This window comes from Dipteris shenzhenensis, chromosome 5, assembly GCF_047967505.1.
Source record: "Dipteris shenzhenensis isolate YYH24624 ecotype China chromosome 5, Dip_SZ_1.0, whole genome shotgun sequence".
In the NCBI taxonomy this organism is placed as follows: Eukaryota; Viridiplantae; Streptophyta; class Polypodiopsida; order Gleicheniales; family Dipteridaceae; genus Dipteris; species Dipteris shenzhenensis.
The window spans coordinates 59,696,457-59,840,635 of record NC_141600.1 but is presented as its reverse complement, the minus strand read 5'-3'; the positions used below and the strand labels follow the sequence as shown (position 1 = coordinate 59,840,635).

The 144,179-nt window shown below is 40.5% G+C and overlaps 3 protein-coding genes across 7 annotated transcripts in view; 2 read left to right on the top strand and 1 right to left on the bottom strand.

Annotated features, from left to right (window-relative positions):
- The window catches only part of LOC147902256 (pentatricopeptide repeat-containing protein At2g33680-like), a 5,127-nt gene extending 696 nt beyond the window's left edge, over window positions 1-4,431 (bottom strand). Inside the window, exons 1-4 of one of the 4 annotated variants that reach the window (XM_087374871.1) lie at window positions 4,333-4,386; window positions 4,141-4,249; window positions 3,685-4,006; window positions 1-3,548 (exon numbers count right to left, since the gene is read on the bottom strand). The exon at window positions 1-3,548 is cut by the window's left edge and continues 696 nt beyond it. In XM_087374871.1, the coding sequence (XP_087230997.1) occupies window positions 531-3,479 (2,949 nt within the window). In that variant the 5' untranslated portion in view covers window positions 3,480-3,548; window positions 3,685-4,006; window positions 4,141-4,249; window positions 4,333-4,386 and the 3' untranslated portion in view covers window positions 1-530. Of the gene's footprint in view, window positions 3,549-3,684; window positions 4,007-4,135 lie in introns of all 4 variants that reach the window. The other 3 variants (XM_087374869.1, XM_087374868.1, XM_087374870.1) reach the window with 3 other exon arrangements.
- Window positions 4,432-53,582: 49,151 nt separating this feature from the next.
- On the top strand, window positions 53,583-57,123 carry LOC147902255 (sm-like protein LSM3A). 2 transcript variants are annotated; one of them, XM_087375077.1, is made up of 3 exons: window positions 53,583-53,841; window positions 53,932-54,027; window positions 56,628-57,123. In XM_087375077.1, exons 1-3 carry the CDS (start codon window positions 53,725-53,727, stop codon window positions 56,763-56,765), a joined length of 351 nt encoding a protein of 116 aa, XP_087231203.1. In that variant the 5' UTR covers window positions 53,583-53,724; the 3' UTR covers window positions 56,766-57,123. The 2 variants fall into 2 exon arrangements, with proteins under 2 accessions (XP_087231203.1, XP_087231204.1); XM_087375078.1 differs by having other exon boundaries at window positions 53,588-53,841; window positions 56,623-57,121.
- Window positions 57,124-93,287: 36,164 nt separating this feature from the next.
- Window positions 93,288-131,650, top strand: LOC147902254 (uncharacterized). The gene is made up of 11 exons (XM_087374465.1): window positions 93,288-93,570; window positions 93,672-93,766; window positions 95,868-95,925; window positions 117,568-117,762; window positions 128,708-128,784; window positions 129,021-129,103; window positions 130,526-130,577; window positions 130,666-130,734; window positions 130,907-130,993; window positions 131,311-131,375; window positions 131,542-131,650. The coding sequence occupies exons 1-11, from the start codon at window positions 93,411-93,413 to the stop codon at window positions 131,648-131,650; spliced, it is 1,050 nt and encodes a 349-aa protein (XP_087230591.1). The 5' UTR covers window positions 93,288-93,410.
- The last annotated feature ends 12,529 nt before the right edge of the window (window positions 131,651-144,179 follow it).

The window sequence follows — 144,179 nt, the reverse complement described above, 5'->3', positions numbered from 1 at the left end:
AAAGGCACCATCTGATGCAGCCTCTTGAGCTCCGGGTACTTGGCCTTTTTCTCTCTGATCTCTGCCCCCATGGCAGCCATAGTGCTGCCCATGTGGCCTTCTCTCAGGCCCCAGGTCACCTGCCCCATGCTCTCCTCATATGGGGGCTTACAGATGGGGAGGTGACCTTTATAATAAGGTGACCCATAAAATCCCAACACATCCCAGCTCCCACTCGGTACGTTGATCATTTAGGTCAGATGTTAACATCTCCAATCATCTGCATCTCTCCAATCTCCAATCTACATTCTCTCCATGAATAAATCTGTATACACAAGCATGCATTCCCGACAGCCTTCATATTTTATGATCAGGCATACACCGAGGACATTGTCCAACAATCAGAACCATCTTTAAAATTATATATGTAATAGACATCTTAAACCATGATCTCCTCTGTTTCTTCCCTCACTACGATCTTATTGCATTGCGACAGTAATCGTCCCTGTGACCTATTGAGACCAGTAATGCTATGTCCAATTTCTCTGCTACTAAAAAACTGCAGCATTGTTCTCATAAGAACGGGGTCTTAAGGTCAGATCTAGGTGTGGCACATGGCCTTCCCCCTTCATGCGTGAACTCAATATTTCTAGCATTGCTGAAAGTTCCTTCCCTTGGTTCTTACCCACCAGAAACTCATGTACCTTCCTGTTCAATTCTATGACCGCACTTGCAGGCTTTTTATTTGCCCCTGCATGTTTCCTCACCTCCTCTATTGTGTATGCATCATCAAACCTGCCAGCCCCTGAATACATGTTTGCCATGAGAACATATGATGCAGCAACTTCTGGAATCATCTGAACAAGCTGCTGAAAGCACCTCAGTCCTAGTTCTATGTGCCCATAAGTTTTGCAGGCAGTGAGCAAAGCTGTCCACATTACTTCAGATTGATGACATTGCATGGCTTCAAGGTATTTCGATGCCTCATGCAGACGTCCAGATCGTGCAAGGAGATCAACCATACAAGTAACATGATCGATTGTTGGTGCAATGCCATAAGCTTCTCTCATAAGCTTGAAATACTCCTCGCCCTTGAAGACCAGGTTGGTATGGCTGCATGCAAGAAGAAGGCACGTGAATGTGATATCGTTTGGCTTCACACCCTCTTCTTGCATGTCCTCGAAACATTGTACAGACATGTCACCCTTGTGGTTCATGCCGTAACCTTTAATCATTGCATTCCACGACACAACATTTCGAACCAGTAGCTTATCAAAGACTTCGCGTGCCTCTGAAAGCAAGCCACATTTGGCATACATGTCCACCAAAGTATTGCCAACAAAAAGATGCCTTTCAAACCCCCCTAGAGCAATCTCAGTGTGCACTTCTCGGCCTGTGCCAAGGGCCCCTATGCTGCCACAAGCTTTCAGAATAGAAGCAAATGTGTCGGCATCTGGATACATGCCCTCCATGTGCATCTGTTCAAAACATTTTAGTGCTTCCTGATCAGGTCCATGATCAGCATACCCTGCAAGTAGTGTGTTCCACGACACAATATCTCTAACTGGCAGCTTGTCAAAGACTTCATGTGCCTCTAAAAGTGAGCCACATTTTGCATACATGTCAACCAAGGCGCTACCAATAAGAAGATCACTTTCAAATTTCATCCGTGTAATTTCCATGTGTATTGCTCGGCCTTCTTCTGTGGCTCCTATGTTGCCACACGATTTCAAGAGACAAAGCAGCGTGACTGTGTCTGGTAAGACACCGTCCACATACATCTGTTCAAAACATTTCAGTGCTTCCTGACAAGGTCCGTGTTCAGCATATCCAGCAATCAATGCACCCCATGACACAACATCTCGAACTGGCAACTGGTCAAAGACCACCACTGCCTCTGAAAGTGAACCACATTTAGCATACATGTCAACCAAAGTATTGCAAACAAAAATCTCTCTTTCAAATCCCTTTTGTATAATTTCAGCATGGATTTCTCGGCCCTTGCCTATGGCTTCAATGCTGCCACAAGCTTTCAAGATGCAGACAAGTGTGACAGCATTTGGACAGATTCCCTCTATTAGCATTTGTTCAAAACATCCCAGTGCTTCCAGACCAGATCCACGTTCAGCATATCCTGCAATTAGTGCAGTCCATGACACAACATTCCGAATTGGTAGCTTACCTAGAATTTTTTGTGCCTCTGAGAGTGAGCAACATTTGGCATACATGTCAATCAGAGTGTTGCAAACAGAGAGATCTGAATCAAGTCCCTTCTGTGTTACCTGTTTGTGTATATCTCGTCCCTTGTCTATGGCTCCTATGCTACCACAAGCTTTCAAGATGCAAACAAAGGTGGTAGCATCCACAGACATGCCCTCTAGTTGCATCTGCTCAAAGCATTTCAGTGCTTCTGCACCTGGTCCATGTTCAGCATAACCTGCCATTAGTGCGGTCCATGATGTGACATCTCGAATTGGAAGCTTATCAAAGACATCACGGGCCTCTGAAAGTGAACCACATTTGGCATACATGTCAAGTAAAGTGCTACCAACACGAATATCTTTTTCCAATCCTTTCCTTAAGATCTCTTTGTGTATTTCTCTGCCTTGTTCTATGGCTCCTATGTTGCTACAAGCTTTCAAGATGCAAAGAAACATAACAGCATCCGGAGATATACCCTCCATTTGCATCAGTTTAAAACATTTCAGGGCTTCCTGACCAGGTCCATATTCTGCATATCCTGCAATTAATGCAGCCCATGACACAACATCTCGCACCGGCAGGTTGTCAAAGATTTCCCTTGCCTCTGTAAGGGAGCCACATTTGGCATACATGTCAACTAGAGTGCTGCCAAGGAACATGTCCTTTTCGAATCCCTTCTGTGAGATCTCAACATGAATCTGACGGCCTCTTTCCACATCTTTGAGCCTAGCACAAGCCTTTAGTAGGGCCATATGAGTATGCCTGCTAGGATGCACCCCATCCCCTTGCATTTTCTGGTACAATGTAAAAGCATGCTGTGTTTGTCCACGTTGGATAAACCCACCCATTAGGGACGTCCATGAATGTTCATTTTGATGAATCAACCTGTTGAAAACCTGCTCTGCATTGGACACACCTCCACATTCCACAAAGATTGGCACAATGTGGTTCCCAACAGCTTTATGAGCCTCCAGCCCATTGTTAAAAATAAGTGTATGCAGTCGCTTGGCATATACTAGGGTTTTCTTTTTCCTGCACTTCTGCAAGACGCAGATGAAGTCCTCAACAGAAGGCAGCTCTGCCATCCGGTCCAAAATATTGAGGGTCTCCTCTACGTGCAGCATCTCCCAACTACTGCCCTGTAGTAGAGACCTAACGCTTCCCTTACCAACGCGGCCAACAGCCAAGCCAGGGTCTTCAGAGTTTGAGCAGGCCTGTTCCTGGACGGCATGCCGGCGTAATGCTTCGACCCAAGTTCTCTGGCTCCGCCCCTTCCAAGCTTCGTTTTTCTCAAGCATTCCTTCAACCTGGATTGTCCCAGCCGTTTATCCACAGCGACTCCTTACTACTACTTACTTGCATGAAATCTGGAGCAATTGGGTCCGTCAGAGCTTATTACACAACCCATCAGACTAACGAATCGAATTCTAAGTTAAAACCATGATCTCCCAGCTTTAGCTATGCAAAACAACTTGCCCGGCAGGCATAAGGATTCTTAGCTACCTGTCAGTACCGAGGTGCTGCAGACTGAAACTCCATGTACAAAAAGGCTAGGTCGTCGGTGACAGCAAAGTAGAAAACCTGAAGTAGAAGTTCTTGAGGTACTTTGGAAACTTCGTGAGGGACTTCGAAAAGGGTCCAAAGAACCGTGCACCACTCGACTCTTTCGCCGCAGAACACCGTTTGGGAGATCAGAAACCTCGGTGCATCCCCACTTTGCAATTGAATTCAGGTCCGCAACCGGGAGCCGTGGTCGGGAACATGAAAATGTGATAGCGAGATGGCATTCTGAGGGCCTCATCGTGGGAGCCTTGCTGCACGAATGCTGCACAGATGGATATGCGGTAATGAACATATATGTATTCGAAATTCGAATAGGTAGGAAACGTTTGGTTTCGATTCCGAATGTTATCCAAATTTGCACAAGTTCAGATTGAGATCCGCTATTTGGTACCTTACCTTCTGCCGACCCTTGCTTGCTTGTGTAGTCCGTTTGCATCCGTCAAGCATCAGATTGCCTTGTGTTAGACATCTGATTGCCTTCCTTGCCATAACTTTGCCAGAAGTGCTGCATGTGCTGAGGGTGAGAGATCCTCAATATCATATGCATCCTTTCTACTCGCATCTCACCTCATCCCACCCGCAACTCACCTTTCTCATTGCTCTCCTCGCTCCGACCAAGGGCACCACAGAAGTCGACACCCGTCAAAGGGGAAATGAACCGTGGAAGGAGCAACTGGACAAAGTACAACTTGGGAAAGCAATCTGATCAATGATGACTCACCCAAGCAATTGTAGAAAGCGTAGGTCTTGGGCACGTGTGCCCTTGTATTGGACCGACCATGGGTGTGTGAGTGGGTGTGTTAAAATATATAACTAAAACCAAGAGTGCAAAGTGAAAGAGTGTGTGTGGCCCGTGACTCTTAGTATATTGTGAAAATGGCAAGCAAGGTGGAGGTCTTTTTATTTTGTGTTAGTCGCGGTTGTAATTGATAGGCTATGTCTAACGTGGACATCGTTAGTCCAATAGGCTTTAGTTGTTCCCATACGACTAATTTTTGTAGGTGCATTTGTCTAGATATGAAAATGTAGTTGGTGGTCATGTTCGCTTTTACAAGTTTGGAACTCACTCACAAAGTAGAAATACCGGATAAGGCCAAAGATTCTATTATCATCTTTTAGAAGTTTCCCGAGTGCTTTAACACGCGCCAGTCATAATAACGGAGTGGGTCATCACGGACTAGTTTGTGTGTTGGAAAATCTTTGATGTTTTCTTGACTGTTTATTGTTCATAGCTTTTTCAATGCATTGAGCAATGGTGACCAATTTCTTTCACCACTTGTGAATGTTGCAAAGAGAGTTGGAGGACCTAGTTGGCATATCATTACGAACAAATCTTTTCACTGGCACTACAAATATTGTGGAGATGTTCCAATGCATTGAAGCTCTCAATACCTGATATATGATTTCAAGACTATGTCTATGTTAGGCTTATCCTTGACATCCTAGCTGTTATGAACCTATTATTTATCTTTCCTTTTCGTACACAAATCCATGTTGGGCACATGTTGAGCTAGCACTGAAGTGGATCAAGATCTTAACTTCTTTGAGAAAAAGGTTTTGGATGTGCATTGCAAAATGATGATCCCTGTTTTTAACTTCCCATTTGTGCAATCTTTTGATAGCTATGACGCTCAAGTATGCATGCATGCCTTGGTTTTCCAAAGAAGAGTGTTGGGTACGTTAATTCCTCACAATAGGTATTTTATGAATGCCCATTGGTTTTTGGTTTTCACTTGGAGCAATCAGATGATGCTTGTATTTGTGTTAAAAATCTTATTTGCATCAATATATCCTTATACCAATGTGTTTGTAAATGATTCCATTTCTCAGTGTCTTGTGCGTCATCAACATCACCTTCTACTTTAGTATTTTGTGGCGATTGCTCATTACATTGTTACACTCTAATTTTGAGCTAAAAGTGTGGTAGCCATAGGCACAAGATAGAGACTTGTTCTTGTATATACAACGAGATGTTTCAATGCTATCATGAGTAAGTTTGGAACATCATTTTCCACTCATTGTTGATGGTCCTTTTTCCTCACTTGAGATTGATTATGATCCCTGTGCCCAACTCAGTGTAGGTGTATGCTCAACTAAATAGGAGAATGCTCTCTTGCAGTCCTACAGCTGCTTCGCTATGCTTTCTACTCTGCTCGCAGCGCAAAAATAGATGCCAACCATAAAATGATAACAAATGGGGTTTGTCTTATGTGGGAAAAACTTACGTGGATGGGTGAATAACACTTAAATGAAATATGAGTAATGCGCAAAATGTAGAAGAGACACCTCAATGTACCAAACACAAGTCTTGCTTTAATTGAAATGTCTGTTTGTCTATATTACAAACAATGGCTCGAGGCTACGCAACTAGTACGCAAGGCTTTTTCTCATTCTTATGCCCCTTGGCTAAGACATAAGACTCTATGAGCACAATAGCTCTGACTCAATCCTCCAAGCATCTACACAACAAGATTAGTACAACATGGGAAAAATCATGTTACAACCCACACTCTATTCCAATTTCCTATATACTAAAACATGTTAGATATGCTCAATGCCCCACCCTCCTGGTAACCACCAGTGGTCCAAGGTGCTCAAGTTGTAAGGCCGAGAATGTATCTTCACCAAGGCACTCGGGAAGGATCAGCTTTAGGGTCATCTTCAGAGACTCGACATTGGGCCGAGAAGGTAGTTCACCTACGGGTGGACATTGAGGGGGGGTGTTAGATATGCTCAATGCCCCACCCTCTTGGTAACCACCAGTGGTCCAAGATGCTCAAGTTGTAAGGCCGAGAATGTATCTTCACCAAGGCACTCGGGAAGGATCAGCTTCAGGGTCATCTTCAGAGACTCGGCATTGGGCCGAGAAGGTAGTTCACCTATAAGTGGACATTGAGGGGGGGTGTTAGATATGCTCAATGCCCCACCCTCCTAGTAACCACTAGTGGTCCAAGGTGCTCAAGTTGTAAGGCGGAGAAGGTATCTTCACCAAGGCACTTGGGAAGGATCAGCTTCAGGGTCATCTTCAGAGACTCGGCATTGGGCCGAGAAGGTAGTTCACCTACGGGTGGACATTGAGGGGGGGTGTTAAATATGCTCAATGCCCCACCCTCCTAGTAACCCATATGAGGAGAAGCCATGTGTGAGCTTGGGACACTGGATGGATCCTGACTTGCATATCAAATGAGGTTTATCAATGAGACTGTTGATGGTAGAAAGGTGATTGTGTGGGAGCCCCTTATTCTTGCTGGGGCCTGGGAGCCAACTGGGGGTTTGGTGGCGGGAGCCCCCGAGGCGACAGTATAGGAAATATTCCTTGAATATTCCATGGACGACTAGTCGGTTCCACCGACTAGGTTGACTGGTCGGCTCCACCGACTAGGTCAACTGGTCGATTCCACCGACTATGTTGATTCGACTACCGCCCTCATAGATATAAAGAGGCAACCTCCCAAGTCCATTGTATCATATCAGTTCAGATCAGATTAGATCTTCCAGCTAGTAGCTCTTCACCTAGTATCCATCTAGATCACCATCTAAGCTCCACTGTGGGAGCGCATGGGTGGACGGAGCCATCATCTGTACTACATTAGTATTGAAGGAAAAGTTTGTTCCTCTCCAGTTTGCTGTGTGCTCACTATTCTTTGTTCAGTTTCTGTTCCGCTGCGCTGTGTAACTTAACATGGTATCAGAGCCCAGGCAGCGGCTCTAAGGATCGAAGAATAAAAGAGAGGCGAGGACTTCAATAGCATACAGAGTGATGGCAATAGGAAGCGACTCAACAGGAAGCGACTCGAGTTCAGCAACTGCTGCTGCACCAACAATCCAGGCCTTAAGGATTCGCCCACCAGCCTTCACTAAAGGCAAGATAGATGGTACGAACTACACTCTATGGAAGCTTAAAATTACTGCTATTCTAGATTCATATGAGCTTCTGGAGACAGTACTGGGGACTGACCTAGAACCACAAGGAACCCCCCACCTAGCAAATCTGGGGAGTATGATACCTCCCAATGCCGACCTTGTACGAGCTTGGAAATGCAAGAACACAAATGCTCTATGTGCCCTAGTTGCAAGTACTACTGATAGTGTTTTGACCTTGATTCATCATACATCTAAGGCAACTGTGGTCTGGAACATATTGAAGAGATAGTATGAGACGCGGAATCAGACAAGGATCCAGAACCTGGAGAATCAACTCGCAAGTTTAATGAAGGAGAGACAGCGGAGGTGTTCATAACCCAAATCAAAAATCTACGTGACCAGATGGCTAGTGCTGGGATATAAAAGACTAGTGAAGAGCTAGCTCGGCGGAGTCTCAGGATATGTCCCCCAAGGTCTGATGGATTGGTAACAGCACTTAACACTCAGGTGAGACCCCAACCATTGTCATTTGAGGAGTTCTATGCTTTACTTATGGAGGAGGAATTGAGGCTTAAAGTGAGAGTTCTCTCAATTGAAGCAAGAACGGAAGAGGGAGAGAGAGAAACAGAGAGCCACACAAGTTTTGGTGGGTGCAGAACACCCTAATCAACTTTTCCATTCATTTATATATGTGTTTGAGTATTGTACATAACCGAGGTAAAGGCACAGTGACCTTTAACCCCCACAACCTCCCACTTAAAGGACAATGTGCCTTTAAGGGAGAACAACCAGTGAGCATACTATCCAATGCCCATCAATACACGACAATACTCAAACCGCTAACTAGGTAGACTCTTCGTTAGCATATCTGTAGGGTTATCATCTGTATGAACCTTGACAAGCTCTATGCGCTTGTCCTCAAGTACCTCCCTGATGAAATGGTACTTGACCTCAATGTGTTTGGTCTTTGCATGAAAGACCGGATTTCGTGCTAGCTGAATATAGCACTCATGGAATCACTATGCAATGTCGGTACACCTGTATGAATCTTCAAATCTCCCACTAGCCGATCAAGCCATATAGCCTCCTTGCAACCCTCTATAGTTGCAACATACTTAGCCTCTGTGGTAGACAAAGCAATGCACTTCTGTGCACGAGACATCCACGACACTGCACCACCTGCAAAGGTGAACACATAACCAGAAGTGGATCTCCTACTATCAACATGCCCTGCATAGTCTGAATCTGTGTACCCAAGTACACGCATGTCTCCTCTACCAAAGCAGATGCCCATCTCCTTGGTACCCTTCATGTACCTCATGATGCACTTAACTGCCTCCCAATGCCTCTTTCCTGGATTAGCCATATACCGGCTAACAACTCCCACTGCAAATGCAATGTCTGGTCTAGTAGCTATCATAGCATACATAAGACTCCCAACTACTGATGCATAAGGAACCTTGGCCATCATGGCCATTTCCTCATCTGATTTGGGACTATCTGTATGACTCAGTTTCACATATGGAGGCAATGGAGTACTCACTGCCTTCCCCCCCTCCATATTGAAACGCTGCAATACTTTTGTAACATACTCTTTTTGTGAAAGCCAAAGGAGTTTCCTACTCCGATCACGCGTGATGCGCATACCAAGAATATGACCTGCAAGTCCCAAATCCTTCATATCAAAGGCCTCATGCAACTTGGCCTTTAATGCATCTAGCTCATAAGTATTCTTGCTAGCCAATAGCATATCATCCTCATATAGTGCCAAGATTATCATGCTATTATCCTTAGCCCTTTTAGTGTAGAGGCAGTGATCAATTTCACTCCTTCTAAAACCCTGGGACCGAATGAAAGCATCAAAATTCTGATACCATTCTCTAGGTGCTTGCTTAAGACCATAGAGACTCTTCTTCAGCTTGCAAACTAAATGCTCTTTGCCCTTTTCTTCAAAGCCTTGCGGCTGCACCATGTAAATTTCCTCATGCAAATCCCCATGCAAGAAAGCTGTCTTGACATCCATCTACATAAGCTCCATATCCTCTGCTGCCACTAGTCCAAGCATGCATCTAAGTGTGGTCATCTTCACAACAGGAGAGAATATCTCATCAAAGTCCACACCCTTCTCTTGCTTGAACCTTTAGCGACCAAATGGGCCTTGTACCTAGGCACATCATCACCTGTGACCTTCATTTTGTAGACCCATTTACATGGCAATGCTTTCTTTCCATGTGGTAAAGAAACCAAGTCCCAAGTCTTATTCTTCATAAGTGAACTCATCTCTGATTGCATAGTATACTCCCACTTGTGTTGATCCTCGCACATCATAGCCTCTCTGTACCAAGAAGGCTCCCCATCAGTAAGCATCACATAGACTACCCCTAGAACAAACCTATCAGGCGGTCTAGACACTCTAGATGACCTTCTCAAGGGTATTTTAGCTTGTTGTCCCACCTGCATATCAGCCACATTTGGCTCATCATTTCCACCAATAGGTGATCCATCATCTACCCTTGATTGTATACTGATGGGAGTACTTGGTGGTACCATTTCTTGCACATTTGGTGCATGGACAGCTTGCTGTCTATCAACATATGCAGGTGGATTCACATCCTGGAAAGTGATTCTCCTCATTTCCACATCCCTCATGGGTGCCTTATGCATCTTCTTCTCATTGAGGACTACATCATGGCTGCATATGATCTTCTTTGCTTCTGGATCCCAGAGACGATAGCCCATCTCTCCACTTTCACCATAACCCAGAAAGATGCATTTTCTAGACTTAGGATCTAACTTCTTTCGAAGCTCTTTTGGCACATGTGCATATGCCTCACACCCAAATATACGCAAATGAGAGTACTTAGAGGGCTTTTTGCCACTCCATGCCTCTTCAGGAATGCCACCATCCAAACTCTTACTAGGTGATCTATTGATCACATGCACTGCAGTCTTCATTGCCTCAGCCCAAAAACCACCAGAAAGACAGACATTGGAAAGCATGCATTGCAACCTTTTTTGAATGGTATGGTTCATCTTTTCTGCAATTGGATTTTGCTCTAGAGTACGAGGGGATGTGAGCTCCCTCTTAATCCCACGTGTATCATAGAAATGCTGAAAGTCATGAGAGAGATACTCTCCACCATTGTCAGTCCGTAGGCATTTAAGCGTTCTACCTGACTGATTCTCAACCAAGGCCAGCCATTTCTGAAATACCTGGAACACATCACTCTTCCGAGCTATAGCATAAGCCCACACTTTCCTAGTTGCATCATCAATGAATGTCACATAGTATTCAGCCCCGCCTAATGACCGTGTAGGCATGGGACCACATACGTCTGAATGCACCAAATCAAGCTTTTCAAACTCTTTCTTTCCCCTTCTTTTATGGGCTGATTCAGTCTGCTTCCCATAGAGACAGTGCTCACAAAATTCAAAATTAGAGAAACTCAAATGCGGTACATAACCCAAACGGCATAAGAGTTTCATTCCATTCTGGCTCATGTGCCCCAACTTGCAATACCACAAAGAAGTGCTTGGCTACTCGGTTATTGCAACAACATGATCAAATACCCTTGATACATGTAAGGGATACAAAGTCCCACACTTGGCACCCCTGGCCAAAAGCATAGAGCCCTTCTGAATTTTCCAACTCTGAAAGCCAAAAGTGGTGTGAAAACCAGCATCATCTAGCTGACCCACTGAAATAAGACTCTTGGTCAACTTAGGCACATGTCTCACATGTTTCAAAATAAATGCAGACCCATTTGCAAAAGAAAACTTTATGTCACCTACTCCCACTACGTCACATGCATAGTCATTTCCAAGATGCACACAACCTGTCTTTCCACTGTCATAAGTGGAGAACCATTCCCTATGGGGAGTAACATGGAATGAAGCACCAGAATCCAAAATCCAATCCTGGGAATATGCATCATCTGAAGTGGTAAGCAACTCTGCAGATAAACTAGACATGAAGAGAACATCATTGTCACTATCATGTGTGACTGCATTGATCTCCTCGATCTTCACTTTTCCTTTGTCCTCCCTTGGACTCTCTTCCTTTTGATTTGCACCCCAATTTGCATTCTTTTTCTTATCCTTTTGCTCTCTTTTCAGCTTGTAGCAATCTTTTTTCATATGGCCCTTCTTGCCATAGTGGTAACACTCAATGTTCCGTGCCTTGGATTTGCTACGAGACTTCCCTCTTTCTTGGGACTTCCCCCTGAACTGTGATCTGCCCCTTTGCACATTTAAGGCTGCATCCTGCTTGTTGCCGTCCATAGACTTCCGTCTAATCTCCTCGGCCAATAAGCTACCCACAACATCATCAAATTTCAGTACTCCACCAAGTGCAGAGTTACTGACAGCTGTACGAAAGGTATCCCATGAGGATGGCAATGAACATAAGAGAAATATTGCCTTAGTCTCCGCATCAAAATTCATCTTTTGAGCTTGAAGCTAGCTGAAAATAATATTGAATTCATTCAAGTGAGAATCAATGGAGACCACTTCCTTCATCTGCAGCTCAAACAACCTCTTCATGAGGTAAACTTTATTAGAGGCAGTTTCCTTTTCATAAGTGGCACATAGTTTCTTCCACAAATCTTCCATGGTCTGCTCATTTACTACTGTGAAATAAACTGACTCTGCAAGATGAAGTCTAATAGTAGATTTTGCTAATGCATCCAACTCATTCCAATCATCTTCAAACATATTTGCAAGCTTAGCTTCAATCCCTGCCAAGGGTTTAATCTGCTTCTTTTGAATAAGCACATCCCTTGTTTGTTCTTTCCACAAAGAAAAGTTTGTCCCATCAAACTTTTAAATGCTAAAAACCTCCTTTTCAGACATGGAAGAGGATGCCATGATGCAAATGAAGCAAAAATCCCAAATGCTAGTGCCTACAAGAGAGAATCACACCAAATACCAGGTGCACCCAAATGTGTATGCCACAATAGAGTGAAATATCACCAAAACTCATGTCTCAAAGCATCTGACTCATGTGCATATACTATGCATCCATATGAGCAAATCTGGCCCAAAAGAAAATGCCAATAAGTGCCAAATGACTCAAGCATAAACATCGTCCACTGGCATATGCATTAATAATATCTCATCCAAGAGACCATAGCACTATCAGTGCATCACCTGCAATGTGTCAAAGCTGTCCCTCAGCATAAAATAGCATCCATGTGCAAAGCATCCATAAAAATAGCATCCCACAAGGCAATTTGGGCCTATCAATGCATCCAATAAGGACCGCAATGCATCCAAATGGCCTATAAATCATCCACTACAACCCAATGCACACCACGAATGAGCACACACTGCTCAAACTGCAACTAGAGTGATCTGCATAAGGTATGCTCAAGAAATCATAGTCCCAAGGTAATGACCGCTACTGAAAATAGAACCTGAGATGCCTCAAAACATGGGCACCATTGCATAATCGGACTCAACAAGAATCTACAAATATCTCTCTTCTGTCGGAACTCCAAAATCTCAACCGATCAGTAAGAAATGGGAGTCAACACTTATCCACTGCCATGTGGCATAAATCTAAGGTTTCAAAACCTTAGAATGAAAAATGCATAATAGAGAGACGAAATCGAATACACAGAGATCTATAACTCTGAAAATCCTCCACCGAATCATGTAAGAACTGACAGGTAGGGGTTTTTGGGCGTCTGGAATGCAATGGGACAGATGGTTTTGGAAACCGTGGTCTCAATCACTGGGTCCAACACACGGACTGAAAAAAGTTTTTGGAAACAGAGTTGTTTGTAAACTCCACCGGAGTGCAAATGATGAGCAACATAGAAGTTTTAGGACCTCTTGAGTCCACCGGAATTAACAGATCTGCAAATGGTTGCTCCAAACTTGAGTTCCAACACCCGGGAAGAAAAATGCAGAAACTGACACAGTGAGTCAAAAATCCAATGAAATGATCCCAGATTCAAGAATGAAGGTGTTTCCAAGCTCTTGAAGTGAAGTGGACACTAAAAGCAAGCAACAGGTGACTCTACAAGTCAATACGGAGTCTCTGTCATCGAACGGAACAAGGAAAAGCTCAAAAAACGACTTTTTCTTTGAAAACACTTAACAGGCTCTCAAAACCACTTCGCAAAACCAAAGTGACTTTTCCAAAGGTTCCTCCAAGGTCTCTACATACTCGGATGCAAGTAAAGTCACCCACAAAGATTCCCACAGAGCTTCTCCTTCCTCCCACAGAGCTGCTGAGCTTCAAGCATTCACGCACGCTTAGCTAGATCACCCGGGCTCTGATACCAGTTGAGAGTGCTCTCAATGGAAGCAAGAACGGAAGAGGGAGAGAGAGAAACAGAGAGCCACACAAGTTTTGGTGGGTGCAGAACACCCTAATCTTCTTTTTCATTCATTTATATATGTGTTTGAGTATTGTACATAATCGGGGTAAAGGCACAGTGACCTTTACCTCAAGATGGAGGCGGCAATGGGGATGCTGCTTTCTCTATCACTGCGAAAGGCAAAGGTGGTATCTCCACCAAAGGTGAGTCCTCTACTAGTGGTGACAAAAAGAAGAAGGGCGGCAAGAAGAAGTTTCAGGGAGAATGCTTCTACTGCAAAAAGAAGGGCCATATGATTGCAGATTGCCGGGTCAAGAAAGCAGATGAAAAGAATGGTATCCTGAAGAAGACAGATAAGGGGAAAGAGACAGCTATCATAGCGGAAGTAGAGTTGGATCTATTTCTGGCCATTGAGGAAGAGTGTTCCTCAGTTTACAAAGCTTCAACCACTGATTCATGGGTGTTGGATAGTGGTGCCTCCTATCACATGACCTACAAGAAGCATCTATATTGTTCCATGCAGCCTCTATAGGAACCCATCACTGTGACGGTTGGTAATAACGCAAAATGCCATGTTGATGGTATAGGTATGGTTTCATTTGTTTCTATGAATGGAGATGTTAAGAAACTATCTAATGTGTTGTATGTTCCACAAATCAAGAGAAATTTGCTATCAATTGCTTCCATAACTAACCTTGACCATGAGGTGAGGTTCAACAAGACAAGAGTAAAAATTCTGGATAGTGCAGGCAATCTTGTTGGTATAGGAGTAAGGAGGAACAACCTGTATGAGCTAAGTGCTCTTACAGCCACCACTGGAGTGGGCACAAGCAAACTTTGGCATGAAAGATTCGGCCACATCGGATTTGCGGTGCTGAAGGAGATGCAGAAGCAAGGTATGGTTGCTCACATACCTGTAGTCACAGAAATCAAAGAACCATGTGAAGCTTGCATGATGGGCAAGCAACAAAGAAAGGCATTCCCACAAGAAAGCAAGAATAAAGCAAACACTCCTCTAGAGTTGGTGCATGTTGACTTGTGCAGTAAGATGCCTACACAGGATCTTGCTATTTTTTATTGATTGTTGATGACTATAGTAGGAAGATGTGGGTGTCCTTTCTTCGTGAAAAGGCTCAAACTTTTGGTAAATTTAAAGAATGTCTACAGCTTGTTGAAAATGAAACAGGGAGAAAAGTGAAGAAAATCAGATTGGATGGTGGTGGTGAGTTTGTTTCTACACAGTTTGGAGATTTTTGCAAGAGCAAAGGGATCAAGCGACAAACGACAACACCACATATGCCTCAACAAAATTCAGTTGTTGAACGTCGAATGCAGATCACGGTGGAGATGGGGAGGTATATGTTGAAAGGTGCTGGACTACCAAACCACTTTTGGGCTGAGGCTGTCAATACTGTGGTTTACATCCTTAATCGCAGCTATACAAAGGTACTCAAAGGTAAAACACCACATGAGGCTTACAGCAGTAAGAAGCCATCTGTCTCCCACTTCAAAACGTTTGGGTGTGAATGCTATGCGCATGTACTAGACAAAGAGAGAAACAAGCTACAACCAAAAAGCAGCAAATGTTTCTTCTTAGGCTATTGTGATGAGCAGAAATCCTATAACTTGTATGACCAAGAGGAAAAGAAGATCATAGCGAGCCACGATGTGGTGTTCAGGGAGTAGCCACATGCAGTGGAGGTAGAGAAGAGCTCTTCCACTTTATCATCAAGCGAAGAGGTAATTCACTATGGACCTGTCCCAAGAGCTATAAAGGAGGAGGAAATATCAGATGATGAAGGTATAAGTCACCAACCTTTTGTTACACCACCAGAAAAGCCATTGTCACAATGGGTAAGGCAGCTCTATGACCATGATAACCAGATGCCTATGTCTGTTGAGCAACATGCAAATGGACCAAGGCAGTCTCAGAGAATCGAGGAGCAAAGGAGGGCTTCTACTCACATAGTCAATATGGCCTTGAAAGCACTTGCAGACCAAGATTGGAAAAATGCTATGCAAGTAGAATATGACAGCATCATGAAGAATGAAACTTGGGAGCTAGTAGATCGACCACCTAACAGAAAGGTTATTGGCACCAAGTGGGTTTGGAAGGTAAAGTACAAGGCTGATGGGACTTTGGAAAAGTACAAAGCCAGATTGGTTGCACAAGGATTTTGGCAGGTTGAAGGGTTTGATTTTCAGGAATCTTTCACTCCGATTGCCAGAATGACCATTATTCGCATAGTACTATTGGTGGCTACTCATAAAAAGTGGCCAGTTTATCAAATGGATGTTAAATCAGCATTCTTGAATGGTGACCTCAAGGAGGAGGTGTACGTGGCTCAACCACCTAGGTTTGAGGCCCCCCATTCTAAGAACAAGGTATGTAAGCTAAAGAAGGCTCTGTACGGGCTAAAAAAGGCTCTAAGAGCATGGTACCAAGACAAATTCTTTTATAAATTAAACTTCAAAAGATGCTAACTTGTATGTGCCTCAGATGCTAACTTGTATGTGTACAGGAAAGGTGGAAAATTTTCTATTATTGTTCTATATGTGGATGATCTCCTTATCACAGGTGACTATGAAGACATGATCCAGCATACTAGAAAGGCGTTGAGCACGGAGTTTGATATGACAGGCTTAGGCTTGATGCACTATTGTTTGGGGATTGAAGTCTGGCAAGAGCCAGGCAAGATCTTCATCTCTCAGCAAAAATATGCAAGGGAGATCTTGAAGGCTTTTAGTATGTCCGAGTGCAAGGAGATAGCTACACCTATGGAGCTAAATGCGAGTTTGTCTATGGAGAATGCCTCACCACTAGCAGACATCGAGAGGTACAGGAAGTTGGTCGGCAGTCTCATCTATCTGTACAACACTAGACCGGACATCAGTTTTGCTGTTGGCGTTTTGAGCAGGTTCTCCAATAAGCCCTGGGAGAATCATTGCAATGCAGGGATGCGGGTGCTCAGGTATGTGAAGGAGACTCTTGATTATGGCATCACCTATGGTACGGGCACTTCCTTGGCTAGTCATTGTGACTCAGATTGGGCTGGAGATGTTAATTCTAGGAAATCAGTTTCTAGATATTGTTTCTCTTTAGGTTCAGGTATCTTCTCTTGGATCAGTAAGAAACAACCAACAGTGGCATTGTCTTCTACCGAGGCTGATGTTCTGCTACATGTGAAGCAGTGTGGCTGAGGAGGATCTTATGGCACATGGGAGTGCAAGAGGATAAGGCAACTCTACTGAGGTGCGACAATCAAAGTTGCATGGCCATTGCTAAAAATCCAGTGTTTCAGGTGCGCACAAAATATATAGAGATTCAGTATCACTATGTGCATGATTTGATCAAGGATGGGATAGTGGAATTGATCTACTGTCCAACAAAGCAAAATGGAGTAGATATCTTCACCAAGGCACTTGGAAAGGATCAGCTTCAGGGTCATCTTCAGAGACTCGGCATTGGGTCGACAAGGTAGTTCACCTACGGGTGGACATTGAGGGGGGGTGTTAGATATGCTCAATGACACTGACTAGGTTGATTGGTCGACTCCACCGACTAGGTCGATTGGTTGACTCCACCGACTAGGTCGATCCAACTATCACCCTCATAGCTATAAAGAGGCGACCTCCCCAGTCCATTGTATCAGATCAGTTCAGATCAAATCAGATCTTCAAGCTAGTAGCTCTTCACCTAGTATCTATCTAGATCGCCATCTAAGCTCCACTGTGGGAGTGCACAAGTGGACGGAGCTGTCATCTGTACTACATCAGTATTGAAGGAAAAGTTTGTTCCTCCCGGGTTTGCTATGTACTCTCTATTCTTTGTTCAGTTTCTATTCTGCTGCATCGTGTAATTTAACAAAACATTCTACTTGGACTGAGGCTATTGAGCTAACCACCTTCCTAACTCATTTTTGCCAATCAACTATACCACTCTTGATGATTGCCTTGTGATTGCTCTTGACTCTTTGCCTCTTTGTGAAGCTGGGAGGTGCACCACTTGTAGATTGGTGGTGGCCAAATCCTAACACCACTCACCTACATGGTCTTCACCCAAGCTGGCTCAACTTGATGAGTCATGGTGACCCGACATGAGTCACTTGTTAACTAGGGTTAACATTTGCCTCAAATTTGCTTGTGTTGTGTCCTCATAGCTCTTCTTGTACTTATTCTAGCCTCTATTTGAATGACCGAGGCTCATTGGTGGAATGCCACCCATATTGGCCAGAGTTGTGCGTCTGACGCTTGCGAGCGGACGTTGTTACTGCTACACTGCTAGTGGAGGTTGTCTTTGCAAAGATGGTGCAGTATACTAGAACATAGCCTTTAGTGTATTGATGATCATGGCTTGTCCCTATGGCTTGGGCTCTCAAAGAGGAAGAGGTTGTGCTAATCCAAGGTGTGAATGCCACTATCAACAGCAACAAGTGGTGGCTCTGGTGCCTATGGCGAGAGTCCTAGGATTTTCCACTCTTCCTTCCACTGTCAGGTTTTGGACTCAAACCGCCAAGGGTAGATGCCATGAATTTCCATTGGCTCATTCTAAGGGTATCTCTACTAGGCATCAATTCAATCCCTCACAAATTGGCCAGGTTCTCGATAAGCCCAATTCTTTTCTCAAAATAAGAAAAGTGTCCATTAACCATATTATGGGGGCCATCATCCATTCCTCGTAAGGAGAGCTGACACCCATGATCACAATATGCTCATACATAGTAGAATCCTTAGTTAGTATAGTGCCAAGCAACTATTCCACTAGGCATAGTAACTGTGCAAAATATGAAGGGAGTTGTTCCATTGTCAGAGGCGACATATTTACCAGATAGTGAGATATCTCACCGCGCTTGACCACAAAAGCCTCTATTTGTCTAGTTGCCTTCTCCAAAATATGAAGGGAGTTGTTCCATCATCAAAGGCGACATATTTACTAGATAGTGTGCTATCTCACCGCACTCGACTACAAAAGCCTCTATTTGTTTAGTTGTCTAGTTGCCTTCTCCAAAAATGCCACATTGAACGTGAAGGTGGCTTTCTCATATGCTGATACGTCATTGGCCAGGTTGATATCTTTATCTAGGAATGCCTATTCAAACTAGACATGCTTTTGTAGAGCATCCAAACCATTCCTGATCATGTGGTGACATGTACGAAGTAAAAATTCAGAATATGGCAATTGGAATTCCTAAGCTTCAGTTTCTTGGAAAAGTTTGCAAAGCATGCTACTTTGGCAAACAAAAGCAAACCAACTTTGGCAAAAGCACCTCTTGAGCAAGAGCTATTCTTGATTTGATACATACATATCTATGGGGTTATGCCCAGACCCACAGCATTAATGATTCACTTTACTACTTGACTTTCATTGACAACTATAGCAGACATTGTTGGGTCTGCTTTTTGAAAGAAAAATGTGAAGTCTTTTCCAGATTTCAAGAATTCAAAGCCATGGTAGAAAACCAAACAGGCCAAAAGATCAAAGTCATGAGATCAGGTAGAGGAGGTGAATACATGTCTTCAGCACACTATAGCCAACCATGTTGCATTTACATGACTTCAAATCCAATTTTCTACGATGGTCATCTTGTGTCCAGTGAATGCTTCATAAGGTGTCATACCCTGAATCAGTTCGGTCAAAAGCTGATTAAGCAAGTACTTTGCAATGGCTATTACTTCTACCCAATACTAATTCTGAAGATGCTTCTCACTGAGCATTGCTCTAGCACTGTCTGCTAAAGTACCATTCTTCCTTTTAGCTCTTGCATTCTGCTGAGGAGTATCTGCACATGTGAATTGTCTTCGAATGTCATGACTTCTACAAAAGTTCATGAAGAAAGCAAAGCATACAAGCTATATGATCCCATCAACCGAAAGGTCATTATCTCCAGAGATGTAATCATTGATGAGGAATTAGAATGGAAAACCTCAAATACACAGGAGATAGACACATCGATTTTACATTCAGACTAGGAGCAATAAGAGAAAGGCGAAGAGAGAAAAGAAGAGAAAAGAGAAGAGAAAGAAGAGAGAAAAGAAGAGAAGAAGACAAGAGAAGAGAAGAAGAGAAGAACTTATAAGAGAAGAGAAGAAGATAAGAAGAGTAGAGAAGAAAAGAGAAGAAAGAAAGAAGAGAAGAAAAAAAGGGAGGAAGAGAATAAGAGGAAAAAAATTATACATTCCCTTATTTCCACCATGCCCTCTTTCCCTATCCCGCCCTCATGCTTTATCCCAATTCCCTCATGCAATCCCTTATTTCCGTCATGTATGCCCTCTTTCCACAAGCATAAAAAAGCATGCTCCACCCCTATACATATGCATATGCATATGCATAAAGCTTTAAAGAGTTATGCATATGCATATGTATAAAAGAGTTATGCATATGAAACATATGCATCAAATCTTTATTCATATGAATTGAGCATATGGTTATTGCTTTAAATTTTTAAAGCTTCATGCATGAAGATTCATTGCATAACCATCAACTAGAAGGAAAGAACAATGCATACAACCTACCATCTCATTTGTGAATGCTTAAGGCATTAAAAATTCAACTGAAACATGCATGTGAGGTAAAGGAGAAGAAAAGGATCGAGAAAGAGAAGAGAAAGAGAAGGAGAAGAAGAAGGAATGAGTATGGAAGATTTAAGAAATGAGAAGGGGGATGAGAGTGAGAAAGACAAGGAAAAGGAAAAGGGAATGAGAAGGAGAAGGAAAAGGAGAAGGAAAAGGGAAAAAAGGAGAAGGGAAAATGGAATGGGAAGGAGAAGGTGATCAAACTGTCGCAGCACATCTATACACATGGCTACTAGCACATCTATAGGCATGGGTACACAGTTTGAAAAATAGCTTGATGCACTGTTAGATGAGCTCCAATACCAAATCTTGAAAAAAATCTGACAGCGACAGACCGACCAACCTCCACATAAAACAAAAGTGCCCAAAAACATTCCTTCTTGCATGTGAAAGAGGACGAATCTAAAGAAAACATCTTTTCACAAGTACAAGAAGCATCATAGATTGAGAGAGAAGAGCAACTGACAAGAGCCTTACCTTGGATAGAAGTATGAAAAGCTGCTTCTCCTTCTTCCCAATAACTTCTTCTCCTTCTTCTCTTGTGGCCTCCTTCTTCACCCTCTTCTCTTGTATGCTTGGAGAAGAATGTGTATGCTTGGAGATGAGGTGTAGATGCTTGGAGATGAGCTAATCTTGGAGATTAAAAAACAAGCAAAGAGGAAAGCAAGCATGGCAAAGTGAGGAAAAGGTTTTTTTCATGTAGGTTTAAAACCAAGTAGCGCATCTAAAAACACATCTATTAGTGCATCTGTACTATGTAATAGACGTGCCTATAGACACGTTACATAGAATTTGGGTAAAAATTTCAAGGGCTAGCTTGACTAACATTTTGGACTAACATTTTGAGTTGTTATTATTTATAGGATGTCTTCATCTTCAACAAGCACCTCCAGTGAGGATGAATTCCTCCGTCTCTACAATCGAGAAATGTGGTTGGAGCAAAAAGTCAAATGTATGTGTGATCTATGTGGAGGGAACGTATCATGCACGTAGAATTACACTAAGTCACATCTCAAAGTACGGAGAATGGGATGCGACCGTATCCATGGTAATTGTTAAAGCATTAAGGTTGATTGAGATACCTATGGGTGTTCAAGTGTTTGATATATTCTCCTTTTCTAATTTGATACAGGATGCAGTGCCACACCCGCATATGTTGCCCTATGCTCATTCATGAGGAGGCACAACATCAGTGATATGAGGTGGGATCTTCAGGGGAGACCGTTATGGATGCATATAGTGATGGTGATAGTAGCCCTCCACCATTACCTCATGAGGCCGTGGAGGAGGAGGTGTTTGATGATATGGTGTGAGATTTATTTGCCCATGAGTCCTCAGGTAGGGATGATAGCATAGAGCAGGACCATTTTTTTACTACAACATCAACACCAGTATTTGAGGGGTGCACATTCTCTGTTCTACGTGCCTCCCTTGAGTTACTAAACTTGCAGAGCATTTATGGATGGAGCAATGCAAGTTTGAATGCATTACACAAGTAAGCTTTATGTTTTGCAAACATGGTGAATTATGCTAATGGATCAATTGGAATACTTCCAAGGGCTATTGTCTAACATGCTTCCAAGGGAGAATAAATTGCCGACCTCAAGAGATATGGCGAGGCACTATGTGTCATGTGACATCTCTTGGAGGGTTGGATTATAAGTGTATCCATGCATGCATCAAAATGATTGCATTCTATTTCATGGAGCACATAAGGAGACTCAAGAGTGTCCTACTTATGGCAAGCCAAGATATAGAGAAGATCTCAAAACTTTGGATGTGCCTCGTAAGGTTTAGTGACATTTTCCCATAATCCCTTGCATCCGACATATGTTCAAGTGCAAATCCATTGCAAAGATCATGTCATGGCATTCCTCCCATTGATTAACCGATGCCAAGTGGAGAACTCCCGTAGACACTCATGCATGGAAGCATATTGAAGACACATGGCCAAGCCCGCATATGTTGCCCTATGCTCGTTCATGAGGAGGCACAGCATCAGTGATATGAGGTGGGAACTTGAGAAATGGATTGGGTATGGACAGTGCGAACCCATTTGGTCTCAAAAGCACCTCCTATAGTGTATTTGGTGAATTATAATCCTTCACCCTCTATGGCGATTAAGAAAGGACATGTTATGTTATCCCTTCTAATTCCAAGGAAACATAAAGTCAAACTACCTACTAGCATTTCTCATTGTGCATATTACCTACTAGCATTCCTCATTGTGCATCGAAGGACGTGAAGGATTGTATTTACAAGATGGCTGAGCTTGTGAGGTACTTCACACTATACAAAATGTGAAGCGTATCAATGCTTGATGCAAGGCTTTCATATTTCTAATATGGTGCACTTTTTTCTTTCTAGGTATGTGAGCTCAAAGGAAATAGTTCTCACCATGCTTGAGGCATTTGGTGGATGAGATTGCTATATGCGGCACTATACATGCACCGAGCACTTCATGAAGACCTTGAAGGGTTTTGTGAGGCAAAATGCAAGGCCCAAAGGTAGCATGGTCGAGGGTTGGTTGGTACAAGAGTCACTTGTATATATTTTTGAGTTTCTTGTCTATGTGGATAGCTCTCTCCCACGACTATGGAGAGATGAAGAAGACTTATGGATGACCTCTATTGTGCCTTAAGGGAAAGGATGGAGAAAAGTAATGGAAAGGGAGTTGCTTAATAATCTAAATCTCTATTGCATGCTTAATAGTGATGTGATGAAAAGATGGGTGACAAGATATGAGGATGCAAAGGCAAGAAGACAAGGAAAGAGGGCCCTCTTTTGTACACACCATGGATCTTGTGTGCCATACCCTGAGCATCTAAGAGCACTTCTAAAGGATATTCATGTTGATTGGCTACTTGACAAAATGGAGAGAGCAGAGAGAGACGAGGGGATCCATATCACAATGGAAGAATGGGAGTATGCTAGAGGATGCATGCAAAAGGTCAGTATATTGTACTATGTTCAATGTTATATGGTGTGAGGGCAACCATTTTCAGACACAACAAATTGATGATAAGAGAAACACACAAGATTGCGGTGTCATTGCTAGCTTTGAGGGAGTCAATGGAGCCATGGATGATTATTGTGGCATAATCCAAGATATTATTAAGCTTGACTTTCAGCGCTTCTTTGCGTATGTTTTGGATGTCAAGTGGTTTAAGGATGTGGTGGAAAGAGGCCCTAATGCAACAATCAAATGCCATGCAAGTGGCTTTGTAATGATTGGCTCCACAAATTTTTAGCAAAGCAAGAAGGGCACACTAGTACTACCACAACAATGCGAGCAAGTACTTTACACATATTTAAAAATTCTCACTTATCTATATTTGATACCTTTAATGCAAGGAAATTAACATGTTTGTATTTGTGTTTGAATAGGTTGTCTATCAACAAATGGTGGATAATAATAGGTAGTGGCACGTCACACCTATTATGCCACGCTCCAAAGTGATGTATAATATATTTACTAATATGGAGCATATGGAGTATTATCATGGCCATGGAGGTGATGATGATCGTGATACAAGAGAGGAGGATGATCATGAGATAGGAGATACAAATATTCAAGCCATTACCCATGAGGATGAGCTTGCCATTGGTGATATTGATTTCGATGAGCACAGTAGCACAAGTAGTAGTGGGTTGAATGTATTTGTAGATCTCCACATTGGTTTGGATATTGAAGTAGATAGTTTGGCAAGGGTTGATCTCATTATTAAGGATGAGATCAAACCATAGCCCATCATTGTATCAATCAAATTTCCTACTTATTTGCAAAACTATTTTACATATTATCTCATTCTCCTCACCTCACTTAATTTTTGTATATGTGTGTTTGGCAAAAATCATATATATTATGGTGTGTGACACGTGCATAGCATTGATATTTTTATTAAATTATGTGCTTTGGTAATCATGGGCAATGTTTGGCAAGCCATGATGCACATTTATTAGTCTATAGTAAAATTTCAAACTCTACTGCGCATTTATAAATGTGTCTAAATGCGCATCTATTATACAGTATAGATGCACTATTAAATGCATGCATAATTGTGCTGATAGTAGACACCTGAATAATCATGCTAATAGATGTGTCTGTATTTTCATTAACTATATCAGCACTTATAGACGCGCCTACTATTTTGCTGTTGAGCACATCTATGGATGCATTGTGTTGTTGTGATCTTTATGTACCAAGGAAAATGTATTTCCTTATGCAATCAAGGAAAATGCAATTCACGATATGGCCCTTGAGGGGTCCCCTCTAGGGGCAAGGGCCATATCGACAGGGAGCCAAGGGGTTGCACTTTGGTTGCAATGTAGAGTCAGATAGGGGAGGCGTTGGGTCCTAAGAGAGCCCCAAATGTAATATGTTTGATGAATAAAGTTAACACTATTTTGAGTCAATTATAGGTTCCAAAATTCACAAATTTGTTTGGAAATTGCAGAATTACATGTTCGACATGGCAGGGCGGAGGGGTGAGTGGGTTGGGAGGGAGGGTGGTGAAGATTAAGTATTATCGAACTAGCGACAAAAGACTGGGGGGGAGGAGGTGCACTCCAAAAACCCTAATTTAAAAGAAAAACCCTAAAGTGCTTTTAAAAAGACTATATAAAGCACTTCAAAACCCTAAAATCCCTCATTTCTATGGCACGAGTTAAACAAACTGCTAAACCCACTGGATGCCATTTAGATGCTACCCGTTGTCCTCCTCACAATGCCATGGCCTCCGAACACATCTGCAAGCCCCAGTGGCCAAGAGGGCAATGATCGGCAGGGATCTAAAGGTGGATCTCATCATCAGGATTCCAAGCAACACAAGTCCCCACCATCCGACTCTCATGGGGGATCCCAGGGATCTCATCACCATGAGGAATCCCACCATGATGAAGGATCCAAGCACGATCAAGGGTCCTCTCAGTCCTTCCACACAACTAATAGTAGAGAGGTCTCCCAAGAGGGGCAAAATAGTCCATTCAATCCTGATCAACTGCCCCTCCCTCCTCCGTGGGGTCCTGGTGTGGAGCATCTAGACCAACAAGGGGAGCAAGAAAGGTAAAGAGAGGAGATGGAGAGATTACATAGGCCACAACAAGAGGAAGTATTTGGTGGGCTCACAGATACAATGAACCTTGGCCCCAATCCTCCAACCAAGCAGACCGCATGGAAGAGCACCATCAACCCTCTATGCCTCGATATTATCAGATATGAGGAGCCTCTAGTACGAGCTGAGCAAGAGCCTCAGCCTACTGTCTCACAATCTCATGAAAAGGAAAAGAGACCAAGGACAAAGCAGGCCCCTAGGCGCGACAAGCCACCTCAAAGGACCCACCAGACATAGAGGAGTCTGAAGAGGTGGTTGCAAGGGAGGAGAGGCGAAAGAAGTTCAAAGCGAACAAGCGGCCATGGAGCCATGTCCAAAGGCCATTGCAGGGTCCCCCAAAGATTAAGAGGCACAAAAAATTAGGCGTGAAGGCACTTTAGGAGATCCACAAATTCCAAACCACTGTGGACAATCTCATTCCCCATGCACCCTTCTAGCGTATTATACGTGAAATAGCACAGCATTACAAGAGTGGTGCGTTTCACTTCAGGCACTATGGGAGTAATTCAGGAGGCAATAGAGCAGATGACAGTAGGTCTTTTTGAAGACGCGAACTTATGTGCTATCCATGCCAAAAGAGTAACAGTGATGGACAAGGACCTTGCACTCGCCAAGCGCATCTGCTCTGATCCCTCCCTTAGGCCCTAGATGTTGTTTAGGTTCATTTGGTGTGTAACTTGAATCATTTTGTAAATCTCGGCCCTTTGAGGCCAATGAATAAAAGATATTTTTATTTTCTATTACTGTCCCCATGTTATTATACATGTTACATGATGCTTTCCATCAGTTTATGCAAGTTCAATGTGAATTTGAGTGGTTAAATGATGTTTTTTCACCGTGGTGCAAAACCAAGTCAAACAAGCCCATACGCGCCATATCAGGTTTTAGCATTTTTGGGCTCCCCGCACGATGCCAAACACATTTGCCTTCTGTCGCACGGTGAGATTCTTACTGGATTGCTCAAAAATGACCATTATAGCGCAAATATTTATCTGATCGCATGCTTTTAGACAGAATAGTGAATGAAAATATTAATGCCAGCAACAATTAAAGTTACAAAATACAATGAAAGTATAAAATAAATTTTGTAAAAGAACACAAAATGGGATACTATATAAAAAGTATATCTATATTCATATAAAATAAAATTTCTATACAATAAGGCTTCAGAGCCTTTCTCTCTTCTCTAAAACACTAAGAACATCGGGCTTTGAATTCCCAAATACACTCCTAGCTCTAAACCTTGTCGATAGAGAGTCAACGCTATTGTCGTTGCTAGCCAGGGACATGGCTGCTACCGTCAATTCCATACCTTGAAAATTGGTTCCAAAGGCATTGAGGGTAGCCATGCAGTTCACCAAAATGACCTTGTCAGCATTGCGATTGATGTTAGCATGACTAATCACTCTTGACAAGGCCTTGCACTTCAGGAGGCCATAAGTGCCATGTGGAGAAAACTTTTTGTGGATAACCACAAAGCACCCTTTGCTTAGCCAAGGTAATGTGCCAGTGAGTGATCTCGGTCGCGAAGCTACTATGAATAAGGCATTGTCGAGATGAGAATAGGCCGACCTCAAATGCCTCCTACAATAGTCCAACATTACATTAGAATTCCATTAAAGCAAAATTATACCAAGAGAGAAGAAATTCAAAGCTCATAGTTTCTTACACTATGGAGTCATCATGCTCAATCCTTTCCTCTTTATCAATGAAGATGGATCCAGAGGCCTCCTGTTGTCTAGAGTGAGATGTGGAGGCTTCTTCTGGAACATCAGGTAGGTCGGAGTAGATTGATGTCTCTACATCTTTGATTTGGGCTAGTGTTAAAGCAAGAACCTCTTCTATTGAATCATCTGCTCCCAAAAACCTAGGTTCTTCCATAGTCATGTTCACCTCGTATCCACACAGGACACCAAGAGCTTCATCCTCCTGGAGACCAAACATAACCTCTATGTCATGGAGAAAGAGGTATTGTTCTCCATCAACAAGAAGGGGAGCAAGAAACCATATCATTGTTGCAGGGTCAACAGAGGTGGTGCCCGAGGTGGATGGAATTTGAGAAGTAGAATGGGGTTCAAGAAGTCGCTGGAGCACTTCCAGGGCCAATGCAACTTGCCACTCCTCAGCTTCTTCATCTATGGGCTCTTCATTGTAGATGTTGGGCTCATCTATAGAAATAAGAGGATCAAAAAGGGCAAGGGCAAGGTCAAGGCCTCCTCTTCCATTTGTCCCTCCTAGAGAAGGAAAATAAAGGTCATTTCCTAGGATAGGAACCTATTTTCTGTGTTTCTGATGACTCCACATGCCAGGAGGTCATCAGTGTCCACCTCCCTAAACCCTAGGGGTGTGAGCTAGGCTCGAAAGCGATCTAAACGCTTCATGAACCTGGGTTCTTGATTGAACAAGTACTTCAAATAATCAATTGGGACCCACCTTTTTGTAGACTCATCAAGTTGATATGCAAAATTGCGATGTAGTCTTGCATGTACTTGATGAGGTCTTCAAAATCGTCTCGAGCTCCCAAGTAGGTGCCTAGGACATCTATGTTCTTATCAAAGACTGGAAATAACTCCTCCTCTCTATCAATTAATGGAGTACTGGAGATGAAATCATGGAAGGCACACCTAGCAGAATCCATGGTAGTTTGGTAGCTAGGAGAACTATGGCTATGATAGTGAAACTTTGAAACTAAAGTAACTTTATAACCTATATATACCCAAATGTTCTAAATATAAAAAATAAAAACAATTATAAAATTTTTGGGAAAAACTTGACATTGACATGAAACAAAACCATTCAAAACATCAAAATTAATTGCACCACTATTAATTGGAAAATGTCAAAATCCACAATTGTTCCACCCCACATTGTTTACAATCTTCAATATTGCAGGAGGAATAAAAGTGGCACTATGCATGAGCTTCTCTGCACGCTTTCCTACCTTTTCACCATTTAAGGTAAAGTGAAAGGACTCAGACATGCCATCCTCCATGACCAATAGGTGTTCCCGCATGTCCCTAAGAGTCCACTGTGACATGACAACCACATTCTTGACATCTCCTAAATGAGAACCAATACATAAACTTACCCCTGTATTATCATCGTCATTAGAGTGAAGGGGGAGCCCTTTGCCTCCTGTTTTCTTCTAGCACCTATATTGGAAAGAAAAATATAACATTTGGTGGGAGATGTGGTACTTGACAACCACATTGTCCTTACATACATGGCATTGAAATAGATCACCCTTTTGTTCACCTGACCTGCTTTCCCAATTCACGCCAAGTAATTCCTCAAGGGCATTCTCATGTAGGCACTTGCATGACCATATGGTTTTTGTTCTATGGATCTGGATATTCTGAAAACAAGAAGCAAAAATGTGCAGAGGCATAAACCAAAACAACCTTACCCATTTAGAGCCAAATGTAAACTTCATGGCCATGCCCACATCCTTTGCAATCTTTTCCTTGTATGATTGCATTGTTCTTGTGTCCACCATGCTGCAATCCATGTCTTCAAGTTGTGGTGTTGCAATGCATTGAAGATGGCCATAGCCTAATGCCGTCCTTAGAGTAATGTACTTGACATTATACCAATAGATATTTCTATGTTTCAAAGCAGAGGACTTCTCTCCAGCATGCATTTGCCTTCCTAAATCCTCATGAATGGCAGTAAACTTACCTAAAAAGCACTCACTGGTTCCCACTCCTCAAAGTCTGAAGGAAATGCATCTACTATGCACAAGTGCTATTTTAAAATACAATTTTAAACTGACTCATTACACTCGTTCTATTTCAAAATACAATTTCAAGCTGACTCATTACACTTCAAAATCTTACACAAAATGCAGACTTACAATGCGATGGTATTGTCGATTGATTACTTGACGGAGGAAGGCACATGTCCTTCCCCATGTAGATGTGTTACACCTTTGCAAGCAATCCTTTCTTCCCAAGCTTGAACTTCATGATGCTGCCCTTCCATTCATGCAAAAGATCACCTCTTTTGCTCTTGGGAAGCTTATGTGGACCCTTGGCAAGATCCTCTCATGACTATCCAATCATTCAAGCTGTAGGTGCAAGGCACCCATTCACCTAGTGCATTTTTGCTCCTGTGGGACACAGAGTACATGTATGGTCACCTCACCATGCTTGTACAGAGGTCACAATAGCAATAGTGGACTAGAAAGTGCAGCTTAGAGGGAGAGAACAACTCCAATAGAGGGAGAGAGAGGGAGAAGGTATAGAGGGTGCAACTGAAGGTTGAGAGAAGCTCCAAGAGGTGCTATAGCTAGGAATGGAGGGAGAAAGAGTAGAGGGGGATGAGCAGCTGCTCCAAGAGGTGTTGTAGCTAGGAATGGAGGGAGAAAGAGCATAGGGGGATGAGCAGCCACTACAAGAGGTACTGTAGCTAGGAATGGAGGAAGAAAGAGCAATGGGGGATGAGCAACTGCTGTTGTAGGAGGTGTTGTAGCTAGGAATGGAGAGAGAATGAGCAGCTACTACAGGAGGTGTTGGAGAGGGAGAAACACAGTGGACCTGAGCAGGAGGGGGTAGAGAAGATGCTAAATGAGTTCCCACATTTGAAAAATGGAGGGAGAATGGAGTTGGATCAGAGAAGAGGAGGGGGCAAGCCTGTACAAGCTGAGAGGGGGGGGAAATTTGCCTAGAAGGGCCCACCGCCTCTTGAATGACTTGTAGGTTTGTTTGGGGGAAGTGCATATGGGAGAAGGGTCAAGCATGGGTTGAGGGGGGGGGATGGTTTGAGTGGTCCCAGGTGTAAGAGGAGTAGCCAATAGGGGCTATTTGTAGGTCTGCCCACCCTCCACCTCAACATGGCATTGCCCCACAAAAAGGAGCACTCTCATTGGTACACCTCAAATACCTCACTAATCCCTTGAAATTAGGAAACACTAATTGGGGGCCCTTTGGAGACCCCAATTCTCCCCTAATGGTAATCTTAGATGACACCACATCTAATCACTCATTACCATGCAAGGCAGTATTGTCACCTTGAATTAATCAAAATTCGAGACAACCACCGTGGTGGCTCTCACCTTAAGTTTCTTACAGTCAAGCTATAAACTTAAGCCTCCGCTATTCCATTCCCTTCATTGTTTTGTCTTCTATCCCTCTTAACTGCCGTTTGTATCTCCCTTGCACTCTTCTTGCAACTTCTTTTGCATGAATAAAAGTCCCAAGAGATGTTTGCTTTGATCCACACACATGGCACCCTCATCACAAAAAGAGTAAATTGCATTAGCCACTCACAAAAGAAACAAGCACTCTTAGCACATGGCACAAAAGAAAGAGGCACTATATTGGCATTGTCAAACTGGGACCTGATTCATGTGTGAAATGCCAGGGTGAAGACAATCAATAATGTGGAAAAAAGGCCTACAATACCATCAAAAAAGCGACACCATGCCAAATGGCCCAAAACTCAACCTCAAAAGCCCTCCTCAAATCACCAACCTGAAGAAGGACAAGGTCCAAAATCACCAACCTAGAGGTCAGCACCAAAATGATCATGGCTAGTGGTTCTGGACAATGATACTGAGGAGCAAATAAATGCAATATGCCAAGAAGATATGCCATAGAACCTAAGGACCCTAAGTCAGGAATGTTGAGATATCGAGCTCCACTCACGATATGCCAGGGTGACTGTTGTGCATTTATGTCACCGACTTGTTAGCTACAGATGCGGTTGGTACACCGCCCATGAATAATAGCTAGATGACAGCTATCCTTATCTACACTAGTTCGTGGCTCAGTTAGTATGCCACCTTAGTTAGTTGAGTTTGGTTTGAGACCCACATATAGGGTTCTTCTATTTTCTTTGTACTAGAGTTCTTTTGGCTTACACAACTAAGAAGAGAAAAACTGTTTTCAGCCTCCACCTTTGTGTGTATTCCCCCATTGTGCATGTGAGAAAGCCTCAAGTGAGACTCCTTCCCTCTCTCCCACTATCTTCACATGGTATCAGAGCCTTGTTCGTGGTAAGGACCAAGTTCGCAGTGTCCTGGTAAAAGGACCAGTGTTGCTTTCCTTTTTCGAGTTTGGGAGCAAATCTCTGCAGGTAGCATAGCCGGAAGTGCAAGAGTGCACTGTCTCAGATTGAGACGCCCTTCGTGGTGTGGTGAGAGGGCATTATATGCTGCGGGATTGGGCAAAGCCCTTCGTGACTTTATTTTTTTTATTCGAGGTCATTTCGGGGCCCGTTTTGGAGGCGGAAGTTCTCCACAGGCACTCTGAAAAAGGCCCTATTTTTGCTATGCGACCACTGTTCTGTAGGTCAGTGAAAAGTTGCCGCAGAAATTGCATCGTATGCCTGTGCACAGAGACATTGGGAGTTGCAGATTCATGCTTGTTGCCTGTTGATGCAAAATCATCACTAGGAAGTGACTGTGTGGTGAAATACCACTTTCGTCAGTTTTGCAGATCTGCCCGTGTGAGGCAAAAGCTGTGTTTTTTGCAGTGACATAATATTTTACAATGTTCTGTAATGGCATCTGATTCTCTTTCACAGATTGTCACTGAAAATCTTGACAAGAACAACTTCCAGGCATGGAAGTTTAGAATGACGAATTTCTTGATGGGAAAAGGCTATTGGGAGTTCATTACAGGAAATGAAGAAGAACCTGTTCTTCCTAATGTTCCCAATCAACAGGAAATGCAGGCATTCAAAGGATGGCATGAGAGAGCTAGGAAAGTTATGTACTGGCTGTCTATCAGTATTTCAAACTCCATGATTGTGCATATTCAGGATGCAAGTACGCCAAAGGAGGCATGGGATACTTTGGCAAAAATGTACAGCACAAATACGCAAGCCAGGAAAATGCAGCTCAAGCAGGAGCTGCACAATGTGTGCAGAGAGAAAATATGAGCAGCAATGACTACCACATGAAGGTGAAGAAAATTGCGAATGCACTTGCTTCCATTGGGTCGCCAGTGGATGATGACGATTTAGTTTCTGTGACCCTGAATGGTCTAGGAAAGGATTATGCACAGTTCCAGACATCCATTGCCGTCTGTGAAAAATTTCATGATTTTGAGGAGTTGATTGCTCTTCTAATTTCTGAAGAGCAGAGAAATGGTGGTGCATCTTCTTCAGGAGGAACCTAAAAAGAAACTGTCTTCTACTCAAATGCTGGAAGGGGTAGAGGCAGAGGTAGAGGAGGCCGATCTGGAGGCCGTGGTAGAAATCAGAATATGCAGCAAACTCAAGAAAACCAGTCCTATGCAGGAGGACGTGGTAACTCTAGAGGCAGGGGGAGCCAAAGAGGTCGTGGTGGATGGCAAAGAGGCCAAAATGCAAACATTAATGTTGAATGCTACTACTGTGGTAAAATGGGGCATATGGCTAAAGACTGCTACAAAAAGCAGAATGACATTATGAATGGAAAATTGCAGCAAGGCAATTATGCATCCTCTAGTAGACAGGGTGATGACAGAAATGAGCATTTGTTTATGGTGCAGCATATGACAAATTCTGTGACAAGTGCAGAAGAAAGCAATGATGTGTGGTATGTTGACTCAGGTGCATCAAACCACATGACAAGTCATGCTAAATGGATGCAGGATGTAAGGAAAATGAAAAAACCAAGATTTGTGGAGACTGGTGATGATACTGCACATCCTATTGTGCAGATTGGCAAAATTCCTTTGTCTATGCAGGATGGGAAAAAGAAATACTTGTCTGATGTACTTCATGTCCCGAACATCACCAAGAACCTGGTTTCTGTTGGTCAGATGGTTGAGCAGGGCTTGCAGGTCAGATTTAATCCTCATGGATGCTTTGTTGAGGATATGAAAAATAATGGTCGCTTGATAGCAAAAGGAAAGAAGAAGGGCAGGATGTTTACGTTGGATGCGGACATGCCTGAATTGAGTGCAGCAATGTTTGCACATGGGACCGGTGTACTTGCAGATATTGATATCTGGCACAAACGCATTGGTCATGTTAATATACAATGACTTAAATCAATGCAAGCCCAAAATATTGTTGCAGGATTGCCTAAATTCAAGGTTGCAGAAATGCATAAGGTTTGTGAAGCCTGTCAATTTGGGAAACAGGCAAGGAAACCTTTTCCTAGGCATGTTCAAGAGAGTAAAAAGCCATTGGAATTAATCCACTCTGATGTGTGGACTACTAAAGCTGCATCTATTGGAGGCTGTCATTACTTTGTCACCTTTATTGATGACTACAGCAGAAAAGTTTGGGTGTACTTTATGAAAAAGAAAAGTGAAGTGTTTGGGCACTTCAAAGTTTTTAAAGCTATGGTTGAAAAAGAAACAGGCTTGCAAATAAAATGCCTAAGGTCAGATGGAGGGGGAGAGTACTTCTCAAATGAATTTGCAAGGTTCCCGCAGGAGCATGGCATAAAGCAACAATATTCATGCAGTCATACTCCACAGCAAAATGGACTTGCAGAAAGGAAAAACAGGCATATTGGAGAGGTATCTCATGCCATGCTCAATGAAAAAGACCTGCCAGATTTTTATTGGGCTGAAGCAGTTGCTACGGTAGTTTACATAATGAACAGAACTCCCACTGCAGCAATACATGGCATGATGCCAGAGGAGGTGTATACTGGTAGGAAACCAGATATTTCCCACTTGAAAATTTTTGGTTGCATTGCCTATGTTCATGTGCCAGATGAATTGAGGTCCAAGTTGGATCCAAAAGCTGAGAAGTGCATCTTTATTGGTTATTCTCTGCAGCAGAAAGGGTATAGATGCTATAACCCTTCTACTCGTAAGCTTACAGTGAGCAGAGATGTTGTTTTTGATGAGATGAGCAGCTGGTATAAACCAGTAAATGTGATGATTGATGTAGATGCACAAAATGGTAATGCTGCACAGAATTCACAGCAGCAATCACAAAATATCAGTGGACCTGCAGTGTCCTCTAGCAGTGGTTCACATACCTCGCCATGGATAGGTAGATTGAGATCAGGAGAATCTCCTCAAAGCAATGCAGATAGTGGTATGCAGGTATCACGAAAAGGAAAAGAGAAGGTAGATCAGCCCATGTTTGATGTGAATGCAGGTCACTCTTATGTGGATGGTGAATCCAGTGGCTCAGAACAGAGCATTGATGATGAGTTGGGTATTCCATCTGTTGTTACACCTGGAGTAAGGAAGACCAGGGATGTTTTGAGAGCACCTGGAAGTGAGCCTATTTTGTGTAGGTCTACCAGAGCTAGGTATCCTGTGGATAGGCTGAAATATGATGGATTTACAGCCATTCACTATGCCTATATGGTCAAAGTGATACAGGAACCAGAACCCATTTCTTTTGAGCAAGCCATGGGAAGGGAGAAAGCCATGGATGAAGAAATGGATGCCTTGGATGCAAATGCAACATGGGAATTGGTGCCTTTGCCTAAAGACAAGAATGCAATTGGCTGTAAATGGGTTTATAAGGTGAAGCACAATGCAAATGGTTCTGTGAACAGATACAAGGCAAGATTAGTTGTCAAGGGGTATGCACAGACATATGGCATTGATTATGAAGAAACATTCAGTCCAGTTGCAAGGATGGCGACTGTAAGAGCAGTCATTGCTATGGCTGCATCAAAGGGATGGTCTTTACTTCAGATGGATGTAAAGAATGCCTTCTTGCATGGTGATTTGCAAGAAGAGGTCTATATGGAGCAGCCACTAGGTTATGTGCATGTTGTTCATCCTGAGTTTGTTTGCAGGTTGAAGAAAGCCTTGTATGGGTTGAAGCAAACACCTAGAGCATGGTCTGACAAGATAGGACAGTATCTTGTTACTATTGGCTTTCAGATTTCCAAGGCAGATTTCTCACTCTATGTGAGAAAAACAGAGAAAGGTATTATGCTACTTGTCATTTATGTTGATGATTTGATCATCACACATGATAGTGATGACGACATCCTTCATGTGAAAATGCTATTGAAGTAGAAGTTTGAGATGAAGGATTTGGGAGAGCTGCGTTATTTCTTGGGCATTGAGGTGATTAGATCACCAAGTGGGATATAGCTCTTGCAGAAGCAGTATGGATTGGACATGCTATCCAAATATGCGATGACAGGCTATAAGCCTATTTCAGTTCCTTTGGAGCAGAATGTGAAGCTGAGCGCAGATGCAGGTGAGCTTCTGGAAGACCCTACTATGTACAGACGCATAGTAGGAAGTTTGATTTACATGACTATTACCAGGCCAGATTTGAGCTATGCTGTTGGGTTGGTAAGTCAGTTTATGCAGGCTCCAAGGAAACCGCATTTGGATGCGGCTAGATGCATACTCAGGTATGTGAAGTCCACATTGCAGTATGGACTATTTTATGAGGCTGGGGTTCAGATACAGTTGCATGGATACACTGATGCTGATTGGGTTGGTAGTATTTCTGATAGACGATCTACTAGTGGATATGTGTTCTCTTTTGGGAGTGCTGCAGTCACTTAGAGTAGCAAGAAACAGCCTACAGTTGCCTTGTCTAGCACAGAGGCTGAGTACAGGGGTGCAGCAATGGCTGCATGTGAGGTAGCTTGGTTGCATAAGCTACTTTATGATATGCATCAGTCTACAGATGGGCCAGTTGTCATTTATTGTGACAACATGAGCAGTATACACTTGGCAAAGAACCCAATCTTTCATGCTAGAACAAAGCACATTGAGGTGCATTATCACTATGTGCGGGAGAAGGTTTTACTAGGTCTTATTGATCTAGTTTATGTCAGCACAAAGGATCAGGTAGCTGACATATTCACAAAAGCATTGGGCACAGAGAAGCTGCGCAAGTTCAGAGACCTACTTGGTGTGCAGGAATTGGGATTGAGCTCGAGGGGGAGTGTTGAGATATCGAGCTCCACTCGCGATATGCCAGGGTGACCGTTGTGCATTTATGTCACCGACTTGTTAGCTACAGATGCGGTTGGTACACTGCCCACGAATAATAGCTGGATGATAGCTATCCTTATCTACACTAGTTCGTGGCTCAGTTAGTTTGCCACCTTAGTTAGTTGAGTTTGGTTTGAGACCCACATATAGGGTTCTTCTATTTTCTTTGTACTAGAGTTCTTTTGGCTTACACAACTAAGAAGAGGAAAACTGTTTTCAGCCTCCACCTTTGTGTGTATTGAGAGTGCTCTCAACAGAAGCAAGAACGGAAGAAGGAGAGAGAGAGACAGAGAGCCACACAAGTTCTGGTGGGTGCAGAACCACCCTAATCTTCTTTTTCATTCATTTATATATGTGTTTGAGTATTGTACATAACCAGGGTTAAGGCACAGTGACCTTTAACCCCCACAACCTCCCACTTACAGGACAATGTGCCTTTAAGGGAGAACAACCAGTGAGCATATTATCCAATGCCCATCAATACACGACAATACTCAAACCACTGACTAGGTAGACTCTTCGTCAGCATATCTGCAGGGTTATCATCTGTATGAACCTTGACAAGCTCTATGCGCTTGTCCTCAAGTACCTCCCTGATGAAATGGTACCTGACCTCAATGTGTTTGGTCTTTGCATGAAAGACCGGATTCCGTGCTAGCTGAATAGCACTCATGGAATCACTATGCAATGTCGGTACACTTGTATGAATCCCCAAATCTCCCACTAGCCGATCAAGCCATATAGCCTCCTTGCAACCCTCTGTGGCTGCAACATACTCAGCCTCTGTGGTAGACAAAGCAACGCACTTCTGTGCGCGAGACATCCACGACACTGCACCACCTGCAAAGGTGAACACATAACCAGAAGTGGATCTCCTACTATCCACATGCCCTGCATAGTCTGAATCTGTGTACCCAAGTACATGCATGTCTCCTTTACCAAAGCAAATGCACATCTCCTTGGTACCCTTCATGTACCTCATGATGCACTTAACTGCCTCCCAATGCCTTTTTCCTGGATTAGCCATATACCGGCTAACAACTCCCACTGCAAATGCAATGTCTGGTCTAGTAGCTATCATAGCATACATAAGACTCCCAACCGCTGATGCATAAGGAACCTTGGCCATCATGGCCCTCTCCTCATCTGATTTGGGACTATCTGTATGACTCAGTTTCACATATGGAGGCAATGGAGTACTCATTGCCTTCCCCCCCTCCATATTGAAACGCTGCAATACTTTTGTAACATACTCTTTTTGTGAAAGCCAAAGGAGTTTCCTACTCCGATCACGCGTGATACACATACCAAGAATATGACCTGCAAATCCCAAATCCTTCATATCAAAGGCCTCATGCAACTTGTCCTTTAATGCATCTAGCTCATAAGTATTCTTGCTAGCCAACAGCATATCATCCACATATAGTGCCAGGATTATCAGGCTATTATCCTTAGCCCTTTTAGTGTAGAGGCAGTGATCAATTTCACTCCTTCTAAAACCCTGGGACCGAATGAAAGCATCAAACTTCTGATACCATTCTCTAGGTGCTTGCTTAAGACCATAGAGACTCTTCTTTAGCTTGCAAACTAAATGCTCTTTGCCCTTTTCTTCAAAGCCTTCCGGCTGCACCATGTAAATTTCCTCATGCAAATCCCCATGCAAGAGAGCTGTCTTGACATCCATCTACATAAGCTCCATATCCTCTAATGCCACTAGTCCAAGCATGCATCTAAGTGTGGTCATCTTCACAACCGGAGAGAATATCTCATCAAAGTCCACACCCTTCTCTTGCTTGAACCCTTTAGCAACCAAACGGGCCTTGTACCTAGGCACATCATCACCTGTGACCTTCATTTTGTAGACCCATTTACATGGCAATGCTTTCTTTCCATGTGGCAAAGAAACCAAGTCCCAAGTCTTATTCTTCATAAGTGAACTCATCTCTGATTGCATAGCATACTCCCACTTGCATTGATCCTCACGCATCATAGCCTCTTTGTAGCAAGAAGGCTCCCCGCAATCAGTAAGCATCACATAGTCTACCCCTGGAACAAACCTATCAGGCGGTCTAGACACTCTAGATGATCTTCTCAAGGGCATTTCAGCTTGCTGTCCCACTTGCATATCAGCCACATTTGGCTCATCATTTCCACCAATAGATGATCCATCATCTACCCTTGATTGTATACTTGTGGGAGTACTTGGTGGTACCATTTCTTGCACATTTGGTGCATGGACAGCTTGCTGTCTATCAACATATGCAGGTGGATTCACATCTTGGAAAGTGATTCTCCTCATTTCCACATCCCTCATGGGTGCCTTATGCATCTTCTTCTCATTGAAGACCACATCATGGCTGCGTATGATCTTCTTTGCTTCTGGATCCCAGAGACGATAGCCCATCTCTCCACTTTCACCATAACCCAGAAAAATGCATTTCCTAGACTTAGGATCTAGCTTCTTTCGAAGCTCTTTTGGCACATGTGCATATGCCTCACACCCAAATATACACAAATGAGAGTAAGAGGGCTTCTTGCCACTCCATGCCTCTTCAGGAATACCACCATCCAAACTCTTACTAGGTGATCTATTGATCACATGCACTGCAGTCTTCATTGCCTCAGCCCAAAAACCACCAGAAAGACTTGCATTGCAACCTTTCTTGAATGGTACGGCTCATCTTTTCTGCAACTGGATTTTGCTCTGGAGTACGAGGGGATGTGAGCTCCCTCTTAATCCCACGAGTATCACAGAAATGCTGAAAGTCATGAGAGAGATACTCTCCACCATTGTCAGTCCGTAGGCATTTAAGCATTCTACCTGACTGATTCTCAACCAAGGCCAGCCATTTTTGAAATACCTGGAACACATCACTCTTTCGAGCTATAGCATAAGCCCACACTTTCCTAGTTGCATCATCAATGAATGTCACATAGTATTCAGCCCCGCCTAATGACCGTCGTGTAGGCATGAAAGTCATGAGAGAAATACTCTCCATCATTGTCAGTCCGTAGGCATTTTAAGCGTTCTACCTGGCTGATTCTCAACCAAGGCCAGCCATTTCTGAAATACCTGAAACACATCACTCTTCCGAGCTATGGCATAAGCCCACACTTTCCTAGTTGCATCATCAATGAATGTCACATAGTATTCAGCCCCGCCTAATGACCGTGTAGGCATGGGACCACATACGTCTGAATGCACCAAATCAAGCATTTCAAACTCTTTCTTTCCCCTTCTTTTATGGGCTGATTTAGTATGCTTTCCATAGAGACAGTGCTCACAAAATTCAAAATCAGAGAAACTCAAATGCGGTACATAACCCAAATGGCATAAGAGTTTCATTCCATTCTGGCTCATGTGCCCCAACCTGCAATGCCACAAAGAAGTGCTTGGCTGCTCGGTTATTGCAACAACATGATCAAATACCCCTGATACATGTAAGGGATACAAAGTCCCACACTTGGCACCCCTGGCCAAAAGCATAGAGCCCTTTTGAATTTTCCAACTCTGAAAGCCAAAAGTGGTGTGAAAACCAGCATCATCTAGCTGACCCACTGAAATAAGACTCTTGGTCAACTTAGGCACATGTCTCACATGTTTCAAAACAAATGCAGACCCATTTGCAAAAGAAAACTTTATGTCACCTGCTCCCACTATGTCACATGCATAGTCATTTCCAAGATGCACACAACCTGTCTTTCCACTATCATAAGTGGAGAACCATTCCCAATGGGAGTAACATGGAATGAAGCACCAGCATCCAAAATCCAATCCTCGGAATATGCATCATCTGAAGTGGTAAGCAACTCTGCAGATAAACTAGACATGAAGAGAACATCATTGTCACTATCATGTGTGACTGCATTGATCTCCTCGATCTTCACTTTTCCTTTGTCCTCCCTTGGACTCTCTTCCTTTTTTATTTGCACCCCAATTTGCATTCTTTTTCTTATCCTTTTGCTCTCTTTTCAGCTTGTAGCAATCCTTTTTCATATGGCCCTTCTTGCCACAATGGTAACCCTCAATGTTCCGTGCCCTGGATTTGCTACGAGACTTCCCTCTTTCTTGGGACTTCCCCCTGAACTGTGATCTACCCCTTTGCACATTTAAGGCTGCATCCTGCTTATTGCTATCCATAGACTTCCGTCTAATCTCCTCGGCCAATAAGCTACCCACAACATCATCAAATTTCAGTACTCCACCAGGTGCAGAGTTACTGACAGCTGTACGGAAGGTATCCCATGAGGATGGCAATGAACATAAGAGAAATATTACCTTAGTCTCCGCATGAAAATTCATCTTTTGAGCCTGAAGCTGGCTGAAAATAATATTGAATTCATTCAATTGAGAAGCAATGGAGACCCCTTCCTTCATCTGCAGCTCAAACAACCTCTTCATGAGGTAAACTTTATTAGAGGCAGTTTCCTTCTCATAAGTGACACACAGTTTCTTCCACAAATCTTCCGTAGTCTGCTCATTTACTACTGTGAAATAAACTGACTCTGCAAGATGAAGTCTAATAGTAGACTTTGCTAATGCATCCAACTCATTCCAATCATCCTCAGACATATCCACAGGCTTAGCTTCAATCCCTGCCAAGGGTTTAATCTGCTTCTTTTGAATAAGCACATCCCTTATTTGTTCTTTCCATAAAGAAAAGTTTGTCCCATCAAACTTTTTAATGCTGAAAAACTCCTTTTCAGGCATGGAAGAGGATGCCATGATGCAAATAAAGCAAAATCCCAAATGCTAGTGCCTGCAAGAGAGAATCACACCAAATACCAAGTGCACCCAAATGTGTATGCCACAATAGAGTGAAATATCACAAAAAACTCAAAGCTCAAAGCATCAAAAGATGCATCTGACTCATGTGCATATACTATGCATCCATATGAGCAAATCTGGCCCAAAAGAAAATGCCAATAAGTGCCAAATGACTCAAGCATAAACACCGTCCATTGGCATATGCATCAATTATATCTCATCCAAGAGAGCATAGCACTATCAGTGCATCACCAACAATGTGTCAAAGCTGTCCCTCAGCATAAAATACCATCCATGTGCAAAGCGTCCATAAAAAATAGCATCCCACAAGGCAATTTGGGCCTATCAGCGCATCCAACAAGGACCGCAATGCATCCAAATGGCCTATAAATCATCCGCAACCCAATGCATACCACAAATGAGCGCACACTGCTCAAACTACAACCAGAGTGATCTGCATAAGGTATGCTCAAGAAATCATAGTCCCACGGGAATGAGCGCTACTAAAAATAGAACCTGAGATGCCTCAAAACATGGGCGCAATTGCATAATCAGAATCAGCAAGAAAATCTGCAAATATCTCTCTTCTGCCAGAACTCCAAAATCCCAACCGATGAGTGAGAAATGGGAGTCAACACTTATCCACTGCCATGTGGCATAAATCTAAGGTTTCAAAACCTTAGAATGAAAAATGCATAACAGAGAGACGAAATCGAATACACAGAGATCTATAACTCTGAAAATCCTCCACCAAATCACGCAAGAACTGATAGGTAGGGGTTTTTGGGCTTCCGGAACGCAATGGGACAGACGGTTTTGGAAACCGTGGTCTCAATCACTGGGTCCAACACACGGACTGAAAAACGTTTTTGGAAACAGAGCTGTTTGTAAACTCCACCGGAGTGCGAATGATGAGCAACATAGAAGTTTTAGGACCTCCTAAGTCCACCGGAACTGACAGATCTGTAAATGGTTGCTCCAAACTTAAGTTCCAACACCCGGGCAAAAAACGTAGGAACTGACACAGTGAGTCAGAAATCCACTGAAATGATCCCAGATTCAAGAATGAAGGTGTTTCCAAGCTCCTGAAGTAATGTGGACACCAAAAGCAAGCAATAGTTGCCTTTACAAGTCAATACGGAGTCAATACGGAGTCTCTGTCATCGAACGGAACAGGAAAAAGCTCAAAAAACGACTTTTTCTTTGAAAGCTCTTAACAGGCTCTCAAAACCACTTCACAAAGCCAAAGTGACTTTTCCAAAGGTTCCTCCAAGGTCTCTGCACACTCGGATGCAAGTAAAGTCACCCACAAAGCTTCTCCTTCCTCCCACAGAGCTACTGAGCTTCAAGCATTCACGCACGCTTAGCTAGATCACCCGGGCTCTGATACCAGTTGAGAGTGCTCTCAACGGAAGCAAGAACGGAAGAAGGAAAGAGAGAGACAGAGAGCCACACAAGTTTTGGTGGGTGCAGAACCACCCTAATCTTCTTTTTCATTCATTTATATATGTGTTTGAGTATTGTACATAACTAGGGTTAAGGCACAGTGACCTTTAACCCCCACATGTATTCCCCCATTGTGCATGTGAGAAAGCCTCAAGTGAGACTCCTTCCCTCTCTCCCACTATCTTCACAAGGAAAGATCAAGGTAGAGCAATTGCCTATGCAAGATGCAGGTGCAGAACACCTTGATGACCAATTTAACAAAGAGCTAGCATCACTAGTCATGCATAATGCAGCCACACGTTTTGAGCACCACTAGTCATGCATAGTGCACCCACCCGTTTCGAGCATCACAATTTGGAGGAATGCCTGCCTCACTAATAGTCATGTATAGCACACCCACACGTTTTGAGCACCATGAATAAATTGCATGAATAAAAGTCCCAAGAGATACTTGCTTTGATCCACACAGATGGCACCCTCATCACAAAAAGAGTAAAATGCATTAGCCACTTACAAAAGAAACAAGCACTCTTAGCACATGGCACAAAAGAAATAGGCACTCTTAGCACATGGCACTAAATTGGCACTATCAAACTGGGACCTGATTCATGTGTGAAATTCTAGGGTGAAGACAGTCATCAATAAGGTTGGAAAAAGGCCTACAATGCCATCGACAAAGCGACACCATGCCAAACGGCCCAAACCTCAACCTCAATAGCCCTCCTCAAATCACCAACCTGAAGAAGGACAAGGTCCAAAATCACCAACCTAGAGGTCATCACCAAAATTATCATGGCTAGTGGTTTTGGATAGTGATACTGAGGAGAAAATAAATGCAACATTCCAAGAAGATATGCCACAGAACCTAAGGACCCTAGATTCATGAGAGATCAAGGTAGAGCAATTGCCTATGTAGGATGCAGGTGTAGAACACCTTGATGACCAATCCAACAAAGAGCTAGCAACAGATGAAACAATATAGCTTGTATGGCCAAGAGTCTCAAAGTTCACCATGTCACCCGATGCATTCAACTTCTTACAGTCAAAGGATCTAGGGAGCCTTTTTGATAAGCTAAAATCCTTCTTACCAAGACCTGCTATGATAACATACATTTGTCAATTCATAACATCACATAAAAGTAGAGAGTTGGAGAAAGATAAGTATGGCACAATAACATCTAAAGAAAAGCCCTTACATATCTCTCTCAGTAGATCCACTATGCAAGAAGCTTTCTCATTTCTAGAGGCACAAGAAGAATACCCAAAGAAACATTTGGATGCAAGATTCTCTGAGATTCATGATTTATTCCCACCTAACACAAAGTCATAGAGCTTGGGAATACGCCATGATATAATTCTAGATCCCATATGCAAATAAACATTTGGATGCAAGATTCTTTGAGATTTTGGATTTATTCCCACCTAACACAAAGTCACGGAGCGGGGGAATATGCCATGATATGATTCTAATCCTGGGTCCCATATGCAAAGAGGCAGCCAAGTTTTTGGCTACCTCTTCCTCTCCCCCAAGACCACATATTCCTCTGATCTCCCTTGAGTTTTCAATGGAAGACACCATTAATAATTCCACCAATGAGCTTTAAGAATTGGATAATCCAAATCGCACACCCACATGTGAGTTGCAACAAGATACATATAGGATTCCCATGCCTAGTAATCCCATTGGCAATTTTTGGAGGCAATACCTAAACATGCAGTCAAGAGGAGGATGGGACCTCTTCGGAATTTCAATGAGTATCCACCAAGTGCAAATCACTCCAAACATTAGCAACAAATTGGAGCCATAGCTTGCTTGGCGCAGACCAAAGTTGCTCAATGAAAAGTACCTCCTTGAATACTTACAAGCTCCGTCTTTCTTTTGCAGACATCACACATTTGACATGGTACCTCGTTGCTATTGGTGGGATGCCAATCATCATGATTCAAATAGTGCAGATGCTCGTCCAATTGGCCGTTAATCAATAGAAAACTCTAAAATCAAATGGACAAGCCAGGAAACACTCATCAGAGCCTTGGAAAAACATGCATCAATTATGCAAGGCAGTTCTAACAAAACACTCAAGGAAAGAGCAAAATAAAGTGAAGCCTTAGTAGTAATCCTGGAGGTGTCCCTCACCATTGATGACGATTTGTCCAACCTCAGCTTCAATCCAAATCATCAGATAGATGCTCAAACAACAAGTCACCTCTTTCAAAGAGCCATATCTCTTCTTTATCTCTTCAAAGGCATTATGTTGTTTGTTCGAAGAAATGGTTGACACTGGCTTCTTAAGAATAGAGCAAGCAATCTAAGGTGTTCGTGGATTACAAGGAAAAGATCGACAACAAGCTCGCTCCATCTATCACCACTGCCATCTTTACCATACTCATTGGGTAAAGACAACCATAGCATAACATTGTCTACAGATTCAACCATAACTTGAGGACGGGTAACCAAATCGGTCTAGGGCATTCCTCCTTCGTCTTCCTCCACCCTCCTCCTCTTTCCTCCTCCCTCTTCCTCCACCCTCCTCCTCCTCCCTCCTCCCTCTTCCTCCTCCTCCCTCCTCCCTAACCTTGGAACTCCTAGATAGCTCTCTCAACCTTGTCCCCTTTTTGAACCCTGAAGTGCCCTTCTAGACCCTTGAACTCCCATGGAGGTGAGAGCCTCCATCAATTGTTATGATCAAGCTCTATTTCTCACCCGCGCATGCATGAGACCTATTTTCCACACTTTAGCTTACACCTCTCACTGGAATACAACCCGAGGACCTATGCTACAATGAGCGATGACACGACTGTAGGTGACCAACACCCTCGGAACCTGCACTTGGGAGAAACAATGACAATATATATGTTGATACTCATAGTGTTTAGTGTGATGATTATGAGTTGTAGGCTGCTTGCTTCCTCCAGATCGTATTTCGTTGCAATAGAGTGAGCCATGGGAAACATTCCAATAGAGGGGCCTCAATTTTATGGGTCCATTCTGAATTACAACTTCACTCAACAAGTATATCCTTATAGGTACAGATTATTCTACAAAATAGACCGAGGCTAAGGTTCCTTAGCTTAGACTCCAACCAAGTTCCTTTTTGAAAATATTATCTACAGATATGGATGTCCATTTGATTTTCTTAGTGATCAAGGCACTCATTTTATGAATGAAGTATTTGAGTTACTGAAAGAGAATTTATAGTCATACACAGAGTTGCTACAACATACTACCCTAGGTGTAATGGACAAGCTGAACGCATCAAAGAGATTGGGATGCAAAACTTCATGCCGCATTATGGGCTTATAAAAAAGCCACAATAAATTTGACCCCATTTAGGATATATTTTGTATTAGAAGCTATTGTTCTTATTGTGTTCCTAGTCCCAAGTCTATGCATTTCTAGTGATCATCATCTTGGTGAAATAAAAGCAATCAAGAGACAATTGCAAGCAGTGGCTGCAAAATTAGCTAGATGAGCTATGCATACAAACTGTGTGGTCACAGCTAGGGGATCCAAAGGAGGAGAAAAGCCTGGCATACCAATATATCGCTTGAAATTTTTTGAAAAAGGAATGTTGGTGCTGCTATATAATGAAAAGTTTAGAGAATTGAAAACCAATCTCAAACTTGGTTAGACTAGGCTATACAAGCTGATTGGTGTTCATGTCAATGGTACAGTTCAATTGGGTGATTTGCAAAGTCAAGTGATTCTCAAGTTGATCAATGGAAGCTGAGTTAAGCCATACCAAGCTGCCACAATGAGTTTGATAACAATGAGTAGTTAATAGTACCTAGATAGATTCCATGTTGGAGAGTGTTCTTAAACTCATTGCAACTAAGGATAATCATGAGAGTAACAACAAGTTTGTTCCAACTGAGCTGTCACATGGGACACTGATGTGGCAGTGTATCTCGTCCAACTGAGCTATCACATGGGACACTAATGTAACAGTAGCAAGTTTGTTCCAACTGAGATGTCACATGGGACACTAATGTGGCAGTGTATCTTGTCCAATGAGGCATTGCTACATGTAGAAAGGAGGAGTATGATGATCCATTGATACATGCACAAATGAGGAGTATGAGGATCCATTTTTTCACAATGCAAACTCTCATTGCCTAAACTCCTTACTCCTCACTTTAGATATGGCTTCAATTGGTTTTCCATCTCACTCCGATGCTACTACGATCATCTTATCATGCTCAAGTGTTGAGTTTGACACATTGAGTTAAGAACTTTGAAGCAAAGACCTTCCATTAGGCATAGGTTACTGAATTTGTAAGGCTCTCACCACAAAATTGTAGACTTTCTTCCAAATTTTAATAGAGTACATCGGATTGAAGAAAAGCCTTGGCTGCATTCCGAGGACCTATGTGGCTAAGTCCAGAGAGGAGCCAGGTCATTGCAAGATTGGTCACACATTTTGCATGATCTTGTATAGGTCAGTGTTAAGAGTTGTCAAATGGCAGAGACACCTCAAATTGAAGGATCAACACCACAATTCTTGTTTACAAATGCATCGAGTGAATCTCAAGGAGCCAGTGGTTCAGGATTAGTTGGAGGCTTGTTGACTCTTAAAGACCTCATCGTTTCAGAGAAGGCACACAATTTAGAGTCTTTATCTAAACCTCCCCAAACTCCTCCTCTTCCAAGTAAAATCTCCTAGCGGACTCGGTCTACTACCCTTCAGCTTCATAGAAAATCCCTCTTGCCTATTCCTAGATCCCCTCATTCTTCACCTTCCACTCATGAGCTAGTGTTTTCTCTTGAAGCAATCTCTGATCCACCTCCGTCAACTCCAGTAGCCTCTTAGGATATTACCTCTTCACCTGGTCCTGAGCCACAACCCTCTCCTCCTAAAATTGAAGCCTTACCAATTTAGTCTATAGAGTAGCTACAAGGTGATAGGCAAGGTTAATCATGTGGAAATGAGACTACCATAGGTGGATAGCCTATCAATTTCATGACTATAGATCAAAGTCCTCCAACAAACACTGAGAAGCCGAGCAGTGAGCTGATCCTTGTGCAAGCTCAAATGAGGAGGGAAAGGAAGGTGATGCAAGTGTCCAGCCACTGATTTAAAAAAATCCACCCAAAAACAATGAGGGACATGGTAATATAGGTACCAAGCAACAAGTGGCAGAGTAGTCGCTAAAGATCGATGATGAGTCGAAATAGACTAATCTCCTACTCGGCCTTAAACTACCAACTCAACAACTAAAGACATGGAGGTAGGCACCGAGATTGTTCATTTTTTGCCAATTGTTAAGGAAGATATTTAAGCGATGGTGGACAACAAGGGAAAAGGTATTATCAGTGAAGCAATAGGCTCAAGTGATTAGCTGAATCTTGGACTCCAATCACACATAGGTCAGTACTTTACTAGGGCAAGCCACTTTGACAAGGGAACACAAACCTTACCCCTCCACTATTTTTTCACTGACGACTCGGTGCTTTAGAGAATTACAAATTTTGGGGATTATAGTATAGAAGAGTAAGGAAAAGGTACTACACATGAGCATGATAACTCAACATGGCCATGACTATCTTTAGAACATATGAGAGAACTTATGGAAGTCTCAGATGCCCTACAAAAGCTTGACACAGCCTTGATATTTTTACAACATGTGAGGGAACTTATGGAAATCAACCCCCCAAGACTTCGTACAAAACATGGTCTAATAGGTCCCCGTCCATGTAAACCATATTAGATGGGCACCATCCTTAGCATGGGCCTTAAGGTAGGTTACATGGAGGCATGTGCGAGGTATCATTCTTATTAGAGATTTGCACGTTCGAATAAGGCACCCTAAAGCATGTTTTTTCACTCTTGTGCATGATGGGTAGTAAGAATCATGGTTTAATGCATCCCCGACCATGCAAACAATTTTCAATGGGCATCATTCTTTGTACTAGTCTTAAAGTGGGTGAATTTGCAACATGTGCAAAGTATCATGTCCATCAGAGACTCGCATGTTTGAATATTGCACCCCAAAGCCACTTTTTGACCCATGTGCATAATGGGTGGTGGAAAACATGGTATAATGCATCCCCCAACCATGCAAACCCTCTTTGATGGGCATGATTTTTTGCACGGGAGTTAAGTTGAATGACATGGAGGTTCTTGGAAAGTATCATGTCCATCGAAGACTCATGTGTTCAAATAAGGCAAGAGCAAAGTAATGAATAGCAATACCATAGTGTACTTTCCTTTTCCATATATACCTCATCCATATGTCCCCAATCTGCAAAAATGCAACATGAAGTTTTAAAAATGGCCTGACATAACCCAAAAAAGATCCTCCATTGATCACTAACTTGCTTCTAAATTACATGCTTATTGTTTTATAATAAAGTCTGTTTTTTTAGCATGACGAGTGGTGAAAAACATGGTATAATGTATCCCTGACCATAAAAACCATATTTATTGGGCATGAAAATTTGCAAGTGCCTTAAAGTGGATGCATTTGAGATGCATGCACATTATTGTGGCCATAGGGACTCATACAATTGAATAATTTGCAAGTGCCTTAAAGTGGATGCATTTGAGATACATGCACATTATTGTGGCCATAGGGACTCACACAATTGAATAAGCCACCTTGACGACCTCTTTATAGCTATGAGGGCAGTAGTTGGATCAACGTAGTTGGTGGAACTGGCCAGTTAACCTAGTCGATGAAGCCGACCAGTCAACCTAGTCGATGGAATTGACTAGTCGTCCATGGAATATTCAAGGAATATTTCCTATACCGTCACCTCAGGGGCTCTCGCCCCTGAACCACCACTAGGGGGGCCAGTGGCCCCTCTGGGACCCCCCAGTTGGGGGCCAGCTAGCCCCCAAGTCCCAACAAGAATAAGGGGCTCCCACATAATCACTTTTCTACCATCAACGATCTCATTGATAGACCTCATCTGACATGCAAGTCAGGATCCATCCAGTGTCCCGAGCTCACACATGGCTTCTCCTCATATGGGGGCCTTAGAACTTGAGCACCTTGGACCACTGGTGGTTACTAGGAGGGTGGGGCATTGAGCATATCTAACATTCATATCACTAACTTTATGGCCCATGAAAAGTATTGTTCCATCAGATATCATTTGCATGGTCGGCAATGTATTTAGGGGTTAAGGTTTAATGTATAGGGTTTAGAGTTTAGGCTATAGAGGTTAGGGTTTAGGATATCGAGTTCAAGGTTTAGGGTATATGATATAGAATTTAGGATGTAGGATTTAAGCAAAATGGGATGAAAATGATATTTGCAATATCTATCAAATTGGCACACAAGAAAAGGTATACTTCAGAGGGAAGATAAAGAGAGTTAAGATTCTAAGACAAACACATAAGGTGAAGGGTACAAAGATTTGGATATCTGAGGAGCTCAATTCGATCCAACTCAAAAGGCAAGCAAATGCCCAGTTTATCGAGATGGGCAAGAACTGATTAGGGACTTTAAATTCAAACCCAAAGACCCTCGACTGCCACATTGCCAATGATAGACAAGACATGTAGGTGTTGTCCTCATGATGAACCTCTACCTCACTATACATTTGAGTACCATTAAGCGGCAACACATGCACCGTGTGTACTTATTTTTGTGGAGGTTTATTTGGGGCTTTAGCTTCCGCCTGTTTGTATTTAGGATAGTTTCAAGTAGCATGGTCTTTGCCCAAACATTTGAAGCAAAGGTTTTCGTGCTTGGCCTTTTCAAAATCCTCTTTCCTCAAGATAGGATATTTTTGTGTTTGAGGTTTCTTAGGTTGTGCCCGAGAAACCTCCTTCTTGAAGTGCCCCTTCCTTGAAATTTGTTGAACTCAGGAACAAAACCTGTTTGTTCTAAAGTTCTAGCTTTGGATTTCCCATCGTGTCATTGTATATTTGGGCATACTTAATTGATTCTTCAAAATTCTTGGGAGAATTTCTTCTCACCTCGACCTTATAGGTGTCTTTCAGACCTCTCATAAAACCCCTTATCTTTTGGAATTCATCAATTCCTTTCAACTTAAGGACTGCCTCCCTATAGTTTGCTATGTATTGGACTAGAGTATTTTTACTCATGCTACAGTATCCCAAGCCTCCCACACTCATTCTAGGTCATTTTCAAGTAATAACTCTATTAAGAAGGCTTGTTCAAATTCAGCTGAATACCTAGGGATCCTATCATTTTCCCTAGGCTCATCCACCATTTACATGTAAACCTTATTTCCAAGAGAAAGACTCGTTACCACAACTTGATTTTTAGGAGGGGTATTCTTGAGTCGATGGAAGTCTTGCCATTCTTGCAAGAACGTATTAATCATGCCCTTGTTGTGTTCTTTTTCTTCCCCATTGAAAATTGGTGGTTTCAAGTCCTTAAGTATGTTAGAGGTTTCTTTAAATCGAGAGATGGCCCTCTCAACTTGACCAAGAGAAGTCGATGATTGCGCTATAGGAGTAACCGATTGAGAATCGGATAACTTGGACATGGCTTCGGTTAGAGTTTCGTCTCCAACTGCTTTTCGATACTTTGTGTTCAAGTTTCTAGTTTAGTGAATTCCCTATATAGAATTCCATAATCACCATAATCAACGTCCTCCATTTCCATATTGTCCTCTTGAATTTTGTTATGCGCTTCCTGATGCATTTTCTCTTCCATAATTGCCTTCCTTTTCTAGCCCTTTCCTCTCTCTCCATGATGGTCTCCTCTCTTTTTGGAGTTGTCATTTTAAAAATGCAAATTTTCTAGAAAATATAAAGCAAAAAGCTTTTTCGAGAGAAAAATATGATGGGCCACTAACCTGGTAGTTGTTCGAGGTTTTGGATTTGTCTTCGAAATCGACTTGCTCTTTTCCTTCACGTGCAATTTTTATTTCTTTTCTTTTAGTCCCACTTGTAATTACACTTTCTTTGATCTCAATCTCCAAAACCCTGATTCTAAGTACTTTTGTTTTTAAGTTGGTGAGGCTAACAACTAGAAAGGCTATGGGTAATGAACCTAAGAGAGAGAGAGGGGAGTCAAAACAACTTAATGTCCTTTGAAAAGAGAGGGGGGGTGGGCCTTGAGACTTTGGAGGGGTATAAAAGATTATGGTGATGTGGCTTTTTCTTAAGGTTTATGGACCTTTGATGACATGGCTTTAGCTTCTGTGTAGGTCGCTATGTTGAGTCGGCGCCCTTTTAATGCATGATCGAAATAAACGATGCCTTGCCCTTCTCTCTTTACTCAATCCAAAACACCAGGATGTCATCAACTTTTGCATCCACTTGAGGTTCCAGCATTGCTCTTGGGAAGGTATAACGCTGCCTTTGTGTTCTCACTGTCAAGCTCTCTTGGGCTTCCTGCCTTACCATAATCACGCTATGGGATTCCACGATTATGGCTGACGTAACACCCAGAAATTTGTGGATCCGCAAATTTTTTACTACATTGATGCATTAGCTCAGTTCCAGAAGGAAGTTATGGCTCATAACCAATTGTTGTTGGAACTTGCAAATGACTGTAGACTCCCAAATCCCTAGTTCTTTTCCAAGGCAAAGATGAATGGTAGTAAGAAAGAAATGCTCAAGATTACTCTACTCCAGGTTTCCACAAGACTCTACATATTGTCTTTTTCCACTACTGTCATGCTTAGCTCCGGACTTTTCTATTACTGCTCTCCCTTGTTTGGGATGGAGAATTTTGTACTATTGGATCAAAATGCAAAAACTAATGATATAATATACAACAAACACTTATTTTGCCAAAAAAAAATAGAGAAGACTTGGGTATTAAATTCAAATTTTCCTCAGCATCTCATCCCCAAATTTGATGAAGCAGCAAATTGTGGAAGTATAGACTTGTTAAAAGCATAAGTGCGTGATCAACAACATGAGTGGATTCGTTTTTTGTGCATTCTTGAATTTGCTCATAACATCAAGCACCATTCCACATGAAAGGCACCTTTTAAGATATTTTATGGGTTACATGAATGAATTTAAGTGATCACAAAGAAGCCTGGGAAGTAAAGGTTAAGGTGGCAATAAGAAGGCTCTAGGAAAGGTAAGAGAAAAAGAACACCGATGACCTTTAATTACAATGCATGCCTTTGCTTTTTTGTGCACACTTTGTTTTTAACCTTTGAGTCTTTAAGGGCACCCTGTGCTCCCTTGTTATGCAACATGTAGGTTTTATGGGGGATTGCCTTATTCTTAGCTTTGCAATCTTGATCATTAGTGATATAGCTAGGAGTTGTACATTGATTAGTGTGATTTCTTTTGGAAAAGATTTATTCGCACTGGCTCTCCTAGAGACAGTGCTTTAGGATTGAGTTGAGTGGGAGTTTTGTGATTATTCTTAGTTTTTAAGGAATTTTTATTATTAGGAATTTCTTAATCTACTTTTAGATGGCTGTTGGCTTTTCAACTTTTAGCTTGTGTGTGGCTGTTGGCTTTTTAACTTTTAGCTTGTGTGTGCAGTCAACGTGAGAGCATGCAAATAACTATAGAACCTTGGTAAAGCCTACTGGATCTTGCGAGTCCTCAAAGCGTTTCTTTTTTATTATTTCTTCCTAAACAATTGACAATGTCTAAAGACCCGTAAAACCCACGAGTTGGAGCCAAGTGCTTTCGTGCATACATTGCTTGTTTAAAGCTATTTTAAACTAGCTTGGGGAATGATTTTTGAAAGTGGACATGCGTGCGTGCTCGTGCGTGCGCACACACGCATGCACGTGCATGCATGCGTGCACACATGTAAATGTTTTTGTCAACCCTCCCCATACATGATTCTTGGTGTAATCATATCCCCACTTGTGAGGATGAACGCCCTGTTGCCCAAGTGGTGGTCAGATAGACTAAAGTTGCTAGTCTCTGTGGCAGACCGTAGGTGTGTGAGAAGACTATGCCAACAAATCTGTGGTGGAGGCGAGGGTGGTGCCAGGGGGGCAAACTCGAGAGTCCTCCTAGACCATCTATGTGTATCAATTGCTATAAATGAGGCTAGTTGTTAAGCTTTGATGCACCATGCTACAATTGCAAACCTAGCCGTTGGCTTCCCGCCCAAGGATGGCTACCGAGGAGGATAGCGCAGTGAAAGAGCCTCTTGACCTCATTCGTCTCAGCCTCGATGAACGAATTTACGTCAAGCTCCGATCCGACAGAGAGCTCCGCGGAAAGCTTCATGTAAGTAAATCCCTTTCTTAACTTGATGTTATCAACAAGTCCTTTACTCCATTCAAACGGATTTATCTGCCTTTTTCGCTCATCTCGTAGGCATACGATCAACACCTCAATATGATTCTCGGAGACGTGGAGGAGATCATCACATCGGTGGAAATTGACGACGAAACGTATGAAGAGATTGTCCGGGTAAGCCTCGTATAATCAACGATAAAAAACGAATGCCTTTAGGTTTAGACTAGCTAATTAACCGAAGGCATACGACCTGCATGGAATTCTGCGCTCAAATGACCCGTTTCTCATCAAGTACAGGCAGTAGACAAATTCTTGCTTGCCAAAGGACACTGTAGGTGTGCAGTATCGTGCGACAAAATTAGGAAATTATACTTTTCACCTTTCCATGCCGCCCTATAGAAAATTTCCTTCATCAGCAATCGTTCTGATTGCTTTCTTATCTTCAAGCCTGTCAAACAGTCTAGGTCTAAGAGGAAACATTGTGTCAAAAATCGAGCGTCTGGCCTGGAATTAAGAAACATCGAGGTATGTAGTTGTGCATCCAGTACAACACGATCTGCACGGTCCAATCCTTTTTTTTACATGCATGAGTGGCAGATTTGGATGTTCAATGATATTGTCTTCTCTACTGAAATTTTGCGCCTGTGGCTCATTCAAGCTTGCAGCTTCACACACATGGATGATGTTGTCTCCTCTAGGCATTGTGCGCCTTGTGACTAATCTACGCTTAGATGCATGGAGGATGGTGAGGGGTAGGAATGGTGATGTAGTTCCTAAATATGGCACCTTAGGGCTCTCCTTAAGGTTCTCTACTTTCTCCAAAAACAGGAGAGGGGTTGCAATGTAGCATGCATGTTGAGGAGAGCATGCATAATTCAAGAACACATAATCCCTTAATCAAGATCTTTATCACAGCAATTAATGGCCTTTGGCTTGTGGCTTCATTCTCTAGCTCCTTGGCTAACTTGGTTGGTACTTGGAGATTCCAACCTTAGGATCCTGATCTCTTGCTGATATGAATTTTTTGCGCAGGTTTGAGCCTTGCTTGCTTGGCTGCTTAGGCATTAATGGTGAGGAGGGCTTGGTTAGATAGAGTTCATGGCACAAGCATTTGGGCCAAAAAGGTGTGAATGTAAAGGTGGTAGTCACTCCTTGTTTTTCGATGGTGGCATAATTTGCTAACGCCCAATTGTGATTAAGTAGACTAGACCATAGTCTATCAATCTTTTTTGAAGCAAATATGCTGCTCATTGAGAGTATAGGATTTTCTTGTACATTGGCTGCTTTCAGGCCCCTCTATGATTTGGTTCACTAAACTTATTGACACGACCCCCGCACTCCTAAAACCTCTGACCTGCAAGCAAACAGGAACACACCAACCATGACACCTATGAGATACGATCCCGAATCATGAGATGTCTCCTCCGAGCCACGAGCTGAGCTACTGGCACAAACTCCCAACCAGATCCTGACTAGCTTGGTGTCCCATACCACTAGGTGGCACCTAGAGGCCTTGGATCTACTGCTGGGCCTTGGGCTACACTAAGATGCAGGCGCGCATTCGAGTCAATCCAAGATCAGACCTTACACTAAGAAACTAGACTTGCTGCCTTCGGCTCTCCAAAAATTGAATCTCTAGGCTCCTTTTATAGGCTCGGGCCCAATATGCCAAAAACAACAAAGAGCTAAATATGGTTCGTACCCTTGTCGCCTAGCCCTAAGCCTCCCCAGGCTACTTGAGCTAGTCTTGTGTACCTCAATACACGTCAGATACCAATCCGTGCACGTGACATACTTCCCCTTTAAAAACTCACTCCTGAGTTCGCAAGAAAACTGGAGAATGTTCTTGGAGGTTAGGTAATGTCTTCCATATTGCATCCTCCTCAACACGATCCTTCCACTTGATCTTGTATTCCGTGATGTGTCTTTCACGAAATTCAAGAATACTTTCAGGTTTGTGTGGAATAAAAGTCAAATCAGTAACTTATATTATTTCTTGAGGAGAAACAAGTTGATCATCTGCACCCAGTAACTCTTTCAATCGACTGACATGAAAAACTTCTTGTACTTTAACATCAGGTGGCAATTCTAATTTATATGCAATTGGTCCAATTCTTTTAATAATCTTGAACGGACCGAAATATGAGGGGGATAATTTCGGAACCAAATCAGTACTTAGGGCCTTTCTAGTCTTCTTTTGCTACATGCATGGAGTTTGTGATATTTCATATCATTCTCTTTAACATTTTTCGATGTAGCTTCTTGATAGCTTTGTTTGTACTTGTTCTTCATAGACTTCTTTTAGTTCATGAGGTTATAGCCCGGGGTTTATGGGTATGGATGAAACTACACCTATGTGCTTTGAGCTTTCTCGAAGTTGGCTAGTGCTTGTATAACTTGCCAAGCAAACTAGAGCATATTCTCCAGGCAATCAAGAAAAGTGAGGGCTGCTTTGTAAATGTCCATCTTGTGCTTGACCTAGGATGAGTATCGTCTGAAATAAATCTCCGTAGTTTCTCATTATTTCAGACTCTGTAGGTTCTTAGATTCTGAATTAGTTGTAGAAGGAATTTTGGATTATCAATGTCTTTCAAGGTGATTATTTCCCGTTGCTGAGAGGGAGTCTTGTTTTGTAGGTTTCATAGTTTCTGTTCTTGATGTTATTCAAATGCTAAGATTGTGATCATCAGGCTAATTTTTTTCCCCTGCTTGTTTCTTTCTCCTAGGTGATTGGTGCTTATCAAAGTGCCATCTTTTTTTTTTTTGCAGACCAGCAAAAGACACGTTCCGTACCTGTTTGTCCGTGGAGATGGTGTCATTTTGGTTTCTCCTCCCCTTCGGGAAACTTGATTGTGCTGGTTGAAGACAATATGTATGTGTTCGTTCTGATTTTCATTTCAAAATATGGGTGACACATTGTTTGGTCTTATATCCTGCTGTTTTCACCCATAAATTGTACTTCCACTTACGAAATTTTCTTTTAGAAGTTCCAACAGATGGCCATGTCAGAACACAATTGCAGGTACAAGAACTTTTCCTGTTATCTTTTGAGGGCAGTTGGTATAGCCTGCTACTTTGGTCAAATGTTCTAACAATTAAGGCTTGTCCCAATATTCTTGGCAAGCTGTTTGCTGTCGGCCAAAATCTTTCTGCAAATCACTGTATGTGGGGGTTGGTTTTGAATTGGCCTTGTACTAGTACAGCTATTACCTTTTACCATAAAAATACTGTATGGGGAATTGAATATATTTTTAGCAACAGGATGATGTTTTGATTCGAGAGAACTTTGTCGTGAACTGAGTCATTCTTTTCATGGGTAAAATTCTGAATTCGATTCAATGTGTGTTTGGGGTAGTCCTTGAGGTATATCTATAGGAGCTTTAGCACTTTTAAGGTTAGATTAATGGAGCTTGACATGCTCTCCATATGTCTGTTCTGAAACAAAAAAGATGAAAGGTGGTGAAATGTTGGAGGGGTCTTTGCTGCCAGGATGATTTTATCAATTGGGTATAAGAATCTGACAGATATTATATGGTTTGAAGTGCCAACGAGTACTTTAAACTGTTCTTTTTTTTTGGGGAGGGGAAAGAGAAATCTTTATTAAAATAAGAAAATAGGTGAAAAGTTAGAGCTTGAGAGGCTAGGCAAGAGCATATAGCTCAGACCATCGACTATAATATGTTATAACATTAAGAATATTCATTTTAGCTTCCCAAAGTAGATCTGAAGATTTTGGCATTGCCAGATCCTGATAATATGCCACACCGGAAACTATGTGTCATTCAAATCCCCTTTGTCTCCAAGTAAACCTTGCCTCCATTTAAAGGGCACCATTAAATTAGCATTGGCACACCACTTTTTGATCCCTTGCCATAGTGAGCGAACAACTAAACATTCCCAAAATAAGTGGAAATGATTTTCCAAATCCACTTTGTAGAGTACACAAGTAGGTGAAATGCGCTTCCACTTGCCTAGACAATCTTTAGTGGATAGCTTGCATACAAGAAGACACCACAATTAAAAGTTAAGGCGTCGATGGAGTATCAAACCGAACTTTGACCAAAGGAAATGCCCAAATGCCTAGCCCATCTCTTCCAAGCAAGCCATGTCAACATTGGTATATTGCTAAATTTGCTCAATGGTTTACCCTTTTGGCTCATCCACCCTTTGAGATAATTAGGCATCGTGAGCACGGAGTTGGTGGGCCAATTTGCTCTTAATCGGGAGAAAGTGGAACAGATAAAAGCCGCTCCCTTGTATCAATTGGAATTGCTTTGTTAGATTGTCAATGGTCGCCAAGTGTTGAGCCTTGAACTCCATAGAGTATGCCAAGAAGTGATACCCTTGTTATATAATGCTTTAGAAAGGTGAGGGTTTATTTGAATGGGCACGACTCTGTAGAGAAAGGGTTCTCTGTTCAAACAACAGTTCAACCCAAGCAATCCATCTCTTGTGAATGGGGGAGCACCCTGCCATTACGAATCCTGTAACTTTTGCTTCCATATGGTGACAAGCTTTGTAGAATGTCAGACTGGGGGACCTTGATTGGAAATGGAGATAGTAGTAATTCTTGCCACCTTGCACTACCATCGTAAGACCCAACGTGCCCTCCTTTTCAATCCAATGATGGGCAATAGTCGCCCAAGGTTGTTGAGTGTGAAAGTGTAAGATCCACTTGTTGCATAATCTGTCACAGTTCTCCTTGAATAGTTGTAGTCCTAAACAACCAGAATCCTTGCAAGCCATGGCGTAATTCCAAGCAAAGGAATTCCATAAGAAATCCTTTGCAAGACGTATTGAGAGAAGGACAACACTGTGGAAACAAAAACCATCATTGGGCCAAGATATGTTTTAGAACTGCTACCCATTTGACCAAAGAGAGCTTCTTCTCCTGCCAATTCAGTAAATTTGCTCTAACTTAGCAAAGTACCCACTCCAATCGTTGCTTCATTGTAATGCCTATACCCAAGGGGCAGCCAAGATATCGATATACTGTTCCAAATGGAATATGATCAAAGTCATATCGAGCCATCCAATCATGCGTAGCGTCCCAAAGATCATGTAACATGGTTGTTTTGGACATAATTGATTTTCGAGTCAGAGACACATGCAAACTCAGAGCAAATTTTCAAAAGCTTGTCAATATTAACTTGATCAGCTTCAAGAATATGTGTGTGTTATCGTCAGCAAAAAACTGAGAGGGGACAAGAAAGCCCTGCAGTAGCTGCAATCTATGGAGAGTTTTGAAAATCAATTAGCTAAAGAAGAGGCTCAGTAACAAAAGCAAATAACAGGGGGCAAATGGGCACCCTTGTTGCACAGACCTCTTGAGAGGGAATGTGTCATGTAAATATCCGTCAATGGAGACTGTGGCAGTAAGAATCTGCGTTAGGCGAGAGAAACCTTGTCCACATCACCTTGAGTATAAACTCACGGTCGTAGACTTTCTCAAGATTCAGGTTCAAAAGGACAAGGCACCGAACCAACAATTTTCGATAAATGTCCAGCAAAGACTTTAGCTATAGCTTCATCACCTGTTACCTCAGCTTCGAATTCATCTTGAATAATAGAGATGGTTTCTCTCTTTTTTTTTGTCCTTGAAAAAGAATTCGGAACGGCAATCGCCCAAGTATGATGCTGGAGTGCGTGAAGAAAGAATTCAATTGCAGATAGAAAAGGGACTAGTATGGGTCCTGCTGTGGCAAATTTATTAGGCTTTCCCGGGTATTGGTTGCCATATTATGTGAGAATCTTAATTGTTAGGCCTTCTATCTCCCAAAGGCTTTACATACAAGGGTGATAGAGGCAAGGCATGTCTCCCATCGTCAAATGGGGCAGAAGAATTTCCATCGAACCGATCGCCTAGCTGAAAGTATAGCACTATCAAATCTGGGATTGCCAAAGTGTCTAATATTCATCTTAAAGGGTTGCGGACCTCATGTAGTATGAATTGATGATATGCATTGAAAACACAGTAATAGAGGTAGGTGATTAGAAGAAACTGAGTGGTGTAAGAACTCACCCTAGACGTGAGGCTCTATCTATCAGCCATTACTGTGAAAAATACACATGATTCAATCTGGCTGCACTCCAAGAAAGATCGCTGTGTGTATTATGCCATGTAAAAAGCCGAGCATCAGGTATGTTATTGAAGTAGCACCAGTCTATCAACAAGCAGTTAGTAGTATACTTATCCTAGGCAGGAAGTTCTAAGGACGAGAGCTCAACACCTGGATGCGATCTGTCAGTTGGTAGAGCTGTCATTTTCCAATCGCCTACAAAGATGAGAGATCGATCTTGAAAAAGCGTTGTGAGTTCCACAACACAATGCTCTCATGAGAAGAGTTGGAGGCGTAAATGGATACAATATATACAAGACTACCTTGTATTTGTACTTAATACAGCTAGGAAATATCCACAATCGCTTACAGCAAAAACTGATGTCTGCATTGCCTCACGAACTCACAATGCAGTACCACTACGTCCTCTGATAGGACAATTGGAAAAAAGCAAGAAGACATGTGTTTGAAGGCTTCCCAACTTCCCAAATCATTCTCACCTGTTTAAGCTCCTATAAAGCATCTATATCAGGTTGTTCTGCAAGAATATTGCTGAGTGCCACCTTTTGTTTCCAGCGCTCACAAATACCACACACATCCTAGCTTGGCAGGCGAAAGGGATTCATGAGATTAGTCATCATCAGGTGGAAGATTCTCATCCTCATCCATAAATGCCAACAAAGGTGCATAAATATTTGTAAAAGCTACTGACTTTCCTGTAGCCCCTTTTGCACATCGAAGAGAAGTGGCTTGAGCAGAGACACTAGGGTTCGGATTGCTAGGGGGAGGTTGCAGCTACTTTAAACTGTTAGCTGTCTTCCATCATTTAAATATGTGGGAATTGCTATAGGACATCACAATGCTCTCATGAGAAGAGTTGGAGGCATTAATGAATACAATTATATACAAGACTACCTTGTATTTGTACTTAGACAGCTAGGAAATATCCACAATCGCTTACAGCAAAAACTGATGTCTGCATTGCCTCACGAACTCACAATGCAGTACCACTACGTCCTCTGATAGGACAATTGGAAAAAAGCAAGAAGACATGTGTTTGAAGGCTTCCCAAATCATTCTCACCTGTTCAAGCTCCTATAAAGCATCTATATCAGGTTGTTCTGCAAGAATACTGCTGAGCGCCACCTTTTGTTTCCAGCGCTCACAAATACCACACACATCCTAGCTTGGCAGGCGAAAGAGATTCATGAGATTAGTCATCATCAGTTGGAAGATTCTTATCCTCATCCATAAATGCCAACAAAGGTGCATAAATATTTGCAAAAGCTACTGACTTTCCTGTAGCCCCTTTTGCACATCGAAGAGAAGTGGCTTGAGCAGAGACACTAGGGTTCGGATTGCTAGGGGGAGGTTGCAGCTACTTTAAACTGTTAGCTGTCTTCCATCATTTAAATATGTGGGAATTGCTATAGGGCTTCATAGTCTTTTTGCCAATCATTATGCAATTACCGCTATTCAGCCATACCTTTTTTAAAGGGAGTCCAGATAAAGAGTTGAAATAATTATCAAAGTAATTCAAGAAAACCATGTGCCAAGGCATATGGTCCAAGGGGAAGACAAATATCTTAAAGTGTGGTTACGGATTTGATAATAGATATTTGCTAAAAACAATGTCTTGATGGTATAGGATGCCAAGACATATATATGGTTTCTATCATCAACCTATGCTTGTGGCAAGGCAGCTAAAATCTGTAGGGCTTCAATAACACCCTCCACTTGGGGACAATAATTTTCAACTAGGAAGAAACGTTACCTAGTTTCCTTGACAATATAAGAGACAAACTCCCCTCCTGGATCAGTCGTGGATTCATCTAGGTATAAACCCCCCTTCCGGTTTGCTCCTCTCCCATGGTGGCCTCTTATTGGCCATTCATCCTTGCCCTAGTGTTGAAGAATGCACTTGTTCAGTGATTCCCTTTCTCATAAAACCCTCTTCTAGACCTTTTTGTAAAGATATGGAGATTAGAAAACAAATGAAGGCCTTCTTCTTGAGTAGTCCCACCTCTCTCTCTCTCTCTCTCAACCTCTTTCATATTACGGATGGAAAGAAGCCATTGTTAAAGTAAGGATGAGCTCTTTTGGGCGATTTCGTGAAGTTTTTAATCATTTTCATAGCCTTTCGCACGCTAGACTTGCTTGTGTACAAGAAGTAGAAACTAGATGATGGTGGTGGAAGTGATTTCTCTTAGAGATGCTCTTGTACTTATAAGAAGGAATTTCCTTATGGCTTAATGCCAATGGGGACTCACTTGTTCTTTCCCTCGAATTTTGGGGAGACCAAAGGTCAAGGAAGACCGTCCTCTTGGAGTCAAGTTTTCTCTATCTTGTTCTTCACCTCTTTCACTCCCTATTATTGGGAGAGATTTGCATGGAGGTGGGCACCCCGTGTTTTGTTGCTACTACTGCAATAAGGCTAGAATGTATATGATGGAAGTAGCTTGTGTATAGAGTTGCTCTTGTTTAGGTTCTCTTTAATGCATCTCGATCAAACTAATGTTGTTCTTGGTCAAGAATGGTTGTATAGTCTTGGGCATAGCTTGCAGCGGAGTTATGTAAATAACTCCATTATGTTTGAAAAAGATGGTAGAGTCTTCTAGATTTAGGGAGAACATGATGTGCCCAACTCTTCTCTTATTTGCTTGATGGAAATGAAACGACTTCTATAACAACAAAAATGCGAGACATGTCTCTGTGAACTTTCTTTTATTGGCGACTTTATTTCAGCTACATCTGAAAAGAATATTTGTTGATGTGATTAAACCGTATGAATCTTTGTTAAAATGTTTAATAGTTGAATTTAAACATGTTTTTCCGAGCGACTCGCCTGATGGTTTACCTCCCGAGGAAGATGTAGATAATAAAATAGTACAATTCCATGATCTACTCATGTCTGTAAACCATCGTATAGACTTAGTCAAACAGAAGAACATGACAATAAAATATAATTAGTGGAATACCTTAGAAAGGGTCAAATTCAATCTAGTAATTCACATGGTCATCACTAGTTTTACTCTAGTAAAGGAAAAAGATGGCACTATGTATTTATGCATAGATTGTAAATCCTTAAATAAAATCACAATTAAAAATAAGTATACTATGCCTCGCATTGATGAGCTCTTTGATCAATTGCAAGTGGGAAATATTTTACTAAAATCGACTTAAAATCAAGATATCTCGAGGAAGATGTAGATAATAAAATAGATACAATTCCATGATCTATCCATGTCTATAAATCATCGTATAGACTTAGTCAAACGGAAGAACATGACATCAAAATATGATTAGTGGAATACCTTAGAAAGGGCTAAATTCAATCTAGTAATTCACATGGTCATCACTAGTTTTACTCTAGTAAAGGAAAAAGATGGCACTATGTATTTATGCATAGATTGTAAAGCCTTAAATAAAATCACAATTAAAAATAAGTATACTATGCCTCGCATTGATGTGCTCTTTGATCAATTGCAAGGGGAAAATATTTTACTAAAATCGACTTAAGACCAAGATAACACCAAGTGCAAATTAGAGAAGAGGATGTTCCTAAGACATCATTTCATACTAGGAGTGTCTTGAGGCCCTATTTAGGAAAATTTGTTGTAGTATTTCTAGATGATATCCTAATCTATAGTAAAACAAGAAGAATGTATTTGGAACATTTGAGGAAAGTGTTCCAATTGCTTGGAGATAATTCTTTTTTTGCAAAAGAATCTAAATGTGAATTCTTTGCAAAAGAAGTGAAGTACTTGGGACATATTATATCCCAAGAAGAGATTCGTATGGATCCCGAGAAGGTTAGGACCATATTGGAATGGCCACATCCTCGCCACATCCTACAAACATACAAGAATTGTAGACATTCTTAGGTTTGTTTGGATTTCATAGGAGATTCATCCAAGACTATACCAAGATTGCTGTTCCAATGACGGACCAACTTAGGAGGGAAATATCTTCATATGGGATGGACTTCAAAACAATAGTTTTGAGAAATTAAAAGTGCCTATCACATCTGCTCCTGTCTTAAAGGTAGTGGATCCCAATGAACCATTCATGGTTGAAATAAAGTTCAATGATTTTGCTTTTGGGGCGGTACTATTATAAAAGGGTCAACCAATGGCTTTTGAAAGTAAGACCATGCCTAATGGAATTACTTTGATATATGTGAAGGAACTATATGCTATAGTCTATGCTTTGAAGAAATGGAGGCACTATTTGGATGGTGCCAAATTCGAGATTATTTTTTAATTAAGAAAGCATTAAGTGGATTTGCAATAAGCCAGAGCTTAAAGGTAGGAAAGCTTGATGGACTGAAATAATGCAAGAGTTCGATATCCAATTGACATATTGAAAGGGGAAGTTCAATGTGGTAGCAAATTCCCTAAGCCAAATGCCAATTGTTAATAAATTGAGTTTTACTCAATTTTAGAATGATTTCCTGGAGTCCTTAAAAGGAAAATGTGAGAGTGATCCTCACTTTTAATGAAATATGGAAAGCCATTAAGAAAAGAGATCCAACTAATCGAGGATCTTTCAGTGAGGAGTCACATGGAAATGGTAACACACCACATGTTGGTGATAAAGGAATCAAATGAAAAAAGTATATTGTCATTAGGAAAAAAGGGAGCTCATTTTGGGACCCCAAGAGAAATTCATGATTTCTTCATTTTACTTTCCTCTAAAAAAATAAAATATGACATAACCCCATTGATGTACGATGCAAAACTTGATATTTTTGACATCACCAACATGTTCGAAGCGGGCCAAAACCCTCGGAATGACTTTTGAAACGTTGAATACAGAACCGCAGGTATGAAAAAGACATGAAAAACTAGATATACAAATGAAAGCGATTTTATAACTGGTCTTTCGAGCCTTTTTTGCCTTTTTCGGTCCTCTGGTGGTCTGTTTTCAGTGTTTCAAAAGTCATTTCAGGAGTTTTAGCCCGCTTCGAACGTGCTGATGATGTGAAAAATACCAAATTATGTACCACATGTCAGGTATAATAAAGTAACTCAAGTATTCTCATTGAATGCAAACTCGGTAAAATTTCTTTTTCTTTTTCTTTTTGTGATCTTTTCCAACGTTACATTGGTCCTCCTGCGATTGGTGGAGGGCTATATTCCTTCTGGGCTAAAAGGTCCCGAAATGAGCTCTGATTTTTTCTAATATGAGGATGGCTACCTTCTCTACAAAGGTAAAGTATGTGTCTCGGATATAAATGACATTAGGCACCAAATTTCTTTTGAGTGTCATGATAGTCCGAGTGCTGGACACTCGGGAATTTAGAAGATGTATGCACTTCTGAAGAGGCAATTCTTTTGGCCTGGAATAGATAAGGACGTCCAAGACTATGTATTAAAGTGCCAAAAATGCCAAGTTAATAAGGTTGAATGCCTTAAGGTAGGAGGTCTCCTACACCCATTGGGAATTCCTTAAAGTAGGAGGTCTCCTATACCCATTGGGGATTCCATTTGGCAAATAGGAAAGTATCTCCATGGATTTTATTATTGGATTACCTACGACACAAAGGGGACACGACTCTGTGTGGGTAATTGTGGATCGGTTGACCAAGATGGCTCATTTTATTCTGACTAATGAGGAGGTTAAAACTCTAAAATTAGCTAGACTATTTGTGGATCATATTTATAAATTGTATGGACTACCTGTTAAGCCAGGCAATCTCCAATTCTCCAGGACCAGATAAAACAGGTACAAACACCACTGGTGCCTCTCCAAATCCTGTCAAAGAAACCCCGAATCGGAGGCCAAAAACACAACCAAAGAAATGTCAAAAGCCTCGGTGCAGAGAAAAAAAACAAAATAAAAAATTATTTAAAAAATGTTTTTTTTCTGGTCTGACCAGATCTGGCCGACCAGATTGACCTAGTCGGTCAACTCTGACCAGGTCGGTCAACCTGCAAGTTGACCGACTTTTTCTGCCCCTTCCTATTTAAAGGGGGGGGGGGGCTAGGTATTCACATATCATCTCTTCTCCAGCTCCAGAGGTTCCTGCACACCCTGAGCCACTTCTGCCTCCTGGCTGCCTCCTCTGCTGCCTCAACTTCTTCCTCCTGGCTGCCTCCTCTGCTGCCTCAACTTCTGCCTCCTGGCTGCCTCCTCTGCTCCCCTTTTTCAGCTCCAGATCTACCCTCTTTTCTGCCTCAGATCTGCCCCTCCTTTCTACTCAGATCTGCCCTCCTTTCTGCTCAGATCTGTCCTCCTTTCTGCTCCAGATCTGTCCCCTTTTTCAGCTCCAGATCTGCCCTCTTTTCTGCCCCAGATCTGCCCCTCCTTTCTGCTCAGATCTGTCCTCCTTTCTGCTCCAGATCTGTCCCCTTTTCAGCTCCAGATCTGCCCTCTTTTCTGCTCCAGAACAGCCCTCCTTTCTGCTTCAGTTCTGCTCATCTTTCTGCATCAGATTACCTCCAACTTCCGCTCCAGATTCCGTTCTTTCTACTCCAAATCTGCAGCAACCCCTTCAACAGTTTGTTGTCTCAGATTTGGTTCAGTTCCAACTTGTGGAGCTAGTGCAGAAGTCCACTACAGTTGTCAGGACTGAAGTTTGTTTCAGAGCTTCTCTTCACTTGTACTAAGTTCCGTTTGTGATATATATATCTTCTTCAGCCATTGATTGTCTTCAGTATTGTTTTATTTGTCTCCAAGTATTTTTCTTTATATGGTATCAGAGCCAGGTGTGCCAATCGACACCTGAGCCTTGATCTGGAAAGCTTGGAAGATAAATCATCACCTGAAGATGTCTTCTCCCTCTTCTCCGAAGCGATCTCAGCCTGAATCAACCTCTATTCAACCATCACCTTCGACATATGTCGAGAGAGAGTCTGCTAGGATTGAAGGTGATGAATACCTCTCCAAACTCTTTAAAGAATTTGCTGAATTCCAGAAATGGAAGGAACTTGAAGCAGGTACCCGCACACCTCGTGCCTCTACCTCTCCACGGTTCTCTCCCAATACGTCAACAAGGACCTCTATTCAACTCAGAAGAAGCTGAGCAACATCTCAAGTTCGGTGCCAACGAAGAACAAGTATCCCCTGACGAAAGAGGACAGGCCGGCATGAGAACATTGGATTATTCGACAGTGCCTATTCCACAAGAATCAGTGCAAGGTATGATGCCCTATTCCCTTAGTGCAACTCCTTCTGTTATGCAAGGCATAGGAACAAGTAATCACAAGGACACAGATCCATACATGCATGTGAATACTCGCAGACGAGAAGGAAGAAATGCGTCTGACAATGAGTTTGCTTTCGGTTCACATCCCTCCCTCCCTCCCTTCCCTCTCATCTCTTCCGCTGCCATCTTTCCTCCAGTGGTTTCTCATCCTCCTCCTTCTCCCATGCCACTGGATTCCTATAGTTTATTTCCCTCTATCTCTCCCGCTGCCTCTTTTTCACCTCTCATGTCTTATCCCGCCTCTCATATTCATCCCTCCCCCTCAGGACCTTTTTCAAATTCCTTTGTTCCTCCGGTGATGCCACCTCTCCCTTCTTCTCACTCTGCTACTATTCCCAATTCTCTTCTGCCTCCACCGGTTGCTTCTCCCTATCATTCTATTTCTTCCCCTCACCTTGTCTCTGCAACAGCCAAACATGCTTTCACTGATATGACTCGTTTTAACGGGTCTAATTATACCACATGGTCCAATCTTATGCGCCATGTGCTTGATTCTCAAGACCTATGGGAACTCGTTCAAGGTACCGAATCGCCACCTGATCCTCATGTTTATCCTCCTCAGGTAGTTCGTTCGTGGCGACATCGTAATGCCACTGCCATTGTTGAAATTATGCAAGGTCTTTTACCTGAATTTCACTCTCAATTACAACATTTTGATCTTGCCTCTGAGCGATGGGCACATCTCACTGACCGCTATGCAGCTCGAGATCGTACTCGTCGTATCAATCTTGACCATGATCTCCAACAATTCCAGATTCTTGCTGACGATGATCTCAAGGTTAAACTAGCCGATTACCGGCGGTTAGTTGCTGAATTTGCCACAACTGGTCCTCCCAAATCCGAGGATGACCAAGTTACTTTCTTTTTAAATAAACTTCCGCCCAAGTATTTCAGTTTTATGCAACAAATCATTTCTCAACCTTCTCTTCCTACTTTTTATGAGTTTGAATGTCAACTTTTGCGTTATGCTCGTCTTTACTCTCAAGTCCACCAAAAACATAGCATTCCTGCTTCAGAGGGGGCTCTTCTCTCCGGGATTCCAAAAGATCAACCTAGCTCCGGAAAGCCCTCTCCTACTCCTAACCCCTCTAGTAGTAAACCTGCCTGGCACTCCCTTCCCAAAAAGAATAGATTTTGTCAGCATTGCCAGAGAGTTGGGCATATTGACGATGAATGTCGCTCCAAAGCCAAAGGCCTTCTTCCTCAGCCTCCCACCATGACTCCTCAACCACCCCATTGGACTCCTCAGCTCCCTACCACGACTCCTCAACCACCCCGTTGGACTCCACAGCCCCCTACCACGACTCCTCAGCCACCTCGTTGGCGTCCTAGGGGTGGTCCTCCTCCTCCTCCTTCGAACACTGGTCTCTGGAGACCCCAGGGCCATGTCACTAATCACTTCACTCCTTCTCCTCCCTTTATAACTCCTGAAGGTCTGTCTGACTGGTCCACCGGAGATTCTCTAGACTTCACTTCTCAAGCCTTGATTCATATCACCGAGCTTGACTCCTCCTCTTCCTTATCTGGGTCAGCTTTTCATACTCTTTCATGTGACTCTAAATCTTCTTGGATTGTGGATAGTGGAGCCACTCATCATATGACCCCTCATTCTGATCTCTTCATTTCTCGCCAACCGGCAACAGGGGGAGCAAAGTTTTGGTTCGCCGAGATGTGGTCTTCGATGAAAGAGCAGTGCTTAAAAATTCCTCTATTCTCTCTACTAATGACGTCTCCACTCCAGTTCCTTCCGACAATTCTCCACCCGAAATTCCTTCCTCTCCTCCCGAAACATCTCTCCCCCCACCCATTGCTTCTCCTCACGACCCACTGCCACACTGGTATCGTCAAACTATGAAGGATTCCGGGATTATTCCTGTCGAACTTCCTCCTTCTGGTTCGCGCCGCTCTACTCGAATAACTTCTTCTCCTGCCACTGCCTCTTTTTTTACCACGGCCTATATCATACATTCTGAACCTGCCACTTGGCAGGAAGCAGTTAAAAATCCTGCGTGGCATCGTGCTATGGAACAGGAGCTTGAAAGTATTGATTGCAATCAGAACTGGATCTTGGTAAATCGACCCACTCACAAAAAGGTCATCGGAACCAAGTGGATCTTTCGAACAAAACTCAAAGCCGATGACACCCTGGACAAATACAAAGCCCGCTTAGTCGTGCAAGGATTCCGCCAAAAACATGGTATCGATTATGAGGAAACCTTTGCCCCTACTGCTCGGTTAACTTCCTTTCGTCTTCTTCTTGCCTTAGCTGCTCATCACCACTGGACTATCTATCAAATGGATGTCAAGAGTGCCTTTCTCAATGGCTACCTTGATGAAGAAGTCTATGTGACTCCCCCACCAGGTTTTTCTCCTCCTGGCCATGAAAATAAGGTTTTCCGTCTCCGCAAAGCTCTTTATGGTCTCAAACAAGCACCTCGATCATGGTTCCACCGAATAGACACCTTCCTCAAAACTAATGGTTTTCATTCTACTCCCTTTGATCCAAATTTATATATCCATCATTCGTCAGAGGGGGTCTGCTTTATTTTACTCTATGTCGATGATCTTTTGCTTTTAGGCTCCACTCCCACTACACTTCAGTACATTAAAACTCAACTCAGCATCACTTTTGAAATGACTGATCTTGGTCGGCTCTCCTATTTTTTAGGCATGGAAGTTGTACAACATCCTGGTGGTATTTTTGTTTCTCAACAGAAATATGCTCTTCAACTCCTTGATCAAATCATTCCTCATGAGCCTAAGCTGGCTGCCACTCCCTTAGATCCCACCGTAAAGCTCTCAAAAGACTTGGAGTCTCCTCCCTTTGATGAACATCTCTATCGCCAGGTTGTTGGCAAACTCCTCTGGCTCCTTCACAATCGTCCTGATCTTGCTTACTCCGTCTCTATTCTCAGTCAATATTTTAATGAACCCAAGCTCACTCATTGGCATGCATGTATTCGTATCTTGCGGTTCATTCATGGTACTTACTCTTATGGTTTACATTTCAGACCAGGACTAACCCTACAGGGATACACTGATTCTGACTGGGCTGGTGACCCGGACAATCGTCGTTCTCATGGCGGCTATATTTTCTCGTTTGGCTCGGCACCTGTTTCTTGGTCTAGCCGTAAACAAGAGACTGTTGCTGGTTCTTCTACTGAGGCTGAATACCGGGCCTTGTATGATTGTACCACAGAGGCTATATATCTCCGACAGTTTTTGGCAGAATTGCACTTTCCTTGTACTGAACCCACGATCCTCTACGTCGACAACAAAAGTGCCATTGCTCTCGTAGGCAATCCCATTTTTTCCAACCGCACCAAACATGTTGGTGTTCACTTTCATTTTACTCGCGAGCAAGTGGAACTAGGTATTATTCGGTTGATCTATGTTCCAGCTGCCGATAATCATGCTGATATTCTTACCAAGCCGGTTAATCGCCCTACTCTTGAGCATCTCTGCCCACGGTTGGGGATTGGTTTACCTCCTCCTCTTTAACAGTTTTTTTTTCTCTTTGTGTACTTAAGGAAGTGAACAAATCCCCTGCGAGGGCACTCCTTCAAGTCTTTCTTTTTTGTACCATCATCTGGGCATTTAGTGAAGATGAAAACCTACTCTGTAGGCATCTCCATGAAAACCCAAAAAAAAAAAAAAAAAAAAAAAAGAGGGCTGATGAAGATGATAGATCACTCATGGAACACCTCTTTGCTTCTCCTGTCTGCATTGGACATTCAGAGGGGGTGTTAAGCCAGGCAATCTCCAATTCTCCAGGACCAGATAAAACAGGTACAAACACCACTGGTGCCTCTCCAAATCCTGTCAAAGAAACCCCGAATCGGAGGCCAAAAACACAACCAAAGAAATGTCAAAAGCCTCGGTGCAGAGAAAAAAAACAAAATACAAAATTATTTAAAAAATGTTTTTTTTCTGGTCTGACCAGATCTGGCCGACCAGATTGACCTGGTCGGTCAACTCTGACCAGGTCGGTCAACCTGCAGGTTGACCAACTTTTTCTGCCCCTTCCTATTTAAAGGGGGGGGGGGCTAGGTATTCACATATCATCTCTTCTCCAGCTCCAGAGGTTCCTGCACACCCTGAGCCACTTCTGCCTCTTGGCTGCCTCCTCTGCTGCCTCAACTTCTTCCTCCTGGCTGCCTCCTCTGCTGCCTCAACTTCTGCCTCCTCTGCTCCCCTTTTTCAGCTCCAGATCTGCCCTCTTTTCTGCCTCAGATCTGCCCCTCCTTTCTGCTCAGATCTGCCCTCCTTTCTGCTCAGATCTGTCCTCCTTTCTGCTCCAGATCTGTCCCCTTTTTCAGCTCCAGATCTGCCCTCTTTTCTGCCCCAGATATGCCCCTCCTTTCTGCTCAGATCTGTCCTCCTTTCTGCTCCAGATCTGTCCCCTTTTCAGCTCCAGATCTGCCCTCTTTTCTGCTCCAGAACAGCCCTCCTTTCTACTTCAGTTCTGCTCATCTTTCTGCATCAGATTACCTCCAACTTCCGCTCCAGATTCCGTTCTTTCTACTCCAAATCTGCAGCAACCCCTTCATCAGTTTGTTGTCTCAGATTTGGTTCAGTTCCAACTTGTGGAGCTAGTGCAGAAGTCCACTACAGTTGTCAGGACTGAAGTTTGTTTCAGAGCTTCTCTTCACTTGTACTAAGTTCCGTTTGTGATATATATATCTTCTTCAGCCATTGATTGTCTTCAGTATTGTTTTATTTGTCTCCAAGTATTTTTCTTTATACTACCAACCCATATTGTTAGTGGCTAGGATAGCAAATTTAATAGCCATTTTTGGAGGGCTGTGTTTATGACGCTGGAAACTTCTTTGAATATGAGCACTGCGAATCATCCATAGAGTGAAAGCGTCAATCAGGACATAGAGGGTATGGTTCGAGCATATGTAAGCAAATGGCAAACTAATTGGGAACAATATTTGCCCATATTAGAATTTGCATATAACTATGCCAAACATTCAGCTATAGGTTTTAGTCCATTCATGATAATGTATGAATTTCAACCTAGAGCCCCAATTGTAGTGAGACTCGAAAAAGAGAAGGTTCAAGGAGCCAAAGACTTTCTTGAGGATATGAATCAAATGCTTAAGATAGCTAAAGATAGCATCAGAAGGGCTCATGATAGATCAAGAAGTTTTGAAAACCCCACTATAGAAGGTTGGAGTTTGAAGTAAATCACAGCCATAACCCATAGCATGAGGTGGGAAACCCAAGAGGGCTTAGATTCAAAGGCCAAGACGTAGGGGATTTCTATGTTTAGGCATTAAATGAAGCGTGCAATAGTAGGCCCACGAGAGGGCTAAAAGTGAAAGGTCCAAGGACACATGGCACCACATGTACGCATTAGGCTAGGAGGGAGGTTTCTAGAGAGAGAGCCTCAACTAGAAAGAGAGGAGGGAACTCAGAAGGAGTTCATGTAAGAAAATAGAGGGGCACTCTACATAACCATAATTGGGTGTGTTGATTTTAGTCCACTTCCCTCTTTTGACCTTAGTAGATTCACCAAGAAAAATGGCCTTCTAGTTAACAAGTTCACCAACTTGAATTTGAATGTACTTCTAGACATGTCTCGAATTTGGGCATGCCACAAAAAGGTGGAAAACATTCTTCTTGGATCTTGGGCATCTTTTAGAGAAAACCATCACTTTTACCCACAATTTCCCCCCTTCAATTAGTCTAGATTACCTTGTGAACGATTAACAACATCAATGTGGACATTTTCTCTAGAATGGCTTTGTCCCATATCTTACAGAATCTCTTTTTACACGTAATTATACTATCCCTTGATTTCCATCTTGTATTTAGGACCGTGCTAATTTGCTCCAAAACCCTTGAGGGTGTTGGGATGGGGGAAAAGTGTGAGTGATCATACTTTTTTGTTGACATAGAAGACACCTAAACACATACTATGCCTGTGTAATATTACACCTCATGCTTGTCCAAACAAATTGCCTTTGGGCACTTTCAAGTTTCCAAGGTGGATGCAACACCACGATGTCCCATGAAAGGCAAAGCATGCCCTTTACACATAGTCATCTATCACAAGGCTTATTGATGCATAGCTTTCTTCTATAGAAAAGATGCCCATTATTACATGAATAATCAGGCATTGTAATGCTATCTTGCAATCTTTTCCAAATCTTGGAAAAAGTAGCATTATATCATAAGAGTCTTTAATTTGAGTGAGGCCCTCATGACACACAATTGTTATTGCATTAATGGAGGGTTTTCTAAATAAGGCATCTTCCATGTTATTATCCTTGCCAAGTATATATTGTATCTCAAAGCGAAATGGTGTAAGAATGTAGCTTATCTAATATGCTGCTCTTTGATTAAGGATGAGTTAAAAAATGATACAAAGTTTGATGATTTGTGCAAACCGAAACGGTTACACTTATTAAATAAAACTTCTAAACTTTGAGAGCATGGACTATAGCCAAAGCTTCTTTATTAGATCAACTATCATTTAATTATCTATCCGCATTAATAGATTCACTCTACATGTGTAAGCTAAGGAATTTCTATTTTTTGAGTTATGAAGTTGTGAGTATTTCCATTATCAAACAGGAAATGGCCCGGCTGATTCATTAATTGTTCCAAAAATTTGAGTAAGGAGTGATTATCAAGAATTATCTCAACATTTTTCACTTCCATAACATGAGTTGATGGCTTGATAGGCTTTTCAAGTGATTTTTATTCAAAGCTTGTCTTTGGGGATGATCTCTAGATCTCCATATTTGAAGCACTTTCCTTCGTGGATTTACCTCTTTCACTCTTCCAAGGTGAGGGTCTTAGACTTCGTGAATATGAAGAAGTGTAGGAGCATCCACAATACCACAAGTCACCTAACTTTGAAGAAAAGGACCTTTTGCATTGTAAAATTCACTCTGCATGTGTAAGCCAAGGAATTGCTTTTTTTTGAGATATGAAGTTGTGAGTATTTCCATTACCAAATAGGAAATGGCCTGGTTAATTCATTCATTGTTCCAACAATTCAAATAAGGAGTGATCATAAAAAATTATCACAACATTTTTCACTTCCACAACATGAGTTGATGGCTCCATAGGTTTTTCAAGTGATTTTTGTTTAAAGCTTGTCTTTTGGGATGATCCCTAGATCTCCATATCTAAAGCACTTTTTACCTCTTTCACTCTTCCAAGGTGAGGGTCTTAGAATTTGTGTTAGGAAGATTATTATGGTCCTTAATTTTGAAGAATTGGCCACTAAAATATCTTTTGTCCTTTTAGTTCCTTCAAAATGTGGCTTTCAACACTTTTGATTATTGAAAGTATTAAAGCTGGCTTGATTCTGGCATGTTTAAAATTTAACTGCATGTTCTCAATAAGAGCAATAACTTCCTTCAAAGTTGAAGGATTTATCATGTAAAGTTTCATGTGGAGTTAAATTTTCAAGCCTTCCACAGACCTTCAAGCTTGATTTTCTTTATACTATGGCTTGAATCTAAAGTAAAATCTTCCAAAAGCAACTTGTATTCTCATTCGCAAACTCTCCTTGATTTTGATTAAATCTATCCCATTCCAGAGAATGTCCCTTTTGTAGTCACAGTGCAAATAGTATTCTTGCTTGGTCTAAAATACTACCAACTAGCGGGTGCCATCACCTCCAAGATGTAGGGAAATATTCACCTTCTCTTCCTTAGATAGAGGACCACCCTAAAAGTTCAAGTATTAAAAGGACAAATTGATGATAAAAACTTATTGGGGTTCCTTCTCACTTGAGAAGTTGGACAGTCTCCTTGACTTGAATAAGAGTGTTGAAAGGATCTTCCCTGTGGGGACCCTAGCCTAAATATGAAAAATCAAGTGTTAACTCATGTCCTTCAACAAGGCCTTCTAAAGATTGGCTTCAAGATACTAGGAAGAAGGCTCACTATCATCGCAAGTCCTCAATAATAACCACGATCAATAACCTCAATCAATATTATGAAAGAAAAATTTTGGGCCTTATGCCTAGCCAATCTTCTTCCTAAAGCACAACTTCATCAAAAGAGTTAGTCTACAATTTGAGGTTAGGGGACATCATCTCCTAACCCTATACTCCTAACCCTATACTGCAACTTCAACACATAACCTGGTCGCATTTAATAAATCATAATTGTGGAATAAAACTCAAAATTTGAAGAAATAAGGAGCAAAAGTAAGATAAAGATAGACTTATTAGCATTTGCATTAAAAAATTCATGTAATTGGAATTGGAATGGCTTAGCTCATAGAAATGCAGTAAAAGATCCCATGAAAGAGATTATTAAGATGTATTTGGGATCCATATGGGGGAATCCTAACCCCTTGCAGTAAAAGATCCCATGAAAGAGATTATTGAGATGTATTTGGGATCCATATGGGGGAATCCTAACCCCTTATAGAGAGCATATCATTCGTTTTCCATTAAATAACATAGCTAAAGATCTTGAATAGCATTTAAGTCACCTAATACAAGATTACATCAATATCTAATCTTGAATAAATCTAAGGCTCCTTCTTGAATACATCCCTTGTAATTTTACATTGATCCAATTTCCTCAAGTGTTTTTATTCAAAATCTAGGCTTTTCATTTTCTTAAAGTTATACTGGCTCCATACAAATCCATACACCAATCTATTGCAGAGCTCTTGAGATTCAATCCCTTGTGAGGACATGTGGGAATGGAAGGGGACTAAGTGTCCCATATATATTATTGTAGATGTATGTGCCTAGTATAAAATCTATGAGTGTGATGGCCAATGAGCATTCCCTTGGGGACATTTTGGATGCTCTAGCTTGTGCATGGCTATGATGCAAGGTGTGGAACTTAGTACTCAATGCACTTTGTGATGGGTCTTAGAGAGGTGTTGAGCCTCACCCCCTCATGAGGACTGTTTCAATGGAAGGGACTAATTGTCTTTCATGCATTGTTCTAAATGTATGTGTCTAGTCTAAAGGCCATTGAGCCTCCCCCCTAGGGACTTTTGGACTCCTTTTGGATGCTCTAGCATATGAATGGCTATGCCCATGTGTGGGAACCATGCCCTTTGTGATGTTTGTGTGCATGATTGTGATATATACCCCTATGAATGAGGCACCAAATTGCAAGGACAGATACAATTGATGACACCCACGTCTGCTAATCTCGAAGCTTCATACCCATACCCATAATAATCTGGGACTGCAGAGTCCCACGAACAACTTTCTTCCAAAGGTAGCGGCAGCGATGGAGGAGGCCGTGGCTGCAACGAATGAGGAGATTGTGGTCAGGGGAGAAATCAGCCAAAGAACTACCTGTCCTGCCTAGCGGAGGGTCATCGATAGAATGAATGCCAGAGGTCCAAGAGTGGGACTGGTAGAAACTAAAGCGGCAGAAAATGACCGAGAAAATGCCAAGAATGTCAATGGCCTAGATCATGGATGATGATCCATAACTCACACTGGAAGTCAACATCATGACCCATTCCAACAAAGTGGTACAGGGCTCATCCGGAAAGACAACAACACTACTATAGTGGCCAGTACAGGAAGCAATGTGACGGCAAGTAGTCAATTGGGTCAAAGAGGTGAATCCACCCAAAGAGGTGTCAATTCACAAACCAATGGTGGAGACAATCTGCAAGGTGCAATTTGCAAGAATGTAGCATCCTTAGGCAGCACAGGGGCCAATTCATGTTGGGGACAAATCCCAACCTCCAAAGGCCATTTCAAATCCAGCACTAATCTGTGTGGTTAAGAGGAAAAGAAGCCAATGATGGTAGCCACATGATTTGATTAATCCAAAGCTAAGTATCTCTTAGACTCGCCAATCCAGATATCCCTTGGTCAATTGTTGAAGTTGGTGCCATAGTTTCACAAACAACTTATCCAATCATTGATGAGTGAAGCTGTAGTGCTCAAAGTGGATGTTTTTTATCCGCATTAATTTTGGTTCCGACAATGCCACTTATTAACGTGCGCATTCCGGTTATTTACAGGAGAGCACAAGGCCAAATCTTTTCTCAAGTGTTGATTTAGGGAAGTTCCAGTGTCAACATCGTAACCTTGAAGCCTTATCAGAAGATAGGCTAGTGGACTCAATGGAAGCCCGCACATTTCCTATGCGGATGATGGATCAATATGATGGATCAATGGTAGGTTAGGCCACTGGGGATCCTCAAGGTTCCGGGGATGTTCTTTACAATCTCATTCATAGTACTCAATATGGAGGCACCCAGTCCAGAATATAGTTTCCTATTGGGCAAACCATGGCTACGGCAAGCAAGAGTCAAGAAAAATTGGGAGCTTTGGACTGCAACCTAGTAGTGCAAACAAAGGCGATCGTGCTATGATAGATAAAGGCAAAGGATTGGTAGACTAGAGGTGGACTAGGAGGCATGATACAACTGCTTGGCGAAAGTAAAAGCACATGCAGTTAGAGGGCAAACAGTTGAGATTGACTGGTTGAAGGAAAAGAAGCAGAAGCTATGTTTTTGGCTAGAGTGCATAGCTCATTCCTTCGCACTGACCTTGCCGCCTCCTTCTCCTTGATGGAAATTAGCCAATCAGTTCTTGCATGTGCACTATCCTAATTACCACACTCCTTTTTCCTCTCCCAGATGCTCCATCTCTATGGCTGCAAGGATTTGAATGCTTGACATCCTTACAAGAGCGCCAAGATCTGAACCTACTGCTCGAGGTGACAATCCGCGAGCAGCTACCGCAAGAACAATGGTCTGAGCCAATCCAAGTAGAACCTTCCCAATGGAATCGGATGCAATGGCTAGTGGACTTAGATAAAACATGCAGGCAGCAAAGGTGACAACAAAGAGTAGGTGGACACAAAGCGGATGAAGCAGGATTGAGCAAGGCCGATGGAGCTTCTTCGAGTCGAACGACATAGGATCTGCTGCAAGCAATAAGAAGGAAAAGAAGAAGAAAATGGTGGTGGACTGAGAGCATTCAGTAAGGCTTCTTTGAGTCTGGGTTAGGATCAGACATGATCCTGTGGATATTAATAAGGCTTCTTAGGATCATACGACGATGATCTTGTGGATATTAATAAAGAGTTCTTAGTTCTTTACTTGGTTATCATGCAACTATTTTTCATGAATGTTGCAGAAATTCTACTTGCACAGGTTCTCTACCTTGGCATAGCCCAAAATGATTGTAATGCACTTGCACAGCACTAGTTTGACCTCTCATCAGGCCGCAATTATCAGTTGTGGACCTACATAGTCCACCGTGAGTGCCATGTGTTAAGGCATTAACGGTACGCGGGGTTATCGCAGAGTTAGCACAAATTCCTAGAAGCACAGGTACCTGCAACTACATGTGGATGGTGGTTGCAACCGCACGTTGTATATCCATGCAACCAGCATCTCTTGGGACACTATTCTATGCTATCTATTCATGCATTTGTGTATTCGCAGAGATGTATCTCTTACCACATTTTGTCTCTATGCATTCTTATTCATGTGAGTATGTAATCCATGTATCCCATAGCGACTTCCACTTATGGCATTACAATGGTGAGTGCTCTAATCGAAGCAATTGACTAAAGGCAATGGCTGTAGGATGTGGGAACCCATGGTTAGCACTATATGGAGCTCATGACTAGTATAGAGTGTGGTAGCGCTTGATGGGACCATGTGTTGTGATGATGCAACCATGTGCTTGCTCTTGAGGACGTTGAGTCATCCAAATTTTATTATTTGAGGGAGCTCATCTCATGGGGGTGTGTTGGAGAGGCACTAAGACTCACCCTTCTAAGAACCTGTGCAATGGAAAGGGATTAATGGTGTGTTGGAGAGGCACTAAGACTTAGCCCCTTCTAAGAACATGTGCAATGGAAAGGAATAATTGTCCCATGTACACTCTTGTAAATGTGTGTGCCTTGTATAAATTATGTAAGGGCCATCAAGCATTAGCCGGTGGGGGATTTTTGCATGGCTTTCGGGCAAGGTGTGGAAGCTCTACACCCAATGCACTTTATGATGTGTATGTGCATGATTGCCACATGTAACCCTTTGATTCTAACACAATTGAGTGCAAAATGGAGTGGATTCTTGATCCATATGAGCATAAATTATATGGGAGACATACAATCACCTAGTCTTCCTAAGAACCATCTAGGACGTATTCTTGGGGTAGCCATGCTATCATCCCTTATTAGCAATTGGCTAGTATCTTTATGGAAGCCATGTAGTCATCCTTTTCTAGCAGTTGGGAGGCAATGGGGTAGACAGATGGACATATTCATTTGGTACCAAATTTATCCTAGGGCATGCTCTTGCCATGGCACATTACAAAAACTCAAGTGTTGTTGTTGGTTTATCATTTTACATGCAATATATTTCTTATGGTAGCTACCACTTTCACATAGTATAGAGCAGTCCATCAAATACTATGTTGATTATCATATAAGACATAATCATCAACGTACATTCCATAATGAAATTTTCATTGCATTAAATATAGTTAGATATATAAAAATGCATTTTTTACGATTTAAAATGTTTCAAATGTTTTTTGCTATTTTATTTGTACGAATAGGTTATTCGTACGAATAAACAGCTATTCATACGAATAACTTTATTCTGCGAATAACTCAGTTTATTCGTACGAATAAACATAGTATAAACTTGCAGCCACTTCCATTTTTGGTATTCGTACAAATACATCCGCCTGCCTTCCTTGCCACAGCCACTTGCTTGCCAGCCCTGCTACCTCCTGCTTGCCTACCTGCTACCTCCTGCTTGCTTCCATACCTACCAGCTATCTTCATAGGTACCTTACTGCACCCTTGCTTGTGTTGTAGTCTTTCGTTTAGTAATTAATGTTTCTTTTGTTTTGTTTTGTTTAGAACTGGCACTCATCTCTCTTAGGAGAGTTGTGTGTTGGTCTTTTTAAATTATTTAATATTTATTTTGTATTGTATTTAAGTGTGTAGATAGAGGCTGGCACTCATCTCTCTTGCGAGAGTTGTGTGTTGTTTTTTACCTGAGACTAGCACTCATCTCTCTTCTTAAGAGAGTTGTGTGTTGCAGTCTCAATTTGTATAAAAATGTTAATTTGTAGGAACTCTTGGGCTGGCACTCATCTCTCTTAAGAGAGTTGTGTCTTGCAGTCCAAGCTTAGTGATGTTTTCATAGATGCTTATTCTGGCACTCATCTCTCCCTCGAGAGTTGTGTGTTATAGTATAAGTTTAGAGATGTTTTTAAGCACTTAGTCTAGCACTCAACTATCCCTTGATAGTTGTGTGTTGCAGTCTAAGTTAGATATCATGTGACATGCTCTTAGACACTTAGTCTGGCACTCAATTGTCCTTTGACAGTTGTGTGTTGCAGTCTAAGTTAGATATCATGCGATGTGCTCCTAGACACTTAATATGGCACTCAACTATCCCTTGATAGTTGTGTATTGCAGTCTAAGTTAGATATCATGCGATGTGCTCTTAAACACTTAGTCTAGCACTCAATTGTCCCCACTCAATTGTCCCTTGATAGTTGTGTGTTGCAGTTGAAGCCTAGTGTTAGATGGTGAAGTCCACGATTAGGTTATACCTAGATCATTTTTTGTGTAGGTTACATGCTTATTTTTTGTGTTTTGATTTCTGTAATCTGTTACATGATGTGAGCTTCAGTTGAGAGGTTATATCTAGGTAATTTCTTAGAGTGATATCTAGGTTATTTCTTAGACTACTTGCATTGTTAATTGTTATGGCTTAATGAGTTTCTTATTACACCTGGCACTAAATTCTTTTTTGAATTTTGTGTTGCAGCTTATTGCATATGAGATGGCTCACACAGGTGAGAAGAGGAAGTGTCAGCAACCTGATCTCACTAAGATTCATAGGAAGGTGCTGAAAAACGAGAATGTACACTTCTTAATGAATGTCGATCCGGACATCATTGAGACAGCTTTCCAAAATGGTGAAAGCGATGTACAAAATTTGGTGAGGACAATGGCAGAGCATGGAGGCAAGACCTTGCGTGACTAATTTCCAGATGTTTTTACAGTAGAGTCTATAGACCGGTATTTGCACCACTTCATGTTGGAGGGTCGACGATGCCTCGGTCAAATAGATGGAGACAAACTCCTGTGACACGAAGTGGGAGGGTCCTGCTATAGATGCCAGGGTCACGTACATCAAGAATGTGTGGCGAGGTTACAAAGGCTAAGGAGCTACCTCGACCTCCCTTCCATCAATGCACCCACACTCCCAAGCACAGCTGCAACCACAAGCACCAATGCACCCATGCCCCTAGTCAAACTTAAACTCTTATTTTCTTTTTTTTTAAAGATCATTTTTAAAAATAAAATTTAAACGTTTTTTATTTAAATATAAATAACACTAATAAAAAAATTATCTTTAATATCTTTTTTTTAAAAGATGATTTCAAAAAACAAAATATATACATTTTCAGGCTTTAAATAAAAAATTACGTAATTCCAAAAATAATTTAAAAAAACTTTGAAATGCTCATTAAATTTAGAAATATTTTATAAATATTCCTATAAACTAAAATTTAAACGTTTCTTTATTTAAATAAAAATAGCACTAATTAAAAAAATAACTTTAATCTCTTTTTTTTAAAAGATGATTTTAAAAACAAAATATTTACATTTTCACATTTTAAATAAAAAATTACGTAATTCCAAAAATAATTTAAAAAAACTTTAAAATGCATTTCAAATTTAGAAATATTTTATAATTATTCCTATAAACTAAGATTTAAACGTTTTTTTATTTCAATAAAAATAGCTCTAATTTAAAAAAATAACTTTAATCTCTTTTTTTCCAAAGATGATTTTTAAAAACCTAATTTTTACATTTTCACATTTTAAATAAAAATTTAAAATGCATTAAAATTTGAAATATTTTATAATTATTCCTATGAACTAAAATTTAAACGTTTTTTTATTTAAATAAAAATAGCTCTAATTTAAAAAATAACTTTAATCTCTTTTTTTCAAAGATGATTTTAAAAAACAGAATTTTTACATTTTCACATTTTGAATAAAAAATGTCGTAATTCAAAAATTTAAAAAAACTTTAAAATGCATTTCAAATTTAAAAATATTTTATAATTATTCCTGTGAACTAAAATTTAAATGTTTTTTTATTTAAATAAAAATAGCTCTAATTTAAAAAATAACTTTAATCTCTTTTTTTTCAAAGATGATTTTAAAAAACAGAATTTTTACATTTTCACATTTTGAATAAAAAATGTCGTAATTCAAAAATTAAAAAAAACTTTAAAATGCATTTCAAATTTAAAAATATTTTATAATTATTCCTGTGAACTAAAATTTAAACGTTTTTTTATTTAAATAAAAATAGCTCTAATTTAAAAAATAACTTTAATCTCTTTATTTTCAAAGATGATTTTAAAAAACAATAATTTTTACATTTTCACATTTTAAATTAAAAATGTCGTAATTTTAAAATTTTAAAAAAATTTACAAATGCATTTGAAATTTAGAAATATTTTATAATTATTCCTACGAACGTTTTTTTATTTAATAAAAATAGCTCTAATTTTAAAAAACAAAATTTTTTCATTTTCACATTTTAAATAAAAAATGTCGTAATTTAAAAATTTCAAAAAAAATTTAAAATGCATTTGAAATTTAGAAATTTTTTATAATTATTCCTATAAACTAAAATTTAAATAAATTTTAGCAAAAAAAAAAGCTACATTAAAAAAACCCTACCTGGACTCTCCCGCTCCACTGTCCATCTCTGTCGCTGTCCGTCAGTCGCTCTCCGTCGCTCGTGCAATTCCGTCGACATCCTGCAAATCCAAATCGGTCGATGAGGAGGAGCTCGATCGAGGTATGCAGAATGAGGGGGGTCGCTCTCCTTTTATAAGAAAATTTAGGGTTTCCCTACCTCGATTGAGGTATTTCGCATGCAACATACATATCGCTCCATCATACCTCGATCGAGGTATAGACATGCCACGATACCTCAATCGAGGTATTTTGACATGCCCATACATCTCGGTACATCTACCTCGATCGAGGTATAAACATGCCACGATACCTCGATCGAGGTATCGTGGCATGCCCATACATCTCGGTACATCTACCTCGATCGAGGTATTGACATGTCACGATACCTCGATCGAGGTATGTCGGCAGTAGCCGAATATGCCACATGTCTCGATTGACGTATTTGACATGCGGCCAAGTCATCGGTCCAGCATACCTCGATCGAGGTATGTCAGCTGCCCTGTTGGATGGCATATACCTCGATCGAGGTATGCTGGACATGCCACATTACCTCGATCGAGGTGTTGTTGGATTGCCACGATACCTCGAACGAGGTAGATGTGGCATGTATAGGTGGGTTGCCAGCAAACCTCGATCGAGGTACCTCGATCGAGGTATAGGCTCGGTCCGGTGAAAAAAGCCCAGCACCTCGATCGAGGTATTGGCTTGGCTCGGTTGTCCTCGTGTGTGATTTTCATTGGAACTAATACCTCAATCGAGGTATTGCAGACCGAAGCAAAACCTTTGTATTTTCACTCGAGCGGGTGTCACACTCACCCGAAAGTGGTCCAGAAGTGGACACCCTTAGCTTGCTACCACCCTAACTGAATCTTTCTTGGACAATTTGTAATATGAGTGACCGATCATGAATACTTGTAACATTGTTATTTTTGTATATCCTCTAAGTTTGGATCCACTCCATTGTTCAAGTTTGTATATTTACAATGAGATGATAAATGATGCGATAAGTAATGTTTAAATATTGTTTGTATAAGTAAATGATGCGATAAAAATGATAATCCAATTGTCAAATATGATAAATGATGCAATAATTAATGTTTAAATATTATTTGTATAAGTGAATGATGTGATAAAAAAGATGTTTTAATTTTAAAATATGATAAATGATGTAATAATAAATATTTAAATATTGTTTGTATAGGTTTAATATTGTTTAATTGTCTCTTCTTTACTTAACATGCATTAGTCGCATCGAAACTCACTTGCGACCCGCTTGCAAGTAAATCTACATCACCTTCATGTATGGATACACTCCTCACATTTATTGATGCTTCTCCTTCAACAATCTCATCAACCTCAGCACTCATATCTTGTTGATTTGGACAATTTCTTATCAAGGTCGGATTAACCACTTTCTTCACTTTCTCTAAATACGATTTGCATTATGGAAGAACATCAAACGGAGTGCATGTGCAAGCTCTAATGTCACTACCTATTTCGAGAAAATGTTGCTTGATGCAAGTAGAAGTGCATGTGAACCTGTGTCCACAATACTTACACTGCAAGAAAGAGACCAAGGCATGTACTTTTCATACCTCCATGACATATGACCAAATCTTGCCACGCACCATGCTTTTGAAGTTGCCAAAAAACAAAATGCAAAAAAATTAATTTGAGTATACAATAGAAACATATTGCAATACACATTTTATAAAAACAACACATATCCTTTAAGAAACACGTTCAAGCACACAATATATTAATTGTCATTCATTCACACTCTATTAAAAGAATATAAAATATTCATTTAAAAAAAATTGTAAGAATAAGTAATAAAAATTAAGACATTGATTCATTTTTATTGAAAGAATAAATTCCTTTTGAAAATCATTCATTCATATTCTATTGAAAGAATATTATATATTCATTCAAAAGAAAGTGAAAGAATTGAGTAATAAAAAGAGATATGGATTCATTTTTATTTGAAGACTACACAAACTGAAAATCATCTATTGAAAGAATATTAAATATTCATTCAAAAGAAAGTGTAAGAATGAGACAACTCTTCTAATAACTTTTAAAACTTTCAATTCGTACACTTTAAAACTCTTTGTGTTCTTTCACATTATTTTGAAAGAATATTAAATATTCATTCAAATAAAGTGTGAGAATACAAATACAAAATAAAATCATATTTCTCACAAGAGATCTAGGTAACTCAATGAGGAGATCCTAAAACTCCCATATACAAAAATTCTCACAAGACATCTAAGGAACTTAACAAGGAGATCCTAGAACTCCCACAAACAAATTTCATAATTTCATAGACACAAAAACAAGCCCCATTTCTCACAAGAGATCTAAGGAACTCAACAAGGAGATCCTAGAACTCCCATGTATAAAAATCTTATCACAAGAGATCTAAGGAACTCACTAAGGAGATCCTAGAATCCCACGTACAAAAATATATCCACATGAGATCTAAGAAACACAACAAGGAGATCCTAGAACTCCCACAAACAAATTTCATAGATACAAAAACAAGCACATTTCTCACAAGAGATCTAAGAAACTCAACAAGGAGATCCCCAAACTCCCACAAATAAATTTATCTCACAAGAGATCTAAGGAACCCAACAAAGAGATCCTAGAAATCCCACAAACAAATTTCAAACACAAAAATATCTAACACATTTTTCTCACAAGATATCAAAGGAACTCAACAAGGAGATCCTAGAACTCCCACAAACAAATTTCAAACACAAAAATATCTAAGATATTTTTATCACAAGAGATCAAAGGAACTCAATAAAGAGAACCTAGAACTCCCACAAACAAAAGAACAAAGACCAAAACTAAAAAACTCACAAGAGATCTCATGAACTCAAAATGATATCCTAAAGCTTCGTAACAAAAAATCCATCTTTCTTCGGACCTTCTAGATTGCTTTCACAACCTTGAAGACCTTTCTTCTTCTTTTCCTTGTTTGATCTCTTATGCTCGGCTTGGGAACCAAGCGTGAGATAAGAGACATTGGCAAACAGTGAGTTTATATGCAGAAAACAGCAACATATTCGTCCTAATATAGGTTTATTCATATGAATACTTTATTCATACGAATAAGTATTTGTAGGAATATGTAGGGATGATGTGTTAATTTATGTAAAAAACATGACATGTCACCGCTTTTAAACCGATTTTTTCCTCCATTTGAATCATTCGAGCGATTTTTTCAAAATTTTCAAATCACGAATTCGATTTTTCCTACTTAGATCCCTAGTGGGGGCCTTTATCTCCAACGGGAGGGTGACCATCTTTACTAAAATTTAAAAACTTGTATAAATCTTTAATGTGTACCTATATGTTGTATTGCATACGATCTATCACAAGTTTGTGGTAGTTGCTAATCCTAGAGAGATCCTAGATTAGTCATTGATACTAAATGGGTTTAGATGTGAAATTAAAACATTGCCTATAAGAGAACATACTTTTTACATCTCTCTCTCTCTCTCTCTCTCTTTCCCTTTCTCTCTGAATAAAGGGCCTTAATAAGAGACAAAGCTAAATGCAAAATGGTAGGGAAGTGAACCACAATGATGCACTAATCTGGGTGAAGTGACTTGCCGCTAAAGAGAATAGAGTTTGAAGCAACCTAATATGACTATTGAGCTAGAACATGCCAAGTTGAGTGGTGGGGAATGTCTCATTGGGAGGAACCTTAAAGGCTCCTACCTTGCTAACAGGTAGGTGCAGCCAAATGCACCTTATCAAAGGGAGCTATATAAAAGGAAGTAAATGAGAGAGAGGTGCCAAGAAGGTGTGGATCACTCTATCTTTCATCCTATGAAGTTGATCACTAATCTCATCTCTATTGGATTGGCTCCTACTTGTGTCGTCACCCATGTAACACTGTATTAGGGAATTTGGAAATTTCCAAGTAGTTTGGGACTTCCCAATGTGGCTAAGATTTGGCCACATGGTCAAATATGAACCCATTACTTGAAAGTGGAATCCATCCTAAACACCATATTAGTGAATCCTCCCAAGTCCCACTTTCAAATAAGGGTTCAAGTTTTGGCCACATGGTCAAATCTTAACCCTTTACTTGAAATTGGGCCTTGGAAGATTCCCAAATTCCCCAATATAGTGTTATGTACTTTCTAGCACTCTCACATGTTTTATTGAAGGTTGCTTTTCTTTAGTTCAATTCTAAAATCGGACTTTACAACCAATGAATTGAGGCATTATGTGGTAAATGATAATGGAAAACTCTTTTATTATTTTTCTTAGCATTACCACACAATATTTTTGGTTTACCATGTGGTAGGAGAAATTAATTGCATGTTGCCATGTGGCAATATGTGAGTGATTGTTTTATCACACGATGATTGGCGGTAAATCTTGGGGTGATTTGTATATACTTCATGGTATAATTTATTTTTACCATGTGGTATTTGTGTTATACCATGCAATATTTGTCTAAATAGCTAGTTTTCTTGCCCGAGTTAAAGAAGATGTGGTTTCTATGTTCTCAACATTTTTAAATAAATTATGAATGATTCTTATAATTAAAAACGTTCTTAAAATTTTGATGCTTCATTAAGTAACCCAATAGATATGAAATAGACTGTGTTTGATTTTTTTGATTATGTGCACCCCTTGATAATATTATTTAGAATCTTTATTTCAAATAATAATTGAACCTGAAAAAGATTTGAAATTATCAATTCAGCAAGAATTGCATCTACGAATTACAATATCATTATAGTAAAGCTAAGATTGTGGAAACTATTTAAGATTGTGGAAATTATCAAGAATTTTGAGTTATATAATATCTTCAATTTAAATAAAATATAATATAAATCTTAGATTATTCATAGATTGCCTAGGCCTGTTAGGTGAATTTACAAATACATACCATAAATTTCATAGGAACAAAACTTGAGTTGTATTTTTGGATGGGCAAACAAGTATGGACTCCCACTTCAATTTCATTTCACATTAAACAAGTGCTGCGTTTTCTAAACATTAGTACTTTAGGTGCCTAAGGAAACAACATTGGGGCCTCTCTTCACAAAGCATTCTACTATTGCATCACCCAAGCTCCAATCACAAGCAAAGACATTAGATTTATAGCTATATATGCATAATGAAAAACCATGGATCTATAAGAAGTTCTTTCAATCCATACAGATGGTAAATTTTTTTAAAGACTATTTCTAATATAAGAATCCACTCCATTAAGAAATTATATGAACATAAAAGATATTTGATTAAATGTGAATTTCAAACAACTTCTCTTTGAAACCCCACTTAGGTGTCTAAGTTTGTGAGGAAAAACTATGGAAGACCTACAATCATTTTCTTTTATTGAAGATGTCATCTCTATTTTAGGTATCGATATTCATTGATGAAGACTTGATCCCTTCTTAAAGTGCCATCTCTATTTCAGGTATTATGTCCATGGATGATAGGTTGTCCCTTCTTAAAATAGTGATGCATGACCAAATCGTCCATAAATTAATCTACGTTTATCTAGTGGGAGAAGTCGGGTCCTTTGTCTTCCTTCTTTGCTGTTGTTTAATACCCTTTTAAATTTAGAATTGGAAACATCATCAAGAAAAGTAGAACAATGGATATAGTTAATAAGATGTAGAATTTAAAACATCATCAATGATAGTTACAATCATTGCCATTTAGAGTTCAAAACGTCATCGAGAAAATTAGAATGGCACTTGTAGTTATTGCTATTTAGAATCCAAAACATCATAGAAAAGGGAGGCTCACTATACTATTGTTCCATTTAAAATGGTGCTCACTATACTATTGTTCCTGCATGTTGGTTTAGCAGATGGAGTTGTATCTCAAGTTTATGGATCCAAATCATGACATTTCAATTGGGTAGAGGAGTGCAAGCCCTGATACATCAGGGAACTCAAAGACATAAATGTTTATTGTTGCAAAACACAGATAGACTTTGACTTGGCCCAGCAAGCTATGAATGACTTGAGATCTGGTCATGTTGGAGTTGTGTTAAGCATTGCTCCCTGGGGATTGATGCCCATGTCTCCCCGATGAATGTGCAATCTATAGGCCACCTAGATCCTCATCATGTGTTGCAAGGGAGACCAGGTTTTGTAGCCTAAGCTCTCTGTGGGAGCCAGTGGTTTGTCCAAAGGGAGACATTGAGTGGCACCGCATTGAATGCATTCATGGCACATGCAAGCATTGTAGTCTGAACTAAAGAAGAAGACATTTCATGTCTGTCCAAATGAAATGAGAGAAGACAACCATGTTGCTTTAAAATGGAGGAGATTTGAAAATGTCAATGTTGAAGGATCTGATAAAAAGAGATGGCTGCCATTATATAAGAGCACCCAGCCGAGGGAGCTTATAGGTCAGGTGATTCCATCCATCCCAAAATATGACTAATCCTACAAATCCTAAACTAATGAATTGTATTCCGTTCATCTTCTAATAATAAAATTAAACCACCACACTTGTCGCTTGCAGGTAATATCCTAGTGTTAGCAACCACTTATCTTGCACTATCGCCCTGCTATCCTGAAATTCATTACAAAGTGCTAAACTAAAATAGTCCCCTTTAGGCTGGTTATCTTTAACTATTAGATTTCAGCCACCAGGCTACTTAAGACATTAGAGTAGTCCTATTTCATTGCTTCATCCACCCCGTGTATTAAGCAGTCGTGTATTAAATTGAGATCCAAGTGTACTTTGGTCGACTAAAATAAGAGGGGTTAATATTTTACTCGAGTATACCTGAGATAATTTGTATATGCTCAAAAATAATATGCTCACATATTGTTGACACTAAATAAACCAACTGTCTTTTTAAGTATTAACATGGAAGTAGGTTGACACAAAATCAGGTATTACGAGCACCATAGGTCATGGATGATGGCAGTCTGAGAAGTCCACAAGTCCAAGAAATGCCTGTAACTGTGACATCATAGCGACATCTCTTCCTCTCTCATTAGCATTATCCAACCACTTTATTTCAAATCTTCAACTCAGTTAAATCAAAATATTTCATCTCACATTATGGTCCTTGGCCTATCAAAGGACACTATCTAGTCACATAGCTGAGAAAACATCACTTCAATAACTTTGGAAATATTTTAATATTGCATATATTTACATATACATATATTATTATATGTATATATATATATATATATCCTAACAACTGCACTTACATTGAGAATTATGAAATCCCATAACTAATCCATAAATCCACAAATCCTAAACAAATGAATTGTATGCCATTCATCTTGTAATAATAATAATAGAAGCAAATCACCACACTGGTGGTAGTTGATATCCTAGTGTGCAACCAACAACCACACTGGTGGCAATTAAGTTAATATCCTAGTAATAATAGAAGCAAACCATCACGCTAGTGGCACTTAATATCCTAGTGTGCAACCAACCTCCGAGTTGCAACCAACCAATGCTATACTAGAATGAATCGCATTGGTACAAAGTGTTATCCTAAAACAGATACATTGCCCCACTAAAATTTGGAGAACATAAATGATTCAATAGATTGCATATAGATTACATCTCAAAGACTCATTTCCTTCAAGGGGTTGGTTCCACATTGCTTTGATAAGGTCGCGTTTTTTAGCTCCCTTATTGCAGGCTCATCCCTCCTTGCTCATTTTTTTAAAGAGGCTGGTTCCACATTGTTTTGAGCAAGTCGCCTTTTGAGCTCCCTAATTGCAAGCTTAGCCCTCCTTGCTCCTTTCTTGAAGGGGGCTGGCTCCTCCCTTTAGGGGCCTGAACCCTCCCTCTGAATGTCACTTACTCTTTCCTTGCTTTGAGTAACATAGTTGCAGGCTCAGCCCTTCTTACTCCTTTCCTAAAGGGGACTGGTTCCTCCCTTCAGGCTCCTTTTCTCATACCTCTCTTTACTCCTTACCTCCTCTTCTTGTTGCCATTGATCTCCTTCCCACATATTATCATTTGCCTTTTTTTTCCTTGTAGATTGTAGTATCATTCAACACTGCATCATGATGACAAGAAAATCGTCCCATGACATCCTGAGGAGCACTAACATGTCTAAATTAGGATATTAGGATTTAGGCTATAGCACGATAAAAGAGTCCAACATCCAATCCTTCCTTTCCTCGATTTCTTTTGGAAGAGTTAGGCCCAGCAACCGATCCTTCCTTTCCTCGATTCTTTTGGAAGAATTAGATTGAGAACGATTTTTAGAAAACTTGCTACAGCCAGCTTCTTTGAGCTTTCATTACATCAGCAAGTTTTTTACAAGTGGATTGATCGGGATTCGTACTCTTGGAAGTGACTCTCATCTCGGGTTATATTGATTGTGTACAATCACAGATTGCCCTCAACCTCTAAAAGAAGATGCTCATAACTTGCTTCCATAGCTTCACAGTTGTTGTCGCTCCACTATTGCTTGATTATAGCAAATTGTGTGGATGTACTCCACTACTCAAGAAAATGGTGCCTTCTCCCCCATACTGAGCTTTCATAGGCTCTCTTCTTTCTTAAGAAAACGAGAAGGAGTTGCGAAATTGCGCACTTAGCTCCTTTCCCTCCCATACTCTAGTTGGCTTCTTTTTGCAAGAGATTAGCACTCAAGAAATTATGAGTTACTTAAAAGTGCTTCTGTGCATGTATTGTGTTGGATTCCTAATTTTCTATCAACCTCCACATTGTTGGCAATATCACAAAAGCAAAGCCCATGATAATAGAATTCGTTTGTTAAGGGACGATCATAGAAAAAAATTCCTTACATTATTGGGGCTATCATAGAAGCAAAGCCAGTGATAATAGAATCCACCCATTAAGGGATGATCGTAGAGATTTCTGTTGAATTATGTAGCCAACAAAGCGTGATCATCAACAAAAGCAAGGTAGAGGGAGACTACAACACTTTGTGAAGGCATCATAAATGCCAACAGAAGCATGACTCTTACCTTAGGTCTTTGTCGATCTTGTGTTACACTACTTTAGCTCTTGATGTTGCGTACAAACTCCTAGTATAATCTTGATGGCGCTAACGTACTATGGACATTGTTTTTATAGAGTGCCAAAATCTAAAGCAGATGATATCTGTTTTTCCTTCAATTAGCTTTTACTTAGCTTTCAACTTTATTACCTACAAGTGGCTATTAGCTTCATACGTGGCTATTAGATTTATTTGTTTGATCCATTACCTTCATGACACATGGCAATTTTGTTGATCCATTACCTTCATGACACTTCTCCTTTCATTAGCTTTATACGAGGCTAGTAGCTTTATACATGGCTATTAGCTTTATTTGTTTGATCCATTACCTTCATGACACATGGCTTCTTCTAGAATTTTGTTGATCCATTACCTTCATGACACGTGGGTTCTTCTCCTTTCAAATTTCCTAAACTTGCTCTAGGTTGGTCATGTAAACACATCCTTACATCAATCTCTTTTTTGTGAATTCAACAAAATGTCAACCAATTTCAACTAATATAAAAGGTTCTTGATATATGCATAAGATCTTGAAATCTTTTTCTACATGCTTAGAACGTTACCTTCACGACACGTGGGTTCTTCTCCTTTCAAATTTCCTAAACTTGCTCTAGGTTGGTCATGTAAACACATCCTTACATCAATCTCTTTTTTGTGAATTCAACAAAATGTCAACCAATTTCAACTAATATAAAAGGTTCTTGATATATGCATAAGATCTTGAAATCTTTTTCTACATGCTTAGAAGGCCATTTTGACATCGTAAAAATTTATATGATTGTACTATCATTCTAATTTTATTCATTGTGATGGAGAATTCTACGATTGTACTATCATGCTGATGGAGAATTCTATGATTGTACTATCATGCTAATTTAATTCATGTGATGAGGAATTTAAACATGAAATTTCTTTTGCAAACATTTTACCTTGTTGCGTATGAATGTCATTCAGCCCAGCGATTCTATATGATGCTTACCATTGACATAGCACGATGCATAATTAAGATCATGAATGTCATTCAGCCGAGCGATTCTATATATTGACGTAGCGTCTAATTGACGATTCATACTTAGATAGGAGACAGAACAGATCTCATAAGCGCTCAGGTTCACATGCAATTCTACACACACCTCTCTAAATTTCTGCATCTAGGGGGAGGGGGAGGGAGAGACTATAGAGAGAGGCTCATATGTATTGTATGAACGACAGTACGACGTGCGCTCTATTTGAGCAGGGAGTTACTTTTGGAAAGCGTAGCAGACACACCTTTCACGAGGTGCGAGTACGACTCCGAGAGTAGAGGATCACAGAAAATGCGAGGCCATCGCGGGATGATGGACTGAAAAGCAGACGAATGAATCTTATAAAATTGAAAAGTGAAGCTGCAAGGACGATAATGTTGAGCTAATGAGCATGATCTTGGGGATGGGAGCCACCTTATTGGTAATGCGGGTGGTAATGGGCTGGCCACTGAAGCTCCTCATGTAGTATAAACTTCATGTTTGTTGCTCGGCAGCATAAGGCTTCACAGCTCCGAGTAAGCTGCTTCTTGTTTGTTCATAGCTATGTCTTCTGCAGCCCAAGATTGCAACTCGGAGGATCTCTCTCCAGCACGAGTTTGCAGAGCGCAACTATGGCGCCCGCTTGCAGCTCTAGCCTTCGGCCAGTTTCTCTCGCTGCTCATCACTGCTACTGGCGTCGCTTCCTCCCACCTCGCCCGAGTTGGTGGGTTCTCAATCTTTGGATGCCTCCGTATAAAGCAATAGCACGGAGTTTTACTACGTCGTCTCCTTTCTTTTAAATGTGCCTACACGGTCTTACTGCAGGAATTGACGCCCCGACTACTCAGTCAGTGTTCAACTATGCTCTCTTAGCTCTCGTTTATGGACCACTTCTTCTATATCGAAGAAAGAAGCTTCAGGTATAAGATCAACACAATCTAACTTCTGAAGTCCTCCCTCATATACTCGATTACCGCAGCTTGGCTCACTGAAATGTGTTCACTGTTTGAGATCCTTACGCGCAGTGACCTTGCATTAGAAAATATGTGTAGAAACCAACACAAATGAAGCAACCATTTAGAAATATTCTTCGCAATTTCAGAGGTCCCATCCCCTCTCACCCGAAGAATTATAAATGTAATTTTAATCTTCAAGGGCTGGGAAGTTCGGTTTTAACGTTGAGGCCTCTTTGTTTTTTAGCAGTGCCTGGTCAGGGGAAGAGCTATAGCAACGATTTGCTTTGCCCTTTGAATTCGGATTGTGAGACACTTGTAGCCATGGCATGGGTTTTGATTCATCTCTAGGGTGAGTCCTTTTCAATCTTCTAGGAGTTATGTGGCACCCATGCGCACCTTCTCTTGATTTTCTATGTGCATCTCCAGCGAATTATCACCCATAGCAAGCTGCTTCGGTGATGCGGGTGGATGGATCAACGCTAGGAGGATCATAGAAAAGGGGGCAGTGATGTCGGGCACACAAACTATGCCCTCTCGTTATTTATTCTCAAGATCAATACTCTTTATTTAGATTAAATATATTCTATATTAAATGTTTTTGCAAAAAAGCATGACATCTCACATGGGGAATGTCTACACAACAAAGAAATATTAGGGAGAGTGGGGCTTGCATGCAAGAGAAATGTTAGGGGGAATGGCTACAATACAAGGTAGTAGAGAAATGTAAGGGGGAGTGGTGCTTTAATTGCAAGCTTGAGCTTGCATGCAAGAGCAATGTTAACGGGGAGTGGTTTTTTAATTGCAAGCTTGAGTTTGCATGCAAGTTTGATAACAATTTTAATGCTCTTGCACCACTCTCAACTTCCATCTTTGTCCAGAAGAGTTAATATTCCATGCTCTTCCTTAAGCTCATCACTTTAAATCTCATCTTCCACCCTCATCCTCAAGCTCGTCTTTCATCGTCTTCTTCCACTCTTGAGTTCCATTCATTACAACAATGTAACTAAGTTTGTCTTGTTCTTATAGCAAGTAGGCTCAGTTTCTTACATATTGTATTGTCTCATGTTTGTCTTGCTCTTATAACAAGTAGGCTCAGTTTCTTACTTATTATATTGGCTCATGTTCTTTTTTAGACAATGCCTCTGATCCCTTCTAAAATCCAAGCCCAAGTGCTCTCTGCCTGCTTAACTAGCCATACCCCCCCCACATCAAGATGGTGCATAGCATTGCTACCACCTCGTAATCTCACAGGTCTTATACTACATGGAGAGGAGGGGGTGATACCATGAGACATGAAGGTGAAAGATATATATGTGATATATTTTTTACTTTTTTGGGACCTCCTACTATGGTGGACGAAGTTGTGAGGGTATATATGATAGAGTTCCTTCTGCATCTCCAAAGAATGACTTTTAAAGTTTTTGGATACTTCATTGTTGGCTCCTTGATAATGTTTTTTGTGGGCTATCATCTATGCTCTTTTTTGTACATGGATACCTCCTCATACCAACTCCATGAGACTATTTTATTGTGGGCTATCATCTATATTGGTCTTTTTTTAATGGTACATGCTTTCTTGCTACTATTTTTGTGAGCTATCATGTATACCCTTGTTTTAGTTGTACATACATGTGCTATGCCCTTTGAGATTAATTGTAAATAGTTAGCATTGCAACTATTGGCTAGATGGAAAGAAAGAGAATTGGGTGTGTGTTTTTATAAATGAAAGGAAACATGAAAGGAAAACCAATGTTTTTAGTCCCTAATCATGTGCCTCCCTAACATCTTAAATATTCTTCTTCCAAAAAAGGAGCATTAGGCTCCAATATAATGTTTGGAAAACTGTAAAAGGTAATGATGAACCAAAAACGATTTGAGTGTCATCTAACTAATTTCTCCTTCTACAATAGTACTTGAAAGTTTCTTATTAATCATAAAATATTTCTTAAATATATTTATTTCATCTTCTTGCCATGAACTACTTGCAAATTGTGTTTCTCCATAATACTCCTATGTATGAAATATGTGCTACTCCCTTATTCATTGTTGTTTCTCTTTTATTCAGGCTCCTTGGTATTGGTATGTTCTTCTCTCTATTGTTGACGTGGAGGCAAATTATCTAGGTAAGTTTTTATGTTCTCTAATGAATATTCATTTCCAAGACATCACACAAATTCTCTCTCAAAATGTGAACTTTAAATCTCTATTTAGTCGTAATTTATCGATTTGGTGAGAGCATTTAGAGTAATTTGGGAACAATTTGTAGATTGGAAATTTCATTATACAAACGTTTATAAATTTCTACCAGATAGCACATACACACATACTAATTCTGAGCTAATTCTATTCCTAAAGAATTTCAAAAATCAATCAAGTTGAGTAAGCATCTAAATCCCACTGAAGCCCTTGTTGGAGGCACATAGGGGCTATTTCATCCCATAGTTGCATTTGAAGTGCTATTGTATACTTTGCGATACTTTGATAGGATCAAAAGAATAGAATCTCCCATATAGCTATGTGTAATCAAGGAACAAAGTGGTCTGATTTGGTTAAAATATTCAATTAATAAATTTGTTGTTGTTTCTTAGTGTGCATCATACTATTTTGGTAGTAGTCAAGTGTAGGATTGAAGCTCAAGGCTTTCAAGGTCAAAGTTCCCCGATAAATATTTTTTTAATACACAATTAGGGTAATATTTAGAATAGTTTTCCCTCTAGTATCAAAGCATATCATGTTTCCAACACCTCTTGGAGTACCAAATATTCTCAATATCACACATTCTAATATTTGGGGTTATGCCTCAATTGTTTCTTTGAGCTATGCTTTATATTTCATTGCTTCCACCAAAAAGACATGGATTTACTTCTTAAAACAAAAATGTAACTCTCTTAATATCTTCAAAGAATTCAAATAGTTGGTTGAAAATCAGATTATCAAGCAGATAAAAGTCCTTTGATGTGACAATGGAGGCAAGTATACTTTGGTTGAGTTCAATGACTTTGCACATATCCAAGAGTCAAATTTTAATTCACATGCAAATACACTCTTGAGAAAAATGGAGTTGCAAATAGGAAAAATAGAGTTATTGCAAAGTCAACAAGATGCATGCTAGATGAAAAGAAAGTATCAACTCCTTATTGGGGTGGAACTTGTGCAACATCTATTTATTTCAACAATAGAAATCCTTTTTTTGTCTGAGCAAAGGACCTTCTGTCAATGCTTGAAAAAACTAACCACACATATAAATTAGCCATTAATGTGGCATTGATGGTGGAAGTAAAGAATAATAAAAACCTCATTGTTAGCTAGCTATTCACAAAGAATCCATCTCAATACCTAAGGAATCTTGAAGACAAGGACTAACAACTAGGGTGGGAGGTCTGTACAACCAGCATGAATGCCTCAATTTTTTAAAATGTAGAAGACTCCTACAGGTAAAGCTTGCAAGAATGCATGTGCCTCTAAGTGATGCTTGAGATCCCATCATCCCTTGCTCCCATATGGTGCACAAGGTCTAGATACCCTACTAGATGGTAATGAGGGTAGAGATTGAGACATCTTGGTAGCCACACATCACCAAACTATAATGGGCTACCCAAATCTTCAAAGTAGTGCTGCTAGACATTGTGTCCCACAAATATCCTCTAGAGAGGATATTGGACACTGATAAGAAGGAGGGGTTGCATCCTGACCCTTATTCAGAGGAAAATTTTCCCTTTAATCATGTAGGATAGCATTACTATGTCAATCAAGAAGGCATTGCCCCCCTCAGCTAGGCTTCTATGTCCCAAGTGAAGTCCCTCTACACTCATAACACACACATGATCCGAAGGGCCCCTTGCTAGATCCTTTGCATTGTGGGCAGCTCCATAGGAATTGTGGGATCATTTAAAGATCTCTTTCCACACATCAAAGGTGCCTCCCATCCACATGCATCTACTCCAAAAATAGGATAGGAAATCTCCTGTGGCCCACCATCTAAAATAAGTATGAAATATTTTGTGGCTAGAGGCTGTGGTCCATAGTCACAACCAAAATCTAAAAATGACCTCTTGTGGCACTTGCTGTTACATGCAATGACACTATCTTATAGGGGTCTAGTCAGCTGCCTCAAGTTAAAGATGACATCTGATGCATATAGTGTACAAGGAGAAGGGGACCTTCATAGTACTTTCCAAGTGCCCCACTCTAGAAGGCCAAAACCACTCTCCCAATTCCAATTGGACCTCTTGTATGGTGCTTCCTCCCATAGGTAAAGACGCTAGATGTGTCTAACATCCTTGCAAGTAGAGGGGGCTCTCACATATTCCTATAAGGGATTAATATCCATATCTCAAATGAACTAGCTGATCCATATCCCAATGCATCCAACCAATGTGTATATATTGCCCCAACATGTATCTCTCCTAATCACCAATCTTTGGATTCCAAAGAAGGGTTAGTGCGCTTACTCCTCCAAGCACCATGGAATTGCATAGATGAGTCCCCTTGACAAATGGATACCATACCCTATGTAAATTCTTAAATTAGAGGTCAACCCTTCCCTATGAGGGGGGCTATTGCAAAGATCCACCCATGAGACTATTGCCACTAACCCCAATGCCAAGCTAGTTCCAAAGAAGCCCTCTTTAAAGAAAGAGAGCTTCTCTAAGCTCAAATACAATACTTTTCATTGCATTCTCTCTAGTACTCTGGAGCTACTTGTTAAAATGCCAGTGTCCACTCGACATCCCAAGCACCTCGCGGTCTAACCATTAAGGATCCAATGGAAACTTAGACTTGCTCTTTAGTCCAAGATCTCCTAAACCTCCTCAGACTTGCTATATGAGGAAGTTAATGGATTTGGTCTAGTTGATCCTAGACTTGAATGCCAAATAATACAACTCAAGGTCCCCCCAGGCTTGCTATTGCCTTCACAAAAAGGGCCATGTCATGAGAAAACTCTAAATCTAGTAGCTCCTCCTCCTCCTAGCATATCAAGAGATGCATACCAATGATCCCACCACATAGGAGCACCTAGGAGCCATAAAATGAAATGTGAATGGAGTAATAGGTAAGGCCTAGCATAACAAAGAAGTGTGGCATAACAAAGAAATAGAAATAGAGTAAAGAAATAATTGTTTCTCTCTGTAGCAACCATTGTCCACTATTGAAGTCAATTGACCACTTGCCACCAACTCTGCTCTATGCCTTGCATATGTCCTAGATTCATCCAACTTGTCATACCTAAGTTGCTAGAATCTGTATGATTTTCATGTGGAAGATGCGCCACCTTACTACGCTCATTTTGAGCTATCTAATACCATGTTATTGAATTGAGTAGCCACCTATAGGGAGGTGTTGCATCTAGGTTTATGTGCCAATGATGTTGTTTAGCCTATGACTTCAAGCATATGTATCTATGTGCACCCATTGTGCATTAGTGCATGTGAGATTAATTGCCAAGAGCCACAACCACACGGTAGAACCTCAAGGGCTTGGATCATACCTTAGACTATGAACTTTTGGTTCTAAGAAGGCCTAATCCACTACCTCCCAAAAAGTGAAGATGTTGTCCAAGATACCGTGTTCATAAACAAGACCTATTTGGGTGTCATGAATGATGTCAACAAGATGGGCCACAATCATAGAGATTCAAGATTTTGGCTAAGATCTTATGGATGGTATCCAACATGGTAATATGACACCACTATTCAATGTTGTATTAGTTTTCCCCTTTTAAAATTTGAGGCAAATGCATCCTCGACTAAGTGATTGTCCCAGTGAACTAAAGATCTCTTGGAACACCACATATAAGAGTGTATGGGTGCATTCCCAAATCAGTTAAAGAAAGAGAGTATTAATCTATCATTCCTTAGAGGTGGGAGGGCCTTGAGAGCCCTGGGAGAGACCACTGATAGAGTGTGTCAAAACTTGAGGGGACTCCTCCTCAAAATTAAACAGTTGTCAATAGAAGGTAGTGGTCATCCCTAATTGGGGTGGCAAACAAGTCCTTCCTATGCATTGAAGCCTATTTAAAATATTCATTGATTTATGTGATTTTGGTGGAGGCTTGATGGGGAACAATCATGTCTATGCAATGTTGTGCTAAAGTCATGATTAACTCTATGCCCACATTTTGGTGGAGGCTTGATGGGGAACAATTGATGTCTATGCAATGCTATGCTAAAGGCATGATTAACTCTATGCCCACATTTAGTGTGCCTTGCATTTCGTTAGGAATGAGGTCACTCCTAATTGATTGGCACACTAATTTAGCAAGTATTGTGTGGCCTACTTGAGTTGCACCTCAAGATCCAAACAAATCAATCTTAGAGTAAGATGCAAGCCTTGACTATCTTGCAAGAGAGCAAGCTAAAAATTCTTCATGCTGCTTCCCTTTCTATTCCAGCTAGGTCCCAACCACTCTTCCAACATAAAAACATCTAATCCCTCATTATTATTTTAAAGAGAAGGGGGTTCCATTGCTCCTCTTCTATGGATGCAAAGTTAAAGCGTCAAATTTCTAGGAAGGGCTCCAATACTGTGGACTTCCTTTTCAAGAAATGCCCTACAAAAAAAAAGAATTACATCTCTAATGCAATGGGGAAGTCATATGGAACATGACTATTGTTACAAGAACCAATAGCCAAAGGTCTTGCCATGAGGTCTACCCTAGATGAGGCTTCAACCTTGGAGATTGAGAGACTAGGTAAGACACCTATGTTGGTCCCAAAGTCAAAATTTGAGATCCCAAGGAGGCTGATTAAGGTTGAGATGAAAAAGTCACACTCTAGCCAAGGGACATAGGTAGGTGTGGATGCTAAGAGACTAGAAAATTGGGGAGTGGGTGGGGAGAAGTGAAGACTATGAGGGGGGGAGAGGGATGGATAGCTAAGGATTAGGTGGTGAGGATAATCACTAGCTTGACCTCTCACAGGTTGTAAGAGGGGGTGGGAAAGAGGGGAAGTGTAGGTTGATGGAGAAGAAGAAGGAGAAGAAAAGGAGGGGGTGGAAATGGGTGAGGGTAGAGGGGGTAGAGGGTCTGAGGATGGGGTTTTAATGATGAAGGTAGGTGGACTAGGAAGGTGCATGTAAGCTAGACAAGAATAAGGAAAGACAAATCTAGAACAAGATAGAGAAGAGAAACAATGGCTTCCATTTCAAAAATCTTTTAATTAGTCATCTCCAAACCCTCACAATTCTAAGGGCCATGCCCTCTTATGCTTTCTCCAAGGCACCATTCATACCTTTAATTTTTCCACCATTCATGCCTCTACTCTCTCAAATTAATCCACCATTCAGACCTCCAATTCCACCACCATTCATGCCTCTACTCTCTCAAATTATGCCACCATTAAAATCTTCAATTCCACCACCATTCATGCCTCTACTCTCTCAAATCATGCCTTAAACTATGTATCTTCTCAAATTATGTCTTTATTTATGCCTCTATTCTATTCTAATGGTTATTCCTACATGCTTCAAGCTTTTAATTTTGTCATTCATATATACTTTGCTTCATGTTTTCCCTTAATCATTCATCCTTGATCTTTGATAATCCATCCTTGGTTTTTATCATTCACCCTTCATCTTTGTTCTACACTCTTTTGGCATCAACATGTTTATCCTCCTAATTGAAATCATCCACATCCTTATGCATGTCTTTCGATGCCTTGTCTTTTCCATGAACATGCAATCAAGACATAATTCATGTGCATGCTTGATGTGGGCTTTCTTTTGGCCTCACATATGCAATGGATGCTTTATCAACACTTCTATGCTTCATTGTTATCTATTTTTTAGGTTGTGCCCATTAAAAACTTCCTTGCTCTTGACCTCCTTGTGCTCATACATACAAAAGTATTCTAAACATTGAAAATATAGATAGAACGGGTAGTCCAACCTCATCCTAACCATCTCCCCTTCTTACAACTTTGGTGTCTCTCATAAACTTCCTTGCTATTAACCTCCTTATGCTCACACATATGAAACTATTCCAAACATTGAAAATATAAATAGAATGGGGTGGTCAAAACAATTCTAGATCCAAACTCATTCCTCGGGGGGGTCACTATGTATAAACCCTCTATATCACGTGCATTCAAGGCCTATATTTAAAGTCCCTTATTTGTAAAAAAATTCATTAATAAGATGTACCCCTTTTCTATACAAATCTGTAAATTTTTTTCAAAACTATTTTAAATAGTCCCTTATGTATATTTATTTCTGTAAATTTTAGAAATAAAAAAAATCCTTCTGTTGAACTCACGTGATAGGGTTACATATGATGAGTGACCCCCCCGAGACTCATTCCAACTATACACCCCTCTTGCAACTTTGATGTCTCTCATAAATGGTAGGTTTGACTACAACACCTAGTGGAATATGAGTACCTAGTGGAATAGGAGCACCTAATGGAATAGAAGTACAACATCCACCACTTGTAATTCCACCTCTGATGTCTATACCACAATTTCCAATCGTACTTCAACCTATGATGCCACTACTACCTAGAGAAGTCTTTCCTTTCCTTGATTTTGATGGTATTGCAAGGGCAGACCCTCATTTGGACTTTAAAATATTTTGAATACATATGTCCTATCATAAAAATTGTTACAGATATACACAAAATGATGTATTATGCATAGATGTTTAAAGACCAAGCTTGTCTCTAGTATGTTGGATTGCAGCTTGCATAAAATATCTAATTGGCACAGCTTCAAAGATTAACTTGAAGCCAAGTTCAAAACAACAATAATTCAAGGTTTGTTTTTGAGATGGCAGACTCAAGAGCAAGGATCAATTGAGAGTGTGGAGGATTATTTGCACAAAGTTTGGTAATTGGTCCACTAGAGCAATGAATGAATAACTTTTAGACCAGCCATAGTCACTAAACTCTTTGTAAGAGGATTAAGGAATTGGTATTGAGTAATAAATTGGTCCACTAGAGCAATGAAATAGTAACTCTTGAACCAACCATAGTCATTAAACTCTTCATAAGAGGATTAAAGAGACAAATTTAGATTTTAATAAGGAGAGAAATCCCCGAGACATTGGAGGATGTCATTGCTAGCATGGTAGGTGAACAATAACACTATAATGTCATGATGCAAGTGGGAGAGAAAACCAATTAGTTGGACTTCCTACCTTGGTTCTTACACCAATTCCTCTTACTATATTGAACACTATAATTCAAAATTCTTGGAAAACATATCTCATTTCATCTTGCAAAAATTCTATGAATGAGGTTAAAGACATGACTATGTCGGAGATAAAAAGTACATTGTATAATTGTTCTAAAAGGACACAATAAAACAAGTAGTAGCAATCATGATGTCCCAAACGTAGGGGTTATGTGCCAAGATTACAAATTAAATAGGAATTATGGCTATGAATATCCCAATTCTTACTACCACTACTAGACAGCTTGGCCTACAAAAAAATTTACATGACATAACAAAGAGTGACTTGGACCAACAAATCATCATAAAAAGCCGGTTGAATAATCAAGATCAAAATTCCATGTGATTGAGAGTCATCATCCATAGTTATAGAGTATTCTTTAACAATGGATGATGACTCTAAATCAATTACAAGTGCATCTTGGTTGGGTGATTATCAAATCTTCTAGATTGAGATGGAATAAATGACTTTTAATGCCCTTGATGACAAGGAACCCATATTAAAAGAGGTTTGTATGTAATAAACATCAACCTAAGAACTCCTAAGAGGGTAGAAAATATCCAAATAGGAGTGCACCTTGAATTAAACCTACAAGATCAACTCATAAAGTTGCATAGAAGTTCTTCAATATGGACCTATCAAGATCTCAAGCGATCCCACCCATTAGAAGTGGTGCATAATATTCCTTTGAAACATGATGTAAATCCCACTCCATAAAAATCTTATTGAAGATTGACTTACAAGCATCAACCAATGTGTTATGCAAAAATAATCAAGCTACTCAAAGCTATTCTAATTTTTTTTATAATAGGTTTTGAATGGTCTTTTCCTATTAAATTTTTTCCTAAGAAGATATCAATAGTGGTAAGGATTTGCATCAATTAAAGGAACCCATAAAAGTAATAGTCCTTCATTCTTATGTTGGTTTACTATAGCCATCCCAATAGCTCACTTCCACAAGCATTATAATCTACTTACTATAGCCACACTGTGATTCTGAGTTGTAAAAGCATGTTAGTTTACTAGGCATTTATTTTTGACCTTTTTCCCTCCATCCACAACTTGAATTTAAAACTTTAAAAGCTCTAATTAAATGAGACTATGGAGACATTTGCAAATAGAATTTCTTTTACATTTTAGTACCATAAAGCTCCAATTACTACATACCATTTCTCATAGGTAGGTCCCTAGTGGTCCTAAAATGCTTCCTTTATTAAAAATGTGTACCTCACCCCCATGCTAGTGGCACATGTAACTTGAATAGTCACATATGTAAATGTGTTCTTGAGTGGGCCTACCATAAAATTGTGAGTGTCAAGGCCTTAGAATATCCCCTTGGGGACGTTTAGATGCTCAATCTAGGTGGTAGCATTGAGAAACATAAAACAAGAAGATTTGCACATAGTATGGATAAGACAATGAAGAATCGAATGCACTAATAGCTAAAATGTATTCCATTAGATATTTAGTAATGACAACCATCAATAAATGGAATATGGAGTGGCAATATATCATGAATGCATTTCTTTATGGATATTTGGATGAAGATGTCTACACACAATAAAATTAAGGATATGTTGAAACTAGAAAAGCAAACTAAATATGTAAACTAAAGAAGAGTCTCTATGGTTTGAAACTCATTTGAAACAAGAGGTCTACATGCAATAATATTATGGGTATTTTGAAGTTGGAAAAGAAAATCAAATACCTAGACTAAAGAAGAGTCTCCATGGTTTTAAAAAAGCACCACTAAGAAAAAGAATTGGCAAATGTTTTACTATTCTTAGACATGTCAAGACATCACCAATGTAGTATTGTATGCAAATGATCTCACAATTACAAGAAATAATGAAAACTTCATCAAAAATCTTAAACAAGATCCATTTTTTGAGTTAGAAATGAAAAACCTTAGTCTTTATGCATCATTGTTTTGGCATAGAAGTCTAGAGAGATTCAAAAAGCATCTTCATGAGTCAAAAAAAATATGTGGATAAGAAAAAATCCGTATAGTCAATGACATGAACTATAGGCAACTCATTGGTTCATCGATTTATATTATAATCGCCAAGATAGATATTTGTTATGTAGTCAACACTCTAGCTCAGCTTATATCAAATGTAAAATAGACACATTGAAATGCAAAAAAAAGAGTGTTGAGAAACATTAAAGGAACAAATAAATTTAGAATAGAATACAGATGAAGTCATACAAATTTACATGGATAGTGTGATAGTGATCATGCCAATGATTATGAAATAAGAAGATCAACAATATGCATTTTTCTTAGCACACAATGCTATTTCTTGGTTATCCAACAAAAAACATATAGTTTCTTTGTCCTCAATAGAAGTGAAATATAGACTCTTACAACAAGTGCATGAGAATCTATATGGCTTAGAAGAATGTAAAAATATAGTATTTTGATGAAACAAAGACACCCACTATATATGGTGATAATCAACCAACTCAAGCATTTGCAAGGAATCTAGTATATCATTTAACGAGAAAAACATATTGATGTTATATTCATAAAAGAGTATTCAATGGAGGTATCACAATACAACTTTGTGTCTACAAGAACAATGTTGCATATATTTTTGCAAAACTACATGGAAAGAAGCTTTTTGATAAACGCTAACAAGCTCTTCGTTAACTAGAGGAGATTAACAAGATGTGAAAGAGCAATATGGATAGTTCTTAAACCAAGAATCATCATCTTGAGGAAGACCTACTTCATGATGTTGATCGTGAGGAAGGTGTTAAGGATCTATCTCAACACCCATGTTCGTAATTCTAGCCTAAAGATGTATCAAGGATTTTCTGTCTCTAGACAAAGCATGTTTCAAGGATTTTTCATCTCTATCCAACGAAATGTATCAAGGCCTTATTTTCTATCTCTATCCAAATAAATGTATCAAGGCCTTACTTTCTATCTCTAACATTAAAATAAAAGTAGATTTGGAATCCAAGGTCTTGAAGTAAAATGGATACTCCATTAACCAAGAGTGTGGAATGCTTTTCATTATGGGGTATTTTGTTGATGGTCTTTTCTCCTTGTGTGGTTGTCAAGGATGAAGACTTACTAGACTTACTTTGGACCTAATCTATCACCTGTAGAGTAGCCATCTTGGTAGCATCGTGCCTCTTTTTGTTACTTGTCAAGGACCTTTAACATTGAGGCAATTGGCTAGCTACATCTATTGTGGTGTGTCACTAACATAGGTGAGCTATCAATCACCTTGGTCAATCAAGTGTATAATTCATTGATTCCGACCAAGGCATCCAAGTAGATCTGGCACTTTTTCTTCCACTACTCAATGACGTGCACCACATCCAAGTGTATGATGTCTTAGTGGGCAAACGTGAACTATACCCATTTTTGGGCCACTTGGTTTCTCATTCACTTATCCATTGATCTTTTGCAAACCCCCAAGAGATGTACCCACATTGAGCTTGAGCTGGTGAGGACAAGTGCTAGGAGCTTCTTGATGAGATGGTGGAATTGGTGAAGATACAGGTAGGGTTTTTTTGGTTGGGATTTGTAACAATGAGATTCACTCCATTATGACCCATATATATTCTAAGTAGTGTGCCCACCCTCTTTGCCCCTTTTCCTTTGGTATGCAGATTGTGATCATGAATTGTCCTACCATAGAGGCTCACTTCTACCAAGAGGATTCAAGGGAGATCACTTGACGTGTTGGTGATGATGTCCCTTCGCAAGCCTCCAAGGTATGATATTTGATATGTAGTTGGTATAGAGGTGATGGGGATGATGTCCCTTCCCCAGTCTCCAAAGTCCCTTTGGTACAGAGCTAATGGTGATGATGTCCCTTCCTTGGCCTGCACGGTTTGATATTTCATATGTAGAACTTCTTTCCCTGTGATTACTCAAAGTCAAATCATGGAGAATGAGATAGATGATGGTATGAAATCCACCTAGGGGTGTTGCCCCCAGACCCCCAAGATCGGGGGTGCTGCCCCCAAGGAGTATGTTGTTCCTTCTACCATCTCCTAACCATCAACAAATGTTCACCATAAGACCTCATCTAGTGTCAAAACTAGGATGCTACCAATGTCCAGTGCTCACACCATGGCTTCTCCTCATAATGGGGGCCTTACAAAAGGGCACTATGGAACATTGGTGGTTACATATGAGAGGTGCGCAATGCACATATACCTACACCCCCTCTTAATGTCCACCTGAAGGTGAACTAGGTTCTTGCACTAATGCCAAGCTCATGAAGATGCTGACTAAGATGTTCCTTCCCTAGAGCTTTGGTGAAGATGTCAGCAAAGCTCTTCTCAATGCAATAGTACTCCACATCAACGATCTCATCCTAGATCAGCTCCCATACATAGTGGTACTGAATCTTGATTGCTTTGTTCGAGCATGAAATATAGGGTTCTTAGAGATGGCCAGGCAACTTTGGTTGTTTCACCTTAGTGATGTAGGCTCTCTCACTGGAACTCCTGTGCCTACTACAAAGTTCTTCAAAGCCAAACTACCTCACATGTAGTGAAACAAGCTACCTTGTACTCTATTTCTGTAAGAGTTCCTTTGAGGTACTTAAGAACTTGCATGCCTACATTCAATGGTTCTCTTAGGGATAATTTGAGAACCTGCTTAAGACACCAATTGCAAAACTAATGTCATACCTGGTATTCCAAAGAAAAATCAGACTTCGCACTAGCCTTCTGTACTTCTTGATGTCCACCAATGGTGAGGCATCCTCTGTAGAAAGCCTTGCATTCACCTCGATGGGTGTGACCACATGCTTGCACTCAGTCATGCTAAATTCCTTTAGAATCTCTCGAGCATACTTTTGTTGAGAGATGAAGATTTTACTCGGCTCTTGCCATATCTCAATCTCTAAATCTGTCATTTCAAATTCAAAGCTCAATAGCTGGTGTGTTTGCTGGATCATCTTCTCACAGTCCCCTATGATGACAAGATCATCCACATACAAGACTATAACAAGTTGTTTTCCATATTGCTTCATTACATAGAGGTTAGCATCACATGAACTTCTCAGAAAACCATAGTTTAGGAAAAAATTATCTATCCTTTGATACCATGCTCATGGGGCCTGTTTTAGCTTGTACATTGCCTTCTTTAACTTGCACACTTTGCTATGACTAGGGCAACTCAAAACTTGTGCTGAGCTACATAAACCTCCTCCTTGTTGAGATGCCCATTCAAGAATGTAGACTTAACATCCATTTGAAAAACTACCCATTTGTTATGAGTAGTGATAGCAAGTACCATACGGATAGTGGGCATTCTGGCTATGGGCACAAAAGCTTCACTTACATCAAAGCTTTCCACCTGTGAGAAGCCTTATGCAACAAGATGAGCTTTATACTTTTCTAGACTACCATCAGCTTTATATTTGGCTTTCCATTCCCACTTTATACCAATTGACTTTCTCTTTGCAGGCCGATTTACAAGTTCCCAAGTGTTGCTCTTCATTATGATGTCATATTTTGACTGCACAGCTGCCTTCCATTTTGCATCTGCCAATGACTTCTCCAAGTTTGCTGCCTCCATGACTATCTCTATAATCTTAGCCATCAAGGCCATGTTAACTATGAGATCAGCTATTAACATTGCTCCTCTATTCTCTTTGATCTTTGAGGTCCATTGGGTTGTGGACTTTCTTGCACAGATTATGGGTTCTGATCATCAAAGAATTGATGGACCCACCTTGGTTGTGGCTTTCGTTATGGTGTGATTGTTGCAATAGGCTGGATTTCTTGCTTCTCACTATTAGATAACACCTCTTCCTTGATAGTTTCTTCATACTTTTGGGTCAGCAAATGGTGAGTTATTTCATTAGTTGATAATGAAGTGGCTGGAAATGTATGGACTTAGGGGGGCATCACCACCATACATGCATTCTAAATCCAATAGCTTTTTGTCTCTTTTGTGCCAAACGAGCCTTTTGTACCTTGTTTTTTCTATGTTGAACCAAACAAGCACTTAATGATGATATTACTTATGTTTTTTCTATGTTAAACCCATCCCCTATCACTTAATGATGGATATTATGTAGACCCAGTCTTTCAGGAGGTAGGGGATTATATAGCAAGTGTGGCTTGGAAGTGATACTCTATGCTTCTAGTTGACTATACAATCAAGGGTGCATGAAGATATAATTGACTACAAAGATGAGAGCCCTGCATTTAGTTCAACACTATGCCTTCCAAAGGCTTTGATCATCCACACACAATAGCAAATGTTGAGCCTTCAATCGAAATGGACAAGCTAATGCAAGACTTCTAAACTGGGTCATGGATAAAAAGGAATATATGATGAGTATGAAATTTACGTTGGTTGTGGCTGTCTAATTGCTCAAATTGATCATTGTGCTAGTAATACACTTAGCATGAGCATCAATCTATAGCCCATCTAAATATATCAGCTCCTGACTTCGTTGGTAATGTGCTACAATTTCAGTCTCCAAATGGGTATCATGTTAAAATAGGGAAGGCATCTTTGTATTAGTTTGTCGATCATCCTTGTATCAATTTGTCAACTTTGTATTAGGAAAGGAAGAGTATGTCTCATTAACATCTATAATGCTCTGGTTTCAATAGCATCGTGTATGGAAGGGTATTTCAAATAGGATTGAAGCTCAAATACCAGCTCAAATGAGTCATGAATTGGCTAGTTTGTAGAACATCTATATATTCATTGGCAATTGTCCATTTGAGGATTTCTCTACGCAATTCTAGGGCTGCTCCATGCATAATTGTTCCATGCACAAGGTTGAGGGCTTCTCCATGCATAGGGTCGATTTTCCATAACTAACACCATCCCAAGTAAAATAGTGCACTGGCAAGTAGGGAGGTGAGAAGCTCTACTATTGAGCAAGCAACACAGAAGTAATCTCTCATGAATACAAGTGGATATATATTCATGGACAAGAGTGGAAGACAACCAGTGGCCTTAGTAGAGCTGCACGGCCCTCACTCAGAGTAACATCTACTCAACATAGAATTATCTCACTTCAATAGCATGCCTTAGTCAAGTGCTCCTCTCCATTTTGGCCCCACAAGAGCAATGATTAAGAGAATGCAATGTAGGAGTCTCAAATTTGTCTCAATTTTGGGAGTCCTTGCACTTCCTTATTCATAAAATGGACTCGCCACATTTGTCAGGCGAGTAACTCCAAACTATAGTGCATGTATTTAGTCAACAAGGAGGCCAATTCATGAAAAGTCCTATGGTGTGGGGCTCGAGGTCTGTTAGAGTCAATAAACACACACACACAAATATTTTATAAGGGCATCATGGAGTGTCTTAAGGGAATTCTATAATAGAATGGGTTCTTTTGAGGGGGGTCAAGGTAAGCATATGTGTGTTTGTGCGCATGTGCGTGTGCGTGTGCGTGTGTGTGTGCGTGTGCATGTGCATGTGCATGTGCGTGTGCATGTGCGTGTGCATGTGCATGGCATGTGCATGTGCATGTGTGTGTGCATGTGCATGCGTGCACACATGCATGTGTGTGTGTGTGTGTGTGTGTGTGTGTGTGTGTGTGTGTGTGTGTGTGTGTGTGTGTGTGTGAGAGAGAGAGAGAGAATGTACATATATATACATATCTATTTGCAACTATATATATATGTTCCAACATATATGTAAAGCTAACTGCCCCTCAATTACAATCATGTCTTCAAGTCGTCTTTATATAAATAAGAGGTAGAACAAACGGCTTCCTCCTCCCCATACAAAACCAACTCAAAGGGAGGGTTATGAATACTTTATCCATCCTCTTACAACTCCATTGTGTATCAATATTAATAAACCCTAGATTGTAAGATGGTTAATAAAGTGGCAACAATTATGGTTCTAAATCACATAAGCTCTTTTTATGGAAACCATAATACATACTCTCCCAAATGGAAGGGTATGTGTGTGTGTGTGTGTGTATTTTTCTTATCCATATCTGCATTACCCACATTTAATAGACATTGCCCACATTTAATAGACATTGAGCGAAATCCCTGTGCTATTCCAAATCTCTTTTTGGAGATTACTAGAAATTCTCATTATTGGATTCATACACCATTTTAAGATCAATATCATTATCGAAGCCATTTCTAAAAAGACACATGAATGAGCATTCATAATCCAATGGAATGACTCCTTATGGGCCACACAAATCGCTATGCTATTCCAAATCTCTTTCTGGAGATCACTGGAAACTCTCACCATTGGATCCATACACCCTTTTAAGATCAATGTCATTATCAAAGCCATTTCTAAAAAGACATATGAATGAGCATTCATAATCCAACAGAATGACTTCTTATGGGCCTTATAAATGGCCATCAAATATGGTAGTGACATGGATTACAGTGAAAAGTGTAAGTCAAATTATTCGATCTCTTTGACTACTAGTTAGTCGAGGATAAAAGGATCCGTTACTGAATGGAAGTCCTTATTAGCTGGCCTTTCTCTAGCAAGGGTATGTATGAACTTTCTACACATAAATGCTAGTACATTGGTAGATTTATCCGTATATGTGATAAGTAAGTAGGAGGTAAGGCATTCAATTTCCTCAATTACTTCCCATTGGTCCATGCATGATGCAATTTCTCTGAAATTTTTGATCCTTTTTAGTGCAATGTCATGTAATCTCTCCCTATAGATTCCAAAAAAATGTGGCTCCAAATCCATGAAATGTCGGCAACCCATCGGTTTGAGAGAACGTGCATGCCTTAGGATCCATGGAGTGCTCTAAGGTGGATGGAACCTATGTGGAAGCATGATAAAGAGAGTGCTCATGACATGTACCTCAAGTCAATTAGGTTTCAAGATAGATTAGCTTGGACTAATAAATAGAATCTTGAGTGAATGTGCATTTCTCTATTCAATAATACATGATAGGCCTCTTATATAGAGAGTGCCCTTAGAATAGTCACACTTGTGGGATCCTTTGATCCACATCTCTCCTTGTGGATATCCTTGATCCACATCTCCACATCATGTAGTCCACATCCTAGTGTGGCTACTTTAATTCTTTCCTATACCATACCTTAGCCTCTAATTATGTGCTCATGGCACCATATCTCAACACATGATTATACCTAATGTAGATAGCTTATGCCATACTTCAACCAATGATTGCAAGGCTCCTTCAACACTACAAAGTCTCTTTACAATATGGGCCAATTATTTCTGAATTTCAATTCTTAAAGTTTTCAACATTACAATTGTGCAATCCAAAGTTACTACATGCCCCCACTTCTTACACCAAAAACTAGAGAGGGACCTTGCATGGCAATTACAAATGTTATCAAAGCCATCCATAAATGTCAATTCTAGCTTACATAAAATAGATGATAATGATTTTGTAAACTTCCAACCAAGGGACACATTATTCAACATTTCACAGCCATGTTCCAATTCCAATAAGTGGAAAATTTTAGTGATCAATTTCTTTATGAAGAAGAATTCCAATAAAGGGTTATCAAATAACACATGAATAAAAAGGCTTGAGGGATTTCTATCACAATCCAAGGTAAATCTCCCATGAGGCAATAACGTAATATTTCTTTGAAAAATAATCAAATACCTATAAGTCATCATTCTTTATCATCATATAACAAGTGTCTGACTAGAAAATTACTACTTCTTGTGTTTGTATAAGAAACCATCTTTCCCCCTCTTAGTGCTTTTGTAGTCCATACCTGTGATTCCAAGCTATCCAAGTGGAGTGAACTCTCCAAAGAAGGCTGTAAATCAATGAGTCTACTGCTACCTTGGCCCCTTTAGAGGTAAGGGTTTCCATGCTTATGTCCTTGTACCATGCCAATACAACCAACAGACCTTGCTTTCCTTGCTGGACCAAAAGATCTCAATGGTTGCCTCTCTGGTGACATCAACATAAGCTCCCCATAGGAGATAACTCTGGGAGAAGGCTGTGGAAGCAAGGGGGCCTATGGGTTCTTCTCTAAATTTTTCAATGTTATCAATACCAACTCCCTCATGTAGTAGAAGCTGAGTGAAGCTTTGCAGAATTGGACCATGTCATTAGATTTCATAAAAAGGAGAAAGGAGCTGAAAGGTGCTTTTAATGGACGGTTAGAAAAAAAGGGATATGGATTGTGAGCAATAAACTAGATCATGTGGTGATACCATAGTGGTTGTGCCTTACAATCAGTGCTTTCTTCCACACACCTGCATTTTAAGTAGGGGCACCCCACATTGAAAATATCACTCAAATATTTTGGCGTTCTCCTCTTAGTTTCTGAAATCCTACTCTTACACCTCCCAAAGACCCCAATGGGTGAAGAGCACCTACTTGTGGCAAAGTCCGATATAGGGAAAAAGTTCACCAATGGGTAGTTATGCACAATCTTGATCCGACATAAACCATGTTTAAGTGACCCATCATACTCTTCCCTCATCTATCTAATGTCCTACCAGACAAGTGGAGACCTAGGAGATCTTTATAAGGATCCTCAGCACAAGGTTCATGAGTTTTACATCTCTATACATGTGCAAGTAAACAAAACTTATAGAAAAAACTAGGTTTGTTGACCCAAAAGTATCTCGAATGCTAGTACATCACCATGACCATCGATAATGAGAGGAATGGCTTATCCCTCAGCTATTCATCACTAACCAGAAATAGGCACCCATCCTGGTCAAAATAATACCCTTAAGACAAGCTTTTATTTGGCTCTCAATCTTATCATGCTCTTTTAGACCTGAGCTCATTTCTATGGATGACTCTTATCACTTTCAAACCAATCAAACAACACTAACCATCAAACATCATGCATAGTGCTATGCCTCTCCATTGATTCTCATCTCACTAGTGGGGCCAAAACCCATAATGATGTGAGACAGCTTGTAGTTTTGTTCGGCAATACATGTTCTATGTCATGTAAATTGGGAAGTCATAGATGCTAGTCTCTATATAGACCACTGCATTGCTAAACCAGCATCTATTACACATGGAGCTGGGTAAAAGTTTAAAGGTTAGACTTTGTTGAGAACCACGCATATCCTAGCAAGAACCATATGTAAAGTCCTAAAAAATTTTGCACTAGTCATGTAACCCAAATAGAGGTCATGCGTCCAACCCCATTCTATTCATGAGTAGCAAAAAGTGCCACAAAGCTACACCAAAGACCACCACAAAAGTGTTTGGAGAGATCACTCTTAAGGTCACAAATTCTAAGTAAAGTCAACTTTCCGATGTAACCCAGTCCATGGCTAGGCATCAAGAAGTGGTACAAAGTGGATGCTCTCAGGCTTCAGCTACAATCCCACACGCTCAATTGTGCATCACCATTTCTCGGTAGCAAAACACTCAGCTTCAGAATGCGGATTGTGTCCATGTCGCATTCGGATGATGTGGTCAAGGAGTAGAGTAAGCAAGGAACGTCGCTACACAAGAGCTTATCTGATGTAGAAAACATTCATGGGTTAGGTCCATCTAATCGACATCCATCGAGTTTCAGTATAGTGATGCACTAGCATTTGGTGCTCAGATCCTCCGTTCACACAATCCCAAGCCTTGATTTGCTCCCTCAAGCATGTGAGGTCTCTTGTAAGGGAAGTTCACCATTCCAATAGTGCTTGTAGGGCATCCAAAGTGCCTTGGAAAATGGGAGAATGTGGAGATTTACATTGCAAGTCATTTGTGCTCAACTATCAAGAACAAGACAAGTCTTATGCACCACTCTCTATACTTCTCATGAAGTGAAACCCCATAGTAAATTTTGGCTGAGGGCAGTTACTGGCTCTACTCTGCGATATGTTGTGTCGCCTTGATACATTAAACCTTCCTTAAAAGCAACACTCCTTCCATTGCTGGGATGGGGGCTCATACCCACAATATATATTCCTGCCAGAATCCTAACACTCAGTCAAATAGCCAAAGAGATGGTTTCGGAGTATTCGGTAGTTCACAACCCACACCCATGGTCTAAGGAGGTTCCATTACTAATTAATCTTAGTCCATTGTTGATCATTCTTAGTCCAAAGTATATTGATCATTCTTAGTTTCTTATAAGACTCTTCTTTTAAGCTAAGTTAATGGATATTCCCTTTTGTATACCACTTCCTTTGCCATATCAAATGTGTCTAGTAAAATTCACAATCCAATTTATCCATTATTACATATTAGCAAATACAATCATAACACTCCCTAGAAAAAGAGGTGCTAAGAGGTAACAATAGTCAACTGTACTATGCATAGCCAATTTTCTCAAGGCCTAGTTTTCATGTATCACTTATAAACTCACCTTCCACATAAGGGTTAACACCATAACATATATCCACTCATCAATCCCCTCTACCTTTAGTAGGTAGGTGGCATCCTAGTATATCCCCTTCATCAAAGTCCCAAGGATGACCATAGCCCATGTTTGTGGCTTGTCACCTGTCTACTTTTCATCTAGACTAGGCGAGGTGATGGGATGTGTGTGTGTGTGTGTGTGTGTGTGCGCGCACGCGCACGCGCACGTGTGTGTGTGTGTGTGCATGTGTGTGTGTGGAAGATTTTACAACACCCCTTTGCATAGTGAAAAACAAAAGAGCGAAGGAATAAGACTAATTGCATTAACGAAAAAGTTTGTACAAGTCAGTGAATCCCTGTTTATAAAGGAAACTAGAAATGGGCCCTTTTGTAGAAATGACTTTGTGGAAACTGTATAGAAGTTGAGCTTGGATAAGTCCTAGCAAAAGCATCACTTTTATTGAAGAGGGGAGTCTGCCTACCTGCCACCATCCAACAAGCAAAATAGTGAGAACCAATTTTAACTTTAGTTGGGAAGACAGATGTCATAAACACCCCTCCCTTGTTATCAGAGTCATAATAAAAATCAACGCTTGGCCATATACTTATCAAGCTAAATGTAAATATAAGAATTGTTTGGTTAGCACAACTAGTCTAGAGATTAAGGAGAGAAACTAATGAACCTTTGTAAAAAAAGGGTTGGGGATTTAACACAAATTAATAGAAATAATGGGAAAAAGAGGGTTAAGGAATGGGTTAGAAAAAATTAATCTAAGTAAAGGTAAGAAGAAGAAAAAATTAAAGATGATGAAATGGGCTAAGGGAGTAAAGAATAAATTTTAGAAAATTAATTTTAAAAAGGGGGGTTTAGGGTTTTAACAAATTAATGGAAAATAATGGGGGGGGGGAAGGGGGGGTTACGAGAAAGGAAAATTAACAAGGGGAGTTAGAAATAATCAAAAATAAAGGTAAGAAAAGAAGAGGAAAATTATAGAAGAATTAAATGGGCTAAGGGAATAAAGAATAATATTCGAAGAATTAAATTTAAGGGAGAGGAGGGGGGTTTATGAACTAAAGAATTAAAAAAGAAAAAGCAGTGAGACTGAGCATTGCTCACAGAGAGGAGCAAATGCCGTGACGGAGGGCCGGCACGAATCGTGGAGACAATAAGGGAGCATGGAAGTAACCTTGAAGTGATGGCACAGTTAGAAGTGGCGGGTCATGATTCGTGAGAGAAGTGTAGAGGAAGGCATGACCAACGAGGATGCCTTGAGGCGAGGTGGCATAAACACAGTCTCAAACAAAGATAGCACAGACAGGGAGGTATGGGGAGGGTAAGTACATATGAGAGAAGATGGGTGTGAGTAGAGGCATGCAGTAGGTCTTAAATAGGGCCGGTAGTCAAGGAGGGGGGTAGATAATATCCATCTCCACCTATATTATATTACTTTCCTCATGATGGTTCTTGGGCCATGTCTTACTAAATGTAGGCATGGGGCCACCTAGGTGGTGGAGTGGCACATGGAGGAACCATGCCACCTCAACATTTTATAATATAACTACCATGGATTATGTACAACACACCTATGGGTCCTCTTAGGTGGAAGGGTGGCAGATGGTCATACCCTACCACCTCAACCCTGGGCCCTATACACACCATATTTTATTATACTATTGCCACACATACAAGCACACACACATATTTATGCCTTTTACCTTGGTCATTTTTATCCATAACTATGTGTGTGCGTCTCTACACGTCTGTGTGCGTGCATGTGCATGTGTGTGCACATGTGCATGTGTGTGTGTGTGTGCATGTGCATGCTGTGTGTGTCTACTTGTGCAAGTGCATGTGCATGTGCATGTGTATGTGCATGTACGTGTGTGTGTGTGCATGTGCATGTGCATGTGTGTGTTCACGTGTGTGTTGGTGTGCATGTTTGTGTTCGTGTCCATGTGCATGTGCATGTGCATGTGCATGTGCATGTTCGTGTGCATGTGCATGCGCATGTGTTTGTGTATGCATGTGTGTGTGTGTGTGCACGCACGTTCACACATGTGCATACGTGCCCGTGCAATGTCATGTGCATGCTAGACCATTATATCATTTCTTAATTAAAGACCCTTTGTCTTACACTATAATTCACCTCACTACATTTCTAGTCATGATACAACATTTGGAAGAGAGAGAGGGAGAGAGAGAGAGAGAGAGAGAGACAGAAAGAGAGAGAGACAGAGATAGAGAGAGAGAAAGATAGAGAGAGAGAGAGAGAGAGAGAGAGAGAGAGAGAGAGAGAGAGAGAGAGAGAGAGAGAGATAACCTTTTAAAGTTGTAAAGTGCAGTGGTGAAAGCATACCAATACACGTCAATCACTAGCGTGATGTTATTGGATAGAGGATCTTTAATTTTTGTCTTAGCCTTCACATGGAGCATATTGAAGACCAAATATAATGTTGGACAACTTATTGGTGTGATGATATGCATTGGTGGAGTCTTGGTATTATTCTTTTCAGATGTGAATCCTCCTAAACATTCTGGTGAGTTTTCTCACATTAAAATTTAAACTATCTCTTAATGTGATCTTGCTATTTGTTTTATTCTTAGATTCAAAATTCTTATGAAAATGTTATAATATTTTTGGGTATTTTCTTCATCTCAATATTCTCAAAACATGGAATAACTATGTTATTTTGTTAAGAATGGTCTTTAACATTGTAGCTTTCAATGTGGACAACCTACTTGTAGCTATTATGTGTTTTCTTTCCATTTGTAGGATTTTGTGTAGCCTACTTGTGTAGCCTACTATGTGCTTCCTAGTGTGTGTCTTTTGTGCCATCTTGGTGGGAAGAATATGAAGAGACTCCACAATGTATAGTAGACCTTCAACTCTTGCAATGAAGGGTTGCTACTCTAAGTGAATGACTCCACATGGAGAGAAAAGGGGGGCAATTTGATAACTAGTGAAAATTCCATATCATGTTATCTTGAATGTTAAGGATTGAATGTGGCAACACATATAGATCTTAGGGAAAATGGAAGTCTAGTAATCCCTATTACTTTACTCCTAAAGGACGAATGTCATAAATGTAGGCATGATTTGAATGGACAAATTTTATGATGCCAATCAATAATGCTTTGTTAGGCAAGAAATGTAGTATAGTATAAGGTAGGAATAGATAAGGGTTTGGTGGTAGCCATGTAAAATGCACTCACCCATTTATCCTCCACCTACCATAGATATCTATGGATGTATCATAGTATGCAATATCCAAGTCAAAGGAGCTTCATGTTAGTAACCACATGAGATTGCAAGGTTGAATTGGATAGTGCCACATCAGATGGACCTCGAAATTGTATAATAGAGGGGTCAATCCTCAATCCTCATATGAATAAGACCTTACTCCCATACCCCCTCTCCTCCCTCTTCATATCTTGGCTCCTCATCTCTGTGAAGAGTCCTCCTTCACCACAGCACCTTGATCTCTTATCTCCTCCTCCCTTGAGGACTCCCTCTTCCCCCTCTTTATCTCTTAGCTCCTCCTCTCCCTTGAGGAGTCACTTTCTCCCTTCAAGGCCTTCTTTCACCATACCACACCATATTATACCATATTTCTCCCTCTTTCACCACACCACACCACCTCCTCCTCTCCCTCTTTAAACACCACACCACTTTCCTTCTTCAGCTCTGCTACTGAGTCCCTTTTGCACCACCACAGGATCTTCTTACCCACCCCTCTCCTTATATCATCTTGAGGAATCTCTCTAGTCCCTCCTCTTGATTTCACCATTACACTGCTTTCCTCCTCCACCTCTCCCATTGTCTTTGATCCACGGCCATCATTGAGCTCAAACTTCATTAGAGTCTAGCTTTCCATCCTCACATTCCCTTCTTGTTTCCCCCTTGGGGTCGTTGGTGAGAGTTCCGCAATTGAGACTAACTCTTGCAAGATAGTATATGTATGTTGTATGGGTCTTATGTACATATTTGGGTTCATAAGTATTTTAAGATTCAGAGTGATAGATTTAAATATATGATTATGATGAGTTGAAAAACAAATAGACAAATGGGGCAATATCTCAATTTGAAAATATCTACTATAAGGCACTTCATAAAAACAAATGGACACAAATGGCTCACATAAATTTCATATTGATATCTTTACTTCATATGAGAGTTGACTCAAATATTTTGATTTCTTTGTCTACATAGTTCTCCACTAGTTCATAGATTATTACTTTACTTCTCTTCTATGCATTCCATTAGTTTAGATCCTTTTACTCCTCAATGTGTCACTAGTCGGATAGATTGCTACTAGTATATATCTTTCACCTGAAGCTCCATGTGATGTTTGGATGATGGACCATAGTGTGCCACTTTTCAAGATGTGTGGCCACTAGTAAAGACAAGTATCCCATTTTGGCCTCTCTCTACTTCTACAAAATGGGCCTAAGATTACTAAGAGAATGCTATAGCCCATATATTTTTTCTTGTGTGGACCTAAAGCTCCATCTGTTGTTTAGATCATAGACCATTGTGTGCCACTTATCAAGATGTGTGGCCAATAGTAAAGACAAGTATCCCATTTTGACCTCTCTTTACTTCTCAAAAATGGGCCTAAAATTAATAAGAGTATCCCACTAGTAAAGGCAAGTATCCCATTTTCTCTACTAGTATAGTAAAGATAAGTTTCCCACTAGTAAAGACAGGTATCCCATTTTAACCTCTCTCTACTTCTCAAAAATGGGCCTAAATTAATAAGAGAGTGCTATAGCCCATACATATATGTTTTAGTTATTTAAATGTTCTCTATGTGAGCTCCTACGACCTTGCTTATTACTACATTTCATGGTGTACATTGACTAGGTTTCTTGCCTCTATATCTCAATTTGCATATAATGACCAGGATAATGCATGTGCTATGAAATCCACCCCATAAGTGAACTGATATAATTTGTGACTAGCCACATTTTAGATGCATCAAGACTTGTTATCCTTGTGCTATATCTATCATGCCCTTTGCCATCTATGTTGAGAAAATATTTTTCTATAATGCCAAGTTTGTCCAACAAATGAAACAACTAACATTGACAACCACCTACTACACATATGAAGAAGTGGCCACATTCTTAATCATTCTTAAAGCCAAATCAAACCGTCACATCCCACAAGGGCTTCCAAATTTTTTTGTAATGATGGATTCTAGCCATCAACTCTATGGGCTACAAGAGTCATCATGTACTTATACCTTCATGAGGGATCATGACTATAGCCCCAATTGTGTTCTTTAATCATCTTTCACCTCATTAGCTTGAGAAGGTTTTAATATCCTTCATTCCCATGGCATATGGCTAGAGAAGGTTTAATATCCTTCATTCCCATGGCATATGGCTAGAGACCTTTTTTACCCAAAAACATGCCAATGTTGGTCTAGACTTTTGCAAAGGGTATTACAACTTCTAATTGGCATGCTTCAAATCCATGCCTACACTCCGCCTAAAGTAGCATCATGTTATTTGCATGTCCATCTCCAAAAAGGCCACTGACCAATTGTTTGCCAACTTCTTTGTATGTCATTTTGTATTCGCTATAGCCATCAATGACCTAAAGATCTACTTCGTGTTCTCCATGTCAAACTAGTGCTATTCTAAAATAATTCTTTAGCCTCTACATAGTGTATCCACACCAACCTTCTTTGACAATGCAAGCTACACTCCATTAATCACTCTTATTGTAGCAAATCTCCCACAATCTTGAATTTGCCCCAACTACTAGCTCTATATGCCATCACCCACCTTAATTTGGGTGCTCTAGCTATGTTGAATTGAAGAAAAATAACATCACCTTTTTGCACCTCTTTCCCTTGTCACTATGCCTCCACACTCATAGACATAAAGTCTGATGAAGTCTTCCTTTGTTAATTCCAACCGCATGGTCAACAAGGGAGGAAATACAAAGCTACAATGCCCTCCAATTCTAATCTTCTTCAACATGGACCTCTTTATAATCATTTGTGCTTAAAGAAGCACACCATTTTGCTATTATATATGTAGTCATTTGACTATATTTGTTAGGACAATTTGGTACTATTTCACCCATTTTTAGGCTAAGATACCATCATTGTATTTAGTACATTAGTTTTTCTTTTTACTCATCATGGGTGCACTAAATCTTGCTCCATTAATTGAGAAATTTTAGGAACCAACTTTCCCACTTGGCATTTAAAAATCAAGCTTCTTCTCATGCGAGAAGGAATTTGGAATATGGCAAATGGCAAAAAAAAAAATCCAAATTTGGATGACAAAAAGATCCTTCATTGGGAGAACCAAAATGCGAAAGCCTTGGCTATCATTGGCCTAGGCTTGCCGACAACCTAATCCACTATGTGGATCTTGACAAGACATTGACTAAGCTAGAAATTCTTTTTGGAAATAAGATCATCAATTAGAAATTTTTTCTTAAGAAAAAACCTTTTAATTTGAAGATGAAGGAAATAGAGTCACTGGGTCAATGCAATTAAGGATCTACCTTACAACAACTGGATACCATGAACACCATACTTAGAGAATCTAATTAGGTGATAGTTTCTCTCTCTAGTATAGAAGGCATCTCCAAATACAATGAGGTACTAGCAGTACTAAGGGTTGGCCATGATGTGAGATATGGTAATACGATGGCAAAGGAATAGTAAAAGGAACATGCTAATGTGGTTGCATAAGAGATAGATTCAAACAAAAAGAAAGCTACACCCTCCACTACACCTAAGGAGAAAGCTTTCATTGTTGTTGTCTTGGTTTTACCTCTTTCAAAAGAGAGAGATGTAAAATGGGCTTTCAAGAGTCATGTGTGTGTCTCAAGTACTCTTCCTTATGTAGTCCCTCAGAAATTACTATAATAATTTGAGTGTGTTCTTTGTGCATCTTGTTTCTTAAAAGGCTATACTATTTTCCTATATTGAGTTAGCAACCAAGGGGTTTTGTTTTCGTGTTCCTCTATCAAGCTTGGTGAAGTTCTAGGATGTTGGTTTATCTATCCCTATACCTATGATCTAGTTGTAAGAAAATAATACGTCTATGCTCAACAGATAACAGGATCTCGTAGGCAAGAGAGAAAAGTAGATAGTATGGAGAATCAAAAATTTGATTACTATAAAAGTGACAATAGATGGTGCTGCCTCCCAACCATGCATTCCTGTGTGAGGAGCTTCGATGGCATGCTAGAAACAGTAGAGGATGGAGGCTCGATGCTAAGGAATCAGGGTTGTTGTAGCCAATGATGAATATGGGCTTCATGGGCTTGCTCTTATATAGCCACTAGTTGTACTCAGTTAGACCCAATTGGGAGACCAACTTAGTCCGCCCAAAATGGCCGATTGGAGGTCAATCCTGAAATAGGCCACCGACCACATCTTAGAACCGTGGCACAAAATAGAGCAACTTACCTACGGTTTCCGTTCGGCCCAGAGCCATCCGGGAGTGATGTATTTCAGCACTCACATCCCTGCCCTCCAATGGTTTTCCTGGGGCTTATTGGAAAACCTGCTTAGTACACCAGTCACAAAGCTGATGTCCGACCGCGTGTTGCACAAGTAAATCAAACTACCCACAAGCCTTTTGTACTCCGCTTTGTCCACTAGTGGTGATGAATCCTCGTTTGAGAGCTTCACATCAACCTCCATAGGGGTGCCAATTGTCTTGCACTCAGCCATGCCAAATGCCTTCAGTATCTCTCTAGCATACTTCAGCTGTGAGATGAAGATTTGTTTTGGCTCTTGCTAGACCTCAATCCCCAAATAGAAATGCATCAGTCCGAGGTCTATCATTTCAAACTTTCTTCCTAGCAACTGCTTTGTCTGCGAGATCTTCTCTTCATGGTTCCCTGTTATGATAAGGTCATCCACGTAAAGGACCACAATCATACAACTGCCTCCTTCTTTGTAGATATACAAATTTGCATCAGATGCATGCTCCTCCTGAACCTGTTTTGCAAAAAGTAGGCATCAATCTACTGGTACCATGCTCATGGAGCCTGTTTCAGCCCGTAAAGTGCCTTCTTCAGTTTATAGACTTTACCTTTTGAACTAGCGATGAACTGGGGATCACAAAACCTGGTGGTTGTTCCACATATACCTCCTCCTTGAGATCTCCATTTAGAAAGATAGATTTTACATCCATCTAAAACACGGGTCAACTTTCTTGTGCTGTTAAAGCCAAAACATTGCGAATTGTGGTTAGTTGAGATGTGGGAGCAAAAGTATCCTAATAATCAAAACCATGTACTTGTGTGAATCCTTTTGCCACGAGTCGAGCTTTGTACTTATCCAACATGCCGTCGGACTTGTACTTGGTCTTGTACACCCACTTGGTGCCAATTACCTTACATTTTGGTGGTCGATCCACAAGGTCCCAAGTGTTGTTCTTCATTATGGAGCCATACTCTAACTGCATAGCCTCCATCCAGCTATCATCACCCTATGCCTCTTCAAGACACTTGGGTTCTTCAGCACAGATCACCTCTGTCATCAAAGCGTAGTTGACCAAGTGTTCTTGCACCCTTCTTTGCTCCTCTAATCTCTTGGACCGGCAGTGATCGGATGGTTCCTTCTCAATGTCTGGAGGTTCTCTGCCATCCAAAAGCTGCTTTACCCACTTCGAGAATGGCCATTGCCATTGTGGTTCTGCAGGCTCTTCTTCCTCTTCTTTATCTTGAATCCTCCCAAGCACCATTAGGGGAGTTCAATCTGCTGTTGGTGGTTGAACTGGATGGATATCCTGGTCCTAGTTGTCTAGGAAGGAAGCATCCTCCTCCAATTGATGCGGCTGTTCTAAGAAAACCACATCGCGACTTACTATTACCTTTTCAATAATAGGGTTATAGAGATGGTAACCCTTTGCCTCTTTACTGTAGCCCAAGAAAACACATTTTCGGTTCCCATTCGGTCTTGTTAGCATCAGGGACATGCATAAAACAATCACATCCAAAAACTCTGAAATGTGCAGCTGAAGGTTTCTTACCAAAAAAGGCCTGCAGTGGAGTCATCCCATTCACAACCTTCGTGTAGCTACAATTCAGAATGTAAACTACCGTGTTACATGCTTCAGCCCAGAAAGTCTTTGGTAAATCTTTCTCTTTCATCATACTCCTTCCCATTTTGCAGATGACATGCATCTTGCTCTGCTACTCCATTTTGTTGTGGTGTATGAGGCGGGGGTTTATGCCTCTTGATCAAGTGACTTTTGCAGTAACTTTCTAATTCACTTGATGTGAACTCACCTCCTCTGTCTAATCTCAACTTCTTCACCTTCCTCCCAGTTTCTTTCTCAACCATTAGATGCCATTCTTTGAACTTATTAAAAGCCTCATCTTTAGCCTTCAGGAAGTATATCCATATCCTTCTACTGTAGTCATCGATCAGCGTCATGAAGTAGTAGGAACCACCCAAAGCTTCCATCTCCATCTTTTTGCAGAGGTCCATGTGAACGAGCTCTAGAGGAGCCTTTGCCCTACTGGCCTCTTTAGGAAAGGGCTGTCGATGCTGCTTGCCCATCATGCAAGCTTCACATACATCGGGTAGATCTGTAATTTCTGGTAGGTCTAGAATCATTCCACTTTTATGCATCTCCTTTAAAGAACTAAGGTTTAAATGACCAAACATCTCATGCCACAGCTTAGTGTTGCTCACATCGGCTCGAGCACTGAAAGCTGAGAGTTCGTAGATGTTGTTGCACCGTGTACCTTTACCTATGACCTTCCCTTGGAGATCCAAAATCTGTGCGCCATTCTTATCAAATTGAACTTTGAGGTCTCGATTCGTGATCGTAGAAATGGACAACAAGTTCCTCTTGATATCTGGCACATAAAGAACATTGGACAACTATTTTACAACTCCATTTGACTTGAGAGCAATCGTACCTTTTCCTTTTGTTGGACATTTTGCATCATTGCCGACTACTACCAGGATGTCATTCCCTATCGGATGTAGAGAGGTATACCAATCCTTTCAACTGGTCATGTGGCACGATGCACCACTGTCAATAATCCAAGATTTATCTGCAGGTACATGAACTACCTCCGTGCAAATCTCCTCAATTTCTACGAATAGCTCTACTAGTATTGCCTACGTGCTGTTGCTAGACTCTTTGTTTACTCCATTCTTCTCATCTGCAATCTTCTTCCGGCACTCATTCTGCTTGTGCCCTGCCTTGTTGCAATAAAAGCACTTGATCTTCTTCTTTCTCTTTTTATCATCAGAAGAAGATGGGTTACCAGAGTCCTTACCCTTACCTTTCTTTGATCCAATCGAGAAAGCCGAATCTTCTCCAGTCCTCATCTTTTGACACATCTCCTCTAGAAGCATTGCGCTAAAATCCTCAAAGTTGAGGGGCAGATTTCTATTTTGCATATGCAACACCATAACAAGACCGTCGTACTTTGGTGGGAGAATCTGTATGCGCCTTTGTGCTAGATTCTCACTGGTGATGGTGATGCCAATCGCAGTCATCTGATCGTGCAGATTCTTCACCCTAGTAATGAACTTCTCTGCCATTTCAGACTCAGACAATTTCTCGTTCGTGAGTTGAGTCTTCAAATTTTGAATCTATCTCTGATTCGTGGTCTCGGACTGATTTTTCAAGCTCGTCCATGCCTCCTCCGTTGTGGTGACATGTTGAGTTAACGCCATGACAGAATCACTTACAATGCAGAGAATAGAACACAGCGCATCTGCATTTCTTCTTATCCACACGAGAATCTCATCTGCAGTTGGTACTATCTATTGTGCTACATTGGGTCTTGGAACTAGCTTCACGTCCACCCCAGTAGCAGTATCCCAAAGCTCATATGCGCTTAGGATGGTCTTCATCTTGAACTTACTTGAGCCTCTATTTATGTTTGAAATTTAAGCCTTTAACAAAAAAAATTGAAGTGTCCTAGCCTTTAACAAAAAAAATTGAAGTGTCCTAGACTTCAGTTCTCCTTTGGGAGGTTGAAAGGTCATCTAACCTTCTAGATTAGATTAGATTTTGTATGAGACATCACATGTGAGATCATGAGATATTCCTCCACTAACCTCACCCAATATGCAGACTATGAGGCTTGCCTATCCTATGAATGATGCTCATTGTCTGTCATGTGATTGATTGCTTCTATCTTTCTCTCACCATGCAAAACCCACGTGTGAGAGAGAGGTGGAGGATAAGGCCACACAATTAATACAATGGATGTACAAATATCCTTGTATTATAGCCTTAAGATAAGACTCTCTTAGGCCCTTTAAATAGAATCCAAAAGCTCCACCCATACATGTTATGATCGACAAACTTGTGTGCATTCAAGTCCACATACTTGTTTGCATCCATGGCCACAAAAGTACAAATTCCATGATCCATGCGATTCCCTCCATGAGATCCACATGCCTTCATGCCCGTGTGCCTCAATACATGTGGACATGTGTCTAGTGTTAGAATAACCATGATTCTCAACATTTTTGAGGTTCCTCATCTACAATGAAAAGGATTTTCATCCTCTTGGTGATTTTGAAAACCAGACTGAGATGGAAGCCTTTCCAATGCATCTCTAAATTGGACTCCTTCAATGCGAAACTTCTGGTTTTAGTGAATGAATTTACTATACATTTATAGATTTTGCATTCTTTTTGAAAAACATGAGGCAATAATATCTTTGTAGTAGTGAATGAATTTACTATACATTTATATATTTTGCATTATTATTGAAAAACATCAAGCAATAGTATCTTTGTCACATTGGTCAGGCATGCTATTCTTTAAAGAAATCAAGCTACATATGGGTAGTAGCATCATTCAACAAGGCTTGGGTTGAACACCTTACTCTAGTGTGTTTTTCTCTCTAATAAGGAAGCATAGTGACTTTATATCATAATGCTTAAACTTATCTTTGTACACAAACATTTTGAGAGGGTGATCCATCAAACTCCTAGCTCAAGTAATACTATGTGGTGAACAAAAGACGTAGTCGATGCTACCATTTTCCACCTAAATTTTGTGGAATTTAGACATATAAACACTAAGCAAAAGAAAATATATCTCCTTCTCTCCAGTAAGACACCCATTTGCATGGATTTATGTCTATGTAAGGACCATGCCATCCTATGTTCACTATTGGGTATCACATAAAGATACTCAATGCCTTTTCATTGACAATGTCTCATTTTTTTCATGTTTGATCCTTGGTAAAAATGTTGTCACATATATAGATATACATTTAAGTTATATATTCTCTCTTTTGCAGTTTTACCTTTCATTGGTCTCTTATTCTCAATTTGAGTACTTGAAATTCATGTCTAATTTTTGCTCTAATTTTAAATGAGGTCTTTGCATGAAAACTGGAGTGATATTGTTTAACTTCTTTTAATTTATGCAAAGATACTTTGGAATAGGGGATTTGGATAGCTTAATTTCCCTTTTCATGTTTACTAGAATGATCAATTCCCATCTTTTCATTCCAAATTGTCAAGCAAAACAATATTATGGTTTTGTATGTTGTATAATCTACTATGTTTTGCTAACTTGAGTTGGGCTTTTTAGATCAGCAATTCCAATTTAAAATCCTGTGTGAGATTTTATTAAAATGTATGACTGATTAAAAATTTATGAGATACTATAATTTCAGAAACTCTCCTCCTCTATTGGATCTCTACCTGCATTCCCTCTGAGAATCTTTACCTAAGCTCTAAGAAAGATACAATCTTAGGAGAAGAAGAATGGATTAGACAGAATGCCCTTAGCTATCCTTAACAAAGAGTGGACTTTAGAAGAAATTTTGAAATAGATGTTGCTATTCCAACCATAGATTGGGGATAAGCATGGGATTACAAGGCCCTTGAGGATTATTAACTATTCTTTAAAGTCCTCTGTGTGAGATGATTTTGCTATAGTATGTTATTCTAAATCATCCAACCTCTTCTAATAAAACATGGATCACTTTAGTGATATGAAACACTAAATGGAATGAATATATGCTTGCAAAGGCAATCAATCCATGCAAGTGAACACTTACTTACAACAAGTTTATCTATTGATTCCTAATTTCACCATCCATGAAACTTAACTTTTTGCTCAATTTAACAAAAAAATGTTTCCATAGTTCGATCGTAGACCATTTTCCCTTTATTTGTAGCTCAACTCTCTATAACTCTTTCTCCCATGACATAGATAGTACTTTTCCCTAAATTATTGTATGTATATAGCTTTTCTTTGTATCCTCACTGTATATTATGAATAAATTAAAAATATTATTATCTCACTTGGTGCATGTAGAAAATAGAAAGGACATGAGCCTATAAAAGTAGATTATCCTTGTTTAATGTAGTGTGGACATGTTGTAGCAAATAATGTACCATTAGAAGAATGCAAAAACATAGAAAATCTAAATTTTTTGTAATTTTTTATCTATTCATAGTCTAATCCCCAAAATTAAAGACTATATTCCAAGCATTGATTGTGCAGATAAAATTGAGCTTATAAAGGGGGATGTGCTAGTCTTATTAGCATCTCTTCTTTATGCAATAAGCAATGTTATGCAGGTAATATTTTCATCATTCAATCCACAAATTCTTAGATTATGATTTATTTTTGCTCAAAGATCATGTACCACTATTAAAAATGTGAAGTTTCATGAATTATTTATGCAAACAAGAAGTTTATAAAGGGAATTCTTTAATTCAAAATATTAAATTTATTTTCTTTGAGGTTTTAAAATTAGGATATTTGATGATACTTATGCAAAGTTTCTAATACTTTCCTTTGCAAAATTTTCTAGGAAGTTCTAGCAAGAAGAAATGATTTTATGGAGATGATGGCATTACTTGGAGTTTTTGGGTCCACGCTAAGTCTCTGCCAATTGTGTGTCTCAAAAACTTTTTGATCCTAGACGTTAACAAGTGAAATAGCTTTAATATTTTGATTATGTTTGCCTATATGTGTGCATATGCATTACACAAGCACACACATTGCAAAAACATGCACATGCACACATGTGTAACCTTTGTGCATGTCCATGCATGGGCTTGTGCATGGCATGTGTGTGTGTGTGTGTGTGTGTGTGTGTGCGCGCGCGCGTGTGCATGCATGTGTGTGTGTGTGTGTGTGTGTGTGTGTGTGTGTGTGTGTATGTGCACGCATGTGTGCATGCATGCATGTGTGCAAGCATGTGTGCATGCATGCATGCTTAAGTGCCTATGTTCCTCTGTGTGTGTTAAGATTAGACAAGAATCCCAAAAGAAGGTCCAAGAATTTATGCACAATGCAAAACATGATAAGATTATCGAGAAAGGTAATTATTATAAAGAACCATGTAAACAAATCAATGAGCAAAAATACTAGGATTTTATTATATTAATTTGTCCAAGGATAAAATCAAGTAAATACTTCAACCAGCAATGGTCATAAAATAAGAATAAGTTAGAACATGACATTACCTTACTCTAGTTGGGAAGACATGCTTCATAGCATAGCTAGACTTGTTATTGATGTCCAAGGCAATGTCCCAAGCCTTAATGTCGAAGGAGACACATCTTGAGTTATACTACACATTAATACTACGTACACTACCAATAAAACATTATCCATTTATAATGGCATTCCATTGGATGAATAGAAGTATTTGAGAAGAGGGAGAACCAATGTTGCACCTTTTACTAATAGACTATGTGCACTAGTGCTTGAGCATAAAATTGAAGTTTTTTGAGAGAGGGATAAAAATATTGAAAATAATAATTTAAATCTAATAATATTTTATGTAAATTCATTCTATACAAGAACATAATGCATGACTTGCTATCATGATGTTGAGATATTATTGTAGCAAATGTCAAAATCATAATAAATTTACTCCTCTAGAGTATTTTTCCTCATGCCCAACATGATGTATTTCTGCAATGAGCTAGCTCACGTGGGTTTTTTTCATACTTAATAGAAGTCTCTTTCATGGAAAAAGAACATAATCAATGGTAGTAAAATACTATAAAATGTGTTATAAAGTTAATATTTCAAGATTGTATTAGTGTACATCCAAAAACATTTGCTTTATGTACCATGAAACCGTTAAATAATAAATAACTTCACACACAGTGATCGCTCATGAGTATTCAAAGAAGAAGTTATCACAATGGACCGTAGTTATTATCATTATATAAAATATACTACTCCTTATAAAATTTAATAATATCCTCAAAAAATGTAGACCATTTAGTACATGTTTCATTAGTGTGATCACCCTTTTCATCAATGAAATTAACATAATCATTGCTAGTTGAAGTTTTGCAGATTACTACTTGAAATATCTGAACTGAAATCTATCAAATGGAATTTGATTGCAGTAAGTACATATCTTTATTTAAATCTTATTTCCTTAAATTGATATCACTCGTATCTAAAGGAATTTTATGTGCTTTAAAAATATGTAGGTTACACCTTTCTTAGTCTTTGCAACCTCTCTTTTCACCTTTTACTCAGTAGTGCCATTCTACCTCAAGGTATGATCAATTATACAACTTTTACATAGCTTCCATTAGTTATCTTTGACATGTTACTAAAATTTTTGCCTTTGTCTACAAATTATTCATGATTCAAAAACAAGGAATGGGTCTATGCTTCCTAGATATTTTAACGAACTTCTCATAAGCTACATGTTTATTGACAAAGTAGATCAATGGCTCTACAATGTTTAACATGTCATTAATGACATCAGACCTTTGGGCAATCATTGTTCAAAAGTTTTTGTACCATAAAAAGGTTAGTATCCTATAATACTTACTTTCTTATAGTAGAAATATTTATTTTGTTCCATTTTTGTTTCAAAATTTTGTTTATCCCATGGTATGTATTTTCTTATAGAATAAAAACTTATTTTCTTATAGTAGAAAGGCTTATTTTCTTATAGTAGAAATATTTGTTATGTTCCATTTTTGTTTTTAAAAGTTTGTGTATCCCATTATATTTTGTTTTATTGTAGTGTAAAAAACTTATTTTCTTATAGTAGAAAGGCTTATTTTGTCTCATTTTTTGACAATAACAAATATTAATCAGATTGCCTTCTTATAACTCTATAGATTGGATCATTGTATTTTGTGTCATTTGGAGTGGTGGCACTAGGACTCACTCTTTACTCCTTTTTGTAAGTATTTTATTTTTCCATGTCCATTATATTAGTACTAATGGCCAAAGTTTTCTTGTTGAACATGCATCTCTTTTTGGATTACAAAGTTCTAGCTAGTAAGTGATAATAAGTGCAAAAGCTTTGTAATGTACAATACTAATTAATTATCTTTTATTTGAAGCAGTACTATATGTACAACTACAATTGCCTTACTTCAGTCTACACAACAAAAAGATGGTAATGCATTGGAAAAAACAAGGAAGGAAATTACCATGTTAAAATCTTCCCCTTGACAATTTGAGGAAGTGGTAGATTTGTCACATGGAGAAATGTAAATGGATGTATATTGAAAACACCATTACATTTAAAAGGATAAAAATGGGTGACTTTTTGGTCTCTGTTACCCTAAACTTCGAAAACCATTGTTTGAAATTTGCACTCAAGGTTGAGTGGCTTTTTTAAACAAAAGTGTCTTTCAATGTATTTCAAATATCTTGCCTTTTACAAAAAAGTTTGTGAATGTGTGATGATGCATGACAAAAGTATAGCAAGATGCCATGCATCTATTTTGTAACTTTTAGAGCTAAGAAACCTTTGAAACAATCTATCTATAACTAGTTTATCCTTTAAAATTGATATTTAATATTCATTGGAGCTGAAATGTATTGTTTGTCAACATAAGAAAAAAATGAGGGAAGTTCTTGTGAGGACGCCAATGTAGTTAAGAACCCATGTCTACATTTTTCTTTGAGTAGTACATAAATGGCCAAAAAATCCATCTTATCTATTAAATCTGTGTGTGTGTATGTGTGTGTGTGTGTGTGTGTGTGTGTGTGTGATGTATAAAAACTTGTTTCTAGAGGAATTAAAGTCCCTCTTATGCTTTGAGAGCATGAAAATGCTATGACATACAATTACAATTTTATAATATACTTTGGAACAAGATATTTGGCCATCTAAATTACAAAAATGTATGTACATTTCTTTTTATACGACTATTCAAGGAAAGCTTGGTTGTGTTTCATGAAGCAAAAGTTGGAAGCATTTGACTTTCAATCTTATAAATCTTTGGTGGAGAAACGAACTAAAAAATATATCAACTTTATAAGGTGTGATAATGAAGGTGAGTACATGTTGATATATAAGTGATAAAGAGGCAATTCACATGTTGATATATACCATAACAAAACAATATTGCAAAATGGAAAAAAAAGATGATTGCAAGAGGATGAGAAAAGTAAGACAAAATCCTATTGATCATGAGTATGCAATGCATCCTTATACTTGAGATGAATCAAAAGCCCATAGATATATTGTAGAATATGATGCTATGAGAGGCCTTTACTAGCAAATATCCTAGAATAAGACATTGAGAACTTTTTTTTGACTTTCCTATTCGCATGTCCCACGTGAATTGTGTAGAAACCTTGATAGTATAAAAGCTTAGAAATCTCATTAGCTATATCTCTTTAAAGCACAACATAGAAGCACATATAAGCACATGAGAAAGACCTTAAAGCACAACACAAAAGCACATATATGCACATGAGGACTAAAGCATAATAGAAAGTGCATAAAAGAACATGTTTTAAGAACAAAGCATATGACTTATAGATGTCATTGTTTTTTAATCCATACCCCGATTAGGCATAAGGCATAATAGAAAGTACATAAAAGCACATGTTGTACAACAAAGCACATGATTAATAGATGTCATTGTTTTTTAATCCATACCCCAACTAGGCACTAAATTGGGGTGCATCAAAGGCAAGTTGGTATATGTTGATCCAAATGGAACAAAACTCGTTAAGGACTTATAAGATATTTCAGCAAAAATCTCTTACCAAGTTTGGTCCCAAAAGCCTCACAAAGTTTGTTAATCCACACTCCACCTAGGCACTAAATTGGGGTCCATCATTGGCAAATTGTGCCGCATTGATACAAATTAATCTAATAATATACCAAATAATTAATACTACATAATACTAATACTAACTATGAAAGACAAGCACATAAGCTATGAGACCCTATCAAAGGACACTTGATAACAAGTTGAGATGTTGTGGATGAATTAGCTACCTACTATTTTCTTTTTCTTTTTTTGGTAGAAAAATGGTTTTATGTTATGTCTTAAAGGACATGAGATAACCACCTAAGGTTTTGATTACACTTGGCTTTAACCAATGCATAAGATAAGCACCTAAAGTCCAAATTACACTAGTTTTAACTCCTACATAAGATAACCACCTAAAGTTCTGATTGCAATTGGTTAAACTAGTATAGTTGATAAACCAAAAGACTAAGAAAAAAAGGAAAACAAAAGGAGATAATACATCAATTATAGACTAAGGGCCTATTGGTTTAGATTTGGAATCCTTGATCAATGCCTTGCCATCGGAATAGATAGCCCATTTTCCTTATTTTTTAGCCACCTTCATAAAGCTTGCAAGCTTTGAGGTTTTGTTCTCTAATTGAGTTTTTGTGAGTTCCTCTGCAATCCACACATGTAAACCTTTCAACTTCTTGGACTACCTAAGAATGTCTGTTCTTTCAACTCTTGTCCTGAAAGTAAGAATTCCATGTGCTCCTTCCTTAACAATCTCAAAGTCTAAATTTACCAACCTCAATCCTTGGGAAAGATTTGTTGAGTCTTCCATAGACCTCTTCCCAAGAATCTTCTCTACATTCTAGTTTCTATTAACCCACCAACCCTAAGCTTCTTTAATGTGAGATCCCTTTTAACTTGTTCCTTTGATTCCTCTTGCAATTGTGCATCTAAGGAGATCTTCAGTTCTTCTTTGAACTTCTCTTGAATCTGGCCCTTAAGTTTCTTATGCATCTCTTCCATCTAGATAGATACAAACTCATCTAAAACGGAGTGGGGAGTTGTCTTATTTAGTTTGACATCCTCCAAAGTTCGAAAGGCATCCACCTTTTTGAAGGGCAATGTGCTCCAATGGTGGACCAACCTCCTCTTGCAAGGAGACCGCTCCTGTAGTGATGTCGGAAGCGTCGGTCATGACTGATTATGTCCATGAAATTTCCTCTTAATTGAAAATTTTCATTATTGGTGTTGTGTTCATCGTTTTGATCAAACTGTTTCTTTCGCCAATCTCTTTCATAATGCCCAAATTTATGACAATAGTTGTACTAAATGCTTGATAGATGTCTTGAAGTATTTCCTCTAACCTTAGAAGTTTCATCTATTTGAATGATTCCATATTAAATGTGATGCTAATGCTGATAAGTACCATGATTTGATTTTTTTGTGCTGATAACGATTATATTGTTGATGTTGATGTTGATGTTGATGCTAATGTTGATGTTGATGTTGATATGTCTAGTTCCTATACATATTGTTCTACCTCTTCCTTTACCTCTATTAGAGGCTATAAAGGCTTGTTACCTTGTTTGTCCCTTTTTTGCTTGAGTGGATATGTCCTTAATTCTTCACCCAATAAAGCAAATTGGAGTTTTTGCAAGTTGGCACCTTCTTTTGAACTGCTATGATTCAAACTAGATTCTCATATCCTCCACCATGTCTATCGAGGATGCCTTGCCCAAATTCTTTTAGACTTTAAAGTCTCTCTTGTAGCTACAAGTTGTGTATTGATAGCTTTGACTCTCAGTACATAGGCACATCTTGATTAATTGTTACGTCAAATTTTTGATTGATTTGATTTCTCAATGTCAATATCCTTGATCATTTTTCTTTTATTCATATAAAGCTACAAACATATTTTGGTTCTTTGGATGTTTTTAGTCTATTGAACTTGAACAATCCAAGCATAAGGTTTTGTACATTTTACTTTATTAAATGATCATCATATTCATCCTTCTTATTTGATTTAGATTGTGCTTGTAAAATAACTCGTGTAGGTGGATGTGGTCTAGGTAATGGACCATCAAAATATGTCCAAGATCCATCTCAACATCATGTGATAAAATGCCATTAACCACTAACACATAAGAGTGCTAAAAGGGGGAAAGGGTCAAAAATTATAAACCTAGAGGATTTATATTTCTTTACAACTAATCTATGCATAGTTAGTCATTTGTGGTGTGCTCTCTTGCTATGTACTCTCTCCTCATTTTTGCTCTTCTATTGTCTTTCTTTGCATTTTATCATGGTATCTCCCTTCCTTCATTTTTTTGTATCTTTTTTGAGTTCTTGTTCTTCATAAAGTCCATTATACTGAGATTTTTAGCTTCCTAGTCCTGCATGTTAAATTCCTACTCTTACTCTATCTTTTGAGATAACTATTTGAGCTACAGCAAGCTACCTTTGCTAGCAATATACAAAATGACAATAGTAGCAAAGTATTTAAATTCTTTAACTACTTCAAACCATGATTTAGTGTGTAGCAAGCTATGAGTTAGTGTAGCAAGCTACTCTACAAGGCAAAGGTAATGACCTCATAGAAGAAGCAAACCATGAGTCAGTGTAGCAAGCTACTCTACAAGGCAAAGGTAATGACCTCATAGATGTAGCACCGTTGCAAAGTAGCACAAGATCTAAGCTATCAACAAAATTAAATAACCTTGTAGACATGAAATCATTGCAAACTGCAACAAGAAAGCAAAACTCATAGCCAAGATGCTCCTAGAATATGCTATCATTCAAGCATGTAGTAGCTAGCAAAGACATTCAACAAGGAAAGCTAGACAAAACTACTAGAACCAATAGAAATTATGTTTAGATACACAACAAATAGGTTGCAATAACCAAATCTTTTGTGTGCACGACAACATGACTGCCCCATTATCTATGATCTATAATGAATCGTGGAAGCTTGGAAATTATCTATGACCTATAATGAATGGTGGAAGCTTGGAAAGTATATATGATCTAATAGCGGGCTATGAGGACGAGATAAAGTGGAGGAAGGTGCATGAGGAAGGTTGCATGCCATAAAACTGAGACTCCCTAGGTACATGGGTAAGAAGTGTCACATAACCCGATTTCAAAGGGAAATTGAAACGATGCTATAGCCTTCCCCTTTTAGGGGAGTGCTAACAAAAATCCTAAACTCATTAGTGACCGTGAGTTGGGGCAAACCAATGGGAGAAAAGACTCTCAAACACATATGCATAGATCTATCCTAAGATGATCCACATAACACTTGGTGGATACCTACATCCAACACGTATTATAATCCATGAGCCAATTCAGCATTGAAGCTGATTGCTCCAGGACACCAAGAGAAGCACGGGCCTTTTAGACCCACCCAGAACGGTATCACCCATCGTAAGAAATCATTTTGGCATCGATTTCCGGTGGATGTGCCCTTGAGGATATATTACACTGTGAAGGAGCATTGCTTTTTCATCACTTGCAAGTTGGTGGTGTCCAGATTGATACTGCATCGCTCAGAATTTGAGAACTTGGCGCGTATGATCTTCCCCAGAATGTCTGTTTTGGACCTAACGAGAAGATCAACATCAAGATGCACCACTGCTCCTGTGTTTCCTAACCTCATTCCTACCGCATACAGCGGAGTATCCTGTATGTTAACGATGACTGATATATTTTGCTGGCTGCCCTTGTTCAGTGCCAGTTCTTGAATCTGATAACGAAGCAAAAAGACAGATGAGTTTTACAGGAATTGTAAGGAACATCGACCACCAAGCATGACAGAGCCGGCATTCGGGGAACGAAACGTTCATGCAAATCAGGTTGGCTGGAAGAAGAAACTGAGGCAACGAGTCAAATTAGCGAATCAGGGGGCACACAAGAATGCGTTGCTGGTTTGAGAGGTTATCCTACCTGGCCTGCTGCAACCGTTAAGTTTGAACATATATCAAGTTTATATTGCCGCTAACATCAACTCCAAGGAATCGGGATGGGTTTGATAAGAGGATGGAAAAGGTACATTGCACGCTCAACCCTTGAGTTGGTACGCCACTTGCGTCATGCCCTTGCCCCACATTGAACCCTTGGAACGATATTTTCTGGAAACGAGAGAAGACGTGTGAGGAGTTGGGACTGGACGATCCATTGAATCTAACGGCACACACACACACACACAGACCTGAACTGTAAGCGAGAGAGAGTGCGGCAGGAAGACCCGCCAGAAAATCACTGAACCAATAGCAAGTAGCACGATACAGACGAGAACAACGACGCAGATTGTGCGGACTCTTATGGCTCGACTTTTGTCCTCTGTGAAACTTAAATCTTTCTCAATAGCCTGCATCTGGAACGCGCCCATCTGAGGAATACTGAATCGGGGTGGTGGTGCACCCCGGGCGCGGGAGTCGAACGGAGAAGGAAACGAATGAGGTGCTGCATGCTGGAAACGGTCGGAAAGCTCATCTGAAGAAGCAGCCACGGAGCTGATTCTATAACAGTCACGGGAAGGGGTCTGAACAAAGTAAGCAGGAAAGCGTGGGGGATCAAGTGAGCCGTGTTGCAAAGAGGGCTGTGTATGGAAGGATTGAGGCTGTGTTCCTTGATTAAACGATCGATTAGCCATGGGTGGGGAGGGAATAGAGAGCTCGGATCAGCCAAAGGCTAAAGCAAGCTTAAGGCTTTCTACATTGGGTGATGAAAGATGAGAGGTGATTGGTTTCATCAAGAGCTCGAAACTCAAAAGCTCGAAAGCTCAAAGTTATCCAGATTGACAACCCATCCGAGCATTTTGTGCTCCGGCATTGGTACATATTTTGTCCATGCGATGATGCGGATTGTTCGAAGTGGATGCTTGAAGCATGATTTTGGAGAGAGGCAACTTACGAACGTCAGTCAGTGCAATTTTAGTTGAATTGCAGGCCGGCGCTGCATCATGCATGCATGGCTTTCGTTCTTGGGTGACGAGTGCAGGCCAGCCAATCGCTAATGCTTTCGCACGTTACTGTTCGCAATCAGCTCCAGCCACACAAAGATTTTACGTCCACAAGTTGCGAGATTGCTGTGACTTCCATGGCTTGCTTTCATCTTATAATTGGCAGTTTGTTAGTTGACTCGTTAGTAGAATTTATCAAAGACAGTGAACTTCCCATAGATTTGCAAGCGTCTATAATCGATCATCGATTATCGGTATCTTGCTCTACGCCGAAGTGAGCTGATTTGCTCGAGATTGTAGTGGAAGATGTGTCATCCAATGCTCTAGGCATAAATGGTTTAATAGCTCTAATCCCCACATTCACCTTGACTGCAGTGTCTCGATTCTAGATTGTCAGTCTATCAATTCCCCAGTCATGGAGGACTGATGCTTCCCGTAACCAAGGACATCCAAGCAAGATTTCATAGGATTTTTTGGGGAGATCCAAGATTGTGAATTAAAGGGAAAAGCGGACTCCTGCAAACTTTGTGGACACACCATTCACTATTGCCAAGGGTTTAGTCCGTGAATCATCGGCAAGGCATATGTTGAAATTAGCCTTTTGCATTGGTGGGACACCCCATTCTTCATAGAGCTCCTTTGATAGGACATTGCCACCTGCTCCACCATCCACTATGGCTTGGACTTCATTATATGCCTTGTGGATCAAAGGCACAGTAATGTTGCATATGTCATCTCTCTCACCCATCTGCATAGGGATATCTTCAATGTCATTCATAGGTGGAGGGGGATTTGCGAGTTCAATCCATCCTTTGAAACTCTCCCAGAGATTGGGACAATTCCGTAAGAGGATTCCGATGAGAATTGGCACAGGGCAACTGAGTATACTAGAGAATGCTGCTCCTTCAAGTTGACATGGCGGTATATTCTATTGTGGAGTCTGTTGTTGGAACAAAGGCTCGAGTACAGTATCAATACTTTGTGGGACCAAGTTATGGATTGATAGAAGAGGATATATACAAGACTGCCTTTAGAACTCAAACGGGACATTATGAATTCCTAGTTATGCCTTTTGGGCTAACTAATGCTCCAGCTACTTTCAATAGAATGATGAACCAAATCTTTCTTAAACACCAAGATCGTGTGGTAGTATTTTTCGATGATATTCTGGTATTTAGCAAAGACATTGAGGAGCATAAGGAACATCTGAAGCTAGTCTTTTCCCTCTTGAAAGAAAATCAATTTTACATAGATCCTGAAAAGAGTACTTTCTTTCAAGATCAAATAGAGTATTTGGGTCACATTGTATCCACCGATAGGATTCGAGTAGATCCAAAGAAGATTGAATGCATAGTCACATGGCCTAAACCCCGAGATATACACGAATTAAGATCATATTCATTCATAGGTGGAGGGGGATTTGCGAGTTCAATCCATCCTTTGAAACTCTCCCAGAGATTGGGACAATTCCGTAAGAGAATTCTGATGGGAATTGACACAGGGCAACTCAAGATACTAGAGAGTGCGGCTCCTTCAAGTTGACATGGTGGTATATTCTCTTGTGGAGTCTGTTGTTGGAACAAAGGCTCAAGTACAGTATCAATACTTTGTGGGTCATGAGCTTGTTTCTCAACCTCAAATTGAGCTTGTTCATTTTGGACCCATTGCTGAAGTACCTGAAAACGAGCCTTCTCCACGTCTGCATGCAGGTATGGAGATTCTTTGATTTGAGGCTCGAGAGTTGATGTGGATGAGCTCAGCTGCTCATTGCTTGGCGGAGGTGGAGGCACTTGTGCTTTCTTTTTCAGAAGTCGCTTTGGTTGGATTGTAATGTTAGGGTCCTTGGTGGCCTCTTTCTGTTGGCATGTAATCACATTGACAAGTTGTGACTTTACACTTGCTGGACCCAGACTTTGATGGTCCACCCCAATGATGCTGATGGGGACGTCAGGCTTAATCTTTGTTTGTTCTAGGACCTTATTTTTCATGGGACAATCCATACAGGCATGTCCTGTGCCACAATCTCTACAGAGTGGTTGGAAAGTAGCTGGGCTACCATGATGAGAGCACTCTACAATCTGATGATTTTCTCCACAACCGTAACACTTGATTGGTGCACGAAATATGTTGGGTCGTACTTGATTGGCATAAACTAGTATTAGACCCTCTGCACCTTCTACATAGTATGCTGGGTACTTTGCTTCATACTCAAATAGCGAGTCTACTTCCTCGGCTTGTAATTGATGTATGGGAATTGTCTGAGGAGCTAGATTTGGTGCTCTTGGATACAGTCGTGGATTCGGATTCCTGAGTAGTTGTGGGACTCGTGTACAGGATTTAGCCTTGGAGCTGGTGGCACTTGTGCAAGTGCCGGTTGCCTGTATACTGGCATGGGTGCTGCTTGGTATTGTGGAGGTCGAGGCGAATCGTTGCACATGTTGAAGATGCAACTGTTCTCATCATGGCCGCCGATGATGCAGATATGGCACCACAACCGTGGCGGTGGATTTGCTTGTGCAGTGATCTTGGCTCTTAGGACTAGGCACTCATTTGTTGTATGATTTGCCAAGCAGTGTGGACACCATACATTTTCTCGCCGTGGATATGTTTGAGTTGGTGGCTGAGAAAAGTGGAGTTTTTGATCCATGGCCTGCATTATATCTTCTTTCAGCTTCAAGGTCATGGCCTCTAGGCGATCTTCATTGGATGTTTTGGTAGTGTCCTTTGATTTACCCTTTTGCAAGTACTTATCTCGTGTATTTGATCTACCGTCATTAGTGCTAGTGTCTGAGTCTGTCATGCCATCTTCGATGTCAATGGCTGCCGCATGAGTAGCACTGAATGTTTCATAGCTACTTATCTTTTTCATATCCTTTCAGATTTTCTTTCTTAGACCTGCTATGAACCATGCCGTGAGGTACTTTGCATCTGGGCGTGGGTCACATTTGGCGATCAATCTCTTCATCTTTCCTAGGTATGTGCATACATCTTCTCTTCGGCCTTGTTCGATCTTGCTGAGTTGGAGAGCGGGATCATCTTGTAGCCTCTCCATTTGAAAGCATCGTTTGAATTCGGTTTGAAGTAGGTCCCATGTGGCATGTTCTTCCACGAGAAGGTCAAGGTACCATTCTGATGCTTCATCAGTTAAGGCCATTGGAAACCAAGCCACCTTGGTTTCATGGGATTGATCACCACCATGCGGCATCAAAATGCTGGAGGAAGCGGGCTGGGTCTCCCTACCATTATATTTAGGAAGTTCTAGTTTTCCCAAGGGACGTTGGCCTTGATTTTTGTGATTTCTTTGATGGAAGAAGTTATCAGCCTCTGTATCAAGCTCAATATCTCCATCATGGTCATGACGACGTCCAGCCATGTTGGGGCGTGGAGGAGTTAAAGGGAGTGGTTGAATCTCAGGGGGGGATTCGGGGTAGAGGATTGGCGGGGGCAGTTGTTGCAACGGAGTTATATTGGATGTGGCAAGCATTGGAGTCGAAGGCATTGGCCGAAACGTAGCTACATGCAAATTGTGCATGATTTGCCAAGGGTGTCGCTGCCCCAAGTGTGGGTGTGGATGTAGCTTTGTTAGGAGAGTTAGAGTGGTGTTAGTTTGTGTAGGGACTATCGTGTTAATAATGTGCCTAAGATTGTCCTACATGTATAGGGAAATGTGCCGGTGCAGACGGATCGTTAATCGGAGGTCACGGCGAGAAGATATGATCGAGTTTGTGCGAAATGAGGCCCACACAGGGGCGCGAATGAACAAGTGCTAGGGATGCCGAAATGGTGTGTAATGGGTGGGAAAAATACCTCGTAGCGTGATGTTTTCGTGTGTGAAATCTGGGTTCAAACGGGGTTTAGTTTGGGTCCCAAACGGATGAGTTTCGAGGGATTAAAGTAGGGGTAAAATTGGGGTTTGGGGGTCCTAATGGTGGTGTGAATGGACTTTGAGTCCAACTAAGGGGTTGAAACCAAGTTGATCTAGTTAGATTAACTAACCTATTTGTCTAGTTAGATGCTAACCAGTTAGTCTAACCTAGCCTAGTGAGGACTAAACTGACCATAGTTAGTTCAATTTACCTAGTTATTGTAACTAAATAACAGTTAAACTCTTCGAACTTAGGTGTGACTAACTAAACTAATGTCAAAACTAACTTAACACAGGTTAACACTAACCTAGGATAAAACTTAACTAGCCTAAGTTAATACTAACTTAACCTAGTTAGAGTAACTGACCTAAGGTTTCACTAACCTAGGGTTAGATAACCTAACCTAGGGTTAGTTAACCTAACCTAGGGTTAGTTCACCTAACCTTTTTTTTAAGACTCTTCTGTCGGGGGGGGCTTCCCGACGGCGACGCTCGAGGGGGGGGGGTGGGGGTTTTGTTCGCAGGGGGTGAGCGAGCGCGGGGTGTGTGCGGGGCGAGGGAGGTGGGGGGCGGGTGGCGATCACGGTGGGGGGTGGGGCTGCATGGAGGGGGTGGGGCGGGCGGGGCTGCGTGGGGTGGCAGGTGGGGGAAGGGGGAATGGCGCGGGGTGGTGAGTGGGGGGCAAGGCGGGGTGAGGTGGCGCTGTTGGCGCTACCGCGGGGCAGGGGGGTTAGAGAGAGGGGGGGCAGAGAGCGGCGGGGCGATGAGCGGGGGGGGTGAGCAAGGGCGGGGTGGCGCAGGGTGGCGCTGTGTGCACCACTGCGGGGCGGGGGACAGGCGGGGTGGCGGGGACAAGCGGGGTGGCGGGCGACGGCCACTGCGAAGGGGAGGCGGGTGGCGCCGCAACGGAGCGGGTGGCAGGCGATGGCGATCACGGTGGGACGGGCGTCGGAGGGGTGGCGTGCGGCGTCGCTATGGGTGAGCGATGCCGCGGGCGGGCGGTGGTTCCTCTGCGGAGCGCTGCCGCGGGGCAGCCCGAGGGGGGTGGTGGGTTTACATAGAGGGGGGTTTACAAAGAGGGGGGGTAAGGGGGGGAGAGAGAGAGAGAGAGAGAAGGGGGGGGTAAGGGGGAGGGAGAGAGAGAGAGAGAGAGAGAGAGAGAGAGAGAGGGGGGAGGGTGGTAGAGAGAGAGGGGGGATGGGGAAGAGAGAGAGAGAGAGAGAGAGAGAGAGAGAGAGAGAGAGAGAGGGGGGGGGGAGGGTGGTAGAGAGAGAGGGGGTATGTTGAAGAGAGAGAGAGAGAGGGGGGGAGGGTGGTAGAGAGAGGGAGGGTATGGGGAAGAGAGAGAGAGGGGGGGGAGGGGGAGAGAATGAGAGAGAGAGAGAGAGAGAGAGAGAGAGAGTAAGAGAGAGAAAGAGATAGGGTGGGTTAGAGAGAGGTTGAGAGAGAAAGGGGGAGGGATAGAGAGAGAAAGAAAGAGAGAGAGTAAAAGGGGGATGTGGTGGGGGTGGTGGAAATAGGAGGGGGAGGGGGCAGGGGGAGGTGAGATGGAGGGGAGGAGGGAGGTGGAGGTGGAGGGGGAGGGGGAGATGGAGGTGGAGATGGAGGGGGAGGGGGAGGTAGAGATAGAGGGGGAGGGGGGAGGGGGAGGGGGTGGTGGAGATGGAGATGGAGGGGGAGGGGGGAGGGGGAGGGGATGATGGAGGGGGAGGGGGGAGGGGGAAGGGGGAGGGGAGGTGGAGATAGAGGGGGTGGTGGAGATGGAGGGGGGAGGGGGAGGGGGTGGTGGAGATGGAGATGGAGGGGGGAGGGGGAGGGGGAGGTGGAGATGGAGGGGGGAGGGGGAGGGGGTGATGGAGGTGGAGATGGAGGGGGAGGGGGAGGGGGAGATGGAGGGGGGAGGAAAAGAGAGAGATAGAGAAAGGGGGATGGAAAGAGGGAGGGGGAGGGGGAGGTGGAGATGGAGGGGGAGGTGGAAATGGAGGGGGGAGGGGGAGGGGTGGTAGAGATGGGAGGGGAAAAAAGAGAACTGCGACAAAAAATAGGACAAAGAAGTGGTCACCTGAACGCGCTCCAAGTCTTTCTTGATGTAACGGGATTGTTGTGGAACAATGGACAGTGGGTGGATGGCTAGGTTATCGCTGTGAGATGGGCTCGAAGTCACTTACAATG

What these genes read in the sequence shown, in the direction of transcription:
- LOC147902255 (XM_087375077.1), top strand. Translation starts at nt 53,725, where the DNA reads ATGGCTACCGAGGAGGATAGCGCAGTGAAAGAGCCTCTTGACCTCATT. An exon ending in AGCTCCGCGGAAAGCTTCAT is followed by an intron (nt 53,842 to 53,931) that starts GTAAGTAAATCC and finishes CTCATCTCGTAG; the next exon opens with GCATACGATCAACACCTCAA. An exon ending in CGTATGAAGAGATTGTCCGG is followed by an intron (nt 54,028 to 56,627) that starts GTAAGCCTCGTA and finishes TTTGCAGACCAG; the next exon opens with CAAAAGACACGTTCCGTACC.
- LOC147902254 (XM_087374465.1), top strand. Translation starts at nt 93,411, where the DNA reads ATGTCTTCTGCAGCCCAAGATTGCAACTCGGAGGATCTCTCTCCAGCA. An exon ending in CTCCCACCTCGCCCGAGTTG is followed by an intron (nt 93,571 to 93,671) that starts GTGGGTTCTCAA and finishes GTCTTACTGCAG; the next exon opens with GAATTGACGCCCCGACTACT. An exon ending in GAATCCTCCTAAACATTCTG is followed by an intron (nt 117,763 to 128,707) that starts GTGAGTTTTCTC and finishes TTGATTGTGCAG; the next exon opens with ATAAAATTGAGCTTATAAAG.